At 41.7% G+C, this 143254-nt stretch overlaps 9 protein-coding genes, 1 non-coding gene and 2 pseudogenes across 12 annotated transcripts; 9 read left to right on the plus strand and 3 right to left on the minus strand.

The window, feature by feature from the left end:
• Window positions 1-3057: 3057 nt before the first annotated feature.
• LOC103111412 (olfactory receptor 8A1) lies at window positions 3058-3987 on the minus strand. Its single transcript, XM_007520691.1, has one exon. It carries the CDS (start codon window positions 3985-3987, stop codon window positions 3058-3060), a length of 930 nt encoding a protein of 309 aa, XP_007520753.1.
• Window positions 3988-9019: 5032 nt separating this feature from the next.
• LOC132535180 (small nucleolar RNA U13) lies at window positions 9020-9117 on the minus strand (annotated as a pseudogene).
• A 14678-nt stretch (window positions 9118-23795) lies between these two features.
• Window positions 23796-24737, plus strand: LOC103111382 (olfactory receptor 8B12). The gene has a single exon (XM_007520661.1). The coding sequence runs from the start codon at window positions 23796-23798 to the stop codon at window positions 24735-24737; it is 942 nt and encodes a 313-aa protein (XP_007520723.1).
• A 395-nt stretch (window positions 24738-25132) lies between these two features.
• Window positions 25133-25239, plus strand: LOC132535024 (U6 spliceosomal RNA). The gene has a single exon (XR_009546812.1). It is a non-coding gene; the product is annotated as a U6 spliceosomal RNA (small nuclear RNA).
• Window positions 25240-31074: 5835 nt separating this feature from the next.
• On the plus strand, window positions 31075-32007 carry LOC103111383 (olfactory receptor 8B12-like). The gene has a single exon (XM_007520662.1). It carries the CDS (start codon window positions 31075-31077, stop codon window positions 32005-32007), a length of 933 nt encoding a protein of 310 aa, XP_007520724.1.
• Window positions 32008-40880: 8873 nt separating this feature from the next.
• Window positions 40881-41816, plus strand: LOC103111414 (olfactory receptor 8B12-like). The gene has a single exon (XM_007520692.1). The coding sequence runs from the start codon at window positions 40881-40883 to the stop codon at window positions 41814-41816; it is 936 nt and encodes a 311-aa protein (XP_007520754.1).
• Window positions 41817-55301: 13485 nt separating this feature from the next.
• Window positions 55302-55787, minus strand: LOC103111415 (protein Mpv17-like; annotated as a pseudogene).
• Window positions 55788-70470: 14683 nt separating this feature from the next.
• On the plus strand, window positions 70471-71409 carry LOC103111416 (olfactory receptor 8B8). Its single transcript, XM_007520693.3, has one exon. The coding sequence runs from the start codon at window positions 70480-70482 to the stop codon at window positions 71407-71409; it is 930 nt and encodes a 309-aa protein (XP_007520755.1). The 5' UTR covers window positions 70471-70479.
• A 10330-nt stretch (window positions 71410-81739) lies between these two features.
• On the plus strand, window positions 81740-91213 carry LOC103111417 (olfactory receptor 8B3). 3 transcript variants are annotated; one of them, XM_060179833.1, is made up of 2 exons: window positions 81740-81764; window positions 90294-91213. In XM_060179833.1, the coding sequence occupies exons 1-2, from the start codon at window positions 81740-81742 to the stop codon at window positions 91211-91213; spliced, it is 945 nt and encodes a 314-aa protein (XP_060035816.1). The 3 variants fall into 3 exon arrangements, with proteins under 3 accessions (XP_060035816.1, XP_060035815.1, XP_007520757.1); XM_060179832.1 differs by lacking the exon at window positions 81740-81764 and adding an exon at window positions 87809-88209; XM_007520695.1 differs by lacking the exon at window positions 81740-81764 and having other exon boundaries at window positions 90263-91213.
• An 18652-nt stretch (window positions 91214-109865) lies between these two features.
• On the plus strand, window positions 109866-110813 carry LOC103111418 (olfactory receptor 8B3-like). Its single transcript, XM_007520696.3, has one exon. The coding sequence runs from the start codon at window positions 109875-109877 to the stop codon at window positions 110811-110813; it is 939 nt and encodes a 312-aa protein (XP_007520758.3). The 5' UTR covers window positions 109866-109874.
• Window positions 110814-116538: 5725 nt separating this feature from the next.
• LOC103111419 (olfactory receptor 8B8-like) lies at window positions 116539-118531 on the plus strand. Its single transcript, XM_060179754.1, has 2 exons — window positions 116539-117477; window positions 118460-118531. Exons 1-2 carry the CDS (start codon window positions 116545-116547, stop codon window positions 118529-118531), a joined length of 1005 nt encoding a protein of 334 aa, XP_060035737.1. The 5' UTR covers window positions 116539-116544.
• An 8588-nt stretch (window positions 118532-127119) lies between these two features.
• Window positions 127120-128052, plus strand: LOC103111385 (olfactory receptor 8B3-like). The gene has a single exon (XM_007520665.1). It carries the CDS (start codon window positions 127120-127122, stop codon window positions 128050-128052), a length of 933 nt encoding a protein of 310 aa, XP_007520727.1.
• Window positions 128053-143254: the final 15202 nt, after the last annotated feature.

Here is a 143254-nt window from a genome sequence, read left to right on the forward strand (position 1 = left end):
AGGGAGTATTCCTGTTTCTTCAATCTTATGGAAAAGCTTAAGAAGTATGGGTACTAACTGTTTCCTGAAAGTTTTGTAGAATTCGTTTGTGAAGCCATCTGGTCCAGGACTTATGTTGTTGGGGAGGTCCTTAATAACGGTTTCAATTTCTTTGTCTGTGATTGGTGCATTCAGATTTTGTAGTTCTTCTTGGTTCAATTTTGGAAGGGCATATGCTTCTAGGAATTTTTCCATTTCTTCCAGATTCTCTAGCTTGGTGGCATATAGTTCTTTATAGAAGTTTCGCTGGATTCTCTGGATTTCTGTGGTGTCAGTTGTGATATCTCCTCCATCGTTTACAATTCTATTAATTTGAGTCTTCTCTCTTTTTTGTTTGGTGAGTCCCCAGGGACTGGTTATGGGGGGGGGAGGGGGAGGAGGTGTGCTTAATAATTTAAAAGAAAGAAAAAATTTCCCCCTTTTTTCTACTCTTTTTTAACCCAAATTAAGTTATAGTCACCTCCTTGTTGTCACTGCTAGGACCCCTTATTGACTGGCCTACTAAAGGCAGAAAATCCTACCATTTCCAGAAGATGTGGTCAGAGCTCAAACCACTAGCAGCTTCTCAGTCCGCCATCTTCTGGGAACCCCCTCTCTTTCACTTTTTATCTGCCATAATGAAACAGTATATTTTAATACCATCTTATGGCCACAGTGGTTTGGACAAATGATGTTTTTCTCCCAGTGAGGAGTCTCTGACACCACCTTACCCAGAAGCTATGGCCTTTAGCTCAGAATTCCAGCCAGGATACTATGGAAACAAAAGGATCAGGCTTTTTTTTTTTTTTGCCTCCAGGGTTATTGATGGGGCTCAGTGCCTGTACCACGATTCCACTGCTCCTGGAGGCCATTTTTTCCCTTTTGTTGCCCTGGTTGTTTTATTGTTGTAGTTATTATTATCACTGTTATTGATGTCATTGTTGTTGGATAGGACAGAGAGAAATGGAGAGAGGAGGGGAAGACAGGGGGAGAGAAAGACAGACACCTGCAGACCTGCTTCACCGCCTGTGAAGTGACTCCCCTGCAGGTGGGGAGCTGGGGGCTCGAGGATCAGGCTTTTCTTTATGATGTTTTTGTGTTCCTAGTAATGGGATTTCTTATCTTCTATCCAGAGTGGACTATTTCAATATCTATTTTCAATTTATAAATTCATGAATGTGTATTTTAATAATTATCTACACAAGTATTTCTCTTCTGTGTACCTGCTTGTCATTATTTGTACTTGTTGAATATTCTTTAGAAGGTAATGAAATGGTGAAAAGTAATTTTTATACAGGAGGTAGTAAAAAGACAAATGACTCGGGGGGGGGGCAGGTGGTGGGGCACGTGGTTAAATGCACACATTACTGTGTGCAAGGACCTAAGTTTAAGCTTTCACTCCCTACCTGCTGGGTGGGGTGCAGGGATGCTTCACAAGGTGTGAAGCAGGTCTGCAGGTGTCTGTCTTTCTCTTTCCTCTATCTTTCCATCCATCTCTGTGAACATGTAACACCTACACTTTACCAGGTACACAACTGCCAGGTCCCTCAAAATGTCAAAACTTCAAATTTATGTTACAGGATCCACCACTAATTTCACAAGTATTTGTTCAGTGAAAACTCTTACTCTCTCTCTGAAAAGATTTATGCATATATATATTGCCCTGCTATTCACAGTGGAGACAATCAAAGGACCCAGCAATAGATGATTGAATCAGAACACTGGGCAGTCCATCAAAATAGCTCACCAGGATAGCGTGCCTGCTTTGTCATGTGTGCAACCCAGATTGGAGCTTGACCCAGCCTCCTCTTCCCTCCCCCCAGACATACACTGGAAGAAGCTTTGGTGTTGTGGTATCATTCCCCTCTTCCTCAGTCTCTGAATGTGGGTCCAGAGCGGTAAGCCTAGCAACTACAGAAAAGAAGGTGTATTTTATATACACAATGGAATACTTACTCAGCTACATTAAAAGGTGAAGTCTTGCTTTTCACTTCAACATGGATGGGTCTGGAAGGGGTCATGCTATGGAAAATATGCCAGAGGAGAAAAACATCCTGGAAGATCTCACTTAACATGTGGGATATAAACAGAAAACAGGCAGAGTCAAACAAAACAAATACTTAATTTCTGGCCTCATAACTGAGACCATTACAGAAGGAGAGGGGAGGGAGGGTGTGAGGGCTGAAGGAACAGTAGTGGAGGGATACTGTTCCTCTGGTGATGGACAGAATGTATTAACACATATTTTGAGGTGTGAAATTTTTTCTTTAAAGTATATGCTCTTAGGGGCCAGGTGGTGGCACACCTGGTTGAGCACACATGTTACAATGTGCAAGGACCAGGGTTCAAAATACCTGCAGGGGGATAGCTTTGCAAGTGTTGAAACAATGCTGCAGGTGTTTCTCTGTCTCTCTCTTCTCTATCATCCCCATGCCTCTTGATTTCTGGTTGTCTCTATCCAACAAATAAATAAAGATAAAAAAGTATATGCTCTTATAAACCAGCAGTGCTTTAAAAAATATTTTATTTACTGGGTAGAAGCAGAGAAACTGAGTGGGGAGTGGGGAGACGAGAGAGATACCTGTAGCCCTGCATCTCCACTTGCAAGACTTCTCCCACAGGTGGGGACCAAGAGCTTGAACCTGGGTCCTTGTGCATTATGATGTGTGCTCAACCAGGTGCACCACCACCTGGTCCCAACCAGCAGTGCTTTAATTAAAAATATACAACCAATTATAGTCAGTCTAATAACTGTAACCAGAGTGCTCTGAATAGGGTACAGTGGATCTCAAAGGAAAGAACAAATGAACTTAAAATCAGTTGGTTTCAGCGAGAGATAAGGGTGGAGAGAATGAGGGATGAAGGAGGGTTGCACCCTGACATAGAGAGAAAGGGTTTTCCTAACAGGTAAGGTAAGCATACTGCTTCCTCTGGTATAAACAACAGCTTACATGTAAATGATAAAGAACAATGACAGGCAAGCATATAGATGTACATTTGACAGTTTACTATAAAACTGAGTAACAACAACTGTCTTCCTCAAAGTCTGTTTTTCCTGAGTGTCTTCTGGAAGGCGGCCTTGACCTCCTTGTTCCTCAGGCTGTAGATGAGGGGGTTCAGCATGGGAATGACTGTGGTGTAGAACACAGAGGCCATATTCTCCTGGGCCAGGGAGCTGGCCGTGGAGGGTTTCAGATACATGAAGGCAGTGGATCCATAGAACATCCCCACTGCAGCAAGATGGGAGCTGCAGGTGCTGAAGGCTTTGGCTCTGCCCTCAGTGGAGCTGATGCGGAGGATGCTGGAGAGGATGAAGCCATAGGACACAAGGACTGTTATGCCTGTGACTATGATGTTGAATCCAGCCAATAGGAATACTGTCATCTGGATGTCATAGGTGCTAGAGCAGGAGAGCTTCATGAGGGGGAGAATGTCACAGAAGTAGTGACTGATGAGGGGCTCACAGTAGGACAGCCTTAGCATGAGTCCAGTCTCTGTTGTTGCACCAATGAAGCCCATGGCGTAGACTCCGGCCACCAGCAGAGAGCACACCTGAGGGGACATGATGATGTTGTAGAGCAGAGGGCTGCAGATGGCCACGTAGCGATCATAGGCCATCACCGTCAGCATGTAGCACTCGGCGATGACAAACACTAGGAAGAAGTAGAGCTGGGACATGCACCCCTCATAGGAGATGATGTTCTTTTCTGCCACAAAGTTCACTAGCATTTTTGGGGTGATGACTGAGGAGTAGCAGAAATCCACCAGTGACAGGTTGCTAAGGAAGTAGTACATGGGGGTGTGAAGCTGAGCACTGAGCCAGATGAGGGTGAACATGCCCAGGTTGCCCAGTACGGTGACCAGGTAGATGCCCAGGAAGAGGAGTAGGAGGGGGAGCTGGAGCTCTGGCCGGTGTGTCAGCCCCCCGAGAATGAACACCGTCACGGAAGTGTAGTTTTCTGCAGCCATTTTTTCTGTGCGTGGAGCCTGTGGGGCGGGGAATAGTAGTGAGAGCCTGTAGAGTGTGGTGATGGTGGTGTGAGCTGCCCACTGCACTGCTCCACGCACCTCCTTTACCCGTTGCCTCCTCCAGGAGGGAGAGCAAAGCTGCTGTCAGTTCATGAAGAAAGAGAGAAGAAAAAGGGGAAATGGTATTACTTTCATGTTTTTTGATTTCCCCAGTGCAGTGGCTCTCAGTTACCAATAGGTCCACAACATCAGCTACAACTACAGGTGTTAGGGATATGTGATCTCTGTGATCTAGGTCTCAACTTGACCTCTCGGATCAGGCCTCCAGGGTTGGTGGGGTGGTGGGCTGCAGTCTGGGGTCACTATTCTCTCTGGGTGAGGCTGATGCAGCTGACATCTGAGGCCCTCTCCCTATAGTCACATGGAGTTTATATTTTGTAGCTGGTATATTTTACTGCAGAAATAAGATTTTTAAAAATTTTATTTATTTATGAGAAATATAGGAGAGAGAGAGAGAGAGAAAGAGAAAGAAACAGATATCACTTTGGTACATGTGCTGCCGAGGATTGAACTCAGGACCTCATGCCTGAGAGTCCACTGCTTTATCCACTGCGCTACCTCCTGGACCACGAGATTTTTTTTTTTTTTTTTTTTTTTAGCACTTATGCACCTCTTACATAGTCACTGATGGTGAGTTTATGGGTATGTATTTTAAGTCAGTGCAGCTCAATCTCATGAACTCTTCTTAAATTTTTTGGGTATGAAGAATGAAAGGTTATCTATAGAGCAGCATTTATTCCCATTTATATTGAGAGAACTGAAGCACCCTTGCCAAGTGACTGTGTGGTCCACCGTGTCATCTGAGTGCCTCCTCTGCCTCACTCAGTGGCTTCCAGTCTGCACACATGCATGGCAGCAGTGTGGCGGCCGAGCTTGCTTTACACTAGGCATCTTAGTTTGTACAGAGCATTTGAAAAACGAGGCATGCATGCCATGTCCTCACTATGTAGGAACATGAAGCTCTACAAGTTACCCTGTATCATAGAGCTAGTAATAGTACAAGTGGGCCTAAAACCTTGGCCTTCTGGCCACCAGTCTGAGTCGTTTCCATTAATCTAGGCTTTTCTCTAGCTCATCTTTGTGGAGCACTTCAGCAATTTTCCGTAGACATATCTCAGTAAATTTTAGGGTAGAGGTAACATTTCATTGCAAATTTCAGGTGCATTAAAAATCACATAGCACATCTGCATTTTGTGGAAAAGTTGAAATATAACAACAACAACAACAACAAAACCCTTCCATCTTTTGGGAGAATAATGATTGTAGTGGCTGTCTCTCGATTTTTCTATTCATGTGTTTACATGTGTAGAAGTACTAATAGATTAATATTTTGTCACTTACAATACACTTTATTTATTTTTGCCACCAGGGTTACCACTGGGGCTTGGGGCCTGCATGACGAATCCACTGCTCCTGGTGGGCATTTTTACCATCCCCCCTTTTTTTCCTCCAGGGTTATTGCTGGGCTCAGTGCCTGCACCATGAATCCACCGCTCCTGGAGGCCATCCCCCCCCCTCTTTTGTTGCCCTTGCTGTTGTAGCCTCGTTGTGGTTATTATTATTGCCATTGTTGATGTTGTTCGTTGTTGGACAGGACAGAGAAATGGAGAGAGGAGGGGAAGACAGAGAGGGGGAGAGAAAGATAGACACCTGCAGACCTGCTTCACCGCCTGTGAAGCGACTCCCCTGCAGGTGGGGAGCCGGGGGCTCGAATTTTTTCCCCTTTTTATTTGACAGGAGAGAGAGAAATTGAGAGGGGAGAGGGTATAGGCAGGGAGACAGAGATACCTGGAGACTTGCTTTACTGTTCCTGAAACATCTCCCCTGTAGGTAAGGAGTGGGGACTGGAACCCAAATCCATATGCATGGAAAAGTGTATGCTCAGCCAGACAAGCTACTGCCCAGCCCCTGTACACTGTCATTTGATTTCATTATGCTATCTACCCACTTCCTTCTCTTCTCTTCCCCTTCCCCTTCCCCTTCCCCTTCCCCTTCCCCTTCCCCTTCCCCTTCCCCTTCCCCTTCCCCTTCCCCTTCCCCTTCCCTTCCCTTCCCTTCCCTTCCCCTTCCCTTTCTTTCTTTCTTTCTTTCTTTCTTTCTTTCTTTCTTTCTTTCTTTCTTCCTTCCTTCCTTCCTTCCTTCCTTTCTTTCTTTCTTTCTTTCTTTCTTTCTTTCTTTCTTTCTTTCTTTTTCTCTTTCTCTCTTTCTTTGTCTGTCTCTCTTTCTCTCTCTCTCTTTCTTTCTTTCTTTCTTTCTTTCTTTCTTTCTTTCTTTCTTTCTTTCTTTCTTTCTTTCTTTCTTTCCCCAGAGCACTGATCAGCTCTGGATTATGGTGATACAAGGAATTGAACCTGGGATTTTGGAGCCTCAGGCATGAGAGTCTCTTTGCATAACCAATTGCTGTCTACCCTCCATTTGATTCCTGTAATAACTATAGTTCTACTTTTTTTTTTTTTAGATGTGAGAATCTTAAATTTTTAGGATGTTATTTGGAGACAAACACTGTATTGTATCACTGTAAAATAATATGTGTGATACTATTGATGGTATCCATGTTACTAATACTATTTTTTTTAAAGATTTGTTATTTATTTATGAGAAAGACAGGAAGAGAGAGAAAGAACCAGACATCACTCTGGCACATGTTCTGCCAGAGATCGAACTCGGGACCTCATGCTTGAGAATCCAAAGCCCCATCACTGCGCCACCTCCCAGACCACCATGTTACTGATATTATCAGAAGTGTTTAACTTCACAACAAATAGTGAGTTACTTTTTTAAAAATATCATTTTCAGTAATTAAAAAGGAGAAAATGGGGCCAGGTGGTGGCGCACCAGGTTAAGCACACATCGTGCAAAGTGCAGTGATCCTGGTTTGAGCCCCCGGCTCCCTACCTGCAGGGGTGTTGCTTTGTAGGTGGTGAAGCAGGGCTGCAGGTGTCTGTCTTTCTCTCCCCCTCTCTGTCTTCCCCTCCTCTCTTGGTTTTTCTCTGTCCTGTTCAAGGGCAGCAGCAACAACAACAATGATAGCAACAAATACAATGGAAAACAATGGCCTCCAGGAGCAGTGGATTTGTAGTGCAGGCACCGAGCCCCAGTGATAACACTGGAGACCAAAACAAACAAACAAACAAACAAACAAACAGGGAGCTAGGCAGTGGTGCAATCAAACCAGATAAGCACACATAGTGCTATGTGGGGAGACTCACGCAAGGACCCTGGTTCAAGCTCCAGCTCCCCACTTGCAGTGTGTGTGGTGTGGGGGTGCTTCACAAGCAGTGAAGCAGGTTTGCAGGTGCCTCTCTGCCTTTCTCCCTCTCTAGCTCCTCCTTCCTTCTCAGCTTCTCTCTGTCCTATCAAATAAAATGAAAAAAATTTTAAAAAGAAGGAAACTATGGCTGTCAGGAGCTGAGGATTCATAGTGCTGACACAGCCCCAGTGATAATTTTGGTGACAAAAAAAAAAAGAGAGAGAAGAAAGCAATTAAAATCTTAGTTTCTTAATTCTCCCCTTATGTCAATAAGAAACTTTAAAAACAAGAAAAACCCAAGAAGTCTATCTTGAATTTGCCACTGCAGGAAATAAAATTGCTTTACAAAAAGGAAGTAGAGAGAACCCATTTACTCAGTAGAGTACTGAGGGGAAAATTCTAGGCAGCACTGCTTTGCATTTTACTGCCACCATCATATGCAAGTGTGACCCATATAGTTGTTCTCAGTTACTACAAACTCCCTTCCCTTCCCTTCCCCTCCCCCTTCTTTTTCTTAATTTCTTTCTTTTTTTTTTTTTTTGCACCAGTGTTATTGCTGGTACCTGCACAGTTATCCTGCACTCCTGGTGGCTATTTTTTTTTTTTTTCATTTTTTCCTGGTAGAGACAGATAGGAGAGGGAGAGAGAGTGACACCTGAAGCACTGCTCCAGTGTTTGTGAAGCTGTCCCCTCCAGCGAGGCACTGAGGCTTTGTACCCAGTCTCTTGCATAGCATGTGTGCACTTTACTAGTTGTTCCTCCACCTGGCTCCTCACCTGTCATTCTCCTAGTCCACTAGAGGCTCTGGGTGGCTGCCATTGAGCTCCTAATACAGAGAAGACACACTTGGGGAAGGTAGACACTGTAAAAGTTTTCACATGAAAACTTTAAATCTCAAGTACCTGTGCTGAAGAAAAACTCAGAAGCCTCCTGGATATTTTAGGGTTGCCTTGGTTTGAAGTCAGGAAACGAGAGAACCATGTCGATTTTTATCTAGTCCTAAGTGTATCCAGAGGGCCCAACACAGTTGTGACAAATGGGTCACTGAGACCAGGAGACTTGGGGTCTGTATTTATAGCAGAGGCTCTCCTGAGATGCTGTCACTCCAGAGACTGGGGACCTCACTGAAGGAGCAATTAGAGTCTGAGTGTACTGTCTGAGTGCATCAGGTGTTGCCTTCCAGATGTGTTGATGTACCTTTTACTGTGGGCATTTTCTTGTGGCTTGGGAAACTTAGAGGCTAATGAGAATACTTTTTTTTAATTAATTTAATAAAGATCGACAAGACCATAGGATAAGAGGGGTACAATTCCACACAATTCCCGCCACCAGAGTTCCGCATCCTAGCCCCTCCATTGGAAGCTTTCCTATGGGAGTATGGACACAGGATCATCATGGGGTGGAGTGTTTGTGTCTGTGAACATCTTACAGCACTGCATTTTTATTTAACTTACACTTTGGGAGAGCTAGAGTTTTGCTTCTTTGCTTTAGGTGCCATCTTTGTAAAAAGCAAGGGGGGGGGTTGTTTGTATTTATATATATATATTTTATTTTTTATTTGTTATTGGATAGAGACAGAGAGAAATTGAGAGAGAAGGGGGATATAGAGAGGAAGAGAGACGCCTGCAGACATGCTTCACTGCCTGTGAAGCGACTCCCCTGCAGGTGGGGAGCTGGGGCTTGAACCAGGATCCTTACCGGTTGTATTTATACTTTTATCCACATCAACTGGGTAATACACTGACTTCATGACAAGGTTTGATAGAGGTACATCTCAATCCATAGCCTGCAAATCTTATACTTACAAATCAAAAAAGGATCCTAATAAAGATTTAAATATTTCATATTCATGTGAGTGTTGCAACTGGGAGAAGTAATAGCAGGTCCCATGAACCCATTTGTGTTCTTTTTGTATATTTACTGTGTTGCAGTTTTACCACATGTGTAAATTTGTCTACCTACCACCACAGTTCAGATAAAAACATTTACATTTCTAATTAGAATAATTAATATGTTGTCCTCCAAAGGTGACCAGTTAATCCTTTAGTATTTGTATTCTCACTAGTTTGAGTATTTTCTGTGTGTTTCAGTTCATTGCAATTACTATCTTTTTGTTCAACATTTTTTTTTTTTTTTTTTTTTTGCCTCCAGGGTTATTGCTGGGGCTTGGTGCCTGCACTACAAATCCACTGCTCCTGGAGGCTGTTTTTTCCCTTTTGTTGCCCTTGTTGTTTGTCATTGTTGTTACTGCTGTTGTTGTTGGATAGGATGGAGAAATAGAGGGAGGAGGGGAAGACGGGGAAAGAAAGATAGACACCTGCAGACTTGCTTCACCACCTGTGACATGGCCACCCTCCCCCTGCACCTGGGGATCTGGGGGCTCGAACTGGGATCCTTAAGCTGGTCCTTGTGCTTAGTGTCATGTGCAGTTAACATGCTGCACCACCACCCAGAACCCCTGTTCAACATTTTCTTTTCCTTCTGTGGAATTCTATTCAGTTTGCTTCTTGAGTCTTAGTGTTGCTATTCTCTAGTAATAACTATTTCACATAATATTTTTTTCTTTTTCCCTCCACTCTGGAGCCCGGTGCCAGCATTATGAATCCACTGCTCTGGAGGCCAATTTTTCCATTTCTTTTATTGGATAGGACAGAGAGAAGTTGAGAGAGGAGGAGAAGACAGGGGGAAAGAAAGACACCTGCAGACCTGCTTCACTATTCATGAAGTGACCCCATTGCACGTGGGGAGCCAGGGGGCTCAAACCAGGATCCTTACATCAGTCCTTGCACTTCATACTAATAAAAAATAATTCTTAGCTCATCTTACATGTTTCATTCTTCAGGCATCAGTCATTTCTTCAAGAAATAGATGTTCTTTTAGGAGCTGGGAGTGTGGGGATATAGAACTTTGATGGGTGGTGTGGTGTGGAACTATATACTATAATCTTACTATCTTGTAGCCTGCTATTAAAAATAAATACTAACTTAGGAATACATATCTATCTATCTATCTATTCCTGTCTATCTATCTATCTATATCTATCTATCTATCTATCTACATATCTATCTATCTATCTATCTATCTATCTATCTATCTATCTATCTGTCTATCTATCTATCTATCTGAAATGGGTATCTTTTAATGTTGAAATGTTACCTAAAGTTTAAAAATTAGAAGCTAGAGGGCCAGGGAGATAGCAGAGAAATTTGTGTACCAGAACTCCGTGGCCAAGACCTCTGAAGCCTCAGATTCAATCCCAGGCACCACGACAAGTCAGAATTGAGCATTATTCTGGTGTCTCTCTATTTCTCTCTCTGTATCTCTCATTTAAATAAAATATAACAATTAAAAAAAGCAAGTTAGAGTCATTGCCTCTAGGTTAGCTATTGCTCATTGGTATTTTAAAAAAAACTAAGAAACTTAGGACTGTATGAATCTCAAAGGATATCTTTAATAACTTGACTGGGATATGTTTTGATACTAATTCTTTGCAAATTTTCTTTTTTCTCTTTGGGAAGCAGATCATTACTCTAACATTGTGATGTCTGATATTATTTTCTGGGCCACTTTTGACAATGTTCATAAGAGTGGTGTTTCTTTTCAATATATCCTTTTTTATATTTTTGAAACTTAAATATATATATTTTTTAAGTGGCAGGAAAAGTTCTTTGAAGTAAGGTTTTATTGTTTGCTCTGTCTCTTGCTTTAGTTTCCTTTGAGGGCACTCTTACTAGATTTTCTTTGCCTTGTATCTACATAATTTCTTTCATATTAATACTCTTTATTTTCTTATTTTCACTATTTTTTCCATTTATCCTAAGATAATATCTATTGTATAAGTGTTTTTTTTCTCTGATGGTACATCTAATTCATTCTTAATTCCTTAATTATTTTTAAATTTATTCCTAATAATTTTCCAATTAAAATTCTGTTGCCTACTTGCAGAAATGTCAACTTTGAATCAATCCCTGGGGTCTTCTTGGCCTCTGAGTCCCTAAGAGAATCTGTGATAGTTAATTCTTCTTCTCCATTATTGACTTATATGTACTGGGATTAACATCAGACTTTGGGATTCATTAGAATCACTCTAGGACATAGTGAGACTCTAAGAGCATCACAACTATGGACCATTTGTTATGTTTTCTCTGAGTAGAGTCAAACTAAATCAGCACAGCAGACTTTGTTTAGTGAAGTAATCTGGGTCTCTAGAACAGAACTAGAAGTCCAGCTGCTCAATTAACATTTGTTGAATGAATTAGTAAATGCTGTTCTCTTACTCAAAGACTCTTAACAAGTTACTCCACATCTAGCAAAATACACTAGTTATAGAATTCTGTACTCTTCCTTAAGTGTGTTCCTGATATTCTTTTCTAGATGAATCACTTTTCAAGGTTGTTGTGCATATCCATAACCCATTTACAAAAAAAAAAAGTTGAGTTTTAAGTCTACTGTGTGAATATACAGTAATTTATTTTTCCTTTCTCCTGCTGACATTAAGTTGAACCATTCCACAATAAGGGAAATATTTTGGTGTTATAATCAAGCTGCAGTGATCATTTGCTTGTGAGTTATCTTGTGAACATAAACATTATTTTTGTGTATGTTTAGGAGTTTAATTGCTAGGCTATGGTATATATATATGTGTGTTTTACCTTATTATTTCCACAAATATGAATAATTTACAGTTCCTTTCACATTAAGAAACATTTTGTTTGTTCCATATTCTTTGTAAGATTTGGTATTGTCAGCCTTTCATTTACTTAAAAAAATTTTTATTAGTGATTTATTATTGATCTATGAAATTATGAGGTAACATGGGTATAATTCCACACAATTCTCACCGCCAAAATTTTGTTTCGCTATTCCCTTCACTGGAAACTACAGTTTTCCCAAGGTTACAGATAGAGGTTGACGATTATTTCTATAGCTACCTATCTCTAGTTATATATATTTGGCAATGTTTTTCTGTGGTCCTGCATCTATTCCTTTCTTTTTATAAAATTTAATTTATTTATAAAATAAAAAATAGAAAATATTGACAAAACCATAGAATAAAGGGGTGAAATTCCACACATTTCCCACCACCAGAGTTCCATATTCCATCCTCTCCACTGGAAGCTTTCCTATTCTTTTTAATTAATTAATTTTTTTACCTTCTTCCAGGGTTATTGCTGGGGCTTGGTGCCTGCACTACAAATCCACTGCTCCTGGAGGCCATTTTTTCCCTTCTGTTGCCCTTGTTGTTTATTGTTGTTGTTATTGCTGTCATTGTTGTTGAATAGGACAGAGAGAAATCGAGAGAGGTGGAGAAGTCAGGGGGAGAAAAAGACACCTGCAGACCTGCTTCACTGCTTGTGAAGTGACCCCCCTGCAGGTGGGGAGTCTTGGGTTCATACTGGGGTCCTTAAGCCAGTCCTTGCACTTCGTGCTATGTGCACTTAACCGCTGTGCTACTGCCCGACCCCTCAGTAAAATAATTTCATAGAAATAAATAAAATATTTCTTCTGAATGTGTGGATCTACTTCATAAGCCTTATACCTGGGCAAGGGTTGCAATTAGAGTGTCTTTTACTCCCTGGAGTTCTGACTGAAGTTCTATTTTTAAGATTTGAAGATTCTTCATGAACTCTGTTATAAGTTCCTCTCTTGTGTTTTAATTCCATAGTAACATGCTCTTTAAATTCTTGCTTAAATTGTTGAAGAGTCCTCATGTCTCTGAGAGTCTCTCTAAATCTGTAATTTCTTGGATCTCCTCTGTTTCATTTCTGTCTGGCTGATATGGTATAGTTGGCTGTTTGGTTCTATTTCTCTGCTTGCACATTTTTTGTGCTGGTTATTGATGGCCAGTAGGTGGTGCTATTGTGATCTCTAGGTTCCTCTTGTGTCCATGATCTCTGGCGGGTGGGATGGGTTGGGGGGGAGTGCTTGCTTTGGGCTGTCTTGTGGTCACAAATGCCCTGTTTTATGTTGGTCTTTGCCTTAAATTCAGAAAGCTAAAGCCCCCTTGAGTCAAAGACTGAGAGATTTTAAGCCCCTGTCTCTTTTCTTCCAGCACTAGAAACAATGTTACTTGCTTGCTGCTCTTAAAGTGAAATTGCCAAAATGGCGCAGCTCAGCACATTATCATGTGCAGAACTTTCAGCTGTAGATTATGACCTCAGTTGGGTCTCTTGCATTTATTTGTTGATTTGGGAGCAGAGGCGATTTTGTCCTAGTTATTCCATGGCCACGCCTCCCGGAACGCCTTTCATTTTATTATTGTTTTATATGCCACTACTGTTAGCAGTGGGCCTCGATGCTTGTACAATGACTCAATTGCTCCTACTAACCAGTTTTCCTTTCTTTTCCTTATAGAAACAGAGAGAAACAGAAACACTTGGAGCAGTGCTCCATTACGTGCTTTCCCTCTGCAGGCGGGGGCTGGGAGCTTGAACCAAAGTCCTTGTGCATGATAATGTGTGTATTCTACCAGGAATATTCTTGCCTGCATCTGTCAATCTTGTAAACTTTAACTATTCTTGGGCTGAGAGAGACAGTGTAATGGCTATGCAATAAGACTTGCATGCCTGAAGCACCAGAGGTCCCAGATTCAGTCTCCATTGTCACCATAAGCCAGAGCTGAGCAGTGCTGTGGTTAAAATAAACAAAACTTAACTATTCTTGTTCCTTTAAAAATATTGTACTCTTTAACTCTGCTTGCTTCTTAGCTTTCCCCCCTTTACCTTTTGTTTTAGCAGTTTAAACATATGCCTAGGTGTAGTGAATTTTGTTTTAGTATTGACCATAATTTCATGCACTATTGGTTCTGTAGGCTCATATATCTCAACTAATTAGGGTAAATTTCATTGAGCATCTTTTAAAATACTCTTCTTTTCTATGTTCTCTTTCATTTTACCTCTTGAAGCTCTGACTATACATATGTTGGATTATTTACCATTGTCCCAAAGGTTTTGTTAGCTGTGTTCTTTTTTATTGTTTTTCCATCATCATTTTAGTATGGAAATTACTACTGGTAGGTCTCGTTTCTATTGATTTAAATAATTAATTTTTATTTATAATTGCTACCAGGGTTATTGCTGGGTCTGGTGCTTACTGACAAATGCACTGCTTTTAGTGGTCATTTTCCTCCTTTATTTTATTTGATAGGACAGAGAGAAATTGAAGGGGTAAGGGAAGATAGAGAAGAAGAGAGGAAGAGAGATTTGCCTACAGTACTGCTTCACCACTCATAAATCTTCCTACCCCCACTATAGGTAGCAACTGGGGGCTTGAATCCATGTGCTTGTGCATGGTAACATTTGCACTCTACTGGGTATGCCATTGCCTGCCCCTAGTCCGTCTGTCCATTCTTTCTTTTTTTCCTTCCTTCCTCCCTCCCTCCCTCCCTCCCTCCCTCCCTCCCTCCCCCTTCCTCTCTCTCTCTCTTTCTTTCTTTCTTTCTTTCTTTCTTTTTTATTTTTGTATGAGGGAGACCATAGCCCTGTTGAGCTCTAATTTATGGTAGTGCTAGGGTATGAACCTGGGTCCTCATTCAAGTCCTGTGCTTTCATGTGTTATCTACTCTTCTCTCACTGATATTTCCCATCCCAGATCATGGGATAAGAAGCATACAATTCTTTTTTTTAGTATTATTTTTTTATTGGGGAATTAATGTTTTACATTCAACAGTAAGTACAATAGTTTGTACATGCATAACATTCCCCAGATTCCCATGTAACAATACAACCCCGACTAGGTCCTCTGAATCCTTCTTGGATCTGTATTCTCTCAGAAGTGTACAATTCTATACAACTCCCACTACTAGAGTTTCATATTCCATTCCCTCCATTGGAAGCTTGACTATTCTTTAAATTTTGGGAGTATGGATCAAAAAAAAATATATATATTTTTTTCCTCCTCCAGGGTTATTGCTGGGCTCGGTGCCTGCACCATGAATCCACCGCTCCTGGAGGCCATTTTTTCCCCCTTTTGTTGCCCTTGTTGTAACTTCATTGTGGTTATTATTATTACCCTTGTTGACGCAATTCATTGTTGGATAGGACAGAGAGAAATGGAGAGAGGAGGGGAAGACAGAGAAGGGGAGAGAAAGATAGACATCTGCAGACCTGCTTCACCGCCTGTGAAGCGACTCCCCTGCAGGTGGGGAGCCGGGGGCTCAAACCAGGATCCTTACGCCGGTCCCTGCGCTTTGCGCCACATGCGCTTAACCCACTGCGCCACCGCCCGACCCCCAAAAATATATTTTTTAATTTCTTTATTGGGGGATTAATGGTTTACAGTTGACAGTAAAATACAATAGTTTGTACATGCATAACATTTCCCAGTTTTCCACATAACCATTCAGTCACCACTAGGTCCTCCTCTGCCATCATGTTCTAAGACTTGAACCCTGCCTCCCACCCCAGAGTTTTTTTTTTTTTTTACAATACATCAACTCCAGTTAAATTCTGCTTAGTGTTTTCCCTTCTGACCTTGTTTTTCAACTTCTTTCTGTAACTGAGATCATCCTATATTTCCTCCACGGTTATCGTTGGGGCTTGGTGCCTGCACTATGGCAGGTGGGGAATTGGGGGCTTGAACCAGGATTGTTACATGGGTCCTTGTGAGGATCCTTGCGCTTTGTACTATGTGTGCTTAATCCAGTGCACCACTGCCAAGTCCCCTGGACCAAAGATCTATATGGAGAGGAGAAAGTGGGATGCCTGACTTCTATAATTGCTACTCTGCTGGACATGAGCATTGACAGGTCAAACCATACCCCCAGCTTGTTTCTATCTTTCCCTAGTGGGTAGGGCTCTGGGGAGGTGGGGTTCCAGAACATACTGGTGAGATCATCTGGACAGGGAAGTCAGGTTGATGTCGTGGTAGCATCTGCAACTTGGTAACTGAAAAGCATTATGGTATAAAGCAGAACAAATTCTTTAATAATCAGCAACCTAAAGGCAAGAATATAGCAGATGAGGTTTGGGGCCTTTATGTTGGAAGAAGCTAGAAAGTCTGTTTTTGGTATATTCTAGAGGACCCATAACTTTACTAATTTTTGCCTAAGCCCAATAACTAACATGTAGGTGGGATAAAAGTATTGCCTGGGAAGAGTTTCAGAGTTGGGAATAGGAATAGAAAGCTGGATCAGGGCAGAGAGTAGCTCCCAAATATGGGAAAAGTGTGTAAATACTATTAACTGTAAATCCCATGGATCTGACCTAGGACCCATAACGGTTTATAGTTAGCACAGGAGCCTGTGTAACCTCTGCATCCCTATTGGTCTGAACTCAAATTCCATGGTCATAGCCAGCAACATTCTAGGCTGCACTCATTTCAGCACTCGTCTCCCTTGAGTGGCAGAGTATGTTGGCCCAGCCTCCCTTCAGAGAGTGGAGTGGTTTCTACCATTGTTCTACATTGAGGGCAAGGTCCTGTTATGGCCCACAAGAGGGTTTATGATGTTGTTCCTGATGGAGATGACCAGTGATGGTGGATATAGGGGTCTGTTAGGGGTCTGTGTGGGAATTTCAGGATTCCCTGACTAGGGCCTCTGATAATGAGGTGGCCTGGTAGTGACCAAGAGAACCATCATTAGAGTGTGCTGGTCGCTTGCCCTTATCCAGCTTTTGTAGTCCTTACTTTTTTCTGACAAGAAGGCTTAGAGTGATTGAGTGAAGTGAAATAGGAAGTAGGTGAGGAGAGTATCTAGGCCTTTTAAAAAAAAGATTTTATTTATTTATGAGAAAGATAGGAGGAGAGAGAAAGAACCAGACATCACTCTGGCACATGTGCTGTGGGGATTGAACTTGGTACCTCATGCTTTTGAGTCCAAAGATTTACCACTGTGCCACCTCCCAGACCACGATTATCTAGGTCTTAGTAGTAAATATTTAATTTATGGTGTCTTTTTTACATCTTTCTACTTGCTTGCTGCACTTATTAAGTCACTGTAGACTATTGCACACTTTTATTTTAAGGTCTATATTTTCCCCTAACTCATGTAGACATGTGAACATGTACCCTGTCTCATGGGCCCTGGTGTATATCTAGGTTCTGTAACTTTGTTAAGGTTCTTAATAACTGTTTTGATTTCTTTGGCTGTGATAGGTACATTTAGGTTTTGTAGTTCTTCTGGTTCAGTTTTGGAATGGTATAGATTTTTAGGAATTTTCCATTTCTTCCAGGTTCTCTTTGGTGGCATATAGTTGTTCATAGAAGTTTCACATATTTTGGATTTCTGTGATGTCTTTTGTGATATTTCCCAAGTCTGGCTAAGGGTTTGTCAATTTTATTTTTTCGAAGAACCAGTATTTAGTTTCATTGATCTTTTGTGTGGTTCTCTTATTTCCAATGTTATTCATTTCTGCTCTGATTTTAGTTATTTCAGTCCTTCTGGTTGCTTGTCTGATACTTTTTTTTAAGCCATGCCTCATCTGCTGTTAAGTCAACCCAATGAAGTTTTATTCTAATAGCTTTTTTTGGTGTTGAATTTTCTTTTGGAAATTTTTGTTTGTTTGTATTTGTTATTTATACTACTTTGTTGCAATTTGCTTTCTATTATCAGTTTCATCTTTTACAAAAATTCAAATACATATAGTAGTCATTTAAAAACTTGGCCTATTCCAACATCTAGGTCACAAAGGTCTTTTATATATAAAATATTTATTAATATATTTTTCTTCATGATACTGATATTGGGTCTAACTTAAAGCTTTTTTTATCTTATGGTGCTGAACATTGTGAATATGTTGTAGATAGATTATATTCTTCTCTGCAGAGGACTGACTTTTGTTCTAAGATGAAGTCAGTTTTCTCATGAAGCTCCTTCATCCTGCTGAGACCTGGAGTTGGTCTTTGTTATGATGGGTCTGTTTCATGTTTGCCCTTTGATCATCTAGTCCTCCCTCCTAGCTATGGCTTTCAGGATTCTGTGTGAATGCCTGGCTTTCCCCAAAGTGTCTTCACTTTCACTGGGTTAGAAACCCAACATCTGTTTAGTACTGTGCGTTCTCTGAATCTGTGCTGACTTCCTAGCCCCAACAGGATTTGTGTCTTTGATACCTCAGTTATAAATGCTGTGTGTGTAAGGTAAAGGGGCGGGAAAGATCACTAACTCACTGGGAGGGTGCCTGTCTTGCCATATACCCAACCCAAGTTTGAGTCTGGCCATCCCCACACTGGAGGAAGTTTCCTTCTCTACTGCCGATCTCTTCCTATCCAAAAAATCAGTGACCAAAAATATCAGCCCTAACAAACCCTAATAAAATAAGAGAGCTTCATGCAGGTGCCTGAGAGTTTTTTTTTCTTTTGGTTCTTCTTCTCTGCCCCATGCCGCACACATTCCATCTGTCTTATCCTTGAGCACTAACCTTACTGTATTCCACAAGTAGTGACTGTTGACTTTTGCTTAGGTTCCATGACACTAGACTTGGTTTGGAAAATTCCCTTAGGGAAAAAGTTAGGGTTAATGAGGTGGTCATGCCATTTTCTGGCTTTCACCCAAGAATTTCATCCGTATACTTTTTTGCTTCATAAGTAATTGCTTTACACCCACCCCCAATATTTATTTATATTTATTTACTTATTTTATTTTGCCACCAGGGTTAACACTGGGACTTGGTGTCTGCTTGACAAATCCCCTGTCCTGGCAGCCATTTTTCCTTCTCACCCTGCCCCACCCCTCTTTTGTTTTTGTTAGATAGGACAGAGAAATTGAGCAGGAAGAGGGAGATAGATGGGGAGAGACAAAGAGACACTTGCAGGCCCACTTCACAGCTCATGAAGCTCAGCCCCTACAGGTAGGGAGTGGGGGCTTGAACCTGGTTCCATATGGTGTGTACTTAACTGAGTGCACCATCATCCAGCCTCCTTTTTTTTTTTTTTTATAATATTAAAGTTGCTTAAGGTTGATAACCAACTTTTAATTACTTACATTTTTGCATACCAGGTAAGCTGAAGTTCATTTGTACTGAGGGCCAGAAGATTTTGGAGACCTGGAGACTTGAATTAGGTCTACAACATGGGGTAAGTGGTGTTACCTCTTTGGATCTCCTTAGTGTGTCAGATGAGTGTAAGTATTCATTGTTTGGATTTATAAATCACTAGGATTGCAATCACTTGGAGAAAATTAAAATAGTATGAATACTATTGCATTCATACCCACAGAGATCCTGATTCAGAAGATTTGATTTTCCTTTTTTTTTTTTTTTTTAGTGGTCAATGAATATTTATTAACAAGTTCATTTTGTGACACGAATTTCTTTCTTTTTAAAATTTATTTATTGGGGAATTAATGTTTTACATTCAACAGTAAATACAATAGTTTGTACATGCATAACATTCATGAATTTCTTTCTAATAAACACTCTAGGTAACTCAAACCTGTGGTGCTCATGTTTGGGAAACACTGAATTTGATCATTTCTGGGGTCATTTTTTTTTATAATTTTTAAAAATATTTTATTTTATTTATTTATTCCCTTTTGTTGCCCTTGTTTTTTATTGTTGTAGTTATTATTATTGTTGTTGTTGTTGTTGGATAGGACAGAGAGAAATGGAGAGAGGAGGGGAAGACAGAGAGGGGGAGAGAAAGACAGACACCTGCAGACCTGCTTCACCGCCTGTGAAGCGACTCCCCTGCAGGTGGGGAGCCGGGGCTCGAACCGGGATCCTTATGCCCGTCCTTGTGCTTTGTGCCACCTGCGCTTAACCCGCTGTGCTACAGCCCGACTCCCTCTGGGGCCACTTCTATGACTAAATTTCTGTTGGAAACTATTTTGTCGTTTCTGTCTAAACTTCTGTGAATGTGTGGGTATTACAAAACAACATGTGGCTTTGTTTAAGGTTAAATAAGTAGAGGTTTATTCATAATAATCACTATGAGTGTGAAGGTGATAGGAAAAGTCTAGCTAAGATAATAGGCAAAATTCCAAAATCTGCAACTAAGCTACCCAAGAGGATCAGTCTGGAGCTACACCAACAGGAGAGTGCCATGATGAAGGTATTCCAATCAAGAGACTGAGCTGCTCCAGGTCCTTGCTTATATAGTCCTTGCAACCATGTTCCCTTCAGAGTGTCATACTAATTCATATGCTAATTGTCCCAAGTTCCTGCTGGGGTCACAACATGTGGACTTGATGTTAGAGAAAGTAAATATCTTAAGAGAATTGGGTAGACAGTTCTTGAAAAGATAGTGGTTTTTGTTAAGTGGAAGACAGAAAAGACAACAAACCATGAAAGAAGAACAATTTTGGATGTGACCCAGTGCTGGGGAGGGAGTCTCTGGGATTTGTTTTGACAGCCTTGATAAACAATAAAGTCAGCTGAGAGACTGAAAGGAAAGTGAGTAGAAGAGTGAGATGGTGAGAGGGAATTCCAGTTGCTTATTTATTTAAAGCAAGGTTGACTTTGGCACAGGGTGAGAAAATAATGGGACTTCTTTTTTTTTTTTTTTTTCCCTCCAGGGTTATTGCTGGGCTCGGTGCCTGCACCATGAATCCACCGCTCCTGGAGGCCATTTTTTCCCCCTTTTGTTGCCCTTGTTGTAGCCTCGTTGTGGTTATTATTATTGCCATTGTTGACGCTATTCATTGTTGGATAGGACAGAGAGAAATGGAGAGAGGAGGGGAAGACAGAGAGGGGGAGAGAAAGACACCTGCAGACCTGCTTCACCGCCTGTGAGGCGACTCCCCTGCAGGTGGGGAGCCGGGGGCTCGAACCAGGATCCTTACGCCGGTCCCTGCGATTTGCGCCACATGCGCTTAACCCACTGCGCCACCGCCCAACCCACTGCACCACTGCCCAACCCACTGCGCCACTGCCCAACCCCCTGTAATGGGACTTCTTTGTTACTACCAGAGAAATCGCTTTTCTTATCTGAACTGGGAATAATGCAAATGATTTCTGAAATGAAATGGAAGATTAATCAATTATTGAATGCCTTACCCTAGTAGTACTTATACCAAGTAGTGCATTATATTGACCTAACCTTATGCAATCATTTATTTTTGTTAGTTCCATTTCAGTGATCAGCAGAGCCCAGGTCCATACTGTGTGGTTTCAGTAGCTCTTATTGGCAGAAAGTTTAGTCTTGAACCAGAGACTTGGAGTCGGATAGAGCTTTGCATGTGGGCTTTGAAACTTCCTTATTCAGTAAGGAGCTTACCTTTATAATGAACATCATTATCATGAAGGATACATAAAAGTATATTTGTCTAGTGCTTTGGATCGTGACAGTTATGTGAAGAAATGATAACTCTATAAATTTCATTGTTATTTTTTTTAGAGTACTGGGTGAATATTAATTTAAATAGAGAATTGTGTCTAAAAGCCAAATAAAGTGTCATGGTATAAACAAACATTTCTTCTTTCTTGGGGAAAGCTATCTCTGAGGAAATGGTCTTGAGAGAGTCTGCATCATAATAATCAGACCAGTGAGATCTGTCATCTGTAATAAAAGTGGCTCATCTCCTCTTATCTGATAGCCAAGAAAAGACACTAGCTCTGTCCTGGAGGATAAAGCCAATTTTGGGTAGTGAGCAATAGAGACCCACGTTCTTTAGTGCACAATAGCTAGAAAGTAAAGGAGACAAGTTCTGATTCAGTGATCCAGTCTAGGAAGAGAGAAATCTGAGCTCAATGCTTCCTTTTCAACACGTGAAAGCCCTCTTTCTTCCCAGAACAATCTGTGTGGGCAGGAGACACTTAAGCATAGCGTTACAGCTCTGCACTAAAGGGAGGTGAGTGCCTGCCTGCTGGCCAGTCCTGCAGTGGTAGCCCTTACAGACACTAACCCTGAGCATCAGACTGCCTACATTTAGGCAACAGCTCAGTGGTTTGCTGACTGGAGCTAATTATTTAATACATTTTCTCATCTGTAATGTGGGAATGATAATGTTCTCATACAGTTTAGAAGGCATTCTCTCAGAGTACAAGTGGGAACATTAAATTATCATAATAAACCCCACAACCACTTGAGCTTAGAGATCTTGGAAAACTGACCAGTCATTGCATCCTCACCTGCATGTCAGGACTCTCCATGGAAAGCCAGGTTTCAGAACTGCAGAGATGAGAGAGAGTGCTGGTGCTCACGTGAGGTGGCTCCAACCAGGGAGATAAGCCTCCGACCTTCCCTCACCAGTTCTAGTAACTGCATGATATAGAAGGAGGCATCGGGAGATATCTTGATACGAACATCTGTTTATTTGAAGATGGGTACAGGATTTTATACTGAGTTAAACAAAGAACATTTTTCACATGTGTCAGAAATTACAGGTTTCTTAAAGGTCAGCTTGCCCCCATGGTAAGGGGTTGGTATGATAAGAATTGATGAGATACATAAAGGTCAAGACAATTAGTTTCCATGATGCAGGCAAGTTAATTATTCAGAGGTATTTGAGAAAAGCATAGGGGTTAAACCAGTAAGGTGAGGTAGAGAAGGAGAAAAACAAAGCTTGATGTAAATCACAGATATCAAAGAGCACAAGGAAATAGAATATGGGGTCTCAGTGCCGGGGTACTGGCAGGGCTTGTGATCAAGTACGTACTCTTATGTGATCAAAGGTGAAGTTATAGTGAAGTGTGAATTTTGAATAAACTTTGAAGCAAGCAGCCACTTAGTTTGCTAGCAGAATGAACTAAGTATGCGAGGCAGTAGCCATTCTGTGAGCTTTAGAGACTAACAAGGAGAAACTGAGTGTAGGAGCTTTTTCCTCTTGGCTCATCTCTATAAGGAGAGAGGGTAATAAGTGGGGTGTCTTTCCAGACCTCCATCCAAGGATGGGAGAGCTCCTCTAAGCTCTACCAAGCTTTCACATAGACCCACAAGAGAGAATGGAATACATCACAAACCTAATTAGAGATCTAAAGCTGCTATCTTATCTTTGGTACCCCTGACTGTAGACACTCTGTTCTCACTCTGCAGGCATTGTTTAGCTTTTGATGTTTTGGAAAATAGCTTACAAACAGTGCAAACTTTCCTCCACACCAAGTTGAGATTCCCTCTACTTCTCTGCACTCTACGCTGTAAAACAGGTATGGGAATTGGGAGCATAATAGTGATATGTCTCTATTTTTTAAGAATTAATTAATCATCAGCAAGCAGTTAATTAATTAATCAACCAACCAATCAGTCAATCAATTATGTTTTTGTTGCCACCAGGGTTGTTGCAGGGGTTGGGTGCCAGCACAAGGAATCCACTGCTCCAGGTGGGCATTTTTTCCTTTTTTTGTTTTGTTTTTTCCTTTATGTTTTCATTTTACAGGGCAAAGAGAAATTGAGAGAGGAGGGGAAAATAGAGAGGGAAAGAAAAGAGAGACACCTGCAGACATGCTTCACTGCTCATGAAGCTTCGCCCCTTCAGGTAGGGAGCAGAGACTCAAATGCAGGTCCTTGCGTATAGTAGTTAGTATGTGTGCTTAACTGTCCCCGTCTTTCTTTTTATGTTCCACAGATTTCTCTTCTCTTCCCCACAGAAACCTCCTCTAATCCTCTTCCTTCCAATTATCCTCTAACCATGAGCACAGTGGCTGCAGCTAACTCCTCCTCTGTGACCGAGTTCATCCTCGCAGGTTTGACAGACCAGCCGGGACTGCAGCTGCCCCTCTTCTTCCTGTTTCTAGGTTTCTACCTGGTCACTGTGGTGGGGAACCTGGGTCTGATCACACTCATTGGATTGAATGCTCGCCTGCACACTCCCATGTACTTCTTCCTCTTCAACCTATCCTTAATTGATTTCAGTTTCTCTACCACCATCACCCCCAAAATGTTGAAGAGTTTTATCTCAAACAAGAACTTCATCCAGCATGCAGGGTGTCTAAGTCAGCTCTTTTTCTTCTGCTTTTTTGTTATCTCTGAGTCCTTTGTCCTGTCGGCCATGGCCTATGACCGCTATGTGGCCATCTGTAAGCCATTGGTGTATACAACTGCCATGTCCCCCCAAGTCTGTCTACTCCTTCTGCTGGGTGCCTATGGGATGGGCTTTTCTGGGGCCTTGGCACATGTAGGAAGTATAGCCAGTCTGACCTTCTGTGCTGGCAACCTTGTGAATCATTTCATGTGCGACATTCTTCCTCTCCTGGAGCTGTCCTGCAACAGCACTTATGTACATGAGCTGGTGGTCTACATAGTTGTGGGCATTGACATCGGGGTGCCTATCATCACCATCTTCATCTCCTATGCTCTGATCCTCTCCAGCATCCTGCGCATCCCTTCCACAGAGGGCAAGTCCAAGGCCTTCAGTACCTGCAGCTCCCACATCATTGTGGTGTGTCTGTTCTTTGGTTCAGGGGCTTTCATGTACCTGAAGCCACCTTCAGTTTTTCCCTTGGCCCAGGGGAAGGTGTCTTCCCTGTTCTATACCATCGTGGTGCCCATGCTAAACCCACTGATCTATAGTCTGAGGAACAAGGATGTGAAAGTGTCCCTGAGGAAAACCTTGGGGAAAATATTTTCTTGAGGAAGTTGCATGTGAAGAAGGAGAGCCAATGCTCTGGTTGCTAGTCTGTGTGTTCAAGGAGGGGATTGAGCTCCTACCCTCCTCTGCAGTATAAGAACTACTTTTCCCTACCAGTCAATGCTCACTGTAGACCTATCTCTTTGTCCCTCAATTCATGTGGACTATTTCAAGGGTGTTTTGTGAAGTGCTTGACTATACAATCCTGAATGGAATTTGGTTTTAGATTGTTTTATTAGAGAAATGTGATTCACAGCACTTCTGTTATGTATGTACAGTTTTACCTTTCCCTTTGTTATCTATCAGCACCCCACCGGCCTGGGTCCCCACTGCTACTTCGACTCCTCTCTTGAATGGACTTCAGAAGCCATTTAGATGGACTTTGTAAAACTTTTTCAGTGCTCGCTTAGGCAGCACATATACTAAAATTGGAACGATGCAGAGAAGATTAGCATGGACCCTGAGCAAGGATGATACGAAAATTCGTGAAACATTCCATAAAGAAAAATTAAAAAAAAACAACAAAACAACTTTTGCAAAGGTCACTTTCTTCTTTAACAGCTACCAGAGCTTAGAACTTAATGTTATTCATACATGTTGATTGTTGATGGTGCATTTCTGAATATTATTTTATAATTCCCTGTTGACCTCCATGCTAAAAACAGTAGAAAATGGTAATAGTATCTGTACAGACCAAAGCCACACAAAAATTGGTGCCATAACTGGGACTGGAACCAGAATTATGGCCCTGGAGTTCCAGTCTTTCTCACTGTCCTTAGTCCTATCACTCTTGTTTCATTGCTGTCCTAGGAAATTTCAATGATGGCTTAGCTCACTAAGTCAAATTCTGTTCATATGACTTACTGTGATTTTTAATAACCAGCGTGTGAAGTGACAATTCCCATTAGGGCAATAGGATGTGGCCAATCTGTTCTGCATTTGTTTCTATCAAATGGCAAAGAGTTGTGTTGAGGTTGAGGTGTGTGGGTGACAAATATGTGGTTCTTAGGTAGCAGGTGACGAATGAGAGGAATTTTGTATGGGGGGGTCTAGACTAATAAACTAGATTCTGAAAGTTTCTTTTGAGTTTTCAAAAAAAAAAAAAAACACCCTGACTTAAACATTTAGTGTACTATTTGAAGGCTAGGATAGTCCCAGGTTAAGGTGTATTTTATTATTATTTTTTTTTGGTAGGGATGATTTTGGATGCTTTGACTATGTTGGAGAAGTTGCTAAGAGTTTGTAAATTATAGAGGAGGAATAAATATTTTGGGGATAAAATTAGTTATCAATGTGGTACCAAGCAGCTGATTATTAGAAGAGTCATTTCTTTCCTGTCTGCCTGCCTTTCTTTCTTTCTTTCTTTCTTTCTTTCTTTCTTTCTTTCTTTCTTTCTTTCTTTCTTTCTTCTTCTTCTTCTTCTTCTTCTTCTTCTTCTTCTTCTTCTTCTTCTTCTTCTTCTTCTTCTTCTTCTTCTTCTTCTTCTTCTCCTTCTTCTTCTCCTTCTTCTCCTTCTTCTCCTCCTTCTCCTTCTACTTCTTCTCCTTCTTCTCCTTCTTCTTCTCCTTCTCCTTCTCCTTCTCCTTCTCCTTCTCCTTCTCCTTCTCCTTCTCCTTCTCCTTCTCCTTCTCCTTCTCCTTCTTCTTCTTCTTCTTCTTCTTCTTCTTCTTCTTCTTCTTCTTCTTTCTTTTTTTGCCTCCAGGGTTATTGCTAGGGCTTGGTACCTGTACCATGAATCCACTGCTCCTAGAGGCTATTTTTCCCCCTTTTGTTGCCCTTATTTTATCGTTGTTGTGGTTATTATTATTGTTGTTGTTGATGCCATTGTTGTTGGATAGGACAGAGAGAAATGGAGAGAGGAGAGGGAGACAGAGAGGGAGATAGAGAGATAGACACCTGCAGACCTGCTTCACCGTTCCCAAAGTGACTCCCCTGAAGGTGGGGAGCCAAGGGTTCCAACCAGGATCTTTGCGCTCATGCTTGCACTTCGCACCATATGCACTTAACCCACTGCGCTACTGCCCGACCCCCAGAAGAGTCATTTCTTTAGGATTAAAGGTACTGCAGATTTCTCTGTTCATGTGTTAATAGAGGTGTGAGGAAGGGGTGATTTAATGGTAGACTGGCTGATACATCCCCAAGATATAACATAGGTCTCTAGAACACTTTTTAAAAAATTGTCAGCAGGGTAAGAGGTGGGACTTGGTTCTAACAACATGAATCCGTTGCTCCTGGCAGCTATTTCCCCCCCTTCATTCTGTTGTTTGATAGGACAGAAAGGAATTGACAGGGAAGGGAGTTAGAGAAAGATAGACACCTCCAGATGTGCTTCATCACTTGTGAAGTGTCCCCTGCAGATGGGTAGTGGAGGCTGGAACCTGGATCCTTGCACATAATGATGCAGGGACTCAGCTGGGTGTGCTGCTGCCCAGCCCCCCACCAGAACACTTCTTATCTCAGTGATTTACTGGTAATAAGGGAGACCTTAGAAGCACATCAATTTGTCAAATACTGGGGAATGTATAGACTTCTGAGACTTAGTATTTACTTCTATTTTGTGAAAAGGGAAATGTAGATGAGTATAAACACTGCAATTCAAAGACAAAATAAAATGCATATAATTGTTGTTTGTAAATATTACACTTTGGAGATAGAGAAAAGATGAATTCCAAAGAAAATGGTGAATATGGAACCAGGCATGGTGCACCCTGTTGATTATATGTATGATAATGCAGAGAGATGCAAGTTGAAGACCCTGTTCCCCACCTGTGGGGAGAAAGCTTCACAAGTGGCGAAGCTATGCACAGATCTTCCTCCCCATCTCCTTATCCTTTGTCCTGTCCATCTCTCTCTCTATCTATTGAATAAATAGTAATACTTATTTTGTTTAAATAATGTTGGGCATGTGAGGTGCTAGCACTGTCGTCCTATGAGGCTCCTCTGTCCACTTGGATTAATACAGCCTGTGGACATTTGTAAGTGACAGCACTTTGCATGTTACCTAACACTAGGAGGTTTCTACTCAGAATAAATGTACAAGCTTGAGGCATGCTTTGATGACACTTTATTGTATATAAATCTTCCCTGGGTTCGTGCATACATATTACATGGTTTAGATTAGACAAACACGGAGGAACAGATGTCATTTCAGAGATGCAAGCTTTAGAAAGATAATCACATTGCACATGTGAAAGAGCCAAACTTAGTATTTCTCTTTCCTTTTCTGGAGCAAGTCAATAGGTAACATGACTCACAGAAACCCTGCCAGAGAGGCTTTTGGAAGGAGATTTCCATGACAACTATCTCTGAAGCAACAAGCCTTCTCAAGAGTTTCCAGAGAACCTGCAAAGTTGTCTTTGCACTTGATCTCAAGGAGGGCTTATTTTCATCTCATTTTACTAAACGTGTCCCTCCAGTTTAGAGAAATTGCACAGTGGGTTTGACAGTGGGTGGAGTTCTTGAGCATCACTGTGGCCCAGTTGAGGTGTAGATCCAAAGCGGGAGTCCCATTGCTCAGTCTTCAGTGGGGCTCCCAAGTCCTTTGATGTGTGTGCTCTTTAAACACACATGGGCCTGTGTGCGCTGGTCACATGGGCTTGCCTGGTGGGTGACTTTCACCATTGCGCTGTGATTTCCTGACCTCAGCTGCAGGCAGGATTCTGTCATTGTTCCAGGACCCCAGGTCATCCTACCCACGGTGCATCCAAGTCCCACATTTCCCCTAGACATTTGTCCTTGATCATAGAATCTGTTTTCTTTATATAGAGAAGTTCCTGGGGGTGTGGGTAGATAGCATAACGGTTATGCAAAGAGACTGTTGTGCCTGAGGCTCCAAAGTCCCAGGTTCAGTCCTGCACACCACCATCAGCCAGAGCTGAGCAGTGAGGAACGTGTCTTTCCCACAAAGCTTTATTGGTCCCCACAGGGTGGAATCCCTCCTGAGATCTGTTTTGACATGTGCCGAGTTCAGTGTGGCCACACTGGGGGTTGGGGCCAAGACTAGGTTCTGTCTGCAGCCTCCATGAAGTCAGGTGTGCTGTTTAGGAAGTCAGAATGGCCCCTGGGTCCCTTGACATTTGGAACTGGACAGAGAAGTGTTCAGTGAAGAAGAGTTTGGACCAGCAAGCTGTGTGTGGTCCTCCCATGACAAGTGAAGATGACTAGGTCTGACCTACAAGAATTGAAAAATTAGAGCCGATGTAGATAGCATAATGATTATATAAAAAGTCTCTCATATCTGAGGCTCCAAAGTTCCTGGTTCAGTCCCCTGCACCACCGTAAGCTAGAGCTGAGCAATGCTATGGTGTAAAGACAAACAAACAAAACTAAATCAATTTGAAAAAACAAGTGAGCTCAACTGCATGTGCTGTCTTTTGCATTTTTGGTAGAGTGCTGATTTGCACAGTGTTTGCTTCAACCAGGGCTTTATACAAGGAAGCAATGATCATTTTAAAAACATACTTATTTTGGTTAGGCACAGAGAAAGGAAGGGGTAGAAAGAGAGGCAGTGAAACAGAGAGAGACAGAGAAAGAGAGAGAGAGAGAGACTTATAGCACTATTTTACCTTCCCATGAGCCCCCCAAACACACTCACTTTTTCTCTCTGCTTCCCCTTGCAGATGGGGACCAGGGCTTGAACTTGAGTCCTTGCACATAGAATGTGTGTTCCACCACCTGGCCCCTCATAGGGCTGTGTTTTTTGTCTGCTTGCTTGTTTGTTTTTACACTGGAACTATGCAAAGGGAGGGTCTAGTAGATGACAGCACTGAAACTTCTTTCAGTGAGATGTGAGCTGGCCTTCAGCTTGTGTCGCATACATGGCAAAGAAATAAACTAAGTGAGCTATTTTGCTTCCCCACCACAGTGCCTTGTTAATTATTAACCAAAGAACATAAACTAGTTGAGAGACTACATCATTAAAATCTGTTAAGACTTAAGAGGTAAACAAGCATTTCTTCTCTTAAGAAAAAGTGGTCTCTGGGGCAAAGACCCCAAGAGGACACTCTAACTAGGTCACTGAACCAATATTGCAAACATGAATAAAAGTCTCTAGACTCCTATTAGCCATGGGCATTTGGAAAGCAGACTGCTTCATCTCTGAAGCTGAACTGGCACCTAAGGACAGAGCCACAGAGGTTATTTTCTTCAGCTCAGCAAGATCCAACATAGAGTAGAGGCTTTGATGCTCAAGGTAGAGAACCAGTATCAGCCGGGGGTGGGGTGGGGAGGGAGGTGGTGGCCATGCACAAGTATAGAGGTTTGAGTTCTTGCTCACTACCTGCAGGGGGGATGCTTCTCGAGTGATGAGGCAGGTCTGTAGATGTTTATCTTTTTCTCTCCCTCTCTCCCCCTGTCAATTTTTCCTCTGTCCAATAAAATAAAATAGAAAGGAGAGAGAGAAGAAAGGAAAATTGCCATCCTGGAGCAGTGAGTTCATAGTGCTGGCACTGAGCCCATACTAACTGTGGTGGCGATAAAAAAAATGAACAAATAAAAAAGAGAGAAGCAGTAACAGAGGGGTCTGAGTGGCAAGTTAGGTTCCCCTTCAGGGCCCTTTGAATATTTGTGAGAGAGAAGTGACAGAGAGTGGTTTGGTACAGGTCTTGGGGTTGGTTGAGTATCTGCCTATTGGCTCTGTACAACTGCAGGGTGGCCCCAGCTCATCACTACCAGTCAGATCAGTGGAGTCCACCACTGATGCCACAGACAGCACTGGGATTTATGCGCATTACTTAGACCCAGTGCCCCTCTCAGTCCAGCAGGGATGCTTATGCTCCCACAGAGCACATAAACAAAAACACTGCTAATGTGCAATAAGTGTTCCCTTTCTTTGCTCTTAGCTCTAAATGTTTTCACATACACTTATCAGTATCAATTCCCCAGTTATTCCTGCTAAAGTCAGGCAGGACCACCTCATTTCCTTGCTGTTAGTGACCAAAGTGGCAGGTCTGGGCACGGTCGGATGCTTCCCCCTGAAGTGTCACCCCCTAGAGAAATCCCTCAGGTTTGACCTAGTCGACCACGGATTGAAGAGGGAAGGAAGAACACAGAAGAGCTTAGAGTTGGAGAAGTTGGAGTCAGCAGCCCAGCTCAGCTCTGTGGACCCTCCTCAGGTGGGGCAGCCCTTGTTCTGGAGGCCGGTGTCACCCACAGGCAGTTACTACCTGGTTCAAGACCCTTAGGGACCATACCATGAAAAGAGGGGTACAAGTATGGAGAAGTGCCATGACCCTGAAGTTCAGAATCTGTGTTCAAATGCTGTTCTGAAGAATGTTTTGTTTTTCTTCTTTGTCTGAGTAATTCTTGTCTTTTCTTTGCATGTAGAGCCTGTGAGTGGATAATGGCTGCAGCTAACTCCTCCTCTGTGACCGAGTTCATCCTCTCAGGTTTGACAGACCAGCCGGGACTGCAGCTGCCCCTCTTCTTCCTGTTTCTAGGTTTCTACCTGGTCACTGTGGTGGGGAACCTGGGTCTGATCACACTCATTGGATTGAATGCTCGCCTGCACACTCCCATGTACTTCTTCCTCTTCAACCTCTCCTTAATTGATTTCAGTTTCTCTACCACCATCACCCCCAAAATGCTGGAGAGTTTTATCTCAAACAAGAACTTCATCCAGCATGCAGGGTGTCTAACTCAATTCTTTTTCTTCTGCTTTTTTGTTATCTCTGAGTCCTTTGTCCTGTCGGCCATGGCCTATGACCGCTATGTGGCCATCTGTAAGCCATTGGTGTATACAACTGCCATGTCCCCCCAAGTCTGTCTACTCCTTCTGCTGGGTGTCTATGGGATGGGCTTTTCTGGGGCCTTGGCACATGTAGGAAGTGTAGCCAGTCTGACCTTCTGTGCTGGCAACCTTGTGAATCATTTCATGTGTGACATTCTTCCTCTCCTGGAGCTGTCCTGCAACAGCACTTATGTACATGAGCTGGTGGTCTACATAGTTGTGGGCATTGCCATTGGGGTGCCTATCATCACCATCTTCATCTCCTATGCTCTGATCCTCTCCAGCATCCTGCACATCCCTTCCACAGAGGGCAAGTCCAAGGCCTTCAGTACTTGCAGCTCCCACATCATTGTGGTGTGTCTGTTCTTTGGTTCAGGGGCTTTCATGTACCTGAAGCCACCTTCAGTTTTTCCCTTGGCCCAGGGGAAGGTGTCTTCCCTGTTCTATACCATCGTGGTGCCCATGTCAAACCCACTGATCTATAGTCTGAGGAACAAGGATGTGAAAGTGTCCCTGAGGAAAACCTTGGGGAAAATATTTTCTTGAGGAAGTTGCATGTGAAAAAGGAGAGCCAATGCTCTGGTTGCTACTCTGTGTGTATGAGAACTACCTTTTCCTACCAGTCAATGCTCACTGTAGACCTATCTCTTTGTCCCTCAGTTCATGTGGACTATTTCAAGAGTGTTTTGTGAAGTGTGTACTACAGTAGTTGGCTATACAATCTTGAATGGACTACTTTTTTTTTGATATTTTTTTCTTGGTGAAACATGAGCCCGTTGCTGTCTCAGTGTTACACTTCATATCTCTCAGTACCCCATAACTTCCCCAAATTCCTCCTTCCTCCACCACAGGACTCTGGGTTCCCACTGCCACTCTACCCCTCTTTTGAACTGTAGATGTCATTTAAATGGACTTTGTACATCTTTTTCAAATGTCACTTCCTCCTTTAACAGCTGCCAGAGCTTAGAACTTAATGTAGTCTAACACATTAATTTTGATGATGTATAACTGAAAACTATGTATTGTCATAATTTCCTTTTCACTTCCATGCTTTAAATAATGGAAGTAATAGTAGTAGTAGTATAAGTAAAGGGCGCATGGCCATCTGATGCCACAACTGGAACTGGAGTTCCAGTCCAACTCACTGCCCTTAGTCCCATCACTCTTGTTTCATCACTGTCCTAGGATATTTCATTGTCAAATAATGATTCCTTAGTTGACTAAAGTCGGATTCTGGTCATATAATTTACTGTGATTTTCAATAACCAGTGTGTGCAGTGACAATTCTCTTTTGGGCAATAGGATGTGACCAATATATTCTGTGTTTGTCTCTATCTAATGGCAAGAGAGTTGTGTTGAGGTTGAGATGTGTGGTTGACAAATTCTTAGACAGCAGGATCACACAATAATAATCCCTAAGCCATCTTGGAACTGTTGGTGTCCAGCCTAATAAAACAGAACTCTAAAGGTCTAGAGTTTACAGAATGTTGGGTGGAATATTTAATACACTATTTGTCAGGGGTAGTCACAGTTTAGCTATTCATTTCATAAGGCTTTTTTTTTAGATGCTTTGTCTATGTTGGAATAATCAGTACTTTTTGTAAATTCTAGAGTACAAAGAAATAATCTTGGGGATCAAATTTGCTTTCAAGTGGGGATAAGCAGTTGACTATTAAAAAAAGCAATTTCATTGGAATTTAAAGGCATTTCAGACTGTCCTGTTTTTCTTGAGGTATGGAACAGTGTAATTCAATAGTGGACTGGTTCATATGTCCACTAGATGTAAAACTGGTCTTTAGTGTATACAAACTCTTTTTTTTTTTTTAAGTAGTGCTCTTTGCTCTACTTCACTCCAAAACATCAGAAAACACACACACACACACACACACACACACACACTCACCTCAGTGAGTTACTAGTTAAATAAAGAATATTCCTTAAAAGTTTATCAGTCTGCTGTATGCTCAGATATACATACACATAAAAGATTAAGTTTGAGAAATTTCTCTTCAGTGAATAAGGGAAGTTTGATGAATGTATGCACTGAAATTAATAGACAAAGTAAGAGGTCAGATGGTGGCACACCAGGTTGAGCACACAGGTTGCCATGTGCAAGGACTCAGGTTCAGGCCTCTGGTCCCTACCTGCAGGGGAGAAAGCTGCACAAGTGGTGAAGCACAGCTACTAGTATATCTGCTTCTTTCCCTCTCTGTTTGCCCCTCCCCTCTCATTTTCTCCCTCATTTATAAAATAAAGAGAAAAGAAAAGAAGTTAAAAGAAAAAGGAAATAAAAGCCACAAAGAGTGGTGGTTTCATTGTGTAGGCACCAAGCCCCAGTAATAACCCTGGTGGAAAAAAAAAGTACAAAATAAAACACATTTATACTCTGCTTGTGAATATCAGAGACTTGAAGATGGAGAGAGAATGTGTTCAAATAAAAATGTTGGGAGAAGGGGGTCGGCGGTAGTGCAGTGGGTTAAACGCACATGGCACGAAGTGCAGGGACCAGTTCGATCCTCCCCAGCTCCCTGCCTGCAGAGGAGATTGCTTCAGGGGCAGTGAAGCAGGTCTTCAGGTGTCTGTCTTTCTCTCCCCCTCTGTCTTTCCTCCTCTCTCTATTTCTCTCTGTCCTATCCAACAACAACAGCAGTGATAACAACAACAAGGGCAACAAAATGGGGAAAATGGTCTCCAGGAGCAGTGGATTTGTATTGTAGGCACCGAACCCCAGCGATAACCCTGGAGGTAAAAAAAGAAAAATGTTGGGAGATGTAAAAGATGTTGGCATCCTTTCCTCTGTCCTCTTGGATTAACTGCCAGTGAACATTTATGAGTGGGCAGCAGTGCCTCTGCCCATGGCACCTGACACTGGGAGGTTTATTTTTTTTATTAGTTATTTAATATTGAATTACAAAATGATGAGACAGGGCTCACTTTTCCCACTTTTCTCACCACCAGAATTCTGTGGCCCCATTCCCTCCACTGGAAACTGAAATAGTTCTCTCAAGGTCATATCACACACACACACACACACACACACACACACACACACACACACACACACACACACACCTGTACTTATTGCTACTTCCGAATGTCCTTTCTTTGTTTCTCTTCTCTCTCCTTGTCACTGGGTCTTGATGCAATTAGAGTTCAGAGCCCTTTGGGCATCTTCTCCTAACATTGCCCCACCCCCCCGTGGGTATGACCAGCATCCTTTTTGGGGGTACAGAAGGCAGAAGGTCTGGCTTCAGTACTTACTTCTCTGATGAACATGGATGTTTTTGTCAGGCCAATCCATAACCCCAGCCTGTTTCTATCCTTTGCTAGTGGGTTAGAGCTCTGAAAATGTGAGGTTCAGGGGACATATGGGTGAGGTCATCTGCCCAGGGGGTTCAGAATGGAATCATAGCCAATCTTCAACTTTATGGCTGAAAGGTGGCAAGGTACAATGCAAGACAAAACAATAAGCAGGAAACAAAAAGTAGGAATAGAGCAAATGAGAATTGGGATCTTAGGGTAGAGAGGAGCTAGGAAGTCAATTTGATATGTTCCTAGAGGCCTATGACTTTGGAATTTTTGTTTGAGCTTGATAGCTGACATGCAGATGGACTAAACAGTGTCTGGGAAGAATTGAGAGTAGGGCTAGAAAGCTGGAGTAGGGCAAAGATTAGCTCCCAAACTTGAAGAAAGTACATAAATACAATTAACTGTTACCCCATTGATGCGACCCAGGGATCATATAATCAATCACAACTAGCACAGTGTAACCTCTGAGTTCTTGTCAGTCTGAGCTCACAGCCCATGGTCATAGCTGGGAACATTCTTGGCTGTATTCATTTCAGGACCAGTATTCCTCGAGTGGCATAGTAGGTTGACCCAGCCCCTTTGGAGAGTGGGGTAATCTCTACCATTGCTATTTTATAGTCAGGGCAAGGTACTATAGAGGCCCATAAGAGCTTATGATATTACTGATAGAAATGATCGGTGATGGTGGAGAGAGAGATCTATTAGAAGTCTAGGCCCATCGTTTCAATGTGGGAATTCAAGGATTCCCTGACTAGAGCGCCACATGATGGGGTGGTCTCATATTGGCCCAAAAAGCCATCATTATGTGAACCAGTCTCTTGCTCTTTTCCAGCTTTTGTAGAATTTTTTACTATCTGATTAGCTTAGACTTTCTCCCAGTTGTTAAATCATTGAGTGTTATCTGTTGTAGTCAAACTGGTATTTGTGGGGTCTGGCCTTAAGTTAGGGAGGAAATACACCTAGGATCTTAGTGGGGTCTAATTTAACCTTAAGTTTGACTGTATTTACTTGTTTTATGATTCTGATAAAGGCTGTCATAGGCACAATAATTGTCCTTTAGTGGATATATATATATATATTTTGACAGTATATCTCTTGGCCAACTGTATGCAGTACTTCTTTTAAAGATTATCAAGGCATGACAATAATGCTGGTGGTGTTAGAATAGATTAGGAGATAAATCTTACTTTCTTTTGTGTATTTCTTTGAGTAAATAGGTTTGAGGTAAGTAAAGTAGGGGATATGAGAGGAGAGTATCTAAGCCTAACTGGTAAACATTGGATTAGACTATTTTTTTCAGTAAAGTCTATTTTTTCTTTTTTAATTTATAAAAAAGGAAACATTGACAAGACCATAGGATAAGAGGAGTATAACTCCACACAGTTCCCACTACTAGAACTCCGTATCCCATCCCCTCCCCTGATAGCTTTCCTATTCTTTAATACTCTGGGAGTATGGACCCAAGGTCATTGAGGGATGCACAAGGTGGAAGGTCTGGCTTCTGTAATTGCTTCCCTGCTGAACATGGGCATTGACAGTTTGATCCATACTCCCAGCCTGCCTCTCTCTTCCCCTAGTAGAGTGGTGCTCTGGGGAAGCAGAGTTCCAGGACATATTGGTGGGGTTGTCTGTTCAGGGAAGTCTGGTCAGCATCATGTTAGCATCTGGAACCTGGTGGCTGAAAAGAGAGTTAACATACAAAGTCAAACAAATTGTTGAACAATCATGGACCTAAAGACTGTAATAGACTATTTATGGTTCCTTTATTAGGCTTTTCTACTTGCTTGTCGAGCTCATTAGATCTAAATCTAATCACAGCTGACTACTGTGTACATTTACTTTGAGGTATAGTTGCCCTTAACTTATGCATACTTATATACATGTACCCAGTACCCTAGGTCCTAGTCTATATCTAGGGTCTATAACTGTTAGAGAGTGTGCAATTTGAAATGGAACTAGGTAGTCCTTGGGAGGTTTCTACTTAGAATGAATGTACAAGCTTGAGGCATTTTTTTTAAAAAAATTATTTATTTATTTATTCCCTTTGTTGCCCTTGTTGTTTTATTGTTGTAGTTAATATTGATGTTGTTGTTGTTGGATAGGACAGAGAGAAATGGAGAGAGGAGGGGAAGACAGAGAGGAGGAGAGAAAGATAGACACCTGTAGACCTGCTTCACTGCCTGTGAAGCGACTTCCCTGCAGGTGGGGAGCCAGGGGCTCGAATGGGATCCTTACTCCGGTCCTTGCGCTTTGTGCCACGTGCGCTTAGCCCTGAGACATGTTTTTTTTTTTAATTTATTTTTTATTTAAGAAAGGATAAATTAACAAATCCATAGGGTAGGAGGGGTACAACTCCACACAATTCCCACCACCCAATCTCCATATCCCACCCCTCCCATGATAGCTTTCCCACTCTCTATCCCTCTGGGAGCATGGACTCAGGGTCATTGTGGGTTGCAGAAGGTAGAAGGTCTGGCTTCTGTAATTGCTTCCCCGCTGAACATGGGCGTTGACTGGTCAGTCCATACTCCCAGTCTGCCTCTCTCTTTCCCTAGTAGGGTGGGTCTCTGGGGAAGCGGAGCTCTAGGGCACATTGGTGGGCTCTTCAATCCAGGGAAGCCTGGCCGGCATCCTGATGGCATCTGGAACCTGGTGACTGAAAAGAGAGTTAACATACAAAGCCAAACAAATTGTTGAGCAATCATGGACCCAAAGGTTGGAATAGTGGAGAGGAAGTGTTAGGGGGGTACTCGCTGCAAACTCTAGTGTACTTCTGCTTTCAGGTATATATTTTGCAGTAGTTTATGGATACATGTGAACATATGCTCTCTCTCACAGAAACTGGTGTATATCTAGGTTTTGGGTCTTTGTTAGAAAGTGAACCACCGGGGCTCGGGCGGTGGCGCAGTGGGTTAAGCGCATGTGGCGCAAAGCGCAGGGACCGGCGTAAGGATCCCGGTTCGAGCCCAACGGCTCCCCACCTGCAGGGGAGTCGCTTCACAGGCGGTGAAGCAGGTCTGCAGGTGTCTATCTTTCTCTCCCCTTCTCTGTCTTCCCCTCCTCTCTCCATTTCTCTCTGTCCTATCCAACAACGAATTGCATCAACAAGGGCAATAATAATAATAACCACAATGAAGTTACAGCAAGGGCAACAAAAGGGGGGAAAAATGGCCTCCAGGAGCGGTGGATTCATGGTACAGGCACCGAGCCCAGAAATAACCCTGGAGGAGGAAAAGAAAAAACAAAAAAGAAAGTGAACCACCTGGGATGTAATTAGAGAATACTATGTAAGGAAAGGTCTCACCCGAGTGATGAAGCTGAAGGGTTGTCATTCCACACCTGAAGTCTCTGGACACAGTCTGAGCTGAAGCATGTTGAGGTGGCAGTCGTTGTGTTGATTAGGTTGTGATCGGCAGATGCAATATTATTTGATATGGATTGGGAGAGGCATATGGGAAAGTGGCCCCTATCCAAAGGTTCAAGGACTGGGGGAAGTAGAGGCTCTATAGTGGAGATGTGAGGTTCCTGCTGTCTTAGGGTTCAAAAAAACAATGGATAGTTAATGTTATCATCACATTATTTGGTAATTGGGTTAACTTTGAAAAGTCCTTTTGTTAGGGTTTGCTGTACAGTACCCAGTATCTTGTATATAGCTGTGGAGGCATGCTTTGATGACACTTTATTGTATATAAATCTTCCCTGGGTTCGTGCATACATATTACATGGTTTAGATTAGACAAACACGGAGGAACAGATGTCATTTCAGAGATGCAAGCTTTAGAAAGATAATCACATTGCACATGTGAAAGAGCCAAACTTAGTATTTCTCTTTCCTTTTCTGGAGCAAGTCAATAGGTAACATGACTTACAGAAACCCTGCCAGAGAGGCTTTTGGAAGGAGATTGCCATGACAACTATCTCTGAAGCAACAAGCCCTCTCAAGAGTTTCCAGAGAACCTGCAAAGTTGTCTTTGCACTTGATCTCAAGGAGGGCTTATTTTCATCTCATTTTACTAAACGTGTCCCTCCAGTTTAGAGAAATTGCACAGTGGGTTTGACAGTGGGTGGAGTTCTTGAGCATCACTGTGGCCCAGTTGAGGTGTAGATCCAAAGCGGGAGTCCCATTGCTCAGTCTTCAGTGGGGCTCCCAAGTCCTTTGATGTGTGTGCTCTTCTTTAAACACACATGGGCCTGTGTGCGCTGGTCACATGGGCTTGCCTGGTGGGTGACTTTCACCATTGCGCTGTGATTTCCTGACTTCAGCTGCAGGCAGGATTCTGTCATTGTTCCAGGACCTCAGGTCATCCTACCCACGGTGCATCCCAGTCCCACATTTCCCCTAGACATTTGTCCTTGATCATAGAATCTGTTTTCTTTATATAGAGAAGTTCCTGGGGGTGTGGGTAGATAGCATAACGGTTATGCAAAGAGACTGTTGTGCCTGAGGCTCCAAAGTCCCAGGTTCAGTCCTGCACACCACCATCAGCCAGACCTGAGCAGTGAGGAACGTGTCTTTCCCACAAAGCTTTATTGGTCCCCTCAGGGTGAAATCCCTCCTGAGATCTGTTTTGCCATGTGCTGAGTTCAGTGTGGCCATACTGGGGGTTGGGGCCAAGACTAGGTTCTGTCTGCAGCCTCCATGAAGTCAGGTGTGCTGTTTAGGAAGTCAGAATGGCCCCTGGGTCCCTTGACATTTGGAACTGGACAGAGAAGTGTTCAGTGAAGAAGAGTTTGGACCAGCAAGCTGTGTGTGGTCCTCCCATGACAAGTGAAGATGACTGGTCTAATCTGTTAGAGTGGAGGAGCAAGTGAGGTCAACTGAGTATGTATTGCTTTGTGTCTTCATAGTGTGTGCAGGCTCAGAGACAATTTTGAGTCCAGTCAGGGTTCAATGCTTATAGCAGGAATCACTCCCCCCACCCCAATTACTTGCTCTTAATTGTGACCCAAATGGTGTAACATCAGTGAGCGATTATGTGATTAAAATCCATGGAAAGTTTTAAGAGGTAAACAAGTATTTCCTTTTGTAAGGGATGGTGGTCTCTGGGGCAAAGACCCCAGGAGAACAGTGTAACTGGGCCAGTAAACTCTGTAATCATGAATAAGAGTCTCTAGACTCCTGTTATCCATGGGCATTTGGAAAGCAGACTGTTTCATCTCTGGAAGCTGAACTGCAGCCTGAGTAGAAACCCAGGGATGCTTATGCTCCCAGAAAGCACATAGAACAAAACCACTGCTAATGTGCAGTAAGTGTTCCCTTTCTTTGCTCTTAGCTCTAAATCTTTTCACATACATTCTATTATAATTATCAGTATAAATTCCTCAGTCATTCCTGCTAAAATCAGGCAGGACCTGCTGTTAGTGACCAAAGTGGCAGGTCTGGGCAGGGTCGGATGCTTCCCCCTGAAGTGTCACCCCCTAGAGAAGTCCCTCAGGTTTGACCTAGTCGACCATGGATTGAAGAGGGAAGGAAGAACACAGAAAAGCTTAGAGTTGGAGAAGTTGGAGTCAGCAGCCCAGCTCAGCTCTGTGGACCCTCCTCAGGTGGGGCAGCCCTTGTTCTGGAGGCCGGTATCACCCACAGGCAGTTACTACCTGGTTCAAGACACCTGGGGACTGGGGCTGGGCGGTAGTGCAGCCGGTTAAATGCACATGGCACAAAGCTCAAGGACCGGCGTAAGGAGCCTGGTTCGAGCCCCCAGTTCCCCACCTGCAGGGGTGTCGCTTCACAGGTAGTGAAGAGGTCTGCAGGTGTCTGTCTTTCTCTCCTCTTCTCTGTCTTCCCATCCTCTCTTGATTTTTGTCTGTCCTATTCAACAACAATGACAGCAATGACAACAATAACAACAACAATAAAAAGGGAGAAAAATGGCCTCCAGGAGCAGTGGATTTGTAGTGCAGGCACCGAGCCCCAACAGTAACTCTGGAGACCAAAAACAAAAACACCCTTGGGGACCATACCATGAAAAGAGGGGCACAAGTATGGAGAAGTGCCATGACCCTGAAGTTCAGAATCTGTGTTCAAATGCTGTTCTGAAGAATGTTTTGTTTTTCTTCTTTGTCTGAGTAGTTCTTGTCTTTTCTTTGCATGTAGAGCCTGTGAGTGGATAATGGCTGCAGCTAACTCCTCCTCTGTGACCGAGTTCATCCTCGCAGGTTTGACAGACCAGCCAGGACTGCAGCTGCCCCTCTTCTTCCTGTTTCTAGGTTTCTACCTGGTCACTGTGGTGGGGAACCTGGGTCTGATCACTCTTATCGGACTGAACACTCACCTGCATATACCCATGTACTTTTTTCTTTTCAACTTGTCCTTCATTGATTTTAGTTTCTCTACTACCATTGTACCCAAAATGCTGGTGAGTTTTGTCTTACAGAAGAACCTCATCTCCTATCCAGGGTGTATAGCTCAGCTTTTCTTCTTCTGCTTCTTTGTCTTCTCCGAGTCCTTCATCCTGTCGGCCATGGCCTATGACCGCTATGTGGCCATCTGCAAGCCATTGTTGTACACAGTCACCATGTCTCCTCAGGTGTGTCTACTCCTTTTGTTGGGTGTTTATGGGATGGGAATCTTTGGAGCTGTTGCTCATACAGGAAACATACTGATTTTGTCCTTTTGTGCTGACAACCTAGTCAATCATTACATGTGTGACATTCTTCCCCTTCTGGAGCTCTCCTGCAATGGTTCCTACATAAACATCCTTGTGGTCTTTATTGTGGTGACCATTGGCATTGGGCTGCCCATTGCAGCCATTTTTATCTCTTACGGTTTCATTCTTTATAGCATTTTCCACATGAGCTCCACAGAGGGCAGATCCAAAGCCTTCAGCACCTGCAGCTCCCACATCATTGCTGTTTCTCTCTTCTTTGGCTCAGGAGCTTTCATGTACCTCAAACCACCTTCTATTTTACCTCTTGACCAGGGGAAAGTCTCCTCCTTGTTCTATACCATTGTGGTGCCCATGCTCAACCCACTAATCTATAGCCTGAGGAATAAGGATGTCAAATTTGCTGTGAAGAAAACCTTGGGCAAACTAACTTTATCTTAAAAAATACTAGAAATAGAGATTACAAAATCCAAAGACTTTTTTTTTCCCCTTGTAGCAATGCTGATGTTTTCAGTGAGGAATTCAAACTATGTGTTTTCTTTCCTATATGTAGAACAAAATTTAACTCTTTCCCAGATGCTATTATTCTCCTTATACCTTACTCACTAACAGTCAGTTATTTATTTATTTATTATTATTTTTTAATATTTATTTTATTTATTTATTCCCTTTTGTTGCCCTTGTTGTTTTATTGTTGTAGTTATTATTGTTGTTGTCATTGTTGGATAGGATAGAGAGAAATGGAGAGAGGACGGGAAGACAGAGAGGAGAGAAAGATAGACACCTGCAGACCTGCTTCACCACCTGTGAAGCGACTCCCCTGCAGGTGGGGAGCCGGGGTTCGAACCGGGATCCTTATGCCAGTCCTTGTGCTTTGTGCCACCTGCGCTTAACCCACTGCGCTACAGCCCGACAACCAGTTATTTATTTTATGAAATTAATTTTTGATTTTATAGAGTATTAAATACTTAATGGGAAGTAGAAGTCATTTAGCCCCATGTCTTTAAAAAAAACATCACACTTTGGAGACCCAGAAGTATCTCTGTGTTGCCCAAAAACATAAAATCCTCCTGGTGCCAGAGATGGGACTGAAAAGCAGCTTCAGTCCTGACCGGATCCTGTTTGTCTTCCCTTTACCATACTTCTTTACTTCATCTTTTACTTGGAAGATTTTGTTTCACATGCTAGTTGACCTGGCACATTTAAATGGTGAATATATTCACAGTAATTTCATGCTACTTTTCACAGGATGATTTTAATATATAACATTTTGAAAGAGAGTAGGAGGTGAAACTTTTTTTTTTAAGTTGGTCTTGGCAAAATGACAAGATCAGTGTTTGATGATTTTTGTAGCATGTAAGTAGGATGTGTGTTAGGTTTCAAATAGTCAAATGTGAGGACCACTGATTCAGTGAGTGAAGCTGTAAAGACAAAGATTAATGCATTAGAACTTCCAGGAGAGTAAATTATAGTTTTATGGGGTATGAGGATGCAGGAGGAAGGTGTCTCATATTCTTTCAAGACTGGAGTCTTATTTCATGGGTTATCTTGGTTGTAACTCCAATTTACTGGGAACTGAACTATTCTTTGTGGTAGCCACTAGCCACACATGATTATGAGTATTTGAAATGTGTTCACCAAATTGAGATAATCTATAAGTGTGAATGTAAGCAAAATATACACTAGACATGCAAAGAATTGATGTGAAAGAGTAACGTAAACTAGCTCATTGTTAACTTTTTATATGTTAAAATGATCCAGATACATTGTGTCAAATATTGAAATGGACTTACATGTTTAGTCTTTTTTTTTAAATGTAGCTATGAGAAAATACAGAATTCTATATGTGCCTTCTATTGGATTGTCATTGGACAGTAGTGGCTGGGAGGGTAAGTAAGAGCACATCATGATTTTGGATACACATTTGATTATTAGGCAGCATATAAATCCATTATTATAAGAGGCAGTTGCTATTGAATTTTCTGACACTGCAATGAGTCACGTCTTCCTAATAATGAGGTTTATGTAGAAAGAATGATGATCTTAGGATGTATAGTGATCGCAGTATTATGTAATGGGAAATATCTGAAGAAAGTGCATATTTTGTTGTAAACTCAACAGAAGTGGATGGATTTCTTTGAAAATCACTGCATTAGTTAGTATACTTCACCAAAGTAAAAGAATCTGGGGTGGGTTAGGGGGAGGGTTCAGGTCTGGAACATGATGGTAGAGGGCCTAGTTGGGGTTGTATTATCATGTGGAAAACTGGGAAATGTTATGCATGTACAGTATTGTATGTACTTGTCAACTGTAAAACATTAATCTCCCAATAAAGAAATTTTAAAAAGAAAAGAAAATCACTGCATTGTCAGGAAAATATTTTGACTTGTGGATTTTGCTTTAGGAAAATTCTTTTTTATTGGAAAATACTATTTTGGTAAATGTTTGATTCTACCCCTTGATTCTACTCCATGTTGGAAAAAAAAAAGGAGCAATATATTGGAGAGAATTGTCCTTTGGATGACATTACATTAGGTCCCTGAATTCAGATGTAGGCAAATTCTGGAGCGAATTGGTGTGTTAGGTAATGAAAGAAGAATGTGATCTGGGGCTGGGTGGTGGTGCACCTGGTAGGTCACACATATTACAGTGTTCCAGGACCCAGGTTCAAGACCCTTACCTGCAGGGAGGAAGCTTCACTAGTGGTGACATAATGTTGCAGGTTCCTCCCTTTATCCTTTCATTCCTTCCTCTCCACCCTACTTCCCTCTTAATTTCTCTGTGTCTCTATCCAAAAACAAATAAAATATGAAAAAAAGAAAAATGTGATCTGGGGGCACATTTCTCATCTCTTCAAACATAGTATCATGTAAAATAAGGCTACCTAAAAAGAAATCCAGCAGCCACTCATCACCATGATAACATTCTCAACTAACTTTCATATAACAGTATGCACATATCTTAAATGAATAGTTCATTGCACTTGCATATATTGCCTCAATAAAGATGTGAGACACTTCCATTCACATTAGCATCTGTCTTCTTATCCTTTTTTAGTAAATACTAGCTGCTTCCATCCCATACTTACCCATTATTTTGACTTTTCCCATCATAGATTAGTTTTTACTGCATTTGATTTCATAAAGATATCATTCATGGTATTTCCTGAGTATAAAGCTTTTAGTATTCATTCACACTGTTGTGTAATGTAAGCAGGTATATTAGTATTTATTACTATCTAATGTTCCATTACATGCATATACAGTTGTTTAATTTGTTAATGAAGAGTTAACAAGTATTGTGTATTATTTATATAACTTCTATTAAACATTTTGAGTATGCATTGTGGCTGAACCATGGAAAGAACCAGATACATATATTTAGATGTAGATTTGCTGAATAATCGAGTAGACATATGTTAAGCTTCTATAAATACTGTCAAACTGTTAAAAGATAGTTGAGTTACTCTGTATTGCTATCAGTAATGTCCAAGGGTTCCATTTGCTCTACATTTGCATTCACACTTGGTATTTTTGTGTTTTCAAATCTAGCATGTGCAATGAGATGCCTATGGTTTCATTTTTCATCTTCCTTCTTTGGGGGTATAGAGATTCACGATTCTGTAATGATGTACAATGATGCTTCTCTTGTACCTGTTGATGATCTGTAATACTTATTTGGGAAAATACCTCTTCAGATCCTCAGACTCCTTGAATTTTATTTAATTTTTTGCCACCAGGATTATTTCCCAGTCTTGGTGCCTGCACCACAAGTCCCCTGCTCCTGGTGACCATTGTTTTCATTTTTCTTTTTGATAGAAGGTGAGAATGAGGGAGAAAAATAGACATCTATAACAGTGCTCTACCAATATAAAATATCCCCCTACCACCACAGATGACTTGAAGCTGAGTCTTCACATGCGGTATTGTGTGCACTCTACTGAGTGTGTTGCTGCCCCATTCTCCACATTTGATTACTTTAAAATAGGATATATGTTTTTCTTGATGTTGGGTTGTATTGTCTTCTCTATATATTTTGGATATTAACTTACCACCAGATGCATGTTTAGCAAATATTTTCTCGCACTTCCTATGTTATCGTTTCATTTTGTTATTTCCTTTATAGGACAGAAAGTTTTACATTTGGTGTGGTCCCATTTGTTTACTTTTGCTTTTGTCACCTTTGTGTTTGGAGTTAGACTTAAAAAACTTGTCACAGGCAGATGTCATAAGATAACCCCCCCTTTTAAAAATATTTATTTATTTTCCCTTTTGTTGCCCTTGTTTTTTTTATTGTTGTTGTAGTTATTATTGTTATTATTGATGTCATTGTTTTTGGATAGGACAGAGAGAAATAGAGAGAGGAGGGGAATACAGAGATGGGGAGAGAAAGATAGACACCTGCAGACCCGATTTACTGCCTATAAACTGACTCCCCTGCAGGTTGGGAGACGGGGGCTCGAACCAGGATCCTTTTGCCAGTCCTTTCGCTTTGCGCCACCAGTGCTTAACCTGCTGTGCTACCACCCGATTCCCCCCTTGTTTTTTTAATAGGGATTAAAAAATATTTTATTAATTTTGGATAGAGACAGAAATTTAGAAGGAAGGGGGAAATAGGAAGAGAGACACCTGAAGCATAGTTTTTACTGCTTGTGAAGCTTCCCCCTTACAGGTATCTGGAACCAGGGACTTGAACCTGGGTCCTTATGCGTTGTAATGTGTGTGTGCTACCAGGTGCGCCACTGACCAGGCCCTTTTCCAGAAGTTCTAAAGTTTCATTTCCTTTGCCCAAGACTTTAATCTGTTTTGTATTAATTTTTGTGTATGGTAGTGGTACTTTCTCAAAGTTGTTTTTGACTATTTTAATTTCTTTGAATTTATATATGAATTTTAGAACTGCCTTATAAATTCATACTAAATATGTCTATGATTTTAATTGGGACTGTATTGAATCAGTGGATTTTTTTTTGGCAGGGGGAGGGAATTAACATTTATTTTCCCTTCAACAATAGATGGAACTATCCACTTCCCCAGCATTATCTCTTCGAAACAGACTTTCAAGTTTTCCCAAATGAGAAAGTAATTTTAAAGTACTGCTGTGCTTTGCATTTCTCTAATTATAGGAAAGAGTGGGGATGTTTTCATGTATAATGACTTGTTATTACTACTTAGACTTCTTGTCACACCTCTTACTAATTTCCTTTTATGTTCCTAAAGTCTCAGTTTCTAAGTGAACTGTATATTAGTTTTTGTCTGATGCATAGGTTGCATATCTCCCAACATTGGCTTAAATTTGGATTTTCCTTATGATATAAACATTTAACATCAGGGAATCACTAAAATTTTGTTATTCTTGTGTATCAGCCATTGTTGCAAATGTTTTCCCTCTAAATTTTAAAGATTCATTTTTTTATGATTTATTTGATAGAGGTAGAAAGGGAGAGAGAGAGAGAGAGAGAGAGAGAGAGAACTAGCGGGATCGGGTAGCGCAGCAGGTTATGTGCACATGGTGCACAGCACAAGGACCTAGAAACCCCGGCTCTCCACCGTCAGGGCAGTTGCTTCACAAGCAGTGAAGCAGGTCTTCAGGTGTCTCTCTTTCTTTCCCCCTCTCTGTCTTCCCTTCCCCTCTCCATTTCTCTCTGTCCTATCCAACAACAGCAGCAATAACAACAATAACAATAATAACAAGGGAAACAAAATGGGAAAAATGGCCTCCAAGAGCAGTGGATTCATAGTGCAGGCATCAAGCCCCAGTGATAACCCTGGAGGAAAAAAAAAGAGAGAGATAACTAGAGAGAGAGAGAGGACACCCCATAACACTAGAGCTTCCTTCAATATGGGAGGGTCTGTGATCAGCCTGGTAACACACATGGCACAGCACACTATCCTGCTGAGCTATTTTACCAGCCTGATAATGTCTTTTTGTCTAAAGGACATGAAAACACTAATTTAAAGGGAAATAGGCATCCCTGTGTTCATAGCTGCTGCATTCACAATAACCAAAGAGTGGAAGCCACCTACATGCCCATTGATAGATGACTGTTTGGATGCTATATGATATATACTCCATGGAATACTATTCTGCAATCAGAAAAGATGATGTTGTACCTTCTGGGACAAAAATGGATGGAACTGAAGGTGGTAATGCTTAGTAAAGTAAATAAAGAGGGGAAAGACAACTACTGGATAGTTTCACTCATGTGGATTATAGGAAACTCAAATACATGAAAGTGTACACACACACACACACACACACACACACACAAGGACCATTGTTAGGAGAGTGGGTGCACAGGACTTGGATGGTGGGTGCAGTGTGGTCTTACATTTTGTAAACCACTATTACAAATAAAAAATGGGTTGGAAAAAACTATTTATTAGATAATAGGAGAGGGAGAGGGAGAGTGTATGAACCAGACCTTCACTGTGGCATATGTGACACTGGGGATTGAATTTGGGACTTCATACTTGAGAGTCCAAAGACTTATCCACTTTGTCATGTCCCAGGTGGCTTGATAATCTTTATATGATTTCACTTTTTCAACATTTGCATGTCAGATCTTTTTAGTATTATACCAGTGTATGGTGTGAGGAATGGATCCAAGTTTATTTTTTTCCATATGGCTGTCCAGTTGTTCTATCTTATATACATATATATTGTCCATTTTTTCCCCTACTGATTTGAGCTGCCACCTTCACTACATACTAAGTTTTACAGACACTTAGGTTATTTTTGTGTTTTCCATTCTGTTCTATTGGCTGGTCAGTTTTCTTATAAGCCAATATCATATTGTTCTAGTTATAGAAGCTTCATAATATTTTCATTTCTTGTAGCTTCTCACATATTTTCCTCTTTAAAATAAGGATATATATATACTTGAATATTAAACTGTAACCTTATAATTATTCTGTCTAGCTCTAGGAAAAAAACTTGGTAATATATTTATTTATTGCATCATTAGGGATAATTAACATCTTTGGAACTTGAGATTTCTAATCATGAAGTATTATAAATTTCAAAAAAATTCATATTTTTTGAGGTATTTTAATGACAGATTCGGGGGGAGAGAGAGCAAGAGTATCATTCTGGCCACATGTGATGCCAGGAGCTGAACTCAATCTTGTGAGTCAATTGTTCTAGTCTCTGTGCCATCTCATGGGCCATAGTTCTACTTTTTTAAGGAGTATTTTATATTTGTTATCTATATTTGCATTATGATGAAGTCCTGTATTTGATTATATCTGTCATTACTAGTTGTATAGTGGATTCTATGTAAAGTTCATATATTGTGATGCAGTTATTTTTGCTTTTCCATGGATTATTTCAGGATTGACAAGTGGGCAATAAAAATTTCTGCAAATGTTCCTCCTGGTTCTTACTCCTTCCCCACATCTTTATAAAATGGTAAATAATAATGGAGATTGGAGATATCCTGCTTTTACTCTAGTTCTGAGTAGGAATGACTAGTTTTATCAAATTTGTTGCTAGTTTTTAGCCCGAGTTTTATTTATTATTTTTTCCTGATTCGAAGAAGGGCTTTAAAAGCATGAATGTATGTTGAGTCCCCCCACCCCCATCTTCTTTGGGATTTTTTTCCTCCTAGGTTTCTACTGCTTCCATTTCTACAGTCTCTTCTCCCTGTACACCTGTCTTACATTTACAAATTCCTTGGCTAGGCCACCTCTGCCCTTCATTTCCTGTCAAAATAAAAAGGAGTGCTTTCTTTTCTGCATTCATAGTCTCAGACTATATCTTTGTGTCTTCTGTATGCAGTCTCTTGTCTAAGTGTCCCTTTGCACCCCAGTGTCACTGTAACACCTCTGTTGAGATGCATTTGTATTTCAGAATCTGATTTTAGGCTGCGATAGGATAATGACAATGTAAAAGATTTTAATGCCTGAGGTTTCCAAGTCTGAGATTCAGTCCCCAGCACCATTATTAACCAGAGCTGAACTATACTCTGGTAAAAAGAGAAAAAGGAAATCTTTCGTTCAGAATCTGATCTTCTTGCATCACTGAGGTTTCCATGTCTGATGTTCAGGGTAATTCTTTTTGTTGTTGCCAAGGCTTTACTACTGTGGGCCAACTTTTTGCCAACAGACAGAAAGCGAGACAGGGAGAGAAGGGAAGACACCAAAGCACAGATGCCTTCCGCAGTGAGCTGGGGGCTGGGCTCTAGGTAGGGCCACATGCATGGTCAGGCAGGCCACCTTCCCACCCTCAGGGCTTCTTGATACTCTGGACTCAGCTTGTGATTATTCATCTTGGTTACTTGGTTCCTATATGTAGCAGGGGGGCGCCCAGGTGGAGTCTCAGACCTGAGCTTGAAGGTATTATGCTCACACCAACTCTTCAGTGAGTGTGAAGTCTTTTGTTATGCAAGATAGTTAAATTCCATCTGCTGTGAAGCACAGGGCTGCAAGTTAACAGTACTGTCTTGTGTACTTAAGCATTTGGTAAAAGGCCAAGCTCATGTTTAGGAGACCTTGCCCCAAACACAAAACCCCACTATATTCCATGTTATGTTTACGAGGAAAGGTACAGCATTATTTAAGACAGTGAATCTAAGGAGAGAAATACACCACCATTCAACTAACAGCTTATTTTAGAGGAAACTTTTTTTTTTTTTAATATAGCAACTGGGTATAATTTGATTTCTGTCCTTATCCAATGTGAAAGTTATGGAATAATTATTGAATAAAAGTATGAAAAATTCATATAATGAACTTCTGTCTTAGCCAAAATAATAGAGATTATGTAGTCTGAATCTTGGCCTCCTAAAGTGAAATATCTTTAGAAAAATGTCACCACGGTTATGTGTGACTCTTGCCTTCTGTCTCTTGGTGCATCACCACTTCCACAAAGTCTGTGGGAACACGGCACTGACGCTCTTTCCTGTGAGCACCAGTTAGATGCCCTTCTGGAGCAGCTTCCATTGTTACTCAGTAGCACAAGTGTCTTTGGCAGCTCTGGTGATGTCTAGACCATGTTTCTGAGAAACATGAGGTGAAGGGCTATGCCATGCTGCTTCAGGACCCTGAGCAGCTGACCACACCACTCCTTGTTATTAAGTGTATTTTCTGGGGGTCGGGCGGTAGCGCAGCGGGTTATGCGCACATGGCACAAAGCGCAGGGCTGGCATCAGGATCCCAGTTCAAGCCCCCGGCTCCCCACCTGCAGTGGAGTTGCTTCACAGACTGTGAAGCAGGTCTGCAAGTGTCTTTCTCTCTGTCTTTCTCTCTATCTTCCCTTCCTCTCTCCATTTCTCTCTGTCCTATGCAACAATGAACAACATCAACAACAACAATAACTACAACAAGGCTACAACAACAAGGGCAACGAAAGGGGGAAAAATGGCCTCCAGGACCAGTGGATTCATGGTGCAGGCACTGAGCCCCAGCAATAACCCTGGAGGCAAACAAATGTATTTTCCTTTCAGAGAGAGCCAGCAGGGGAGTTTCTACACAGAGTAACCCTGTGCCTTGTCTACAGCTGACATCAAACTGATGTAGGGAGAATGGCTGCCTGGGGATGTTTTGGTCTGTCTTTCCTGACATGGAGACACTTGGACAACTATGTTGTGGGACTGTCTTTCTTTAGTTTGTTTCCAAGGTGCAAGGTGACTAAAGCAGTGGGGACAGAGGTTGTGCTGTCTCTGGCTCTCACCCCTTAGTCCAGAGTGGTTCCTGCTACTGGAACCACCACCAGGGAGGTGGCAGAGTGATGGAGTGCAGAACTTGCATTTGTGAGGTCCTGAGTTCTACCTCCCTGCACTGCTCATGGCAGAATGATGTTCTGAATCTTTCCTCCTACAGAAATTATCTTAAAAGCAGAGTAGTTCCTATGCAGTCTAGGGCACATTACTGAACTCACGGGAAATATTCCTTTTCTATGGTTGCTATGAGAACTGGGTTTCTTGGGCACGTGCTTGGTCAGCCCAGCTGGACCCAGAGCTGCCTTGAGCTGCTGTTTGTGCCAGGGCATTTTTCAACCTAGGTATGTGCTCAGAAAGTGTAGAAAGAGGCAAGGAGAGAAACACTGAGGTTTTCCAGAATTTGCCCAACTCAACAGTAAAATGTTTATGATTGCTTGTTTTCACTTACCCTGTTCTCATTGAGTTAGAGAAGTACTCATGTGGAAAATGTGCTTTCATTTAAAATTTTTGGCATGAATTACATTCTGAATTCTAAAAATTTTTCTTCTAAAGAATGATCACTTTTCATCTTTTCTCAAATGGCCCTGTCCCCCCATCTACTTTGCTTGCACCCTTCACTTTCAGTTGGTTTCCTTCCTCTCAGACTCAAATTGCGTTTCACTGCTGACTGAGGTGAGGACTCACGTGGGAGTGATGTGTTAGGAATATTTTCAGGCAAAGCCAGTGAGTGGAGCTTGTAGAAGTGAGGCAAGGACACACACAGCATTGAGCAAACTGGTGGCTGACTGTGTGGCTCCTGTCTTCATGGAGCCTTTGCAGAGGCTAAATGCCCTTTCAAAACATCCTGAGCAAAGCCAGGCAGCTGGACCCTTCAGCCCTGATGTTCAGTGTGCTCCTGAGACACAGCCTCCTGCCACTCTGGGTTCTCAAGAGCAGAGAAAGTGTTCTCTGGCACCCAGAATGGAACTCTCTGGCAGAAAGCATAGATGCTAACTATGGGGAGCTTGGGAAAGCATTTTCAAGCTGGTGTACATCAAAATGAGAACAAGGCTCCCAGAGGCTGTGAATGGCGTTGGAGCGAGTATTTGGCTCACTTTGCAGGGGTGTTTCTGTTCTATTGATGTGACATTAAAAGGGGAGAAGGTTGGATCTGAACTGATCATTTTTCATTTGTCTTTTGAGATTTTTTCTTTCTGCAGATATCTCCTGCTCTTGAAACATGGGCATGAATAAAGCTCACAGCACAGTGTATCTGTCTCCTTTTTCTGCTCTGCTGAGTGCATGGTGAATACATGCTTGCAATGAAAGGAAAGAGGTCTGTTTTTGTTGATGGCGGTCTCCTGGCTTTTTTCTCCTGTTTTCTTCCCAGATAGTTAGGGCTTGAGCCACAGATTCTTCCCTACCTATGAAACATGTGAAGTTCAATAACAGCTGAAAGGAACCTATAAAAATAGAAACCCAAAGGTGGTGACTTCTTGGAGGTAGTGGTGGTGATGCTGTTGGCTGTAAAGGGAGTTAGTGGGAACTAGAGGTTTTGAAAATGTTCTTTGTCTTGCCTGGAGTCATATGGATTATAGTTGCTGAACTAAAGAGTTAGCATTTTATGTGTAGTAGTATAGAGTAAAGAAATGCATTGTATTATATATTAATTAAAAAAGGATGTTCTGATATGATGGACTATGACCCTACCAGATGACACACTGACATAAGAAATTCAGTCTGGGGTTCAAGCCCCCAGATCCCCACCTGCAGGGGGTGGATGTTTCACAAGCAGCAAAGCAGGTCTGCAGGTCTTTATCTCTTCTTTAAAATATTTTCATTTATTATTGGATAGAGACAGACAGAAAATCAGAAGGGAGGGAGAGGTAAGAGAGATAAAAAGACAGAGAGATACCTGCAGCCTTGCTTTACCACTCGTGAAGCTCCCCCCCTTCAGGTGGGGACTAGGGGTTTGAACCTGATCCTTGCACACTGTAGTGTGTGCACTTAACCAGGTGCGCCACTGCCTGGCCTATCTCTGTTGCCATTGCCACTGCCACCTCCACCTCCCACCTCCCACCACCCACCTCCCACCTCCATCTCCCCCTCTTAATTTCTCTCTGTCCTATCCAGTAAAATGGAAAAAATGGCTGTCAGGAACAGTGTATTCGTAGTGTGTCATGGAGCCCTAGCGATAACCCTGAAAGTTAAGAAAAAAAAAAAAAGAAAGACAAAAATAAAGAAAGAAATTCAATCTGGAAACACAAAGAGCAAAAGCCACCACCTGAAGGTGCCAGTGGCCAGAAATAGTCAGACTCTGGTAGTTCAGTTAACACTCCTTGGAGGAAGTTGTACTCCCTGAGTAGGTGGAGTCTTGGGGCTTCATGCTCCCCCCTCATCAATGTGGTGGGTGGGGATGGCCAGAGGGGTTGTTGAATTTAGTTTGGGTTTGCTGAAGTATTGAATGCTTTCAGTGTGCTCTGTGAGTGGGGTTGGAGATGGGAGATTTGACTACCATTGTCCCCCAGCAAGGTTTTATTATTATTATTATTATTATTTTATCTCTACCACAGACTGAATTCTTACTACTGATTCATTCCCCCAAGCTTTTCAACTTTGGGTGTTAAAGCTTAATCCTTGTCACATGATTCTCTTCCAGAAATGTTTTAGTCACATGACGGCAATTCCTTTGGAGATCCCAAAGTCCTAGGAAAGTTGCATGAAATCCTAGAGCTATGAATCTGATACGGGAAGCAAGGGCAACAGCCTCTTCAGCTCAGGTCCTTGTGGAGGCAGCAGGGCACCTATGATCACATGCCCTGTGGCTGTGTGCTGGGTGTGTGGTTGTGTGCAAGATCTTGCTGAATGTGGGAATGCACATCTGGCAGGATGGAATCCCAAGACTACAAAGTGAGGATGGGATGACTTTATAAAGGTAGCTGGTTCTGGCAGGCTGTGCTTGCAGTGTACTTGTCTTGAGAACATAGGTGATGGGGGTAGGAGATGATTCTCAAATAACACGGCAGGCCAAGGGCTGGTCCTGGTGCCAGGCTGTTCTCCTCAGGAGGCAGTGGCCTGTGGCTTTATGCTGCCCTCTCATTGATGAGGTGTGTGGGAGGAATGGCCATGGGGCAGGACCACCCATCTAGTTGGTGTGGGATTTGGCTTGATTTTTAAAAGAGGCCTGAAAGGCCTTCATTTTGTTGTTGGGATGGGATTGAAGATTCAAGATCTAGCTAGCACTGCTTCCTCTCATGGTACACTTACCCAGCCATGTCTAGTTCTGGACCCTGATTCCTTTTCTATAACTTGTCTGCTTATGTGTACAGTTGGTGTTTTAGTCTCACTGTTAAAACATTCTCTTAGGCCTTACAATCATTTGGAGAAATTAAGGGATACTTATAAAATATTAGATAATAAACACTGAATTTTTTTGGCTTATAAGCAAGAAGCATTTATTTTTCACAGTGCAGGAGGCTGGGAAGTCCAAGGTCATGGCACCTGTTGCTTCTGGCAAGAGCCCACTCTCTGGTTCAAGGATGGCACCCTCTGTGAGTCCTCACATGGCAGAGGGGCAGAGGGTCTCTTTATAAAGGTACTAATCCTGTGTGGGCACTGCCCCACCACCCCCAGAGTCCACCTCCCCCAATGCCATCACTCTGGGCATCAGGCTTCCAACAGATGGGGGGAGGGTTGCTTTCAATCTACTGCAGTTGGGTTCAGGCTTCCACTCTGCCTAATGTGGTGTGGACAGGCTCTCTCACTTCTGTGACATTACTGTCCCCATCTGTAAAAGAAGACTGGGCATGGTGGTCTCAGCTTCTTTTTGGCTGGAGTTTTGACTCCCCAGTAGTCTTCTCCACAGCCTTACTTTTTGCCTCTGCAGGTCTCAGATCATGTATTTAATAACTTTTATGAAGGCACCAGGTCAAGAGTTTAAGGGAGTCCCTCCCAAAGTTGAAGCTACACAAGGTCTGGGTAGGGGCAGAGAAATACATGCTCTATGAAGAAGAAGGAGGGACATGCAGCGTATCCTGGAATATGGGTGTAAACTAAAGGTAAGTCGTGATATTCAACACATATTTAGAGAGTTCCTAATTCATGGAGGGTTTGAGACCAAATAATCAGTGATTTCAAAAGGAGTCCTGTTGGTATATTTTGGAGTGAAATGGGCCATTTCCCAGCACTGAGCTTTCTTAAGTTCTTCTCCCTGAAGACTGGTGTGTCCATGCTGAGGAGGTTGGCTGGCCAGCTGGGAGGCCAGGCTGCATCACTGGAAGGTGGAAGACATGGCAAGAGGCAGCGTTAGAGTTGATGTGCCTTCCAGGACAGGTAGGAGTTCCAGATCTTAACAATACACTGGGTAACGGTCAAGATAGTGATAAGGGCATCTGGGTAATCCCGCTGCAGGTGGGCCCAGTTGTCCTGGACTGACAGGCCATTGAGTGTCCTGACCAGTGGGAGGAAGCAGCCTAGGAAACACGGGGCAAAGCCCACCTGGTCCAACAGCATTTTCTTCAGTGCATCCACCTTGGTGGTGCCAGGGATGATTTGATCCAAGAGCCTGTACCAACCTTCCACCACAGGACCCACAAAGCCACAGCCCAGAGAGGCCATGGTGAGGGTCCAAGTAGTCTGGTGTCCATGCAGACCTCGTCTCTTCTCCAGCTCCTCTGAGATGACATCACCCAGGTCTATCAGGGACCCGACAGTCAGGACCTGCACCTTCTGTGGGTGAGCAGCCAGGGCCACTGGTTTGCCTGCCAAAGTGCCATGCTCCCCCATCAAGTCCAGACAGGGAGTCGCGCCACAGTTGGAGGCCACTCTCCTCCTTCCCCGCTTCCAGCAAGTCCTAAGGGGCAGCAGGCGTGGGGAGGTGTGGACAGCAATGCGCTGTGCTGGCAGCCCTCCACGTCCAGTGGAGCAGGACAGTGTGCCAGCTTCTTGCACCTGCAGACGGGACACCTGTAGGCCCAGGTCCCCGAGCCTGGCCTGACTCTGGAGACTTGACAGAGGCTGTCTGGGAAACCACTGTGCCCCAGACCCGAGGAAAATCACCTGGCTCATAAACATTGAAATTTTGAGGCAAAAGGTTCATATTTGAGTTACGTTGGTTACATATCCTTCAATTTTCTTGTGGCAAGAGTATGGGTGGAGATGTTGGAGAGCCCCTGATTTCTTTATAGATCTGAGAGGGAGACGGCAGTCAGGGATATTGGAACTACATTTTCTATAAAGGGAGCACATGGGGGGGGGGATGGTGGAGATCACTGAGAAAGTATTCTCAGAAGATAACAATTTGAAGAACATGTTCATGGCAAAGCCTTTAGGCGCATATGCAGAAACACTGTGAGCTCAAGAAAAGTTAATTATCAAAGGCTAAGAATTCGGTTAAGTAGAGTTTGGATTTGATGCTACAGATGTAATATATGGACTTCAAATAGAATGGTCTCAAAAAGGGTTTTCCAAAGAGTTGCACTGGGTGGGGCAGGTGGCTCAGCAGAAGAGTGCATGCCTAACATGCACTGGACCCAAGTTCCACACCTGGCACTACCTAAAACAGAAATGAAAGCAAAGGGCTGCACTATTTTATTTTTTTTTTAAATTTCTTTTTTGGGTTAATTTCTTTTTTTCAGTTTCTTTTTTGGGTTAATTTCTTTTTTGGTTTAATATTTTTTTGGAGGTTTAAAGTCGACAGTAAAATACAATAGTTTGTACATGTGTAGCATTTCCCAGTTTTCCACATAACAATACAAACCTACTAGGTACTCCTCTGCCATAATGTTTCAGGACCTGAAACCACTCCCCACCCCAGAGTCTTTACTTTAGTGCAATACACCAACTCCAGTTCAAGTTCTGCTTACTGTTTTTCCCTTCTGATCATGAAAGTAAAGGGCTGCACTTTTTTTTTTATTTCTTTTTTGGGTTAATTTCTTTTTAAAATTTTTTTGGGTTAATTTCTTTTTTGGTTTAATTTCTTTTTTGATTTCCTTTCCTATGAGCTACATGCATCAGAGAAAGAGAATTCTGTCAACTTGTTCTATCAGTTACTGAAATACAATATTGAAATCTCAAAGGTAGGAATAGAGCAAATTGAGCTGCTATGAACATCAGTATACATAGATTTCTTTGTTTTTTTTTTTTAATTTTTTTATTATTTATTTTTATTATGTTGTTTTTTATTGTTGTTGTAATTGATGTCGTCATTGTTAGATACGACAGAGAGAAATGGATAGAGGAGGAGAAGACAGAGAGGGGGAGAGAAAGATGGACACCTGCAGACCTGCTTCACTGCCTGTGAAGCAACTTCCCTGCAGGTGGGGAGCCAGGGGCTCGAACTGGGATCCTTAGGCTGGTCCTTGTGCTTTGTGCCACGTGCGCTTAACCTGCTGTGCTACTGCCCGACTACCTCAGGAGTTCATCATTCTTAACAGCTGAGTAGTATTCTGTTGTGTATATAGACCACAGCTTTCCCAGCCACTCATCTGTTGTTGGACCCCTGGGTTGTTTCCAGGTTTTGGCTGTTACAAATTGTGGCTGCACTGTTTTAATCATTATCTGTTTACCCGAGTGGTGAGTGAGGGGTTTCCACCAGACACCTAAAGGGTGCTCTCAGGAGCAGAGTAAACAGCCATGGTTGTGGTGTGCAGACTTTGTAAGAGTGAGAAGATGAAGTACCCACTGCCTCTCACAGGAATGTAACTGGGATGTTGGACTCATTCCTTAGACTGTCAGGGAATGGAAACTCTAGGGCCTAGAGTGCTTAGGGACTATGCCTGGGCAGTTTGGGTTAGGAGACCTTATCAGTGGGGCCATGGAGCCAAGGAAGATCTTTCTGGCTTCCCCCAAATGTTGAGGATAATGTTGAGCCTCAGCCTTAACCTTCATATCACATGTACACATACACAAACAAACAAACAAACAAAAAACCAAAAAAACCTCATTCTTGCATTTAGGCTCTCATGTAAAGTTATGCATATATATGTGAGAGTGTGTATTAAGAATCAAATTAAAAGATCAGAAAGAATTAGAAAGAACTGATTATTCATGCTGAACAGCTCATTTTGCCCTTACATATAGCACCAAATTAGCAAACAAGTGACAGGTTTTTGGATTCATAGCAAAAAAAATAAAATCAAATTCCAGCTCAGTAATCATTCTCTATGATTCAGGAGACAGCATATCAGAAATAAGAAAACTGTTACTTTACTTTTTTTTTTTTTTGCCTCCAGGGTTATTGCTGGGCCTTGGTACCTGCACTACAAATCCGCTGCTCCTGGAAGCTATTTTTTCCCTTTTATTGCCCTTGTTTTTTATTACTGTTATTGCTGTTGTTGTTGGATAGGACAGAGAGAAGTGAAGAGAGGAGGGGAAGACAGAGATGGGGAGAGATAGATAGACACCTGCAGACCTGCATCACCGCTTGTGAAGCAACCCCCCTACAGATGGGGAGCCCAGGGCTTGAACCAGGATTTTTAAGCTGGTCCTTATGCTTTGCACCATGTGTGCTTAACCCACCGCGCTACCCCTCGGCCCCCAATTGTTACTTTTTAAAAAAATACAACTTTATCTTGCAAACTGCTTCAGTGGTTGAAACCTACCAGCACCAAAGCTACAGAGGCAATCAGGAATCAAAGCTGCAGGACCTCAAGCAACCCAGCCTGATGAAAGGGCCCACTTATTGGCCTTACAGAGAAATAGGGAACAGAAGATAGGTCCCAGCTGGGTTTATGGTGCTGAATAGGGGTTTGTTCTGCCTGCAGGGCATCCTGGGATAAGGAAGCAGACAGCAGATCCAGGAGAAGGGGCCTGGAGGTATGGACCATCATTCCTGGGAGACTGACTGGACATGCTATAATGGATTCACTGCCCCTCTGCCGAGCTGTGACATATGTTTCCTTCCTTCCTTCCTTCCTTCCTTCCTTTCATTCATTTATTTAATAATGATAGACAAGACTGTAGGATAAGAGGGGTATAATTTCACACGATACCCACCACCAGAGTTCTGTATCCCATCCTCTCCATTGAAAACTTTCCTGTTCTTTATTCCTCTGGGAATATGGACCCAGGATCATTATGGGGTGCAGAAGGTGGCAGGTCTGGCTTCTATAATTGCTTCTCTGCTGGACATGGGTGTTGGCAGGTCAGTCCATACTTCCAGCCTGAAAACTGTTACTTTTGATTGTTAATCTTGTACTTTGTCTCTTTTTTAAAAATTTGTTTTATTTACTTATTGGATAGGATCAGTCAGAAATTGAGAGGAAAGGGGGTGATAGAGAGGGAGAGAAACAGAGACAACTGCAACACTGCTTTACCACTCTCAAAACTGTCTCCCTGCAGGTGGGGACCGGGGACTTGAACCTGGGTCTTTGCACACTGTAAAGTAAATGGTGCACTTACCCAGGTGCACCGCCACCTGGCTTCAGTACTTTGTCTTCTTTGGAGAACACAGGAGAATGTTTTAGGGAGATGATGCATTTACTTAATATGACTGAGTTTGAGGGGGCTTTTGCAGTACATATTTTTGTGAGGATTCTGATAGTATAGGATACAAATACCAGCTACACATATACATATCTGGCCTTGATCAGTTGTATTGCATGAGTATGTCTCAGCCAACTTGTTGATGTCCCAAGCTGCATGGGATACTGACCATTGTCCATTTAATATAATTTATTTTTATACTTTACATACATATATATATATATATATATATATATATATATATATATATATATGCTTTTTTGCCTCCAGGGTTATTGTTGGGGCTTGGTGCCTGCACTACAAATCCACTGCTCCTGGAGGCCATTTTTCCCACTTTGTTGCCCTTGTTGTTACCCTTGTTGTTGTAGTTACTAATTGTTGTTACTGCGGTTGTTGTTGTTGGATAGGACAGAGAGAAATCGAGAGAAAAGGGGAGACAGAGAGGGTGAGAGGAACATAGAGAGACCTGCAGACCTGCTTCACTGCCAGTGAAGCGACCCCCTGCAGGTGGGGAGGCGGGGGCTCGAACCTGGATCCTTATGCCAGTCAGTGTGCTTAATCCACTACACTACTGCCTGGCCCCCTATACTTTATATTTTATTGTCACCAGGGTTATGATGTGGTTTGGTGCCTGTACTGCAAATCCAATGCTCCCAGTGGCTTTTTTCCCTCTTTTTTCTTCTCCCCATTATTTTTTCTTTGACAGGACAGAGAGAAATTTAAAGGGGAGGAGGAGATAGAGGGAGAGATTTAAGAGACATCTGCAGCAATGCTTCACTGCTTGTGAAGTTTCCCCCTGTGGGTGGGGACTGGGGACTTGAACTGAGTGTTTGCATTAGGTAACTTGAGTGCTCCACTAGGTGTGCCACAATCTAACCCCAGAATGCATTTTTTTTTATAAGACAGAGAGAAATTGAGAGGGGAGGGGAAGATAGGGAGAGAGAAAGACACCTGCAGACCTGCTTCACAGCTTGTGAAGCAACCCTCCTGCAGGTGGGGAGCCAGGGACTTGAACCAGGATCCTTGCACAGGTTCTTGTGCTTCATGCTGTGTGGGCTTAACGGGCTGCACCACTGCCCTGCCCCACCCCACCAGGATATAATTCCTAAAGGTAAAGGTTTTTTTTTTTTAATATTTTATTTTATTTATTTATTCCCTTTTGTTGCCCTTGTTGTTTTATTGTTGTAGTTATTATTGTTGTCGTCGTTGTTGGATAGGACAGAGAGAAACGGAGAGAGGAGGGGAAGACAGAGAGGGGGAGAGAAAGATAGATACCTGCAGACCTGCTTCATCGCCTGTGAAGCGACTTTGCTGCAGGTGGGGAGCCGGGGTTCGAACCGGGATCCTTATGCCGGTCCTTGTGCTTTGCGCCACCTGCGCTTAACCCACTGCACTACAGCCCGACTCCCCAGGTAAAGGTTTTTGTAACCATGAGTGTTGTTTTATCTGGGCTGGCTTCACAGGCGGGTAACAGAGACGACCAGAGACACACGGCTGGGCTGAGAACGCAGTTTAATCTTTATTCACGAACGGGCAAATCACCACACCATGTGCTTTTCTCCATCATCCTCTCTCCGCCGCTGCTGCTGGGACTCTGCCCGTCCTTAGCCTAGGGGGTGGGGAGAAAGCGGGCGCGAAACTAGCAAGGGGCAAACCAATTCTTCTCAGAGGTCGGGGGGAAGGGAACATACCAACACATGAGTCTCTGAGCTGTTGTCTAGTAATCACTGGATAATATTTTAATATTTATTTTTTTGCTTCTAGGATTATCGCTGGGGCAGGAGGGTTTCTTTGACCCCACAACCTCTCCAGCATTTGCTGCTGTTACCTTTTCTGATGTATGACATTCTCATAGGAGTGACGTGGTACCTCATTATTGTCTTTATTTGCATTTCTCTGACAATCAAAGATTTGGAGCATTTTTTCATGTGTTTCTTGGCCTTTTGGATCTCTTCTGTGGTGAATATTCTGTCCATGTCCTCTCCCCATTTTTGGATGGGGTTATTTGTTGTCTTATTGTTGAGTTTGGCAAGCTCTTTATTTATTTGGTTATTAGCCTCTTGTCTGATGTATGGCATGTAAAGATCTTCTCCCATTCTGTGAGGGATCTCTTGGTTTGGGTAGTGGTTTCTTTTGCTGTGCAGAAGCTTTTTAATATGATGTAGTCCCATAGGTTTATGCTTGCCTTAGTCTTCTTTGTAATTGGTTGAATCTTCCATACATTCCCTCTTAAAACTATAACAGCTTTTTAAAATTTTGTAATTGATTTTTTTATTAGTGATTTAGTAATGATTAACAAGACTGTAAAATAACGGGGTTACAATTCCACACAGTCCCCAGCACCAGAGTCCCATGTTCTATTGCCTTCATTAGAAGCTTCCCTATTCTTTATCCCTGTCCTGGGAGTATGGACCAGAATTCTTTATGGGGTGCAGAAGGTGGCAGGTCTGGCTTCTGTAGTTGCTTCTCCACTGGACATGAACATTGGCATTTCGATCCATATTCCCAGCCTTGTAATAGCTTTTTAAGTCTTCATTGTTCTGAAGGACCTAAACAAATAGGATCTGGGTGGCATTGTAAGTTTCTGCTCAGTGTACTTTACCTTTGCAAATTCAGTTTTTTCCCCCAAAATATTCACTGTTTCTTGCAAAAAAGTTCCTTTTGACTACCTTGACATTTTTACTTTTTTCTCTGTCCTGAGATTGAAATTGTAGTCACCTATGATGATTATCCTTTCCTGCCCCTCCCCCCATGATCATTATTATTTCTATACCTATCTGTATGTATTAATATGTATTTGCCCGTTTTTCCCCATGGTCCCATCTTTTCTTTCTTTCTATGTCAGACTACACCTACTAGTACTTCTGAATATCTTTTCTTTTCTTTCTTTTTTTTTTTTCCTCTCTCTCAAAGTCCTGATGGAGTTGGAATTCAGAGCCCTCTGGTCATCTTCCCCTATCATTTCTCCCTCACTGGGAATATGGACTAAAATTCTTTTTGGGGTATAGAGTTGGGAGTTCTGGCTTCTCTAATTGCTTCTCTGCTGGACATGGGTGTGGGCAAGTGGATCCATACCCCCAGCCATTTTCTGTCTTTCCCTAGTTGGGTAGAGCTCTGGAGAGGTGAGGTCCCAGTATACACTGATGAGGTCATATGTTCAGGGAGACTTTCCTCTTCTTTATCCCTCTTGGGAGTATCCCTTTGGGGTGCAGAGGTGGGAGTTTTGGCTTATTTAATTGCTTCTCCACTGGACATGGGTGTTGGCAGGTCGATTCATACCCCCAGCCTGCTTCTGTCTTTCCCTAGTGGGGTAGGGTTCTGGAGAGATGAGACTTTGGGACACATTGTTGAGGTCATCTGCCCAGGGAAATCAGCTGGAATTGTAGTATCTGAATCTTAGTGGTTGAAAGGTGGTAAGATATAAAGCGGGGTTGGGGTGGGGGGAGGCTAGGCAGTGACACAGCAGATTAAGCACACACTGTGTGAAGTGCAAGGACTCAGTCTGAGTTCCTGGCTCCCCACCTGCGCGGGAGGGGGGGGGTCACTTCACAAGCGGTGAAGCAAGTCTGCAGGTGTCTATGTTTGTCTCCCCTTCTCTGTTTCCCCTTCCCTCTCGATTTCTCTCTGTCATGTCCAACAACAATGACAGCAATAACAACAACAATGACAACAACAATGATAAACAACAAGGGCAACGAAAGGGAAAAAATAGCCTCCAGGAGCAGTGGATTCATAGTGTAGGCACCGAAAAAGAAAAAAAGATATAAAGCAAGACAAAATGTTTAATAATCAAGAACCAAAAGTTAGGAATAGATAAGATGAAATTAGGAATCTTCAGGTGGGAAGAAACTAGGAAGTCTATTTTACGTATGTTCCTAGGGGCTCATGAGTTTAGTAATTTTTGCCCAAGTTTGATAGCTAACATGTAGGTGGATTAAAAAAATTGTCTGGGTACATAGCGTCAGAGTTGAGAATAGAGCTAGAAAGCTTAATTAGGGCAGAGAGTAGCTCCCAAACTTGAAGAAAGTTTATAAATACAATTAACTGTTCACCCCAGCTATTTGACCTAGGGCCCTTATAGATACTGGATGATATTTTCAAGCATTATAAATCTGAACTTGCTATAGATTTTGCCATTTTCTGTAAATAACATAATGTTTGTATAACTACTAGCGGGTTCATGGCTCACAGGTGTTTATTACATTTTATTTTCTCAATACAAACCTCCAACCTTCCTCCTCCTTCTTCTTCTAGCATTTGCCCTTCTTCCGTAGCCAGTCAACAGCGTCAGGTTGAGCCTGATGTAAAGTTTCGAGACCTCCTTTGAATCTGGAGAGGTGGCAGTCGTTGACTATGTGGGTCATAGTCTGTCTGGAGCCGCAGGGGCAGTTCGGGTCGTCTTCCTTCTAATTCAAAGACTCTACATTGTATATGTAATTTACATGTAGATTCATATGCTAAGTAGTCAAAATGTTTAATGAAAGTTGAAAATATAATGCAGAACCATATACCTGCTGATATTTGCTTTCTCAGGAGCTAACTGAGGTTGTTCCAAATGCAGGGCTTTGGGCTGCTATCTTACCTCTTTGTTCAGGTTTTGTGCTTCCTGTTTTGAATCTACTTGCAGTTGGCCTCTTTGGTGTATAGGGATAGTAAGTACACTTGGGGCCAAGCTGGTGCCACAAGAAGTCTGAGGCTTGCTGTATGTGTGTGAGATACTGTGTTGCATTTACATGTATCACACATGCAATGACACATATGGACCATAAGGAAATTTTAAAAAGACAGGAAAAATAAAACTAAATAAAATCAAGAGTAGCTATAAAGGGATTCAAGTTTTGGAAAGAGGGCAGGTCTATAACAAAAGAAATGCAGTTAAGAATAGATCTTCCTACACTGCTTCTTGCTTGGGCTTCATCTGTGCTTCAGGGAACATGACTTTAGTGAAGTCCCAGTTGAGGAGATTTTTGAACCATGGTTCCCATGGAAACAGACACTGAAGTGACATAAATCCACAGGAACTTTCCTTGCTCGTTGCCTTATCTAAACAAGCATCTACTAAGGCTCTAAGGAAAATTCAACTTTTAATGAATCTTGAGTCTTTACTTTTTGTGCCCCCTGAGGAGCATGCTTCTGGAGGGCCTTATTTCAGGCACGCAGCCATAACTGATTTTTATTTTTTATTTTTTGTAATTGTGAGCCAACTGCAGTGGGCAGGCATAAAGGCAGGTTGGGATTAAGTCTGGCTACGAGTGTACAGTGGCAGACCTCTAAGTGAAGAGGGATAACCGAGATTTTTTGCTATTGAGCTGTGATCAGAATACGACCTGTGTCTGGAAGGACAGCTTGCATGGGCATGTACAAGCGTCCCATCATTTGGCGTGTGACTTGTGTGGGGGCAGTGCCAGGCCTGAGGACAAACTCGCCCCATGGAGGTTCTAATGAGCCTCCTACAGAATGACTCCAGTGCCTTACTCTGAATCTCCTAGTTGGTGATCAGCTTCCTCTTGGTTAAAGATTCTGTTTATTTATTGAGAGTGAAAGAGATCACAGTAGCAAATACCATGGAGGCCAGGCTCAAGCCTAGGTTGTGCCCAGGGCAAAGAAGCACACGATTCAAGTCTGGCTGAGGATTTTGAAAAGTGCCTGGAGGAGGGTGTGGATTGAGGATAATTCTCCAGCAAGCTTTAGTAGACTGCACTGATACATTTGTGAGAGCTTTCCTGGGAAAGGGTTTTGACAGAGAATCAAAGGTACAGCAAGCAGTTGGGCTGTGAATATTTGAGGAAAAGTTATTTTTACCAGAACTAGAAATGGGTACAGAAAGAAGAGGCTAGAAACTGTAAAGTAAAGCCTGTTTGATTTTCTGATTTGTTCTTTGTGGTGTGGTAGAACATGGTTATTTGAAAAATTAAGCAGGTATAGTGGGAGTGGATCTGGAGAAAAGATAAACTGTTTAAGAACTAACTCTTGGTCTGCATGTGGGTCTGAGGTAAAGATTTGAAGACTAGCTATTTCAGAGTTTTTCCTCCTTCTGTCAGCATTCCAACTCTGTTGGCCTCTCTTTGCTCCTTTTGGGCTTACACAGCAATCTCTCCCCCAGCTATTTTTCTCATCCTCTTCCTCAGTCTCTTGTTCACATGCATTTTATTTCTTTAATTTGTTAGCTTCTTTGTTTGCTAGGTTGTTCCATCTTATGGTTTAATTTAACCCATACATCAGCCATGGTAATTATTATCACTATTCTCATTTTCCAGATGAGGAAGTTGAGAACCTGAGTTTAATAAACATTTGATAAGCTGCTTCAGGGAGCTGGGCAGTGACACGCTTGGTTGAATACACACACTACAATGCACAAGGAACAGGGTTGGAGGCCTTTCTCTCTTCCTCCAGGGAGGAGGCTTCATAAGCTTCATTCTCTTTGTCTCCCCTCCTCTCTCAATTTCTCTGTGTCCTATCAAAGAGAGAGAGAGAGAGGAGGAGGAGGAGGAAAAATGGCAGCCAGGAGTGGTGGATTCATAGTGCTGACACCGAGCCCCAGCAACAATCCTGGTAGCAATAATATAAAAAGCAGATAAATAAGTAAAAAAAAAAAAAAAAGAAGCTTCTGCAAGCCAGGCTGTTGATGGTATGACTGTGAATACATCTAGTCCTACCCATGCTGGGCCATGGAGGACTAGGGAATGATGATGAAGACAGAAATACATTGTGAGCAAAGCTGCAGTCATTCTGAGGACATAGTGTGAGGGGACTTTTTTCTTTTCTTGGTGAATTCTCCCCTAAGGTGTGATTTCAGATCCAACTCCTGTCATTTTGGCATTTTGGTAGAGCTTTCTCAAGACACAACAGTTTTCTGTTACATGAAAAGTCAGATACATGATGAATTTAGTGATTCACATTTTAGCTTCCTGACTTGGAACAAATAGCATTGGATGAGGCTGCTTCCTCCCAGGTGGAGTAAAAAACATTTTGGTTAAACCTGCTCCAAGTACTATTACAGGCATACCTTAGATGGGATTTTTTGAAAATACTTAATAGGAAATTCAGAATCAATCCCTCCAAGGCATTTAGAGGCTGAAGAGTGAACCCCTGGAGATGCACTTGTGCTCCCAGGGGCTGTTTACCTCTTCCATACACCAGGTTTGCAGTAGCACCAGAGTGGATGTGTCCTGAAGACTTTCTGCATGTGGGATAGCCCAGGATAGGAGGCACAGTGCAAAGGGTTGTCTTGTGCCAAATATATACAGCCAACTGTCATAGCAACAACAGAAGCTGAAAAGATGGACTAAGTAAAAGGAAAGAAGGGAGAAAAGATACCTAACACAGACAGGGGCTTGGTGATGGTGCCAGAACCTAGGACTCGGAAAAGTGACCCAGAGCAGAAGAAAGAGGAAGCAGTAAGTCCAAGGCAAGGCCACATCATATGATTTGTAGTATGTTAATAATGTTAGAGAAGTTTGCTTCACTCATCTGTTACTTGTAAAAGCCTATCCCTGGTCCTTTATCTCCCCAGCATGCTTTCAGTAAAAATGTGAATTACAAGATGAAACAGGGCCCTGGGAGGTGTGGTTCCATTAACTGTTCAGTCTTGCTCAGTATATCTGATTGTGTCCTCCCCCTGGTCTCAGTGTCCCATGGAGTCATACTGCATGCATTTTCCATGATGGCATTCAAATCTCTATTCCAGACTTGATGTCCAGTCTTGTCATTAAACTGTCTTCCACAGTTTGACCAAATAGCACCAGTGGGCTTCTTCTGGATAACTTGGAAAAGCTCTTCACCTGGCGAGTTTAGAGAAACATGCTTTATTCCAGATTCCCTTTCAGTGTGTGCAGTAGTGCACAAGGTTCAACACACATAATACAAAGCACAATGACCCCAGTTTGAGCCCTCCTGCAGGGGGTCACTTCACAAGCAGTGAAGCTGGTCTGCAGTTATTTATCTTTCTCCCTCTCTATCTTCCCTGTCCCTCTAAATTTCTCTCTGTCCTATCAAAAAAATTTAAAAAATGGCAACAGGAGCAGTGGATTCTTAGTATAGGCACTGAGCCCTAGCAGTTACCTTGGAGGTGCATGTGCATGAGAAAGAGAGAGAGAGAGAGAGAGAGAGAGAGAGAGAGAGAGAGAGCAGAGAAGAGAGGGAGAGGAGAGGAGAGGAGAGGAGAGGAGAGGAGAGGAGAGGAGAGGAGAGGAGGGAAGAGAGAGAGAGGATACTATTTTCCAGGTCACAAACTTTTTGTTTCTTTTGCTTTTTTAAAATTGCCATCAGGGGGCTTAGTACCTAAACAAAACTTCCATTGTTCTCAGTAGCCATTTTCCACTTTATTTCTTTTATTTAATAAGGCAAAGAAAAGTAGACAGGGAAGTGAGAGAGAGAATTAGAGACACCTCCAGCACTGCTTTACTGCTTGTGAAACTTTCTTCCTGTGGCTGGGAGCTGGGGACTTGAACATAGGTCCTTGCACATGATAACATATGAGCTTTACCCAGTATGTTACCACCCAGCCCCCAACATTTTTCCTGTTAAAGATGCATTTATTAACAAAAGAGAGATTGAAAGATCAGAGCACCACTCAGACCCAAAATAAGGTCCTGTCAAGGATTAAACCTGGGGCCTCAGACATGTGAGTTCTGTGTACTAACACAATGAACTACTTTCCTGGCCCTTGCAGAGGCATAGCTTTTGCCCTGAGAGATGGGGGTTAGGGAAGGAGCAAAGCAAGCAGAACAGGGAAACATGTTGGTGAGCCTCATGGAGGAGGCAGGAGGAGGGCAAGCTACAGGACCAGCATGTGCCAGATGAGGGTACTGGGAAAAGAGAAGACCTGAGAGGCTGGAGACGGACCCTCAAGCCACAAATTTAGTAGCTCTGGAAACAACTACTCTTTTTTTTTTTTTTTTTTCCTCCAGGGTTATTGCTGGGCTCTGTGCCTGCATCATAAATCCATCACTCCTGGAGGCCATTTTTTCCCCCTTTTTGTTGCCCTTGTTGCTGTAGCCTCGTTGTGGTTATTATTATTGCCATTGTTGATGTTGTTCATTGTTGGACAGGACAGAGAGAAATGGAGAGAGGAGGGGAAGACAGAGAGGGGGAGAGAAAGATAGACACCTGCAGACCTGCTTCACCGCCTGTGAAGCGACTCCCCTGCAGGTGGGGAGCCAGGAGCTTGAACTGGGATCCTTATGCCAGTCCCTGTGCTTTGCACCACATAAGCTTAACCCACTGTGCCACCGCCCAACCCACTTTTTTGTTTGTTTTTTAAGATTTTTAAAAATATTTATTCCCTTTTTTGTTGCCCTTGTTTTTTATTGTTGTAGTTATTGATGTCATCGTTGTTGGGTAGGACAGAGAGAAATGGAGAGAGGAGGGGAAGACAGGGGGAAGAGGAAGACAGACACCTGCAGATCTGCTTCACCGCCTGTGAAGCGACTTCGCTGCAGGTGGGGAGCCGGGGTTTGAACCGGGATCCTTAGGCCGGTCTTTGCATTTTGCGTCACCTGCGCTTAACCCGCTGCGCTACCACCCAACTCCCAACAACTACTCTTGACTGATGGGATTGTTAACTGTCAAACTCAAATTCTAAGCAGCACCAGGGAAGTTTTCTTTCTCCCTGCTTTAGGTACTGTGCAATTCCTGTGATCAAACTGAAATGGAGGCAGTGTAGAATGCCATCCTCTGAACTTAGAAACATTTTCTTTTCACATTTATAGAGCTTATTAATTTTTTTGTTGCTGTTATATATGTTCTGTTTGTCTTCCCCCATAGCCTTGATGGTAGGGACATTTCTTTATGCAATTTGTAGTCTCTCATTGAGACTGTTAGACATATTTTTTAAAGAACATCAGTCAGATCTGGAGTGGTATGGACCTAAATTTCAAGTGATTTTTGTAATTTTACATCTGGTGAATCATTTCAAACGTGTGGTTGATAAAATCTAGTCCTTAGGATTAGAGGAGAATGCAAACAAAATATCTCCTGGCATGTTGGGGTCAGCTGTAAGTGCTTGGACAGTAAGAATATCTGCTTTGTTTATCCAGTGAGTACTCAAGGATAAATTATTACCTCTACAAAATGCCTTGAATTTTACTGAATAAATGTGTGTAGAGTAAATCACCATTAGCAAAATCCCGTTCAAATATTGTCAAGGGTATAAGTAAATATCCCTTCATTTTCAAAGTTAATTTCTGGGGCTGTGACCCCAGGGGAATGTCTGCTTCCTCACCACTAATCAGGTCCCCAGATCTCTATATTCAGAATAAAACAGCACTGTCTCCTGTCTCTCTTGGCACTGACTACTAATGAGGATGGTGTCTTCCTCCCAGAGACTAGGAAAAAGCCTGGGGGGCAGAGTCTTATTCAGCCCAGAAAAAAATCCTAGGCAGTTCAGGCTCTGAACCTCTGAACAAGACAGCACAGATAACTCACTTTCCCCTTCTGGATAGCACCCACCTTTGGAACAAGAGAGAATCAGAGCTGGACTGATAGGTGCATTGCAGCAGCCATAGGCTGCATGAGGGTGAGTGACTGAATCCAGTGAACTTGCCCCAGGTCCCCAGCCTAAGCAGAAGCCCCAGAAAGACCAGTTTGTTTTATGCTCTGTCTAGGCTGGTCATAGGGTGTGTGTGGGGAGGCTCTGGAACACTCTTCCCAGAACTTGGCCTGATTTTTGTCAATCTGAGCAGAAAGTGGAGCTGGAAGGTCACATAGAGTAGACCTTTGAGTCAGAGTCCTTGGCACTTTCTTTCCCAGCAGCACCCATGTTTTCTGGGAGGATATGTCCACCCTTTCTAGGTTACACCAGGGGCAGAGGGACTAGGGGCTGCAGTCCAGTCTGTGTGGATCTGTTTCTCAGGAATGGGGAGGTGAACTGGAGTGTACTGCAGTAACTCACTCCCTCTCCTCTCCTCCCTCCCCTCCTCAGCCCCCACTTCCTGAGAAGGATTTCCTCCTCCTCCTCCTCCTCACAGAATACCTGAAGTGAGAATGGCAGCTGAAAATTCCTCTGTGACCGAGTTCATCCTCGCAGGTTTGACAGACCAGCCGGGACTGCAGCTGCCCCTCTTCTTCCTGTTTCTAGGTTTCTACCTGGTCACTGTGGTGGGGAACCTGGGCCTGATAGTGCTAATTGGGCTGAACACTCACCTGCACACCCCCATGTACTTCTTTCTCTTCAACTTGTCCTTCATCGATTTCTGCTATTCCACTGTCATCACTCCCAAAATGCTGATGAGCTTTGTCTTAAAGGAGAATCTCATCTCTTACGCAGGGTGCATGACTCAGCTCTTCTTCTTCCTTTTCTTTGTTGTCTCGGAGTCCTTTGTCCTGTCGGCCATGGCCTATGACCGCTATGCTGCCATCTGTAACCCACTGGTATATGCGGCCGCCATGTCTCCCCACGTCTGCCTCCTCCTCCTGCTGGGTGTGTATGTGATGGGGTTTGCTGGTGCCATGGCCCACACCGCCTGCATGGTGAGGCTGGTCTTCTGTGCCAACAACCTGGTCAACCACTACATGTGTGATATCCTGCCGCTGCTAGAGCGTTCATGCAGCAGCACCTCTGTAAATGAGCTAGTCGTTTTTATCGTTGTGGGCATTGACATTGGGGTGCCCACAATCACCATCTTCATCTCTTATGCCCTCATCGTCTCCAGCATCCTCCGAATGAGCTCCACAGAGGGCAGGGCCAAAGCCTTCAGCACCTGCAGCTCCCACATCATTGCTGTTTCTCTCTTCTTTGGCTCAGGAGCTTTCATGTACCTCAAACCATCCTCTCTTTTACCCATGAACCAGGCGAAAGTCTCCTCCTTGTTCTATACCATTGTGGTGCCCATGCTTAACCCACTCATCTATAGCCTGAGAAATAAGGATGTCAAAATTGCTCTGAAGAAGACCTTAAGGGGGGTCGGATGGTAGTGCAATGGATTTAGCACACATGGCGTGAAGCGCAAGGACCGGCATAAGGATCCCAGTTCGAGCCCCCGGCTCCCCGCCTGCAGGGGAGTCGCTTCATAGGCAGTGAAGCAGGTCTGCAGGTGTCTGTCTTTTTCTCCCCCCCCATCTTCCCCTCCTCTCTCCATTTCTGTCTGTCCTATCCAGTAATAATGACATCAGTGTCAAGAATAATAATATACACCACCACCACCACAACAAAAAGGCAACAGAAGGAAAAAAAAAAAAGCCTCCAAGAGCAGTGCATTTGTGGTGCAGGTACCAAGCCCCAGCAATAACCCTGGAGGCAAAAAAAAAAAAAAAGACCTTCAGCAGAGCACCATTCTCCTGAGAAAGGGGTAGGACTCAGTCCCTCAGGGCAGAGGCTTGTTTGCTTCTGTAGTTGGTTCTGGTCTAATTGGTTACAGGGAAAACATTTTCACTCTTTCTCAAATTCTTTATCCTTCCCATTTTTAGGCATCCTTTAAGATTTGTTTTGGTCCAGAACACTGCTTAGCTCTGCCTGCTGGTGGTGTTGCATGCAAGTCCTGTGTGTTACCACTGCATATCTCCCCAGCCCTAAAATGATTCTGGAAACTGAAGGGTGAGCACACTTAGTAGACCTTAAGGATAACTTCAGTTATTTTTCTCATTTTTCTGAGGACATGGACTTAGGCTCCCTCTTCAGGGTCACTCTGTTACTTATTCAGCAGCTGCACCCTGTGACTGGAATCCAGACCCCGATTTCCAGCACAGGTGCGTTTCCATTATGGCTCACTTTCTTCCTCTCTCTGCCCTGGAAGATTTCAAATTTGAGTTGGTCTAGGATGTTAAAATCTGGTTCTGTCTCCAGAAATTTCATGCCACTTCTCAAGGGCTAATTTTAAATATCACATTTTTGCAAGAAGGTAGGAGGTATAGGAGCCTGTTAAAATGGTCTTGGCTAAATGACCAGACACATTCTGGTAGAATTTTTCAGAGTGTGTGGAGGAAGTGTGCTGAGACCCAGAGATCAGCAACTGTGATGCCTCCTAAGACAATGCATCTTGTGGAGTTTCTAGAACTTGTTGGAAAGGAACTTGTTGATGCTCTGGGAAAAACCTTATAGAAAATGTCAGTTACAAAGAACAGGATTTGGAAATTATATTACACAGTTATTTCCTTCTTTTCAAATTGTAGGTTTAAAGCTAGGGCATAGAAGTCTGCAGAACAGTGTGAACAGATCATCTGGGGGCATTTCATGCCCTTGGGACTTTGTGCTACAACTTTGTGCATGCACAACAGCCAGTCCCATGAGGAGGTTTCTCTAGGGATGCTGGAGCTATGCATAGCAGAGGCTCTGTGGGCTATTGTCTGTGTCTCCCCACATCTGCTTGCTGCCTGCCATGCTTTCCTGTACATCCTGGTACTACCTAATGAATGCCCACATTGGGCTCCCTCACCTGCTTGCTGGTTGGGTGAGGTGCCAGCAGTACCAGCAGGGTGTGGTGGCTTTTCCTTATGGCAGCGCTACAGTGGCAGTGACTGAATGTCTGTTTCTGCCCTCCCTTGCTGCTTTAGGCAGCTAAGTGGTAATATTCGGCTTGCTGTTCTGGCCTGGGGATGCTGGCCACCCACGTCTTCTTCTCAACTAGCCCTTTTATCTACACCAGTATGAATAGTTGAGCATATATTTTCATATAGTTTCAGCAGGTCCACTTGTTTTCTGCTGGAACCCTTCCCGATCCCAGTAAGGGGTGAAAGGGTTGTGTAGTTCAGCTTTGAAAACCTAGGGCCTGATGATACTATATGTAAAGGGAATTAGAGCTGCCTTTTGGCTTAAGAAATTATAAGTAGTAAAAAGTTTTGGTGATAGAAAGTTATGTGAAATGTCATGAACGTATCTTGATTAACAAGATTTTCCGTAATGAAAATTGTATATCAAAAAACAAAGTCTGCTTGATTTTTATTTTATTTTATTTTATTTGCCTCCAGAGTTATTGCTGGGGCTTAGTGCTTGCACCACAAATCCACTGCTCCTGGAGGCTACTTTTTTTCTTTTGTTGCCCTTGTTTTATTATTGTTGTGGTTATTATTATTGCTGTTATTGCTGTCGTTGGACAGGACAGAGAGAAATGGAGAGAGGAGGGGAAGACAGAGAGGGGGAGAGAAAGATAGACACCTGCAGAGCTGCTTCACCTCCTGTGAAGTGACTCCCCTGCAAGTGGGGAGCCGGAGTTTCGAACCCGGATCTTTATGCCAGTCTCTGCACTTTGCGCTGCGCTACCGCCCAACCCCCTGCTTGATTTTTATATGGTTTTGCCTGTTGGGCTGGAGCATATCAACAGATGAATTCAGAAGAGTGAGCCAACAGATGTCTGTAGGACAGAGGACCACATGGAGTCAAGGCAACTGTGTCAGGGGAGAGAAGAGAAGAATAAAAACTCAGAAACAGAAGAGACTAGGGTAGCAATATAGAGTGAAATGTGAACCTCAGATGCCACTCAGTGCCCATGTGACCTTGACCAAGTTACTTAGTATCTCTGAGCATTAGTGTCTTCAACTTCAAAGCAGTTCCCACAGAATTATTAAGAGAATTTAAGGAAATGCCAAATGTTCAAGCAAAATTTCTTTCCATCTTTGCTTGTTCCTTTCGTCCTACTGGCACAAATTCCACTAATGTACCCTGTAAACTTAGGACAACCTTTCTGGGATCATCCCTGCTTAAAAAAAAAATGACTGCACTATTGGCTTATTTCTCTTCCTCTTCTCTCCTCTCATCTCCTCTCCTCTCCTCCCCTCCCCTTTCCTCTCCTCTTCCTCCCTCCTCTTTTTCCTTCCTTCCTTCCTTCCTTCCTTCCTTCCTTCCTTCCTTCCTTCCTTCCTTCCTTCCTTTCCCTTTTTTCCTCCAGAGTTATGGCTGGGGCTTGGTACCTGTACCACGAATCCACTGCTCCTGGGGGGCATTTTTTCCGTTTTGTTGTTGTTGTTGGATAGGACAGAGAGAAATTGAGAGAGGAGGGGAAGACAGAGAAAGGGAGAGAAAGACACTTGCAGACTTGCTTCAACACTTGTGAAGTGATCCCCCTGCAGGTGGGGAGCTGGGGGCTCAAACTGGGATCCTTACACTGTTCTTTTCACTTTGCACCATGTACACTTAACCCAGTGGGCTACTGCCTGGCTCCCAGGAACACACATTCTTGTCCTTGTTTTCATAGTGTATAGCAGTTTCAAATGTTATCTCCTGAGGAAAAGTAACTAAAAGAGGAGGGACTTAGAGCCAAGGAAATGGGCAAAGAGAGCAGAGAAGCTGCCTGAGTACAGCTGTGGTAAGCAAAAGGGGGGGGGGGAGAAAAAATCATGGGAGTAATGGCTTTGATTATAAGAAGTGATGCCCTAGACATAGTTCACAGTCCTCCTTTTTTCAAGTTTCATTTATTCATCAATATGAGATGGGCGTGGAGACAGAGAGAGACAGAGAGAATGAGAACACACACACCAAAGCATCACTGTGGAACATGGATGCTGGGGACCAAGCCCAGGGCCTCGTGCTTCCTAGTTCATCCTACTCAGTGCACGAGGGCTCTAGAGTTTGCTTCTCCTCTCTCACCTCCAGCTTGATTTTTCATGTGTGTAAAACTTCATCTTGTGAATGTACAGTGTCTAAGGAACATTTTCCCTTCCAGTATATTACTTTTTTTCTTTTCTCTTTGCTTCTCCAATTGTTGTTGGGGTTTCACTGCTGAGGCTGACTTTCCCACCCAGAGGAACACTGGGTCACCACAGCACTGAAATGTCTTCTGGTGCAGTAGGGTCAGGCTTGAACCTGGTTCTTGTGCATGGCCGAGTAGCTCACTATCCAAGTGAGCTGTTTTCCCAGCCTTATTATCCTCACTTTTTATGTAATGATTCATGCTTGGGTAATGTTAGTGTTTTCCTCCATGTTAGGGTGCATGTCTGGTAGAAAATTCCTTCTTAGGGAGTCGGGCGGTAGCGCAGCAGGTTAAGCGCACATGGCACAAAGGACAAGGACCGGAATAAAGATCCCAGTTCAAATCCCTGGCTCCCCACCTGCAGGGGAGTCGCTTCACAAGCAGTGAGGCAGGTCTGCAGGTGTCTGTCTTTCTCTTCCCCTCTCTTCCCCTCCTCTCTCCATTTCTCTCTGTCCTATCCAACAACGGCAACATCAACAACAAGAACAATAATAACTACAACAATAAAACAACAAAGGCAGTAAAAGGGAATAAATAAATAAATATTTAAAAAATGAAAGAAAATTCCTTCTTGAAAGTTGATCTAAATCTGCATGTTTGCTAGTGGCATCAGCATTCTTTGATGATCTACTTGTGGCAACAAAAATTATTTTGTTGCTGTTGTCACTGAGGCTTCACTGCTCCAGGGTGACTTTGTTTCAGAGAGAAGCAGAGAGACGGGGCAGGTGGTGGCACACCTGGTTAAGTGCACACATTGCCATGTGTGAGGACCAGGATTCCAGGTCTGGACCCCACCTGCAGGGGTGGGGGGGGGGGAGAAGCTTCGCATGAGGTGAAATGAAGCAAGTGCTGCAGGTCTCTCTCTGTCTCCCCCCGCTCTAACTCTCCTTCCATCCCATATCTCTCCTATCACATAAAGAATAAAAAAAATTACAAAGAAAAGAAAACATGGCTGCTAGGAGTGGTGGATTTGTCACGCAGGCTCTGAGCCCTAGTAATAACCCTGATGGAAAAAAAAATAGACAAAGATGTGGAAACAGAGAAATACATTATAGTAGTACCAAAGTGTCCTTCAGTGGTGTGAGGACTAGCCTCAAAGTTGGACACATGACCAGCTTCTGTAATAGGAAAAGGTGCAACTCATGAACACTTAGCTTTCATTTTGCTGAAGATGGGACTGTGCAGTAATATGTTTAAGAAAATGTTTATTTGAGGTTGTATTCCCAGCTTCAGCCTGGAGAGCTAACATATGCAGAGAACTTAATGCCTGGCAGATATGGAAGTTGCTAAATAAGTTTTGAAACAAATCCCTTGTGAGATCTTAAAATATTAAATTATGCAGTGTTTTGTTTTAAATTTAATTTCAAAAATATTTTTTCTTAAATTTGCAAAAGCAATGCCCGAGTGTTGTCAGAATATATGAAAGTGAATATCGGCAAAAGATGAAAAAAAATCATGATCATCCTGTCCCCTAGAGATTAGATTATTTTTAGCATCATGGTGTGCATTCTTAAGAATATGTTTGATGGTTTAGACCATTTTGATATCTCTATCTCTGTATATATGTATTCTGATAATTGTATATTTATATGTAAACATCCAACTATGTATGCACGTACATATACATGATCATATTAAATGCAGTTTTTTTCTTTTCCTCCTTCTGCAGTGCATCGTAAACAGATTTCTTTGGGGTTATATTGATCTCTGAATCATGATCTTTGATGATCAGAGTGGTGGTGCAAGATCACTGCAGTGATGCAGAATGTTTCCATCTGTTGCACAAAAAGAGAGCACACTGCCCCCACCCTTTCACAGAGCTTTTTACAGTCTCAGTGCGTCCGATGATGCTAAATTCTTTTTCTCAATTCTCAGGGTAGCTTTCCCTTTGGTAGATACATAGGTGTCAACTTATGAATATCTCTCCCTTTACCTTAGACCAAGTTTCCTGTCTCAGGTCCATCTTTTTTTTGAAAAGTCAGAAGACAGTTCTGCAGATCTCAAGACTCTCATCTTCCTGTTGACTATATGAAGTTGAGATCGGTGCTGACCAATTTGGGTTATGATTGGGATTCTAGCTGCACTTCACTTTCCCAACAGGGAGAAACTTCTGTATCCTAGGCTGGTAAATAAAGAAGCATGAGTTAATGACAATAGTAAAGCAAGTTTTCTTCACTAAGTCCAGGGTTGTTTGAGAAATCAGTCACAGAATGTTGTAAACAAAACGTGGCTCTATTTAAGATTAAACAAAAGAGAGGTTTATTCATAAAATCACTGTGAATGTGAGCGGAGAAGTCTAGGTAGGAAAATAGACAAAAGTCCAAAGTCTGAAACTAAGTTACCCAAGACCATCCTGTAAAGAGATGGATCCTGAGCTACCCCAGCTGGAGAGTGCCAGGATGAAGGCAGGAGATCCAGTCAAGAGAGGAGCTGCTGCAAGTCCTTGTTCCTATACATTCCCTTGTGAGTGTGCTGCACCTCAGGCTGATGTCATTCGTATGCTAATTGTCCCAAATTTCTGTTGGGGTCACAACAACAGATGTTAGGGGGAAAATGCCCATTTTATTGCTTCCTTCCAACACCTGTTACTACTACTGAGTGTCCTTTTTTCCTCTTCACTCTCAGATAAGCAAAACAGTGCCTGACTTCTGGTGTTTTCTTGATTCTTGTCCCTTTCAGTTATGATATAAAAACAAAGATTTCTGGTGACAAAAATTTCTAGTGAAATTGGGGTTCAGAGTCCTCTGGTTATCTTCCCAATAACATTTCCCCCCTCTGGGATTATGGACCAATATTCTTTGTAGGGTGCAGAAGGAAAGAGTTCTGACTTCTGTAATTACTTCTCTGCTGGACTTGGGCATGGTCATGGGCAGGTGGATCCACACCCCCAGCCTGTTTCTCTTTCCCTAGTGGGGCAGGGCTATGGAGAGGTGAGGTTCAAGGATATATTGGAGAGGCTGTCTGCCCAGGGAAGTCAGGATAGAACTACAGAAGCATCTGCAACTTGGTGGCTGAAAGGTGGTAAGATATAAAGAAGGGCAAAGTGTTTAGTAAACAGGAACAAAAGAGTAGGAACAGAGTGTATGAGAATAGGGATGCTGAGGTCAAAAGAAGGCAGGATGCCTACTTTAGGTATGTTCCTAGGAGGCCAGGACTTTAGTAATCTTAAGAAGCAATACTGGAAGGGAGGGTTTATAGGACTTAGGAGAAATTGGGGAGAGGACCTTGTTTGACCCCAGCCACCTTCCCTGGCCCCTTCTCCATTTCTAGCAATACAGCCACATTCTTGGGAATCCCATACATCAACCATACATTAACACAACCTTTCTCCTTGTAGAGAAGACCCGCTGTCGTCCTGATGAGTGCAGACCCGGAGCCATCAGTTTAGCCTGTGGGCCACAGGGGAATGGCAAGGTTCTGCTGCACCTGTGCCTCCAAACAGTCTGCTAGTCAGCTTAATCATCAGTAAAATGGGCATTTCCCCCCTGACTTCTTTGTCTGATTTCTCAAAAGATTCTGGTCTTAGTGAAGAAAATATGCTTTATTTTTGTTATTAACTCACCCCAGCTCTCTTTCCTTCCTCTGCCATGTATGTCATAATTTGAATCTACTATCATTGATATTTCCTCAGTTTATAGTGTCTCTTCTGCCCTACCTCTGCCCACCGTCCACTAAGACTTTTGGTATTTCCTTTTGTGTTTCCTTTGCTTGGAATGTACTCCTGATCTTCTCCTACTTATCATTCAGGACTAATAGCAATACATTTCTAAAACCATATCGTTAAGCAGATTGTATATTTCCATAGTAACAATGCAGTAATTGGAAACTGTTTCTGAATAAAGCTCTAGCATGACATAAGGTGTTATAAAACCAAAGATATTTTCTTTTTTTCCTTTTATTTGATAGAGAAACTAAAAGAGGAGGAGGAGAGACAGAGAGACACCTGCAGACATGTTTCACTGCTTGTGAAGCTCTACACCTGCAAGTGGATGCAGGGGCTTGAACCCAGATCCTTGCATATGGTAATGTGTGAATTGAACTGAGTATACCACTGCCCAGTCCTCAAAGACTTTTTCTGTAATGCAGTATAATAACTGTTAATTGGATCGACCTTCTCGTGGTGCATCCCGTGAGTACCCATTCATTGGGGAAACTGACGATCCTTCCTAGCCAACTGAATCCACATGGATCCCAGTCACTTTCAAAGCCAGCAACAAGCAGCTCCTGACAGCTTTCAACCTGACCTGTTGACTGGCTACGGAAGAAGGGCAAACGCTAGAAGAAGAAGAAGAACTGTTAAACATAAAATTAATTTCTAGCCTTTCCAAAGTGCACACAAAGCTGATCTATGTATTGGCTTTTTTTTTTTTTTTTTTGTATTGGCTTTATAAGGACTACTGAAGTCAATAAGGTGACTGCTGAGGCCATTAAAGCAACTGTACTGCGTCCTTAAGCACTGTCAATGAAAGTGTAAGCTGGTGCAGTTGTTACACATAGAGCTTTATGGAAATTCCTCAAAAAAAAAAAAAAAGGAAAATGGAAGGGGAGTGATGGAGAGAGGGGGCCTGGGGAGGGAGTGCGCAAGTGCTCAGTGGGGAAGATAGGTGCACTGCTATGTGTACAGCCCAGTCTCAGTCTCACAGCTCTGGCACCACAAGGGAGGAAACTCTGGGGCTGTGTTATCTCTTCTCCCTATGGGTGAAAAAGCTGGCTGGAAGCTTTGTTTGCACATGTTTGAGGTCCTAGCTCCACGAAGAAACAAAACAAAGTTGAAAATAAAAATCTGAAATGACCCAGTTATCCCCCAAATACAAAGACCCTAATTTCCAAGAGGTCTATTCAGCTCCATGCTTACTATAACATTACTTATCATAGCCAAGAACTGGAAATAACCTCAGCGATGAATATAGACGATGTGTTTTTGTAAGATTTATTTTATTAGTGATCTAATAATGATCAACAAGATTGTCGGATAAGAGGGGTACAGTCTATACAATTCCCACCACTAGAGTTCTGTATCTTGTCCCTTCTATTGGAGGCTTCCCTATTTTTTTTGCCTCCAGGGTTATCGCTGGGGCTCAGTGCCTGTGCTACGAATCCACTGTTCCTGGAGGCCATTTTTTCCCCCTTAGTTGCCCTTGTTTATTGTCGTCGTTGTTATTATTGTTACTGTTGTCATTGTTGTTGGATTAGGATAGAGAGAAATTGAGAGAGAAGGGGAAAACAGAGAAAAGAAGAGAAAGATAGACACTGCAGACCTGCTTCACCGCCTGTGAAGAGACCCCCTTGCAGATGGGGGGTTGGAGGCTCAAACCGGGATCCCTGCACTGGTCCTTGCACTTTGTGTCATGTGTGCTTAACCCGCTGCGCTACCGCCCGACCCTCAGCTTCCCTGTTCTTTATTATCCTTGTGGGAGTATGGACCAAGGATCTTCATGGGGTGCAGAAAGTGAGAGGTCTGGCTTCTGTACTTGCTTTTCTGCTGGACAAGGCATTGGCAGTTTGATCCACATCCCCAGCCTGTTTTTATCTTTCCCTAGTAGGTAGGGTTCTGGGGAGGTGGGGTTCCAAGACTCGTTCGTAAGGTAGTCTGCCTGGGGAAGTCAGGTTGGCGTCATTGTAGCATCTGCAACTTAGTGGCTGAAAAGGATTAAGATATAAAGCAGGACAGTTTTTTCTTAAAAAAATAATCAGGAACCTAAAGATAAGAATACAGCAGATGATATTTGGGGGGGGGTCTTTATGTTGCAAGAAGCTAGGAAGTCTATTTTAGGTATATTCTGATGGGCCTGTTGGGCCGGACAGCTAACATGTAGGTGGGTTAAAAGTATTGTCTGGGAAGATGGTGGCAGAGTTGGGATTAGGAACAGAAAGCTGGATCAGGGCAGAGAGTAGCTCTCAAATATGGGAAAAATATATAAATACCATTAACTATAAACACCATGGATCTGACCCAGGGCCCATGTCTATTTGTAATTAGCACAGGAGCCTATGTAACCTCTGTGTCCCTGTCAGTCTTCACTCACATTCCATGGTCAAGGCTAGGAATGTTCGAGGCTGCACTCATTTCAGGACCAATCTTCCTCAAGTAGCAGAGTATGTTGATCCAGCCTCCATTTATACAGTGAGGCAATTTCTACTACTGTCATTCTACACTGAAGGCAAGATCCTATAGGGGCCCACAAAAGGGTTTATGATGTTGTTCCTGATGGAGATAACCAGTGATGGTGGAGAAAGGGATCTATTAGAGGTCTAGGTTCATCAAATCTGTGTGATAATCCAAGGATACCCTGATTCCCTAATGATGATGGGGTGGTTGATAGTGACCAAAAGGGCCATTATTAGAGTATTCAAGTCTTTAGCTTATCCTTCACTCTTAAAAAAAAAAAAAAGAGTATTCCAGTCTATTGTCCTTATCTTTACTTTATCTGACATGGATGGACTTAGAATGATTGAGGGAAGTGAAATAGGAAGGAGGTGAAGAGGATATCTAAGTCTAAGTAGAAAATATTTGGTTGAGTAATTCATGGTATCTTTTTTAGGTCTACTTGCTTGCTGTACTTACTGAGTCACTATAGACTATTGAACCATTTTACTTTATGTTATATATTTCCCTCCAACTCATGGATACAGGTGCACATGTGTCCTGTCTCATGGGCCTGGGTCTATATCCTGGTTCTAAAACTTTGTTAAGAGTTGTGCCCACACAAAATGGGCTCTCAAACTAAGGATCCCTATGAACTAGGAAAGGTATTTGGAGTATTGGAACTGAAGGGTTGACTTCACAGGCCTGGCATCTCTGGATCTCTAGACATGGTCTGAAGTGAAACATGTCAAGGTGGCACTGGTTGCATTGATTTGGTTCAGATCAGCAGATGTAGTATTAAATGGCGTGGATCAAAAGAAGCATGAAGGAAAATGAACAAAGCCTTAGAGCTTCCATACAAGACCCTACCACAGTTTATGTCATTTAATACTATTTACAAAAACTATATTTTATATATTGACAAGAACAGTTTCTTCTGTTCTTCTTGGACTAAGATTGTAAGTGATTTAATATTTCAAAAAAGTTATTCTTAGAAATGCATTAACAACTTAAGCCCAATGTTGAAATTCAATCAGTTTACTAATTTGAAACCTTGAGTGCTTAGATTAAATGGATTAATAGACTTGGAGCTGAAGTCTATGCATTAAAAAGCTCAAGATACTCAATCTATTTTCCCCTCTCATATTGACTAAATAGTGATTTATAAGATTATATGATTTATAAGATTATAACTATAAGTTAGCAGGAGTATATATTAATACCATTCCCACCACCAAAGGTCTCTATCCCTACCCCCAGCCCCTATAGTGGAGCTGAAAATCTACTCCCCCTCCACTCCAGATTTTTTTTTACTTTGGTGCAGTGCTCCAAACTCCATCAGATTCTGCTTTATGTTTCCCTTTCTGTTCTTTCTCAACTTCTGTTTATGAGTAGGATCATCCCATAGTCGTCTTTGTCTTTCTGACTTATTTCACTGAACATAATTCTTCCATCCAAGATGGGTCAGAGAAGGTGGGTTCATTGTTCTTAATAGATGAGTAGTATTCCATTGTGTATATATACCACAACTTTCTTAGTCATTCATCTGTTCTTGGGCACCTGAATTGTTACCAGGTTTGGGCTATGATGAATTGTGCTGTTATGAACATAGGCACATACAAATCTTTTTGGATAGGTGTGTGTGACTCCTTAGGATATAACCCTAGGAGAGGAATTACTGGGTCATAAGGAAGGTTCAAAATACTGGAGAGGTTGTGGGGACAGAGTAAGTCTTTTGCACTGCTGGTGTCCATTGGCGCAACCCCTATAGAGAGCAGTCTGGAGAACCTTCACAAGATGATGTGGTTTATGTAAATGAAATGATTCAGAAGGAGACAGACAAACATGGTATAATTTCTCTAACATGTGCTCTACAGAGAAAAACAAACAGATGACTTAAATAAAATAATAAAAAATGTTTGGATCACAAGACTAATTAGCCGTTTCCAGGAGAGGAGATGAGATCTGGAGGACATTGAGGTCTGGCTCACACTGTATTAGAAAAGCTGATAAAGTAGCTAATTGAATGTTTTTTGTATGCCCAGCAAAGACATTTAATATTGTTTAAACAGTGGGCAGTCTATAAAACTGTCTAAAAGTGGAAAAATCTGATTACTTGTATTGTCTAGACTATGAACACATGCTATGTTTGGGCTTTGTGTGTGCTCCCTTAACAACTGTATTACCTTGACTGGAATTGGGTTAGTGCCACCCTGAGCTGCTGCTGTCTGTCCACTGGGCCAGCTGACTCTGCCCTCCAACAGAAAGTCTGTATCTAGTCACGGGAAATTGTCCTGATATCTTGGTGTATTAGGAATAAGCTAAGACTGAAGATAAATATTCTATGACAGGTGAAGGAATATTAAAGTTAGCACTGATGCTCATTTTTCAGAGCACTGAGCAATCATAACCACAGATTTGTACATGGAAAGCAACACATATAAAGCAAATGCATTTCGGCTGAATGTCAGTGTTCCTTATATTCATTTCATGTTGGCATTGTGGTCAATGGCCCCATGTCATGTGAAGTGAATGGTTAGCACCTACTAATCTTTCCCATGTGAAGCTTTGATATATCACCATTAAGTGGTATCTTCTCCCAGAGGTCTACACTCAGGTTTGGCTTTTGTCTTTTCCTAGAAATCTAGGTGTCAGGCTCCTGGTTTAACATTCTCTAATACGAGAGACAAGCAGAGGGACACGAGAGGATGTAGGAGGTATACACATGTGCAGAGAGAAAGATGGAGCCTGTAATGCTCACTCACCAACAGTTTTAGATCGGGGGAGGAGGGTCTGCTTTCTAGTAAATGAGAAAGATCATGAGCTATGCTGTCAGATATTCTAAAGTAAAGCCCTCTTGGAGAATGCCTAAATTTGTTCACCTCATGACACCATGTGATTTAAAAGAAAAGATTTATTTATGAGAAGGAGAGAACCAGAGAGCATCATTCTGATACCTATGATATCAGGGATCAAAACCAGAACTTTATGCTTATGAGTGCAATACTGTATCCACTGTGTCACCTCCTGGGTCATACATTGTATCACTTTGATATTCATGAAAGAAGTGGATTTGATTCAGGAAAGATTATTATTATTTGGTCACTGGGATCATGACTGGGTCTCTGTGCCTGCATAATGCCACCATTCCTAGCATTTACTGTCTCTTTTTAAACCCTTTTTTGATAGAGGGTTTGGAGGTGGGAGGAAGGAGAGCCAACTGCACTCTTTAGCTGCTTGTGAAGTTATCCTCTTGCAGGTGGGGACTAGTGGCTTGAATCTGGGTTCTTATACATGGTAATGTGTGTACTCTACCTGGTGTGCTGCTACTTAACCCCTCAGGAAGCATTTCTTAAAGTTAGCATTCCTGTGTTGGCTCCTTGGTTTACTGTCCTTCTTGGTTCTTCCTGATATTAACTCCTAAATTTCATGACTCTGGTCTTGACTTATAATTGTAGTCTATAACCATTTTTACCTAAGAAATATGAAAGTATCATCATTTACTTTCTGTCCAAATAGAACTTCATGATAAGACAATGACAACATTGTCTTGGTGTAAGGAAGAACAAATACACTATTCATGATATCTTCATTTTGTTCTATATTCCACACCTTTAGGAGAACACAGAGGTGAGTGACATGCCAAGTAGCAGAAGTGAGAGTCCAAGGAGGACTTGGAGAGTGGCAGGGAGGGACTGTTAGCTTTTTTTTTTTTCTATACAGGAATAGATGGGAGGATTTTTATGACTCAGTGGTAGCCTTCAGCTCAAGTACTAGAGAGAGAAACCTCTCCCTCCCTCCCCTAACACTCCCAGAAGTGAAATCCATTATTTACTAATTACTTCAGCTGTTAGGAGAATAGGTGTGATTGCAATCCCGTATTTTCCTCTAATAGAAAGGACCCTAGAAGTCAACAATCCAGCACTGCTGTGATAGCGTGACCCAGCAGGTTTCAGTCTTTCTTTCCTCCCTCTCTTCTTGGAGGTGACGTTTATTCTTGTGAATGCATCATCCTTTCCATATGGCTGTTTGATTTCTTATGGGTTGATTTTATTCCAAGCAGCAGGAGGACAGCAGTGAAGGAAGGCAAATTAGTTTGGCAAATTAGCTATCTATGCTTGCAGGATTAGAAGTGGGGACACTTAGCATTTTACTTCAGAGCAGTATCGCTCTAGAACATTTTAGTGTTTTGTAAGTAATGAGGAAGGAAGAAATGGCAGTAGGTAATTCACTATCTCTTATTGGGGTAGACTTGGCTCCACCTGCTTGGAAGGAGCAGCTCAGATGTAAGCATTTCCGATGTTTCCATCCCTGCTTTTGCTTTCTTACTCAGTCCCCTCTATGAGAAGACCATTGATTAGCTGACAGGTGATACTGAAAAAGACAGCTTGTCATTGATGGCATTTCCCATTGTGTTGTCATCACTGAACCATTCAGTGCTGAAGTCGGGCTAGCTCGTAGCATAGACATACCAGTTACTTCCATTTCCAGCTTCACCTGTTCTCAGTTGAGTGAAGTTAGGGTTCAAGTTGGCAAGACAAGGGGTGAGGTGGGTGAGTGAAGGAAAAGATTTGAGTGTCTGTCTTACCTTTGTTTTAATTATTTTAGATACAGACAAAGTGAAAGAGGCAACAACACAGAAACTTCCTTTATTATGAGGGACCTGGCACAAACCTGGGTCTCAAGTATGTTAAAGCAGCATACTAAACAGCATGCTATCTAAGTGACCTGTTTTGCAGGTCTAGCTTTGCTATTACTGAAAATGGAATGTTACTTTTTGACCATCATTTGACTCCTTGTATTCAAATCAGATTTCAAGGGTATAGAGAAACTTGGTTTAGCCTCCCACATTGGGGTTATCTTTGTACATTTAGCACAAGAGACTTCTGATAACCAACGCTTTCATTTTCTTATGCTGTGACATGCTACCCTTTTGACTGGTAGTGGGCTATTGGGAACTGAAGGGGTTTGTCTCTAGTTTAAAAATATTTATTTATTTATTTATTCCCTTTTGTTGCCCTTGTTTTATTGTTGTAGTTATTGATGTCGTTGTTGTTGGATAGGACAGAGAGAAATGGAGAGAGGAGGGGAAGACAGAGAGGCGGAAAGAGACACCTGCAGACCTGCTTCACCACCTGTGAAGCGACTCCCCTGCAGGTGGGGAGCTGGGGGCTCCAACCAGGATCCTTCCGCCGGTCCTTGCATTTTGTGCCATGTGCGCTTAATCTGCTGCACTACCGCCCAACTCCCTTGTCTATATTTTTTGTTTTGTTTTCAGACTTTGAAAATTTAAAATTAGGATGACAATAGCTTTATCAGAGGTAAAAAACCAAATAGAACTGTGTTAACTCAGGCCTCCTACACTTGGAGCTACTCAGAGTGGTGGTTACTATTTGACCTTTTGTAGCATCTAAAAAAGAACAATGCATTCGTATAGAAGTGATGAGATAGAGGGTAAGAGCTTTGACTTTATGGAAGGTGAGAGCTAGACTGGAAGGGTTGCTATAAAAACTTTATCTGTGTGGTGTGAGAAAGGCCTACCTTTGCCTCCAGTTATTAGTTCAAGTCCTTCCTGGTAGAGAAGGGTGACTGACTCTACAAGTTTATGTCCTACCTTTAGGTAAATAGGCAGACTGAGTGTCTATTGTGTTACTTTTTCTCAGTTGCCTATAGCTCAATATAATTTTTATGACAAAGTGGCATATTTGGCAGCAGTACATTGTGCTACTACTCAAACCCACACTACTGGTGGAATCAATAAGATAGTCACCAAATTCACTAATTTACAGTTGATGATGTCAGGAATTTACCTTATAGGATTATTTGAACTTGCTGCTGTCTTTTACTTCCTTTAAAAACACATGCTTTAATTTGATGTGTAAGTCTGTGTGTATGTATATACTCTATGTCATGGAAATTAGAAGTGCATCTTCTGATTAAGAGGTCAAGACAGTCACAGAACTTGAACATATTGGGCTATAAAAGCAAACTTGAATAAATTACATATATTAGAGGTACTATAGGAAATGCCCTCTGGTGATTGTGCGAGAAAACTGAAATTAAGTCATTAAATCAAAAAATGAAAGTCCTCTATTGTGAGTAAATTAAAAATGCTAATTAAACTACCTGTAGGTGAAGGAAAAATGTAAAACACCTAGAAAATGGATATGAAAAGGCATACATATACCTTATGCTTAAGGTATATGTATGCCAATATTGAAAGCATAACAATGATTCCTAACCTTCAATATGGTCTCAGGAAATAGACCAGTGAAGATAAATGGTCTAAACTTAGATTTATTGTCATGTAATTTTGCATATTGATGGTAAAATAAGTATAAATAATTTCATAGTGGAATTTAATGAGATGAAAGATTTTGGGAGACTATACAAAAGATCAAATCTATCTTTCTGATACCATTTGTTATAAAAAATAAATGGCAAGTAAAGTTATTGCCTCGGGATATAGAAATTATTTTTTTCTGTTCTTAGCACTTGAAACAAACACCTATTATATAACCATGAATTCAACAAATATTTCATTCACTCACACTCTTGTCATGTTCCATGTTTTGGGGTTGGGGAGAGTGGTAGATAAGAACTACTGGCAGCTGCTATTCTAGTGATTTATTATAATGTGGATTTTTTTCCATTTGTGTGTGTTATTTCTATTGTGGATTTTGATGTCTTCATCACACATATTAAAGAAGTGGCTAATAAGTCTTGCAGAGTGAATCCATTCGATCTATTTAATTTATGCTGTTGATATAAAGCATCTTTATGTTTTAAGTTAGTTTTTAATAGTAAATTGGAACTTCTATGTAAGGCATTATATAAAATTCATGGTAATGTATTTAAGGGACTTAGAAAGATGCAAAGTGTACATTTTAAGCAGTATTCACTTTAATTTTTTTTTGTTTGTTTTGTTTTGTTTAGACATCATTGAGTCACCAGCACAACCTGGTGGTAGTTTAAGTAACTGCTTGGTTCCTGCTAACATTTCTTTAAGTAGTGTCTTCATTGTTTTGGCCTGGCATTAAACATGTGTACTGCTTACTTAAAAATCATACTAAGAATTGTATTAATATCACAGGTAACTTAATTGATTTTATGTAAATAAAAATTTACGTAAAACATTTTTAAAATTTCTTTATTGGGGAATTAATGTTTTACATTTGACAGTAAAACACTAGTTTGTACATGCATAATACTTCGCAGTTTTCCATATAACAATACAACTCCCATTACGTCCTCTGTCATCTGTTTTGGACCTGTATTCTCCCCCCCACTCACCCCAGAGTCTTACTTTGGTGCAATAGCCAACTCCAGTTCAGGTTCTACTTGTGTTTTCTGATGTTGTTTTTCAACTTCTGCCAGAGTGAGATCACCCCATATTTATCCTTCTCTCCTAAATTAATTATTTCCTTTTTATTAATTATTATTTTTAATATTAAAATATTACTGCATCTAAATGGCCTTCCTTTGTCCTTCTGGGAGTATGGACCAAAGTTTTGTTTTTTTGTTTTGTTTTTTTTTTTTTTTGCTTCCAGGGTTATCACTGGGGCTCGGTGCCTGCACTGCTCCTGGAGGCTATTTTTTCCCTTTTTGCTGCCCTTGTTATTGTTGCCATTGCTGTTGTTGTAGGATAGGACAAAAAGAAATGTAGAGAGGAGGGGAAGACAGAAAGGAGGAGAGAAAGATAGACACCCACAGACCTGCTTCACTGCTTGTGAAGCGACCCTTCTGCAGGTGGAGCTGGTGGCTCGAACCAGGATCCTTATGCCAGTCCTGTGCTTTGTGTCATGTGTGCTTAACCTGCTGCACTATCACCTGGACCCCCCTGAAATTCTCATAAATCTTCATGAACATAAATCCTTAAAATGAATATATTCCCTTAGCATTCTAATTAGTGTCATTTTAATGGCAACAATTATTTACATCTTTATAAGGCACAACAGAGGACTCTCTCTCCTATGCTTTGGGGAATACTTAATCTCTGATGGAAAAGTTAACATTTATTGTGATCAGGAATAAACATAACACCAAATTCTTCTCGGTATTGGCTACCAAGGTGAGATTGCCGTAGAGGAGGCTACACCTGGGACTGTTATCAAGTCCCCTAATATTATGAACCTTCAGCAAATAGTACCATGCACTTCTGAGAGAGTAGCTTGGCTACCAAAGGTACGTCCTTCTTTCCTCCTTAAACTGTTAGTAAATTTCTAAGCAGAAGTTAAATCTGCACCTCAGAGTGATTCTCAGCATGTTCAGACTGTAGGATCTGTGTTGTGTGTGTTTCAACGAGGGAGGAGAAGATTCAGTGACTGTAGCTGGTCAACTTTGCTGTCACCAAAGGCATTTCTCCAGGACTATGCAGGTGAAACACACAGACTAAATTATCTAAAACTAAAGTATGCCATTCCTATAGAAACACATGCATTATAAATGTATGCTTGACATATTGTCACAAGTTTAAGTAGTTTAATAAGCACCCAAATTAAGTGTATATTTCTTTTATGCCCACCTACAAAATCTGGAACCAGGCACTGCCTTTCATTCATTCTTTGTCCAGCTGGGATGGAAAGTATGAGTAGGAACACTGGAGTGTATGGATAGTAATGAAACAGACTGCCAAGGCTCTCCTCTGTACTTGTTGCCAATAAGTGCAATAAGGGAATCTGTAAATCCAGTGGACTATTAGGGATTTCTTCATGACAGGGGAGTGGGCGTATTTAGTAGGGTGATGGAGACATGATAGCACCTGCAGTTACTGATGAAAGGGGAGTTAGGAGGATTCATTCTTATAACTGAAGCTCCTCAGGAGGTGGGCTCAGTCCTCAGAACCCCTCTTCTAGTAAAAACAGGAGCTGTTGTCTGTCAGCAAGAAATGCTGAGAAAAGATGGAGGGATTTAGATGCTCATAAGAAAATGTAGCAGTGTAAGAAAGCCTATGCAGTAGAGGACTTGTTTGATTCTGTCTGAGCCCTTTTTCCCATAAATGTGTATCAGGAGAGAGCTGGTTTATTAATGTACTTTCGTCTGTTCTCACAGATTTCTGAAGATGAGAATGCTGGTTCGAAATGATTCCTTAGTGACTGAATTTATCCTTGCTGGATTGACAGACCGCCCAGAGCTCCAGCAACCTCTCTTTTACCTGTTCCTAGTGATGTACATCTTCACCATGGTGGGAAACCTGAGCTTGATCATCCTTATCAGTCTGAATTCTCACCTCCACACGCCAATGTACTATTTCCTTTTCAATCTATCCTTCATTGACCTCTGTTTCTCTTCCGTTTTCACCCCAAAGATGCTGATGAACTTTGTATTGAGGGAAAATACCATCTCCTATGTTGGGTGCATGATTCAGCTGTTTTTCTTTCTCTTTTTTGTCATCTCTGAGTGCTACATGTTGACCTCAATGGCCTATGATCGATACGTGGCCATCTGTAACCCACTGTTGTATAAAGTCACTATGTCCCCTCAGGTCTGTTCTTTGCTGAGTTTGGCTGCATATGCAATGGGGTTAGCTGGAGCCACTGCCCACACTGGATGCATGCTGCGACTGACCTTCTGTGATGCAAAAGTCATCAACCATTATTTCTGTGATATCCTTCCTCTCCTCCAGCTCTCCTGCTCTAGCACCTATGTCAGTGAAGTAGTGGTTCTCATTGTCGTGTCTATTAACATCACCGTGCCCAGTGCCACCATCCTCATTTCTTACATTTTCATCCTCACTAGCATTCTCCGTATCAAATCCACTCAGGGAAGATCAAAAGCATTCAGTACCTGTAGCTCCCACATTGCTGCCATTTCTCTTTTCTTTGGGTCAGCAGCATTTATGTACCTTAAGTATTCTTCCCCTGGATGTATGGAACAGGGGAAGGTGTCTTCTGTTTTCTATACTAATGTGGGGCCCATGCTCAATCCTCTCATCTATAGTCTGAGGAACAAGGACATCAGAGTTGCACTGAGGAAAGCCTTGGCTCAAATCCAGAGGAGAAGCATGCTATAAGTAGGAATTCCAATGTCAAGAAGTTGAATCTTTTGTCTCATTTTTATTAGTGTCTCTCCATAAGAAGTTTTGTTCATAACCACATTATTCTATTGATGTTTTGTGTATTAGAACAGGCATGTTTTATCATTTCCTTTAGGATGACTTTGTGTATTTTTCCTTTTGTACTTCTTGCACAGGTTTTTCTGGAAAACCAGTAGCTTGTTTATAAAAAGAACATATGCACTGACATTTGTTTTTAAATACTTCATAACCTTTTGTCTTCTGGGTTATCCCCATTCTAGAAAAATATAGTGAGTTTCATAAGTTACAGAAAAGTAAAATTATGGCCTCCAGATCTGGATACTCATTTTCATGTGTGGAGCACTACAGAAGAATTCTCATTATTAACTATATTGTTTTTGGCATAGGAACAGAAACCAAAGAAATGTCTGTACTGCAAAGTGTGTTCCAGCTTGAAACAGACTTCAGTTGCCCAGGCTTTTCCTTTTTATTCTGTGTCCATATGAATATTTTGATTTTTCTTGTTCCCTTTGAAAATGGCAAACTGTGTACATTATACCAGCTGCATCTGAGGACCTGTGCATTTAATGTAAAGAGAACACATACAACTCCACTGGCCCAACACGGTTTTAAGAAAAGATGAGTAGGGGGCTGGGTGGTGGCGCAGTGGATTAAGCACACATACTGTGGAATGCAAGGACCAGCTCAAGGATCCCAATTCGAGCCCCCAGTTCCCCACCTGGGGGTGGGGTCACAAGTGGTTAAACAGGTCTGCAGGTGTCTGTCTTTCTTTCCTCTTCTCTGTCTTCCTCATCTCTCTCTATTTCTCTCTGTCCTATCCAACAACAACAACAGCAACAGCAACAGCAACAACAACAATGGAAAAAGATGGCTGCCAGGAAACAGTGGACTCGTAGTGCAGGCACAGAACCCCAGTAACAACCGTGGAGGCAAAAAAAAAAAAAAAAGAAGAAGAATCTCCAGACAGTTCTCCATAGGGCTTGGAGCAACAGTATAGAAGTGTACCCTTTCCCCTGATTCATATGCTTTATTTTAAAACAACTATTTCTTTTAACCAGAGCTCCATGGAGCCTTGATTTATGATGGTGTGGGGATTGAACCTAGGAAACTGAAGCCCTGGGCATAAAAGTCTTTTCTGCATAACCATTATGCCATCTCCCCTGCTCTCCACATCGGTCTAGTTCTTCCCACCATAGTGTACCTAGAATGTCAAATATAGTGGAATATCAAGATATACTTATTGTATTAGATGACCCTATTTGAAAAGTGCTTAATTTTATTAATAATAGTTAAATGTAACAGTGTATACTACTAATGAAATGATTTCAGAAAGAACTTTTGGGTTTTAGTGCTTGGGGGTGGACTATGGCAGCCTTGGAGAGGTGCTCTGTGCTCCTCTGGGAGTTTCTGCTGGGGTGAGCTCTGCTGACTGAATTTCCTCTCCTTTGAGTTCACTGAGGCTTCAAGCAGAGTTCAAAATTACTCTGACATGTCTCCAGCGAGTGGTCTGGCATGGTCCATCCTGTTATAATTGGCCTATTCTGTGTAACAGTGGTCTCTCTCTCTCTCTCTCTCTCTCTTTGTCTCTAGGGTTATCATTGAGGCTCATTGCCTGCATTAAGAATCCATTTCTTCTGGAGGACATCTTTTTTCTATTGTTGTTGTTGCTGTTATTGTTCTTGCTCTGCTGCTGTTGCTGGATAAGACTGAGACAAATTGAGAGAGATGGGGAAGACAGAGAGAAGGAGAGAAAGATAAGACACCTGCAGACCTGCTTCACTGCTTGTGAAGCAACACCCCCTGTAGGCGAGGAGCCGGGGACTCGAACCAGGATCCTTGCGTGGGTCCTTGTGCTTTCCACTATGTGTGCTTACCCCGGTGCTTCACTGCCCAACCCCTACAGTCATCTCTTTTGATACGACATCTTTGCACAGGGACTTCCTGTCGTCCTAATAATGGCAGAATGGCACTGTGATCTGAGATTCTCCTTTTCTCTCTCCTTTCTAAGGTATCTGGCTTTTATCCTTTCCTGAGGATTTTACCACTGAGTCTCATGCCCTCCCATTGTACTCTTTTTTAAAAAATATATAATTTTTATTATTTTATTTTTGAGAGCAAGAGAGAGATAGAGATATGCAGAGAAAGAGACCAGAGCACTGCTCAGCTCTGGTTTATGGTGGTGCTGGGGATAGAACCTGGGACCCTGGTCTTCAGGCATGAATAGTTTTTTGTATAACCATTATTCTGTCTCCCTAATCCTCTCCCATTGCATCCTTTACAGGTATTTGACTTAAGTTTACTTTTTGCCATTTGTTTCTAGAGACTCCTAAATAACAATGATCCAACCCTTTAACTATTTGTTAAGCTTCATATAAGTTTTTGATAATCAAGACAGATTGGTTTTATTATAAAGATAGTGAAATGGGACAAAAATATGTGATTCAGAAACAGCTTCTCACATAGTGTATTGGCTTTTGACTAAGCAATAGATTAAGTCCATCAGGAAAGTAAAATATTTAAAGAAAACAATGTTGGAGATACTTTCTATTCATGAGGAAGAAAATGGACCTTGGCTTATTACTCTACAACATACACAAAAATTAACGGGCCCAAATTAATATACATAAGTTTATATATCTTCTAGAAGAAAACATAGGAAATTTTGTTGGTATAGACATATTTATTTTGTATATATGTTTTCATTTTTATTGATTTAATGTCAGTTTACATATATCATAAGATTTTAGGAGTATAGTCCACACACACACACACACACACCTCTCTTTCAGTATCCATCACTAAGGCATGTGTTTCTTTTCAAGTTTTTATTAGTGATTTTATATTGATTTGTAAAATTATAGCAGGCGTATAATTCCACACCTTTCCTACCAGTAGAGTTCTGTGTCCCCATTCCCTTCATTGGAAGCCTCAACCTCATTAGTTCTTCTAAGATCACAGATATGGGCTTACTATTATTTATATAACTATATTTATATTTATTTGCCAATTTTTTCTGTGGTCTTGCCTTTTCTTCCTTTTGATGTCACACCTCTGAGTACTGTTTCTTCCCCCCACCTCCCTCTGGGTCCTGATAGAATTGGAGTTCAGAGCCCTCTGGTCATCTTCTGCTAACATTTACCCCTCTGGGAGTATGGACCAAGATACCTTTTTTTAAAAAAATATTTTTATATTTATTTATTTATTTTCCCTTTTGTTGCTCTTGTTGTTTTTTATTGTTTTAGTTGTTATTGATGTTGTTGTTAGATAGAACAGAAAGAAATAGAGGAGAGGAAGACGGAACCGGGATCCTTATGCTGGTTCTTGTGCTTTGCACCACATGCACTTAACCCGCTGTACTACCGCCTGACTCCCAGACCAAGACACTTTATGGGGTGCAGAGAAAGTGGAAAGTCTGGCTTCTGTAATTGCTTCTCCACTTGACATGGGCTTTGGCAGGTGAATCCATACCCCCAGCCTCTTTCTGTCTTTTCCTAGTTGGGTAGGACTCTGGGGAGGTGAGGTTCACATTGATGAGATCATCTGTCCAGGGAGTTCAGGATAGAATCATAATAGCATGCACAGCTTGGTGGCTGAAATGCACTAAGATATAAAGCAGAAAAAATGTTTAATAAACAGGAACCATAAAGTAGGAATAGAGCATGGAAATAGGGGTTTTAGGGTGAATAGAAGGTAGGGAGTCTATTTTAGGTATGTTTCTTGTGGCCCATGACTGTGGTCATTTTTGCTGGAGTTTGATAGCTGACATGCAGGTGGACTAAAAATATTGTCTGGAAAGATGATGTCAGAATTAAGAACAGGACTAGAAGTCTGGATCAGGGAAAAAAGTAGCTCTCTAACTTGAAGAGAATATATAAATACAATTGACTATTTACCATGTTGACCTGATCAAGGGCCCATATCAATTCAGTTTAGCACAGGAACCTGTGTAACATCTGACTTCCTGTCCGTATGAGCTGGCATTGCTTGGTCACAACTGGGAATATTCTAGTCTTCACTCATTTCAGGACCAGTTTTCCTCAAGTGTCAGGGGAGGATGACCCAGCCTCCCTTTGGAGAGTGGGACAGTCCTTACCTTTGATAGTTCATAGTTAAGGATGCGGTCTTGAAACCCACAAGAGTGTTTATAATGATATTCCTAATGAAGTGACCAGTGATGGTAGAAAGAGGAGCATATTAGAGATCTAGGCCCATTGAATCTATGGGGGAATCCAAGGATTCCCTGACTAGGGCCCCAGGTGATGGGGTGGTCTGGCAGTGACCAAAAAAGATTAGAAAAGAAAACACAAGTCGAACCTGAAATGGAATTGGAGTATTACACCAAAGTAAAAGACTCTGGGGTGGGTGGGTGGGTGGGGAGAATACAGGTCCATGAAAAATGATGAATGAAATAGTGGGGGTTGTATTGCTAAATGGGAATCTGGGGAATGTTATGCATGTAAAAAAAAAAAAAAAAGATCTTCACTAAGTGAAGGTCTAATCTCTCTTTTCCAGCTTTTATAATCCCTTTACCTGAAAAGCCTAGGCTTTCTCCCAGTTGTTAAAGCTTTGAGTGACAAACCAATATTAGGTTTGTCATGTGTTTCTCATACATGTTAAAGACATATTTCCCTGAAGATGGTGACTTGGAGGCAGCTGCTGGTGTGAGCTCCGACAACAGCACTGGATAGGCCACCAGGTTCCAGATGCTAGCAGGATGTGACCAGACTTTCCTGGACAGACAACCCCACCAATGTGCCTTGGAGCTCTGCTTACCCAGAGTCTTTCCCCACTAGGGAAAGAAAGAGACAGGCTGGGAGTATGGATCGACCTGTCAATGCCCATGTTCAGCAGGGAAGCAATTACAGAAGCCAGACCTTCAACCTTCTGCATCCCACTGTTGGTATGCTTCTAAAAACCCCTTCTGTTTTATTTGGTTTAAATCCCCCTTGCTTAACACTGCATTCTATTTACATAACCACTTCATTCTATTTACATAACCTCTGTTAACAAGCACCACCTTCCCTCCAGGGCATTGGTGGTTTAGTGGTAGAATTCTCACCTGCTCCGCCCCCTCTCCTTGTCATACCCTGATTTTCACCAGTAACTTTTCTCTCCACCCTCTCTGTGTTGCATCCTGTTCCCACCCTACTGGGCTAGTATATTTATAAGGACAAGATTGTTTGTAGTTTTTAGAGTTAGCTTAGCTTGGTATAGATTGCGCTGCGTCCTGCATGAATAAAGATATACTGCGTACAACCCAGCCATGAGTCCCGGGTTGTCTGTCTCCACCCATGAAGCCAGCCCAACATAATGGCGCCCTGAACAGGGACTGACATAATGGCGACAGGGACCGGCACCGACGTGGGACCTAACCTGCCCATTGCCCAGATAAGTAAACTTGGCTACCCATCCGCCATGGGTTGCCTTTCTACTTATGAAGAGGTTTGCCAAAGCCTCTACTGCTTCATCATGAGACAGTTTCTGTCTCTGGAACATTTTGCTCTGGGCCACACTTCAGTTCCCTGACCGGGAACTTTGGTTTCTTGAGACCCTAATCATAGAGCTTGGGAGATGCACGGAGATTTCTCCTTGGACTTTCTGGATTCCCTCTCCCATGTTTCCCGAGGAGAAGAACTACATTTTGCTATGGGCCACAATTTGGTTCTTTATGACCGTGATCATAGACCTTGGGATATGCATGGGGATTTCCACTGGGACTTTCTGGACTTCTTCTCGAATGTTTCCCATGGAGAAGGACTACTTTAATTTGAGGAACATTCTCGAGTACCCTGGCAGTCCCCAAGTATGGAGACACATGGATAGTTCTACTTTCCTGATTGGATTCTTTCTTCGATGGGAAGACACTTTTAAAAATGGGTGCCTGGGGGGTCAGGCGGTGACACAGTGGGTTAAGCGCATGTGGTGCAAAGCGCAGGGACCGGTGTAAGGATCCCGGTTCGAGCCCCCGGCTCCCCACCTGCAGGGGAGTCGCTTCACAGGCGGTGAAGCAGGTCTGCAGGTGTCTATCTTTCTCTCCCTTTCTCTGTCTTCCCCTCCTCTCTCCATTTCTCTCTGTCCTATCCAACAACGAATTGCATCAACAAGGGCAATAATAATAACCACAACGAAGCTACAACAAGGGCAACAAAAGGGGGAAAAAAATGGCTTCCAGGAGCGGTGGATTCATGGTGCAGGCACCGAGCCCAGCAATAACCCTGGAGGAGGAAAAAAAAATAAAAAAAAAAAAGGGTGCCTGAAGCAATCCAGCAGGAACAGTCAGAAGCACCCTAAATGGAATTTCGAGGAGCTTTTTGGACTAGGACGCCCTCCGGGGACTCTTGATGCTACATGATGGAATGACTACAACACACCCCTGGAAACCAATGATGTGACCTGGCACGACCTGAAGAAACAGATTCACAGACTCCAAAGCTCACTCTCTACAGAAAAGCAGAATTCTGGTGGCTGACATTCCCCATCGAGACAGACATGCAGCGTTTCATCCCTTGGCATCTTCTTCTGTGGTCAGCTACTTTGGACTGACACCTCCATTGGACTTACTGGTACACACTGCTGTGTTTCTCAAAGACTAACTTCAGCCAATTGCCTTGAGACTTTATAGACCATGTCCCCTCGCCTGCAGGCTCTGTTCCCAGAGGTAGAAAACTCCCCCTCCTTATTAGGTTATGTCCACAGAGGCAGGAAACGCCCTTTGAGGCAAGAGATGCCCCCAGAGGCATGGCATGCTCCCAGAGGCAAGAAATGCCCTTTCGCCTGCTAGACCTTGCCCTTTGAGGTAAGAAACATTCCCCTTGGCATCACACTGGTTATTGCTGCTCGCCTATTTTGTTTTCCATGTCTTATGCCAGTTCTTTTGAAAACGCCTGTACAATATAGGTTTCTGTTCACCCCACAATCCTGATACTATGACGATTAGTTAAAAAGAAAGGGGGAATTGTTGGTATGCTTCTAAAAACCCCTTCTGTTTCATTTGGTTTAAATCCCCCCTGCTTAACACTGCATTCTATTTACATAACCACTTCATTCTGTTTACATAACCTCTGTTAACAAGCACCACCCTCCCTCCAGGGCATTGGTGGTTTAGTGGTAGAATTCTCACCTGCTCCACCCCCTCTCCTTGTCATACCCTGATTTTCACCAGTCACTTTTCTCTCCACCCTCTCTGCGTTGCATCCTGTTCCCACCCTACTGGGCTAGTATATTTATAAGGACAAGATTGTTTGTAGTTGTGAGTTTAGCTTAGCTCGGCTTAGATTGTGCTGTGTCCTGCATGAATAAAGAGATACTGCATACAACCCAGCCATGAGTCCCAGGTCGTCTGTTACCCGCCCGTGAAGCCAGCCTGTTGAAAACAACATAGCCCGGCGAAAACAACATCCCACAATAACCCTGGGTCCATACTCCCAGAGGGTTAAAGAATAGAAAAGCTATTAGGGGAGGGGATGGGATATGGAGATCTGGTGGTAGGAATTGTGCGAAGTTATACCCCTCTTATCCTATGGTTTTGTCAATGTTTCCTTTTTATAAATAATAAATAAATAAATAAATAAATAAATAAATAAATAAAGACATACCTTCCCAAGCTTCATAAGTGGTAGAGCAGTGTTCACTGCTTGGTCTCTGCCCTTGACAGGCTCAAGGAGTTGTTAAGACTTCTTGCTTGTCCTCCTTTATGTTGTACCCAGTGGCTTTTGGGTGAGTCCTCTGCTTCTATGGTTCATCTCAACTATGGAGCATCTTCAACTCCACTAATCCAGCTGTCATTTCTTTAGACCATCTTCCTGGATGCTCAGGATTCTGGTTCTGGTTCTTCCGCTATTTGTTTGCTCCTTAAGTCCTGGGAGCAAGAACTGTTTTCTGCAGTAGACTGATTTGGTATATTCTGTATCATCTTTTTGCCCTATCTACATAACTAATTTCTGCTATAAGTATGCTCCACAGAAAGAATATAGTAGGAAGTACATGTGTTATTTTTCTTGTATAAAAACTCATTACATATGTGATTTAGATGAATTGATTTGCTTACCTTATGACATATAACCCTATCTGATCTACACACATCTGAAGACAGTGATTAGTCACAAACTCGTTCAGTTGTATTTTTTTTCTAACAATTTCTCACACAATTGTTGATTCTCTTTAGAGTTATTTCATTGTAAGGTTAACTCATGGAATTCTAGTTACTTATCTTCACTGCATGTTGAATCATCAGATGAGACTAAAATCAGGTAGAACCAAGCAGAACAAAAAAGTGGAAAGGGATTCCCCTCTCAACTCCATCTCGCTCCATCCAACAAGATAAAAGTCTAGTGCATCCTGAATTTGTCAGGTCCGAAGATGTCTTTGGTGTGAGTTGGTATATCTGGGCTGTTTTGACTAGGATTCCAGTCATGTAATACTAATCAAAAGAGCCCAGAATGGATCCTTTACAGATTCAAGGGACAGTACTTCTGCAAATTACAGTGGTTAGAGAGGTCGACTGTGAGCGATGGGTATTCGCTCTTTGGTTTGGTGCACATGATATGATATTATACATTTGAAGGAGGTGTGACTCCGTATCCCGAAAACATACACAGTCTTGTAAAGCAACACCACCTCAAAATAGAATTCTAAAAATATATATACTTTCTTTACTCACAGTGGGAAAAAAAAGTCAGATTTGGATGCCTATATAACTAAACAGAAATCATTCTTTGCCAGTAGTTATTTTGATCTTGGAACAATCAAGTAATTATTCCAGCTTTGGATTTTTATATTTGAGACAAAGATGCCTTTATTTAGAAGGTGATGGTAAGGGTGAAGTAAGGGAAGGTCTGTGAAGGAGTTGGCATTGTGATTGACTACCAGTAACTATTAGTGGTACAAACATCCCTTTCCTTGATCATCTCTGTAGTTAAACTCAGAAAACAACTTGTGTCTCCATTGCACTTACTTTGTTTTACAATCCAAATGCTCAGAAAAGTGCCTTAGAGGACATGAGTCAGTGCAGTCTCTAACACAGCACAGTTTTGGGGTTTTAGATCTTGTGCACTTCTCGTCTAAGAATAGTACTGCTTACATTCAGGAAATTTTTGTCTAACAGCTCTTCTTGCTTATTTGTTTTGTTTTTGCTACTAGAGCTATGGCTGGTGGCTCAGTGCCTGTACAACTCCACTGCTCCTGGTAGCCATTTTTTTTTAACCACTTGTTTAACAAGGTGAAAGACAGAGAAGGAGAGGGAGGGAGACTGAGAGGAACAACACTTGCAGCACTATTTTACCCCTTGTGAAGCTTTACCCCTGCCACATGGGGACCATGCTGGTCTTTGAGAATTGTAATATATGTGTTCTACCTGGTGTGCTACCATCCATTCTGCCCCTTCTAACAGCTTTTTATGGCAAACTTTTTAGCACCTTGCTCCTAAATGATAAAGCTTCCATAAATATACTGAGGCTTAAAGAGAACCTCTAGTATAAAATGTGCAACTTGGAAAAACAAATAATTTGAATGAAAGAGACAATTCAAAGAGAAGAGTACAAAAAAATCATAGTATAATCAAGTCTACTTAAAAATCATTTAATGGGGGGCGGTGGTGCAGCGGGTTAAGTGCATGTGGCGCAAAGCGCAAGGACCTGCGTAAGGATCCCGATTTGAGCCCCCGGCTCCCCACCTGCAGGGGAGTCGCTTCACAGGCGGTGAACCAGGTCTGCAGGTGTCTTATCTTTCTCTCCCCCTCTCTGTCTTCCCCTCCTCTCTCCATTTCTCTCTGTCCTATCCAACAACGAACAACATCAACAATGCCAATAATAATAATAACCACAATGAGGCTACAACAACAAGGGCAACAAAAGGGGGGAAAATGGCCTCCAGGAGCGGTGGATTCATGGTGCAGGCACCAAGACCAGCAATAACCCTGGAGGGGGAAAAAAGCATTATTTATTTATTTTTAGATAGTGTCAGAGAGGCAAACAAGCAGAGAGAGTAAAAGTGACTCCAGCAATAAATCTTCCGTCAGTTTGGTTGAGGTTAGGCATGAACCTGGGTCATGCACATGGCAAAGCAGCACACAGTCCAAGTGAGCTACTTCACTATCCCATGACCAGATACATTTTTTCATAATTAAAAATGATAGCAAAAAAGGAAAGAAAAAACCTAGAAAGTCCTGGAAAGAAAATTTGAGATTTTCTCCCATTAGAACAATAAAAGAATGTAAAATAAGAGAAAACTATAGTCTCCCCACCACCAAACTCGCTGAAAAACAAAAAGCCTTAGGTTGTTATCATGTGAATAATAACTCTATGGGACATATTGAGAAGAAAGTAATCACATATAATTTTTTTCATTGTTGATGTCATCGTTGTTGGATAGGACAGATAGAAATCGAGAGAGGAGGGGGAAGATAGAGGGAGAGAGAAAGACACCTGAAGACCTGCTTCACCGCCTGTGAAGTGACTCCCCTGCAGGTAGGGAGCTGGAGGCTCGAACCGGGATCCTTATGTCGGTCTTTGCACTTTGCCCCGTCTGCTTTTAACCCGCTGCGCTACTGCCCGACTCCCTCATTTATATAATTTAAGAAGGAGTTTCCAGAACTGAAGGTCCTAAGCTTCTTGAGTAGACTCAACTAACACAGTCTGAGTATGCAAATCACAGACACACATCATGGTAAAATGCTGTGAGTGTTCAGAACAGTAGAAAGAAATATGCTAAGTGTGACACAATTTCAGCAAACATCTGTTTGAATTAGCCATTTTGCAAATGTAAGACCCCCACATAAATGCCTTTGTTTTCTTTTAGCCTCTGACCTCCTTGTTGGAAGCAGAACCCTACTGACATCAGCAGTCTTATCCTTGTGCAGATCCATTCTGCAGTGGACATATGCTGCTGTGTTGTCACCGACTGGGTTCCTGAGGTGAGTCCTTGCATTGGGAATGCAACTTGTAATTCTGTGGTTAGGAGTCAGAACTTGATTTCAGTGTGTTGTGATGTTCACTGTGTCTTCTCTCCACAATGAGGGAAGAATTATGTCTCTGCCAAATTGGTAAAGAGGTTTCACTTCAAAGTTTCTGATATCCTCCCTCCCTTAAAAGGAGAGACTCCATCTCCACTATGTGATGACAGGTTTGGGTTTAAGGCTTTTCCATTTATGTGTGAGATTCTGGTTCAAATCTGTTTAGTGAATATTTCATGTTTTCTGGTGCCACTTTCTCATTTTTGAATTGACACAAGCTAAAAGTTTCTTACTTTTTGTTTCTTTGACATCACACTTGTTTGGACTGTTAGTGGCACTTTATAGACAGCCCCATCTGGAACTATAGTGTGTGCTTTTTTTTTCCATGCTCAATAGTGATGGTCTTTTTTTGGGTGAACTTGTTAAGATAGAGCAACCTTAGATAACCTGAAATTACAATAGTCACTTTGTGGTTGCTTTGAAACTAGTTGTTGAATTGGGAAAGTACCAGAGAAGTAAACAGATTGAGTGAGGAACTTATTGATTATTATTTGGAGGCCTCTGGCTGGTTATATTCCTGTTAAAGAAATTTGTAGTCTCTGTAAAACACCTCTTGAACATGGACTTAGATCTAATGAGAAAAATTGCCTTCAAAATAGAATGACCTTGGGCATTATTATTGCCTTACAAGGAAATACCTATACCCTTGTACAGAGTATGGTATGTCAGTAGCCAATGAATCTGTGTTGTTTGTTAATACCCAGTGGCTTTAATAATATATTAACTCTTTTAAATCACACAACATATGAAACCACTTGCCTTGGGGAATTATTTTATGGGACTCTTTTTTTAAAAAATATTTATTTTATTTATTTATTCCCTTTTGTTGCCCTTGTTGTTTTATTGTTGTAGTTATTATTGTTGTCGTTGTTGGATAGGACAGAGAGAAATGGAGAGAGGAGGGGAAGACAGAGAGGAGGAGAGAAAGACAGACACCTGCAGACCTGCTTCACCACCTGTGAAGCGACTCCTCTGCAGGTGGGGAGCCGGGGTTCGAACCGGGATCCTTATGCCCGTCCTTGTGCTTTGCGCCACCTGCGCTTAACCCGCTGCGCTACAGCCCAACTCCCTTTATGGGACTCTTAAAGGGAAAGGTTGTCACTAGTTTTTGGGACTTACAGTATTGACTGACTCATTGCTTTCTCTTGTGCTTACCTATATTGTTGCTATGACATCTGCCTCCAGTGCAATCAGCTATCTGCCAAATGAGCCAGCTGCCCGGGCTGGTGATTGCTCAGGGAATATTGATGAATAGAGGGCGTGAAGATGTGATTGCAAGAGTCAGGCATGGGGGCTGGAGTTTGGGGAAGGCAGTCCAGTGAATTTGACTGCCTGCTTGACTGAGGAGCTGGTCTTGAGCCACCTCATATATTTATTTCATCTCCTTCATCTGGGAATGTGTGTTCTCAGAAGTAACTTAAAGGACTCAATCCTGAGAGAATATGTTGTCATAGATGACATATTGCTTTCACTAGATGGACTGCATATGTAACTCAGTATGGTTATATAGTCTCTTTGAAATGTTGAGATATTGTGGGAGGTGGTGTGGAAAATGGGTTTTCTTGTGACCACTTAAACTGAATTCTTAAATTACTTTGATCATCCTTGCTACTACTTGCCAGCCTGGAACAGCCTGCCTCTTTCTTTGGTCCCTGCTTGCCTTCTGTACATAGTGGTCAGTTTCAGTTCCCACTGGGAAAGCACCTGGTTTATGCTCCCAACATGGTGAAATAAATAGGAGACCAAAGAAAGGGATATTGAAAAGGAGATAGCTATAGTTGGTAGATGCTGTCCGTCAACCTCCCTAGAGGGGAAGACAGCATAGTTGTTAGATGGCTCTGCTGTGACAAGACACAGAGCACACTGTGACCAAAGGGAGAATGAGGGACTAAGTCGTGGACTCACTTCTGCTGTGGGCAATTCCAGCATTATTTATGTAAAATAGGAAATGTTGGTATTTTAACCACAATTTTCTCAGTCAGCACAATTTACCTGAAAGGTAAGTACTCTTCACAGCTGTTCAGCTAGTTATAAGGTAAGTGTGAAAAGTCAGCAGAGTTAGCAGGAGTCTACAAAGACAGGACCACTGAGTGTGACATGACTTCCCTGAGGGAACCTGCAACCTGAAGACATGAGGTAAGAACTAAAGACGTCTGTACATACTCAATGAGCATGAAGATTTCATGTATCATATTGCATCAGCATTAATTTGTTCACTGTGATAAATGTGCCTTATTATTGTTCAGTGCTGGCTTCAGAGCAAGTTGGGTGTAGAGGAATAGAGGAGAGCCCTATACTGTTTGTAAGGTTTACTTTAAACATGAGAGAGAAAGAGAGAGAGAAAGAGAGAGAGATCAATCTAGGGCAAATAAAGAATAGCATAAAACTTAATCAGAGCTTAGAAAAAATGTCCACCTAATAGCATTGTAATCTAGCCTCATTAGAAGAAAAGAAATTTTTTCTCCCTAGGGATGGAGGGTGGAGGCTCAGATGCACTACACAGAGATCTCACTTCCTAGTCACTTCTCCCCAGTAACTACTTGAGCCATACTCCTTTTTCCTGTCTTAGTTTCACAATTGGTTAATCTTTTCCAACTTAGGATAAACACTTTCTTTAGATCTTTCTTTTTCTTGGGAATAAAGGGAATATATAAAGATAATTGAAACATACATACTTTTCTCCTAATAAGCATTCTCATATCAGTGTAATTCTTAGAATCACTGGTAGATCTGAGAGGGTAGAGGAGAAAGTTCTCCTCCCATATATAGTACAATTATGATGCTAAAGCTTTGTCTTTGGATCAGTAAATTAAAATTAGAACAGCTTTGTGTATTTTAAAACACACCAGCATCATTAAGCTACACATTACCTACTCTCTGCCAACAGCTTTTTGGACTCACTCCATTTCTCGTGAGCTTTCTTGTGGCAAAGTCTGCTGGACTCTTAGCACTTGCGAAGCTACAAGCTTGTGTTATAATCCAAAAGATGCTGCTTTGTCTATATTTAAACAGCCTATGAAAAACTGCTGATAGCTTAGATTTATGCCTAAGTCTAAATACCTGGTGTTCTAAAGCTTTTCTAATGTGTGGTTTTCATCTGCGACCATAGAGTAACAATTGACGGCCACCTACAGAAGGCCTCACTTAGATTCTGCTTTCCCTTTTCTTTCCTGAAACTTAAGGAACTTTTTATTATCTCAGTAATAGCTTAATTAAGAAATATAGAACTATTTCTGGATATCTGTGGTAAGTTGACGTGTGATACAATTCTGCAAATGAAAAATAAGTCAAAAAGAACACACTTCTGTTATCATATCCTTATGATAACAGAATAAAATGAAATTTGAATCACCACTAATTTTGACAAGTTAGAACACATTACATTTGAGTAACTTAAAATGGAGTCAGCACTGAGTAAAAGTTGCTGTGATATAGACCTCAGTGAAAAGGATGACCATTTGACATATTTAGTTCTAACCGAGTTAACCTAATGTGCCTTTTATGTACACAGAAGAAAGGATGGGGGAGCTATCATTTTCAAAGTAAGGATAAGCTTAGAGACCCTTGATATTCATTATGTGTTTGCTCATAGTTACACAGTCTCTTTTAAAAAGGAAAGAATGATTCAGATATCACTAAAAGGGTACAAAGCATAGTGAAGTCAAATGTATTACTATAGATACTAACCATTGGATTATCATAGAAAACAACCCCCCCAGCTAACCTGGTTATAATAATAATATCAATTATTGGTATTATAAACTCTTTCGAAGACTACAAGAAACCTCTTGCATTCTCTGTAAGACCCTTACTTCTCCTAGTCCTGGTACCTCTATGATTATGCCCATATTTCTTGATATTTCTTCTCCATGATTCCTTACCGCCATACCACCTCTATCAACTTCAAACAAATAAAAAGGAAAGAATGATGTTAAGCTATAGTTTAGGACTTAGCTATAGTTTGGCATAAGGTTTTCTTGGAATGTGACTTAATACAGAATAAGCTTTGAGTATATATTTCTAGTTCTTTCATGAACTGAAAGACTGTTGGTATTTCCCTAGAAAATATACATTTTATTGAATCTCCAAGGTCTTCCTCATGGCTCTAGCCCAAGAAATGCCTATCTTGTGGGACACAGTTCAAGATTGCCCTGAGGAATTATTGGTTCCCTTGGACTTTCAAGGAGTCTGAAAATAGCAATTGGAACTCACTTTAGCAAGTTAGGTTTTATTTCATTTCATAGAAACTGCATATATTTATAAAAGACATGGTAGGTTTTTTTTAAAAAACAAATCTTTGTAAATAGTTGCTAGTTTTTTCCCCTACTATGCCATGTTAAGAGGATATAACAGTGATTTCAAGGAAACAGGGAAAAATTGCCACAACATAGTCTTGGTTAGATCACAGTTAATTCGTTTCTGTACAGAAAATATTAGTAACACATACTAGGGATTTGAAATCAAAGTTTAAGTTGCACTATGTATAAACCCATGTGAGGGATTTCCAAAATACTTTCATTGCTCTCTGCTTTTATTTATTTATTTTTCTCTTTACTCCCCTCTCATAGAGTTAATCAACTTCTTCCATAGTTTCAACATGTATTTAATCTCCATTAATGTTCTTTCTGTTGAGTTTTATTTCATCTGAATATCAGAATACTCCTTTTTTTTTAATGAATGATTTTGGTGAGATAACCTATGTGTAATATTATCTCTCTCTACCTCTCTCTTTCCCTCTCCTTTCCCCCATATATATATATATATATACATACATATATATATATGTATGTATATATATGTATGTATATATGTATATATATATACATACATATATATATATATACATATATATATATGTATGTACTTTATTGAGTGGTTAGTGGTTTACATTGTAGTTGCTGACACATAAGTACAACTCCTTATGTCTTTATGATAAGTGTTTGTAAGACACTTCCTCCCCCAACTTAAGTCCATTTCCATCATCATGCCCCAGGACCCCAGTTCTTTTCACCCCCATTCCTATTCTTCCTTCCTCAGAGTCATTTGCTTCTGCTTTGCTATTCAGTTGGCAATTTAAGATTATCATATTAAGACAGAATGCAGAATGTTTGTGAATACTTGCAGTAATTTCCAAGTTCTCTGTTTTTTAGGATACCATAATTTACCCAAACACCTAGACTGGGTTTTTTGAAATTTGTGTTTATTTCTCTGCCCTTGGTGACAAGTTCTGATGGCTCTTTCTTTGTAATGTCTCTTGCATATGTTAATTTCTCGGAATTAGTCATGGGAAATTGCTCATTTGGGGTTTCAGTCACTCACTGACTAGTGGGATTAACTCCGTAGCCTGTCCCAGTCACTCACTGACTAGTGGGATTAACTCCGTAGCCTGTCCCAGTCACTCACTGACTAGTGGGATTAACTCCGTAGCCTGTCCCAGTCACTCACTGACTAGTGGGATTAACTCCGTAGCCTGTCCCAGTCACTCACTGACTAGTGGGATTAACTCCGTAGCCTGTCCCAGTCACTCACTGACTAGTGGGATTAACTCCGTAGCCTGTCCCAGTCACTCACTGACTAGTGGGATTAACTCCGTAGCCTGTCCCAGTCACTCACTGACTAGTGGGATTAACTCCGTAGCCTGTCCCAATCACTCACTGACTAGTGGGATTAACTCCTGTCCCTTTCTCCGTCTCTTGTACCCCAGGCCATTCACCTGCCACACTAATCTTTCTAAGTCTGTACCTTGATTATTCTAGTCTTGAATTCTTCCTAATGGCTTTGACTCTGGCATTTGAGTTTCCTCTGCTGATCCAAATCTACATTTTGCTCTGAATTTTTGCTGCATTCCCATGGAAAGAGACCGAGAGCATTTTGAGCATGCATGGAAGATCTCTGTGTGATTTCCAACTGGGAAGGGAATCATATTCTTTCTCCCAACTACTTTGATCTTGAGAACTGAGATGATCTAGATGAGTGAGCTGTGGCCTTTACACACTACACTGGTGTTTGTCTTTACACCACACTCAAGTTCACGAGAAACAACACTGCATAGACAGAGACTCGTGTCAGCACTTTGCCTGTGGGGCCAGACTTCTTTGTGGTAGCATCTAGGATAGGTTCCATTAAAGAAAGGAAAGAGCCATATTCATATTCCTTTTTTTATTAAACAAATACTTGTTGTCTTTGTATACCAAGTATTATTGTAATCCTACTGCAAGAAAAACACTGAATAAAGAAAAAAAATCTAGGTTATTTTAGGTTTAAATTAAGTGACTCACTTGAGTGTTTGCTTATGTGTCATAGGGAGTGGAGGCAAAGAAAGAAATGTTTTTTTTAAATATTTTTAATTTAGTGGGTAGAGACAGAGAGAAATTGAGAAGGGAGGGGGATATGGAAATAGAGAGAGAAACCTGCAACCTTGCTGCAACACTTGTAAAGCTTCCCCCTCCAGGTGGGAGCCAGGGGGCATGAACCCAGGTTCTTGTACAATGTAGCCTGTGCGCTTGACCAGGTGCGCCACTGCCTGGCCTCAGAAAGAAATGTTAACATTTCATGAAGTTAATGGTGCTGGAAAGAAGCTATGTGGGTGCAGGAAAGTTTATTCTACTTTTCTGCTTGGTAGGAAACTATGTAAGTCTAAGTGTTTACTCCCAGTAGATCACTTGTAGTGAACAAGGTCTAAATGTCAGGTAAATAATTTCTCTTTGCTTCAAAGCCTGGTCTTTGGGGAAAACTGGGACAGCACAGGTCTTTCAATTTTAATCAGTCCCTAGGATTTGCCAATTCAAAACAACCCTCTTGGGTCATCTTGACAGATGGCTTCTTTGGCATCAACAGAAGCTATTTGCTGCCCTCTAGGCTAGCAAGGACACTCTGGGTAAAGCTACCGTCAGAATCATAATCTGAACTCATGGCTTCTCAGAGCCTAGGGGACAGACAACCAAAGACAGTAACAAGAAGATCATTGCTCTGGCCTGCTCACTCCTGGGGTTCAGCAGAGTCATTTGTCATTCTGTGAGAACAGGAGACAAGAGTTAATCAGGGTACTTCTGAAGTCCTGGTTCAGGGGTGAGTGCTCACTTTTATCCATCCTGTTCGTCTTCTAAACCTCTTTGTGGAGCCCAAGACCCCTTTAAATGCCACATCTTTTTTTCTGTTGGGATGACTGTTGTCCTCACAGCAGACCTAGTGGCTGTCAGCACCAAAATGGACCAAAGTGGGAGGTCCCAGCGTTCCAGGATCTCACTCTGTGCCCTTGAATGTGCTGTCTGTCCTTCAGTATTCTCTCAGCCTTTACACAACAGAGGGAGAAAAAGCAACAGGGTGGGCTGAGTCGGTTCTCTGAGGGATGGTGACCTTGTAGAGGGGTTTAATGGAGAAAGCTGGGAACTCACTTTATCTTCATTTTCAGATTAAAAATTAGGTAAAGACCTTAGGTTTATTTATTTTTCTGTGAGGGAGATAAAGAGAGACTCTAGAAACCCCCTCAGCTCTGGCATATGATGATCCTGAGGAGGAGCCCTTAGGCATGCAGATACTGTGTCCTAAGGCTGAGCTATCTCCCCAGCCCTGGGTCCTCACTTTAATGCTACTCTTCCTTCTGTTCTCACAGATGTGTCCTAGGGAAGAATGGCCTCAAGAAATGGTTCTTCAGTGACTGAGTTTATCCTCTTGGGTTTAACACAACAGCCAGAACTCCAGCTGCCTCTCTTCTTCATTTTCTTGGGAATCTATGTGGTCACTGTGTTGGGGAACATTGGTTTGCTTGTTCTGATTGGTCTGAACCCTCATCTGCACACTCCTATGTACTACTTTCTCTTCAACCTTTCCTTCATTGACCTCTGCTTTTCCTCTGTCATTATTCCCAAGATGCTGATTAGTTTTATAGAACAGAACACCATTTTGTATGAAGCGTGCATGGCTCAGCTCTTTTTCTTTGCTTTCTTTGTTATTGATGAGTGCTGCATTTTGACATCAATGGCCTATGACCGCTATGTGGCCATCTGTAAGCCCTTGCTTTACAGGGTCACCATGTCCCGTCAGGTGTGTCTCATGCTGACAGCAGGTACTTATGCAATGGGGGTTGTGGGCGCTGTGGCCCACACTGTCTGCATGCTGAGAGTTACCTTCTGTGAGAGTAACATCATCAACCATTACATGTGTGACATCCCTCCTCTGCTCCAGCTGTCCTGCACCAGCACCTCCATCAATGAGCTGGTGGTTTTCATTGTGGTCGGTGTTAATGTCATAGTGCCCAGTGTCACCATCTCCATGTCTTACACCTTGATCATCTCCAACATCCTCCACATCCATTCCAGGGAGGGCAGGGCCAAAGCTTTCAGCACCTGCAGCTCCCACATAGTTGCAGTTTCTCTCTTCTTTGGGTCATCAGCATTCATGTATCTTAAACCTTCTTCTGGTTCTCTGGACCAAGATAAAATAACCACAGTCTTTTATACCATTGTGGGCCCAATGATGAATCCTTTTATCTATAGTTTGAGGAACAAAGATGTCCAGATTGCAGTGAATAAGACTTTGAAAAAAGGTTGTTCTCCTACATTGTGTTAGATGTTACTGCCAATGCCTACTAAGGGCATACAGTGTATAAAGCTATGGACAAAATAGAAATCAATCACAATAGAAATGCAAATGATTTTATGATAGTGAGATAAGTGAAGGGTATAAATCACTTCACAAGAAAAGACACCGTAAGGAAGAGGAGACTCAGTCCTTTGCCTTTATATAGAAAGTAAATGTTTTTACCAGTTTCTGTTTAGAGAGATTATAAGGCCTTTAGGAGAAAAGGATCAGTGGCAATATATCCAAGAATGATGAGATGATGAGAGATTTTTGACTGAGATGTAGCTGGAATTCCTGTGACGTTTGCCATAGATATGTAGTATGTTTTTTTTTTCATATTTTGTTTTGTTTTGTTTTTTTACCTGCTTGAGTCTCTTAATGGTGGTGCAAAGATAAAGCCTTGGACTTTGAAGCCTCAGGCATGAAAATCCTTTTACATAACCATTATACTATCTCCCCACCCTAAATAAGATATATAGGCTTTGTTGGGCCTTAGATTCAGTCATTTATTTATTCAACAAGCCATTGAATCATAGTATAATAATACAATAGCCTGTTGAAAGACTACTGATTGTATGGAAATGAGAGTGGCCAATTTTGAGTGCTGTAGGGACTTTTTACTGGGAAGGGGGTGGGGGTGTGGAGGAGGGGTTCCTTTGTTTCCCAAATGGAGATAAATATCTGGAGATCTTCTCACTGTGTGGTCCTAAAGGAATGGGATTAAATGGGATTACAGAGAGATTTTCATCTCATCCCACAGCCAGGCATACAGGGGAGCTGTGCTGAGTTTTACCTCTTGAGATTTCAGGACAGGAAATGCTGTGTCTTCTTGGGAAAAGTGTTACTTCAGATGCTTGCTGATTTTTTTTCAAAGTTTCTGTGGTTAACTTTATTAAGTATTTCTAAACAATACAACATTATACAGATACTTAAAGTATAAAATAAAAGATCATCGAAGTCATCTCATGAGAACAGCTTAACTATGATATCAAAAATGGACTGAAATATAAGAAAAGAGAGCTATAGACCAACATTCTTTGAGAACATAGATTTTGTAAAGCAGAGGGATTGTCCTGTCCTCTTCTCAAGCATACTTTGCCACTCTTAACTCATTAGCAAGCAGCACTTTCCATTATTTTCATTGATTTGTCTTTGAAGTTTATGTATAATGCATATGATGTAAAAAGGATGTGACTATTTTACCCACATGTAGGCATAGCATACATCCTGCATCTGATTCTAAGCATCAGAGATAGGACTAGGGAAGGGCGGTCTAGCAGTCTGTTCTTACAGGACCTCTTATCTACAGTAAGGTAGATCTGGGTACAAATGGGAAGGAAGAGAGAGGTCATGAATAGACACCTCTGACTAAATTAGGACAATTCCATAGTATTACACTGAAAAGACACAAGCACCTGCAGAACCTTCCAGAGGGGTGATGGGCAGGAATTATCCAGATGAATAGGAGGGTTAGAAAGTAGACTGGTGAGATTGTGAAGTGGAAAGAAGAGAGCTAGGAATTGTGAAAAGAATTAGGAAATGAGAGTGGAGGATTGGGGCTTAGAAAAAAAGTAGCTATCTCAAATACAATAAAAATAAAAACTGTTGTCACCTTTCTCAAAAGGAGTTTAGCTCTAACCTCTCCTCCACTGCTTGAATACTTATTCTATGTTTGCTTCTTACTGATTCTAGAGAAGAATTTGAGTTCCACAGTGACTTTTAGTGAATCCCACAAAGTAGTACACCTTAAAAAAGATTTTTTTGTATCTTCTGCCTTAGCTTATTTTTTCACTCATCTTGCCTAAAAGTATATTTGGAGACTGCAGAGTGTCATTAGAAACAGGACCCAGGGGAGTTGGGCCATAGCGCAGCAGGTTAAGTGCGTGTGGCAAGAAGTGCAAGGACCAGCGTAAGGATCCTGGTTCGAGCCACTGGCTCACCACCTGCAGGGGGGTTGCTTCACCTTTGGTGAAGCAGATCTGCAGGTGTCTATCTTTCCCCCTCTCTGTCTTCCCCTCCTCTCTCCATTTCTCTGTCCTATCTAACAACGATGACATCAACAACAATAATAACTACAACAATGATAAAAATCAACAAGGGCAACAAAAGGGAAAATAAATAAATAATAAAAAACACTTAAAAAAAAAAAAAGAAAAGAAACATGACCCAGGTCCTGGGAGGATGACTCTTGTTCTTCTTTTTGACCTAGTTAGGTATAAGTGACCCAGCCTGCAAAAACCACTAGATTTGCAACCATGTGACTCCTGATTTTGCTGTCTGTGGAATGCTCTCTGACTTCCCAGTGTCAGTTTCTCCATGGCTAGAATTTCACAGTGCGATGGTACAAGTCAAATGAAGTAGTACATATTTTGAAAGCACTATTAGTTGCATTTTTTTAAAGACCACATTTTAGCGGCTCTGGCATATACTCATGTAACTCTACTGGATTCAGTGTGCAACTCGTGATCAGTGATGCCTCCCCTCTCTTGCTGACCTGCTGCTGTCAGTCTTGTGCAGTGTATATTCCATCTTCGCTATTGACAGTGTGTCAGTGAGTCAGGAATGTCCTTGGCTCCTCACTTACTGAATTCATTGCCAGTCAAAATCCGTATCAGTACAGTTATTGCCGTATATAAATGAAGTTTACAGAAGATGTCACATCAAATTTAATTTTAGAGTACTCAAAACTTTAACTTCAATTATAACTACTATATAGCACTGAAGTATAAGATTGGAATATCTGTAGATGGGTACTGAAATATGAATAGTATTTATAAATTTGACAACAAACTTCATTGGTGGAATGATCACAATTCTGCCTGTCTATATTGATTCATCTATCTATCTATCTATCTATCTATCTATCTATCTATCTATCTATCTATCATCTGTCCATCCTATTTATTGCAGAATAATCGCAGAAGGTTTTATAGGTATAATATACCCACAAGTAAATCAAGCTGGCTCATGGTCCACTGCAGAGACACATGTGGAATAATGGTTTACCTAGGAAAAGCAGTGTAACTGAAGTCTGGATAAATCATTGAAATCTTTGTAACAAATAAGTATCTTGATCCTTCTAAAGGAGTACATTAAGTATAAAATAGAAATTCTAAGAGACAAGTGAACTTCATGTCATTCTCTGGTCACTGACTTATTTTCTTTCTTAGTGATATAAGTGCATTGTCACTTTTGGCAACATGATCACATCAGTTTTTCAACAAAATTTCACATTCCCATGCCTCAGGAAGTAGTGTAGCAGTTAAAGCATGCAATTTTCAAGTTGGAGTTCTTGAATCCTCAGCATCACACATGCTGGAGAGATACTCTTGTGTTTTCTTCTCCCCTCATTAAGACATAAATCTTAAAAACAAATCCACATTTACTGTTTTCTTGTAAACTTTATTTTTTTATTTAAGACATCTGTAATAAAAGCTCTGGTACCAAATATTGTATGATATGGAAATAAATTCTGACCTGACTACTAAATTTGTTTGGTTTTTGAAGGAAAAATGATCACTTATATTCTCTTCATTCAGGTTCTTCAACATAATGCCATGTAAGGCTTTTGAAATCATTTATGCTTTCTTGAGGTCTAACATATCTTTATTGTTTGACAGTGGTTGTTAGGGGAAGAATTAATTCCCTGAAACTGATGTGCCTCAATATTTAGAGATAAGGTTTTTTAAGAGGCAAAAGTTAAAATGAGCTCATTAATTTATTCAAGTGGTGTTATTCTCCCCCCCCCCTCCTTTGTATTTGATAGGACAGAGGGAAATTGAGAGGGAGATAGATAGTGAGAGACACCAGCAGCTTTGCTCCACTGCTTCTGAAGCTTCTCACTGCAGGTGGGGACAGGGGACTTTAATTGAGGTCCTTATTCATGGTAATGTGTGTGCTCTACCTAGTGTGCCACCACCCAGTTTATTTGAATGTTGTCCTTTATTTATTGATTTTTCTTAATTGCCACCAGGAATATCTCTGGGAGTTGGTACTGGCACTATGAACCCATCACTCTTGGCAGCCATCTTTTTCCTTTTTTTTTCATTCTATTTTATTGGATAAGACAGAGAGAAACTGAAAGAGAAGGGGGAGGTAAAGAGGGAGAAAGATGGACATCTGCAGATCTGCTTCACCACACGCGAAGCATCCTCATACAGGTAAGAGTTGGGGGCTCGAACCTGGGTCCTTGCACACCCAAATTAATAATATGTGCACTTAACCAGGTGCAGCACCACCTAACTGCTTGGATATTGTTCTTGTATGAAAAGGAAATGTGAAAGAGAAGTTTGAGGGACTGGATGAGCCCAGAGGGAAACCCATGTGAAGAAGACACAGTATGTAAGCCAAACCAAGTGGCAAGAGGTGAAAATTTGTAAAACAGAAGGACATTAACATTTTGTAGTTAGCCCAGGCATGACAGTAACTAAATCGAGTCACTTCCGTTTTTGAAAAAATTAGGTATATAAACCCAGAAGTAAACTTGAGAAAACCGTCATTTTAGAAATACGAAGTAAGAAAAAAGGAACCTATACCATAGATTTCCCTTAAGTAAAGAGGATGGGAAATGAGTTTTTATTTACATCTTGTGAGGTACACAGTCCCTAGTGACAAGAAAACTTGCCAAGTACAAATTATAGTTCAGAGAATAAATTGAGCCTTATTATTTCCCTTTTCCATGGACTCTGTTCCCCAGGGAAGGAAGAGACAGAGTGAGCTGTTTATAACCAAGGACACTGTATCCTCCCACTCACTTCAGCCTCTTATTCGGCGCTTACTCAGTGGCAGTGTGATGGCAATAGAGACTTCATTTTGCTCTGCTGCTGGAGGAGACTCAAAGTTCTAGTCAGACATTTTCAGGGCACATCTGAAATTAGGTTTAGGCTGCAGTCTTAGAATTAAAGGTTCAAAAGCCTCAGAAATGCAAGCTGTCTTCCTAGGATGGTGGGGCTAAAAATCAAAGACAAGAAACCACTTAGGTCTTCTGACTTAAGGAGGGTGAGTTTCTGGGTTATTTCATTTTTAGGAGATAGAAGTCCAGATATAAAGTCTGCTACTTTTGTTCCCATGTAATGCTATCTGTAGATGCTATTGAAACTGCTAGGGAGGCTGTGGTCCAGGGGGATTCTAGAATGTTCAGGATTAGGAGGCTCAGAAAGAAGCATCTCAGTAAGACTTGTCTCCATGGAAGAAACTCAGTCTTCCATATTGATGGCTTTTGCTGACCTGAGAAGTAGCCTGTCTTCTCTTAGACTTGGGTTCCTTACTTGCAGATTAGAACTGATGTTCTTGGTTTGTAATGCACCAATTCTAATTTGTGTTACAGAAGCCAGTATCAAGTCATCAAGGTGTCTGCCTCTGCTTTACTGGTAAGGGGAGCATTATACAAAGGCAGAAATGGTGAGATGAGAGAACAATTCTGTTCTGATCCAAAGTTCCCTTGCCCTCCTCCAATCATTTTGTGTGGGGGAAATGATGGTCTTTCTGCAGACTTTTTTTTTATTACCCTTTGTTATATTAGCTTATTTTCAGACTCTAGGAAGGGAATGTTTGCTTTATTTGTTCATGATAATGGTATATACCATATGTCCATACTGGGGAAGTGTCAGACATTCCAACATAAACTCACAGTTGTAGAGACCATATTATTTGGAAGAACAGCATTATCCTCTAATATAACCCCCTTTTCCCCTGTGCCTACAGATTCCTTTTGAGAAGAATGGCTCCTGGAAATGCTTCTCTTGTGACTGAATTCATTCTGGTGGGGTTGGCAGAGCTACCAGATACTCAGCTTTCCTTGTTTTTCTTTTTTCTAGTAGTGTACATGGTCACTGTGCTGGGAAACTTGAGTTTAATAACTCTAATTGGTTTAAATTCACACTTGCACACCCCCATGTACTTTTTCCTCTTTAATCTCTCCACTATAGATCTCTGTTACTCTACTGTGTTTACTCCCAAAATGCTAAATCACTTAATATTTAAGAAGAATATTATCTCCTACCATGGGTGCATGACCCAGCTCTTCTTTTTCTGCTTTTTTGGTATTTCTGAAGGCTATGTGCTGACAGTAATGGCCTATGATCGCTATGTGGCCATCTGTAACCCACTTATGTATAACAGTGTCATGTCCCCCAAGGTGTGTTCCAGTCTTATGTTTGGCTCATATCTGGTGGCTTTTTCTGGTGCCGTGGCCCACACAGGTTGTATGCTGAGACTGACTTTCTGTGATGCAGACACCATCAACCACTATTTGTGTGACATCCTTCCTCTCCTCCAGCTCTCCTGCACCAGCACCTATGTCAATGAGATGGTAGTTTTTGTTGTGGTGGGAATTAACATCACTGTGCCCAGTGTCACCATCTTTGTCTCCTATGGCTTCATCATCTCCAGCATCCTCCGCATCAGCTCCAAGGAGGGCAGGGCCAAAGCCTTCAGCACCTGCAGCTCCCACATCATTGCTGTTGCCCTTTTCTTTGGCTCAGGTGCATTCATGTACCTCAAACCATCTTCTGCTGGGTCCATGGACCAGGGCAAAATCTCCTCTGTGTTCTATACCAATGTGATTCCCATGCTGAACCCTTTAATTTATAGTTTGAGGAATAAAGATGTTAAACTTGCTCTGAAAAAAACATTAAGTAGGACTTGGACTGGAGTTGGTGCATTGTATCAAAGTCAAAGACTCTGGGGTCGGGGGGAGGGTTCAGGTCCTGGAACATGATGGCAGAGGAGGGCCTAGTGGGGGTTGTATTGTTATGCAGAAAACTGGGAAATGTTATGCATGTACAGATTGTTGTATTTTACTGTACACATTAATCCCCCAATAACGAAATAAAAAGATAAAAGAAAAGCCATGACTAAGAGGAAGTTTTGATCAAAGTCAGTGTCTTGAATTTCTCAGGGACTGAAAGGTCAGGCAGGCTTTATGGATATATGGTCTTGCTAGTTGCATACATTCTGTCTCTTTCCTTTCTCATTAGCTGAAGGAAATCTTTTTTTTTTTCAGTATATTTCTAATTACTGTTAAAATTGTTCTGAAAACCATTTCTCAACTGATTTTTATATCTTTTCTAGTTATAAGATAACATTAAACAATGACTATCTATTTTTATTGTCTTAAGTACTTTTATTTTCTCTTGCAAAAAGATGAGTGATTCTACAAATGACAAAGTAAAACTAGTTTCACCTTGTACATTGGAAGGTTTCTAAACTGTCACTTGTACATCAGGACCATGAATTAGTCATTAGGGGCTAATGGTTCTTTCCATCCTGTTGGGGTAGAATATGACACTTTTAACCTCTGATTCACGGTTATACCAGATTTATTAAGGACTGTCATATAAGCACAGTTTTCAGCTATAATCACTGCACATTATGCTTTTTGGGGCAGAAATTTGGCAGACGTGTACATTACTTTCTGTAATCAAAACAGCACATTATTTGTGTCAGTATATATTTATGACACAGGTGAGACACTGACTTAGAGGTTATACTTGAATGCAAGTCACAAACCTTGATCTTAGCCTCTTCATTTCAAGTCTACCACTCTGCATGTTTGTATTTTACCCTTTATTTTAATAAATATGACATGGGAGAAAATGATTCTATTTTGAATGCTGATTTTTTTTTTCTGTTAGAAATCTAGGATTTTGTGTTACAGAGAAGAGGCCATGGGAAGGAAAATTTTAGAAAATGGACTTGATTCATAATGTGTATCCTATTTTGTGATTCTTCCCCATTCTCTATAAAGCTTTGCTAAAAACTTATTTTTATTATTGAGAACTGACTGTGTGTTAATACTGTTTTGGGGGAACGAGAGCTAATGGGCATGATATACTTGTGGGGGGCTTGGCAGCAGTACAGCAGGCTAAGTGCACATGGCAGAAAGCACAAGGACCACCATAAGGATCCCAGTTGGAGCCCCTGGGAGGTCGCTTCACAAGTGGTGAAGCAGGTCTGCAGATGTCTATTTTTCTCTTCCCTTCTCTGTCTTCCCCTCCTCTCTCTTTCTCTCTATCCTATCCAACAACAACAGAAGCAATAACAGCAACAAGGGCAACAAAAATGGGAAAAATGGCCTCCAGGAGCTGTGGATTCATAGTGTAGGCACCAAGTCCCAGCAATAATCCTGGAGGATATATATATATATATATATTTTTTTTCTCAGCTGTTGGTATGCTTCTAATTCTACTTCTAAAAACCTCTTCTGTTTCATTTGGTTTAATCCCCCCTGCTTAACACTATTCTATTTACATAACCACTGCATTCTATTTACATAACCACTGTTAACAAGCACCACCCTCCCTCCAGGGCATTGGTGGTTCAGTGGTAGAATTCTTGCCTGCTTCGACCCCTCTCCTTGTCACACCCTGATATTCACCAGTCACTTTTCTCTCCACCCTCTGTATGTCACATCTTGTTTACACCCTACTTGGAAAGTATGTAAGGACAACATTGTTCATTTTAGTTAGTTGGTTGTTGTGTTAGTTTTAGTCTAGCTTGGTATAGATTGCGCTGCGTCCTGCATGAATAAAGAGATACTGCGTACAGCTCAACCATGAGTCCCTGGTCATCTGTTACCCACCTGTGAAGCCAGCCCGTCGAAAACAACATATGGCGCCTACAACGTGGGACCAGACCTGCGCAACTCCCAGATAAGTGAAGACTTTGCCTACCTACGCACTATGGTCTTCTCTTCTGCTTACGAAGAGGTTTGCCAAAGCCTCTACTGTTTCATCATGAGACAGTTACTCTGTCTCTGGAACATTTTGCTCTGTGCCACACTTTGTTTCCCTGACCGGGAACTTTGGTTTCTTGTGACCTTAATCATAGAGCTTGGGAGATGCATGGAGATTTCTCCTTGGACTTTCTGGATTCCCTTTCCCATGTTTCCCGAGGAGAAGGACTGCATTTTGCTCCGGGCCACAATTTGGTTCTTTATGACCATGATCGTAGACCTTGGGATATGTACGGAGATTTCCCCTGGGACTTTCTGGATTTCTTCTCACATGTTTCCCACTGAGAAGGACTACTCTAATTTGAGGAGTGTTCTCCAGTACCCTGGAAGTCCCCAAGAATGGAGACACATGGTTAGTTCTACTCTCCTGATTGGATTCTATCTTCAATGGGAAGACACTTTTAAAAATGGGTGCCTGAAACAATCCAGCAGGAACAGTCAGAAGCACCCTAAATGGAATTTCGAGGAGCTTTTTGGACTAGGACGCCCTCCGGGGACTCATGATACTACATGGTGAGATCTGTTTCATAAGAGAGTGATTTGAATGACTGAATTTTTGTTTGACATTGACTTAAAAAAATGCTGGACACAGCCATGATTTCTAGAGACATCCAGAAACAATCCAAAAAATTGTTTTTCCCTCCTTTAATTCCTTTTTTATGTCTTGGTATAAATCTGAAACATTTAATCCTGAAAACAGTATGAGTTATGGGCGGGGAAGATAGTGCAATGATTATGTTAATTATTCTCATGCCTGAGGCTTTTAACCGTGGTTCTTCTGTTTACCTTTCCACATCTTATTGAGTTTAAACTGTTTAATCAACCTTAAAATCATACTAGAAAGAACTTCCAATTATAATGGCATTATCAATTATAGTAAACTTCTAATCTGCTACAAGTTTTGTTTGACAAGTAAGTGAATTTCAGCTGTCAAGTCTTCACATGAAAAAGCATCTACTCAAATGGAACTCCTGGAAATCCATTTGGACCCCTGTTCTCTGACGTCACCCACAAGATGGAATGACCATAACACACCACCGGAAACCAGTGATGTGACCTGGCATGACCTGAAGAAACAGATTCACAGACTCCAAAGCTCACTCTCTACAGAAAAGCAGAATTCTGGTGGCTGACATTCCCCATTGAGACAGACGTGCAATGTTTCATCCCCTGGCATTTTCTTCCGTGGTCATCTACTTTGGACTGACACTTCCATCGGACTTACTGGTACACACTGCTTGTTTCTCAAAGACTAACTTCAGCTAGTTGCCTGGGGACTTTATAGACCGTGCTCCCTCGCCTGCAGGCTCTGTCCCAGGGGCAGAAAACTCTCCTTCCTTGCTAGGTGATGCCCACAGAGGCAGGAAATGCCCTTTGAAACAAGAGATGCCCACAGAGGCATGAATGCCCTTTGAGGCAAGAGATGTCCACAGAGGCATGAAGCACCCCCAGAGGCAATAGTTGACCCCAGAGGCAAAAAATGCCCTTTCGCCTGCTAGGCCTTGCCCTTTAAGGTAGGAAATGCTCCCCTTGGCATCACACTGGTTATTGCTGCTCTCCTGTTGTTTTTTTTTTTCCTCCAGGGTTATTGCTGGGCTCGGTGCCTGCACCATGAATCCACCGCTCCTGGAGGCCATTTTTCCCCCCTTTTTGTTGCCCTAGTTGTTGCAGCCTCGTTCCGGTTATTATTGCCATTGTTGATGTTGCTTTTTGTTATTGGATAGGACAGAGAGAAATGGAGAGAGGAGGGGAAGACAGAGAGGGGGAGAGAAAGATAGACACCTGCAGACCTGCTTCACCACCCGTAAAGCGACTCCCCTGCAGGTGGGGGGCCAGGGGTCGAACCAGGATCCTTACGCCGGTCCCTGCGCTTTGCGCCACGTGTGCTTAACCCACTGCACCACCGCCCGACCCCCTGCTCTCCTGTTTTGTTCCTCCATGTCGTATGCCAGTTCTTTTGAAAACGCCTGTATGATATAGGTTTCTGTTCACTCCACAATCCTGGTACTATGGCCACTAGTTAAAAAGAAAGGGGGAATTGTTGGTATGCTTCTAATTCTACTTCTAAAAACCTCTTCTGTTTCATTTGGTTTAATCCCCCCTGCTTAACACTATTCCATTTACATAACCACTGCATTCTATTTACACAACCACTGTTAACAAGCACCACCCTCCCTCCAAGGCATTGGTGGTTCAGTGGTAGAATTCTTGCCTGCTCCGTCCCTTCTCCTTGTCACACCCTGATATTCACCAGTCACTTTTCTCTCCACCCTCTGTATGTCACATCTTGTTTACACCCTACTTGGAAAGTATGTAAGGACAACATTGTTCGTTTTAGTTAGTTGGTAGTTGTGTTAGTTTTAGTCTAGCTTGGTATAGATTGCGCTGCGTCCTGCATGAATAAAGAGATACTGCGTACAGCTCAACCATGAGTCCCTGGTCATCTGTTACCTGCCCGTGAAGCCAGCCTGTCGAAAACAACACTCAGCCATGTCTGTTAGGGCAGTGTTGGATTATTCCTCTTTTGAGAAAATGGGTCCTCTATCCCCCACCCTTCCAAAAAAAAAAAAAAAAAAAGCACTCTAAAGTTTTAATACAACGTATGATGTAATGATTTAATCATGCTCTCAGGTGATTGTAGTAACATAACATTTATAACAATGTTACTATTTTGAAATCTCTCTGGCTCTCCTTTTTTCTTTTTGTTGTCACTGAGGCTTCCCAAGCTGATTTTTTTTTTTAAGATAAAAAGGCAGAGACAGGCAGCTAGGCAGTATTGCACCTGGTTAGCACACCTAGTACTGTGTGCAAGGATCAGTGCAAGGAGCTATGTTGAAGCCCTTGCTTCCTACCTACAGTGTGGATTTTCACAAGCAGTGAAGCAGTTCTTCAGGTGTTTATCTCTCTCTGTCTATCTCTATCTCTCTCTTATCTTCCCCTCCCCCTCTCAATTTCTCTCTATATAGTCAAATGGTGGTCGGGGGGATGGTCACCAGGAGCAGTGGCTTTGTGGTGTTGACACTGAGCCCAGTGTTAACTCTGGAGGAAAAAAAGATAGACAGAGAGTGTAATGGGGGCCAGACTTGAACCTGGACCTCGCCCATGACCAAGCAAGCACACTAACCAAGTGAGCAAGTGAGATATCTTGTCAGCACCCCCTCACCTTTATTTATTTTTTTAAACCAAGCTACTCCTCAGCTGTGTCATATGATGGTTCCAGGAATTGAATCTGGGGCATCTGGGTCCTCTGTTATGAAATTCTGGTGCTATTTCTCTGACCTGACTCCCTTTTTATATAATTTATACTCAGTATTTAGGTGTTGAAATCTAGTGTATCTGAATGGCACTTGTTTGCTTTGAGGTTCCCATCATTGTTAAATTGTTGAACTAAGGTTTTAAGTGACTACTTTTTCCACACCCCGACTCCAATGTTAGCATGTTCCATTATTCTAATATGTGATCTTGGAGTTGTATTTTTTAAGTGCCGTAAAAAAGATGTGTTCATTGTTTAATTATTTTATGACTATATGAGGTGGGTCTTGAGAGTAGGTTCTAACTGGTTGTTAACCTTTTTTTTTTTCTTTTTTTATTTTCTTTATAAAAAGGAAACACTGAAAAAAACCATAGGATAAGAGGGGTACAACTCCATACAATTCCCACTACCAGAACTCTGTATCCTACCCCTTCTCTCGACAGCTTTCCTGTTCTTTAACTGGGATCCTTAGGCCGATCCTTGCACTTTGCGCCACCTGTGTTTAACCCGCTGCACTACCACCCGACTCCCAGCTTTAATTAACCCTCTGGGAGTATGAACCCAGGGTCATTGTGGGATGCAGGAAGTGAAAGGTCTGGCTTCTGTAATTGCTTCCCCACTGAATATAGGTGTTGACAGGCCGATCCATACTCCCAGCCCGCCTCTCTCTTTCCCTAGTAGGGTGGGTCTCCCGGGAAGCAGAGCTCTAGGACACATTGGTGGAATTGCCTTTCCAGGGAAGTCTGGTTGGCATCGTGCTAGCATCTGGAACCTGGTGGCTGAAAAGAGAGTTAACATACAAAGCCAAACAAATTGTTGAACAATCATGCTGGAATAGTGCAGATGAAGTGTTGGCTGGGGGGGGGAGGGGGTCCTCCATTTTGTGGATAGCTAGTAGGCATATTTTAATTATATTCCAAAGGACCTGTGGCTATACTAGTTTGTTTTTTTTCCACCTGAGCCTGAAATCTGATATGCGGGTGGATCCTAGCTATTGCCTGGGGAGATGATGTCATGGCTGGAAAAAGAATGATGAGACTCAGAATACAAATATAATCTGCTTCTGTTTCTGAGAAATAAGCTTTCTTTAAAATTAGATTCCATTTAAAACAATATTTTGGAGGAATTATTCAAGAAAGCTGATATAAAGACAGATTGTAAATCACTAGAACTTGTTTACCTAATTCTTGGCTAACAGAGAAGTGTGAAGGCGGCATGTATTTTGAAAGTGGGGAATTGAACATAATGTATGTGCATGTTGATTTTTATTGCTGTATAGTAGAAGCACATATAAACAAATGTTACTTCCATAAAATACTTTAAAACCACGTTATTATATAAAGCCTTCACCTTATTTAAAATAAGTTTTTTTAAATGATAAATTGTAAAGATCAGAGAAAGGAAAAAAGAAATCTGGGATTTTAAAATATATCCTAGCAGATAGTATAGATTGTTGAATAACAAGGAGTATGTGGGAATAGTTTAAATAATAGAGCCACTGAAATCCCAGTAGTGGAGATAAGTGATAACCTTCAAGCTGCCTGAATTGACATGATGAGGGGAAGGGCTAGAATCCATGTGGTTGTCAATTCTATGGCTTAGCGTGAGAAATGTGATAATATTGTGGAGGTTCTCAGAGAGCAACATAACTACAGCACCTTTGGTTATTTACCTATTAGTAAATCTTATATTGCATTTATCAAACATACACGATAGAAACATATTTGTTCTTATAGAATTTAGAGTTTAATTGGAACATAAAATCAGAAGAAACATCTGGTGAATATTATTATGGAGAACCTACTAGAATTTATGAGAACCTAAATAATAACAGATTATTTCTTCTAAAAATTTACTTAAAAGAGAGATACACAGAAGAAAAGGTGGAGAAACCAGAGTGCTGCTCAGCTCTGGTTTATGGTGGTGCTGGGGTTTGAGCCTGGGGTCTCTGTCCCTCAAGCAAGTCTTTTGCAGAACTTCTATGCTATCTCTCCAACCCCAACAACAACTATTTATTGGCTATTCACCCTTGGGCCAGCCAGTGCTGTATTCATTTCAGTTGTACTTACTCATTTGCTCATTACAGCAGCTTACTGAAGGGATGCTTTTTTATTTTATTTTATTTTATTTTATTTATAAAAAAGAAACACTGACAAAAAACATAGGAAAAGAGGGGCACAACTCCACACAGTTCCCACCACCAGAACTCTGTATCCCCTCCCCTCCCCTGATAGCTTTCCTATTCTTTATCCCTTTGGTTTTAACCATCCCTATAACTATGAAACAGATAGAGAGATAAATGATTTTTCCAACTTACTATAGTTAGTGAGATGTCTTCATAGTCCCTGTTAATTTTTTTGCCAAAAGAAAATACAGATAACCCAAGTTACTGAAATATTTCATATACAGTCCCTGAGGAATGGGTAGACTTTTCCAGTAGGTGTTTACAATGAACAAATGACATTTCAAAATATTTCAGCTATGTTATAGCAGAGAGACAGTTGAAGTTATTGCATATTTAAAATCTTCAGATACAGATATAAAGCATAGAAGAGGCAGACAATTTCCACTTAGGATGCAAGGAAAGAGAGAGAGAAGAAATGAGAGATGACAAGAATTGGGGAATTTATTTTGGGCTCTATTGTGGGAAATGCAAATTCCCAAGAGTTGAGGACAGAAACTTGGGAAAGAAATTTCATCCCTAGGAAATGTATACAGATCATGGTTCAGACTATAAATACAACCATGTATCTTCTCCCAGCCACAGGATGGGTATCCCTGGGGAAGAGATGGTATTAGCTTCTCCCCTCTTTGTAGTCAATATATGATTAATCTCATGTGAAATCATCTGTTTTTATCAAGTGGCCAATGTGGTAGCGGCAAAGACTTTAATTTCTTGTCTGATACTGCAGAAGATTCCAAATCATAATCAGAAATTGTGATCTTTAGTGTCAGAAGGTTTCCAGGGCACACCTGCAGTCCAGTCTCAGGAGCATCCTTTGAGTCAAAGGGAGCAAAATCTATGAACCTGAACTTGCCCTCCAGCAGAGAGACCATGATGAGGAAGCTGGGAACTTCCGTCTGAGGATGGTGAGCCCTGAGCTTCATCATAAAATGTCCACTTGGAGAGAGGGAGACCCAGGGATGTAGGATATGTCACTTGTTTTTGTATTAAGTCCGGAGACTCAAGTAAGACTGAGGAAGGATAGTGTTGGAGAGGAGAGCAGAGTGTGAAGGCTTCTTCTTGGGTTAGTTTTCTTTCCTTCATTTCAGGCTTGTACTTTGTGACATAGATGCTAACTTAACTCTGGTCTTGGATTACATGCACGCTTGGTTCCCACCCCATCAAGTCGAAGCTGCGTGAGATGCTTCAGATGTCAGTTCCAGGTTGCTAATATTGCTGCCTTCATTTTTTTCTTGGTGAACTGAGGTATTGAGTGATGAAAATTTATGAGGTGAGAAAAGGCTGATCCTGCTGCTATCCATGACCTCTTCCCTTCATCATTTTAATGTCTTTCAGCAGTACTTGCATATGCAGTGATATTTCATCTGAAAATTAAATGTATGATGTCTTTGCCTTATTGGGCTTAAAAAATCCTTAATTGCAGTGGAGTACATATGTTACCATGTTCTGAGTACTCACTCCCAACATGCAGGGGGAAGCCTCAGAAGCAGTGTAGCAGGTCTACAGATATTTCTCTTTCTCTCTCTATCTCCCCTCCCCCTCTCAGTATCAAATTAAAAAAAAAAAAAGGAAAACTGGCTGTCAGGAGCAGTGGATAGACACCAGTGATAACCCTGGTAGAAGAAAAAAAAAACCTTAAATGGAAGTTTTAGTGTTCCTGATAATTAAGATAATGGAGATGCCAAAATTTTTATTATTTTTATTATTTTTTAATTTTCCCTTTTGTTACCCTTGTTGTTTTTTATTGTTGTTGTTATTGATGTTATCATTGTTAGATAGGACAGAGAGAAATGGAGAGATGAGGGGAAGACAGACAGGGGGAGAGAAAGAAAGACACCTGCAGACCTGCTTCACGGCCTGTGAAGCAACTCCCCTGCAGGTAGGGAGCCGGGGGCTCTAACCGGGATCCTTACGCTGGTCCTTGCACTTTGTGCCACGTGTGCTTAACCTGCTGCGCTACCACTCGACTTCTGAGATGCCAGAATTTAAAAGCCCAGACAGGGAAAGTTTTAGATAGTCCAGCAGTATCTCCTTTTAGAGGACTGAATATGTGGAAACTTCTAGGTTTCCCTCTAATGTCATCCACATTCTTCTGTTCACAGATCCAGCTCCTTGGAATAGAATGGCTTTTGGAAATGACTCTGTTGTGACCGAATTCATTCTCTTAGGATTAACAAATCGACCAGATCTTCAACTTCCTTTGTTATTCCTGTTTCTCATAATGTATATGATTTGCTTGTTAGGAAATTTAGGTATGGTAACACTAATTAGACTGAATTTACACCTGCACACCCCCATGTACTTTTTCCTCTTTAACCTCTCCTTCATAGACATCTGCTACTCTTCTGTGTTTACGCCCAAAATGCTGATTAAATTCACCTCAAAGAAGAATATGATCTCATATGCAGAATGCATGACTCAGCTCTATTTCTACTGTTTTTTCGTCATTTCTGAGTGCTATGTGCTGACAGCAATGGCCTATGATCGCTATGTAGCCATTTGCAATCCGCTCTTGTATAACATTGCCATGTCCCCAAAAGTGTGTTCAAGTCTTACAATTGGCTGTTATTTGGTGGCATTTGCCAGTGCCTTTGCCCATACTGGGGCCATGCTGAGAGTGACCTTCTGTGATATAAATACCATCAACCACTATTTTTGTGATATTCTTCCCTTGCTCCAGCTCTCCTGCACAAGTATATATGTCAATGAGCTGGTTGTTTATATTGTAGCAGGCAGTGCCATCACTGTGCCCAGTGTCACCATCTTTGTCTCCTATGGCTTCATCATCTCCAGCATCCTCCGCATCAGCTCCAAGGAGGGCAGGGCCAAAGCCTTCAGCACCTGCAGCTCCCACATCATGGCTGTTGCCCTTTTCTTTGGCTCAGGTGCATTCATGTACCTCAAACCATCTTCTGCTGGGTCCATGGACCAGGGCAAAATCTCTTCTGTGTTTTACACGAATGTGGTTCCCATGATGAACCCATTAATCTACAGCTTGCGGAACAAAGATGTAAAATTGGCTCTAAGAAAAACCCTGGGCAGGAATAAGGTTTGATCAGAATTGATGTTTCACTGTTCACGTAGTCACAAGATAAGAAGATTATGCTTGTTTGTTGGGATACTTTAGTTGCAGTCTTCCTAGCTCATTTCTTTCTCATCTTTCTAATTGTTTTAATGTTTCTCTTCTTTCATTAACACTTTTCAGAATTTCTTCCTTTCTGGGTTTTCCTTTGTAAAGACAGCATGAAAGAGGTGATTTATCTTTTCGGTTGTCCTTATGGACTTTTTATCTCTCCTAAAAATATTAATGGATTTATGAATAATGAATAAATTAGTTATCACTTTGTGTATCCAAAGGTTTCTGAATTGTCACTCATGCCATTAGAATCGTCAGATGATATGTCCCTACTCTGCATTCATTCTCTAGAGGCAGGCCAGTAATTCCTTCAAATGCCAGTATTTCATAGAGCAGATTCTGTGTGGATCAGTAAATGACTCTATTTCCATCTTTAAAGTATTCACTCTTTTTTTTTTTGCCTCCAGGGTTATTGCTGGGGCTTGTTGCCTGTACTATGAATCTACTGCTCCTGGAGGATATTTTTCCCCTTTGTTGCCCTTGTTGTTTATCATCGTTGTTATTATTATTGTTATTGCTGTCATTGTTGTTGGATAGGACAGAGGAAAATCGAGAGAGGAAGGGAAGACAGAGAGGGGAAGAGCTAAAGATAGACACCTGCAGACCTGCTTTACCACTTGTGAAGTGATTCCCCTGCTGGTGGGGGCCAGGGGCTCAAACCGGGATCCTTTCGCCAGTCCTTGTGCTTCACGCCATGTGTGCTTAATCCACTGCACTACTGCCTGGCCCCCATCTTGCTTTTCTTAGCTACGATTTCTAAAAATGTGCCTCCCCCACTGTCCTCAGAATAGCACATTGGTATTGGCATCAATTGCTGCTAGTGTATACTTATGACACAGAAGAATATTGACACCCACTGAGGTTAATGCTGTGCCTCAAGCCACACAACTTGAGACTAGCCTCCTCATCTCAAATCTACTACTCTTTCTAGCACACTTCTTTCATTATATATTTATTTGAGTATACATGACATAAGAAAACAGTTGTCTTTTGAAATCTGACCTTTTTTTTTTTGTTTGTTTCCAGGGTTATTGTTGGGGCTCGGTGCCTGCACTACAAATCCACTGCTCCTGGAGGCCATTTTTCCCATTTTATTGCCCTTGTTGTCATTGTTATTGTTGCCACTGCTGCTGCTGTTGGATAGAACAGAGAGAAATTGAGAGAGGAAGGGAAGACAGAGAGGGGGTGAGAAAGACAGACACCTGAAGATCTGTTTCACCGCATTTGAAGCAACCCCCCTGCAGGTGGGGGGCTGGGGACTCGAATGGGGATCCTTTCTCCAATCCTTGCACTTTGCGCAATGTGTGCTTAACCCATTGCTCTACCACCTGGCCTCCGGAAGCTGACTTTTTATCTCAAAAAAAATAAATAAAGTCATGAAATATGTTTAGGGTCTTGTGTTTCTGAGAAGAATTCAAGGGAGAAAAATTTCAGGAAATAAATTTGTATATATTACAAGCTGATTATAAGGTTTTATTTTAAATGAGATTTTCATTTAAAAATAGTCTATAGTATAGTTTTTTGTTAAAGTTTAAAATGAATTGATGCAAAACCTTTCTTATATTCTTACTTAAATGGAACATGAAACTGACCCATAAATTCAGATTCAGAATAAAGGTTCAGGTACATAACCAAACTTCCTAGCACAGATTTGCTCACATGGAACAAAGCTGGCAGAGTTTGAGCACCATCCAGGCCAGTGCAGGACAGAGGAAATTCCTTCCCCACATGTGGAGAGAATTGCCACTGTTGTCTGTTGTGGAGAAATGTTAATGTTAATATCAATATTAATGTATAGTTGCATTGCATATAGTTGTAGTAGATTGCCTTTATCTTTAGGCGCTGGTTTCAAAATAATAATGAGCTTTGTGTTCATAGGTGGCTTTACAGCAGTGTGTGGGACTATGCTCAAGTAACAGGAACCACTGAAATTCAGTAGTGGAGTTATGTGAAACTTAAAAAAACTGCCTGGATGTGTGGTGACTGAGGGAAATGCCTGAGAGCACAGTGTGTGCTGACTGTGAGTTAGCTGTGAGAAATGGGAACAATTTCAGAAGTACTAAGTTAAGTTCCTACTATAATTTCAAATAATTAAGACAGAAGACTGGTGAGTTCTTAAAAAACTAGAAATTTATAGTTGGGACACAGGAATTAAGGGCAGAAAGAGTTCCATTATGGTGGTCCTTCTGGAATTTGTGAGGCTACTGTCAAATGATGGTGATGATTTACCCTGGGCCAGACATAGTTGTAACCATTGAACTACATTTTGTAATGTGATCATCACAGTAATCTATGAAAGAAGTGCTTCTTTCTACAATATGTGATGTGAATGAGCAGAAGAGGAGGTTTAGTTTGCCCAGTTAGATAAAAGTAAGAGTAGAGTTATAGGTCCATGCACATACGTTCTAACGCTGTGGTCTTTATTTCTTTTTTGTACCACAAGAAGAAATAGATGATACCAGTTACTGAAGCACTATGGATCAGTTCCTGGTAAACAATCAAATAGAGTTTTCAGTTGGTATTTATTTTCAGTTGGTAAATTTTTAGAATAATTCACACCATTAAGAACTGCTTCATTTTGTACTGATATTTTTCAGATACGTCACATTTGTCAACGATAAATTTCAGATACATCATTTCAGAGAGACAGTTGAATTGGATGACTACACCTTGAAAACCTTCAAATAAAGAGATAAGTGAAACAGTGTCTGGATTCCTCTGGTGTTTTCCAGACTCCCTTCCCTTTTATTTGTATAAAAACGAAGATTACTGGTGACAGACATTTTGGGTCATGGTGGGCCTGGGGTCCAGAGCCCTCTGGTCATCTTTCCTTATCTTTTCTCTGCTCTGGGAGTATGGACCAAAATTCTTTTAGGGGTACAGAAGGAAGGGGTTCTTTGCTGGATATGGACATTGGCAGGTCAATTCATACCCCCAGCCTGTTTCTGTCTTTCCCTAGTTGGATAGGGCTCTGGAGAGGTGAGGTTCCAGAACACACTGGTGAGGTTGTCTGTATCTGGAATCATAGTAGCATTTGTTAAGTTGGTGGCTGAAAGGCAGTAAAATATAAAGTAGGACAAACTGTTTAATAAACAGAAGCCAAAAAATAGGAATAGAGCAGATGAGAATAGGGACCTAAGAGTGGAAAAAAAGCTAGGATATCTATTTTAGGTATGTTCCTTAGGGCCCATGACTTCAGTATTTTTTGCTTGACCTTGATAGCTAACATGAAGGTAGACTAGAAATACTGTCTGGGAGAATGGTGTCAGAATTGAGAATAAACTTGAAAACTGGATTAGGGCAGAGAGTAGCTTCCAGACTTGAAATATATATATAACTGTTAACCATGTTGAATTGACCCAGGTCCCATATATATTCCTATTTAGCACAGGAGCCCATAAAACCTTGGAGTCCCTGTGAGTCACAGCTGGAAATACTGTAGGCTGTACTCATTTCAGGACCAGTCTTCCTTAAGTGGCAGAGAGGATGATCCAGTCTTCCTTCAGAGAACAGGGAAGTTCTGGATAGTGGTTAAGTTCCTGGAGAGGCTTACAAAAGGGTTTACTATGAGATTCCTGATGGAAGGGACCAGTGATGGTAAAGAGAGGGATCTGTTAGAGGTAAGCCCACAGTACCTATGGGAGGATCCAAGGATTCCATGATTAGGACTCCAGTTGATGAAATGGCACGGTATTGGCCAAAATGGCCATCATTGAATGAGTCAGTCTGTTGTCCTTTTCCTGAAGTGGTTGTTTATATTGTGGCAGGTGGTGCCATCATTGTGCTCAGTGTCACCATCTTTGTCTTCGATGACTTTATCCTCTCCAGTATCTTCTACATGAGCTCCAAGGAGGGCAGGGCCAAAGCCTGTAGAACCTGCAGCTCCCACATCAGTGCTGTTTCTCTCTTCTTTGGTTTAGGGCATTTATGTACCATCTTCTGCTGTGTCTATGGATCAGTGCAAAATTTCCTCTGTCTCTTACAGCATCACAGTTTCCTTACTGAACCCTTTAATTTAAAGCTTGAAGAACAGGGATGTGAAACTTGCTCTGTGAAAATTCCTGAATAGAGGGTTTTAATTTGTACCCTTATTGTGCATGTAGACATGAGAGATTCTGTTTCTTTGTCATAATTGATAGGCTGCAATTGGAACCTGTTTGTTTTCTTTTCTAGTGAAAGAGATTTGAATTTTGTGTAAGAAGATGTGTTGTCTATACACAACAGAATGTTTCTCAGCTGTGAAAAAGATGTATTTTTCTCATTTGCAATAGCTTGTTTGGATCCATAAGGTTTTATACTTGGTGAAAAATAACCAGAAGGAGTAAAGCAAACACTATATGATGTAACTTGTATGTGGAAGGTAAAGAAACAAAAGCAATCTAGAAAAGCCAAGCAAAAAATTCTGTTATTTTACAAGAAACTAAAGAGTAGTTACCAGAAGGGAAGTGGGAAGCCTTTGGTAAAGGGGTGGGAGTGGGAAGCTTTGGATGTTGACATATGGAAAGTAGACTTTCAATGGTAAATATAATGTAGTAAGTATAGATGCTGATTTATATTGCTATACAGTTACACAGTGCTATAAGCTAGTGTATACTTATAGCTAGTGCTATAAGCTAGTTGTATTACTTCAACAAGTGTTAAAACACTAAATAACAAAAGTCAAGTCATGTACACTAAAATATAAAATTATGTTTTAGTCATACACCGTGTTTTGGTGGGGACAAGATGGACCTAATTTATTTATTTTTATTTTTGCATAGGCTGAATCAGAGTTTTTATTCTTTTTTTAAAATTTTTTATTTAAGAAAGGATTAGTGAACAAAAACGTAAGGTAGGAGGGGTACAACTCCACACAATTCCCACCACCCAATCCCCATAACCCACCCCCTCCCATGGTAGCTTTCCCATTCTCTAGCCCTCTGGAAGCATGGACCCAGGGTCGTTGAGGGTTGCAGAAGGTAGAAGGTCTGGCTTCTATAATTGCTTCCCCGCTGAACATGGGCGTTGACTTGTCGGTCCATACCCCCAGTCTGCCTCTCTCTTTGCCTAGTAAGGTGTGTCTCTGGGGAAGCTGAGCTCCAGGACACATTGGTGGGGTCTTCAATCCAGGGAAGCCTAGCCAGCATCCTGGTGGCATCTGGAACCTGGTGATTGAAAAGAGAGTTAACATATGAAGCCAAACAATTTGTTGAGCAATCATGGATCCCAAGTTTGGAATAGTGGAGAGAAAGTGTTAGGGAGGTACTCACTGCAAACTCTAGTGTACTTCTGCTTTCAGGTATATATTTTGTAGTAGTTTATGGATACGTGTGCACATAAGCTCTCTCTCACAGAAACTGGTGTATATCTAGGTTATGGGACTTTGTTAGAAAGTGAACTACCTGAGATGAAATTAGAGTGTACTATAAAAGGAAAGGTCTCACCCGAGTAATGAAGCTGAAGGGTTGTCATTCCACACGTGAAGTCTCTGGATACAGTCTGAGGTGAAGCATGTTGAGGTGGCAATCGTTGCTTTGGTTAGGTTGTGATTGGCGGATGCAATATTATTTGGTTTGGATTGGGAGATGCATACGGGAAAGTGGGCCCTATCCAAGGGTTCCAGGACTGGGGGAAGTAGGGGCTCTATAGTGAAGATGTGAGGTTCCTGCTGTCTTAGGGTTCAAAAAGACAATCGATAGTTAATATTATCATCACATTATTTGTTAATTGGGTTAACTTTGAAAAGTCCCTTTGTTATGGTTTGCTGTACAGTACCCAGTATCTTGTATAAGGCTGTGCTATTGGATGCTTCTAATCTACTTGGTCTAGGCTTTTGAGGGAGTCCGCATATCAAATACATAGCCTATATATTAAAAAGACTCAGTTTGTCTTTTGAGAAACTTTGAGACATACAATTGATTTCCCCCTCTCATATTAATTAACTACTGATTTATATGTCTACATTTTGCTAGGAGTGTACATAAACACCATTCCCACCACCAAAGGACTGTGACCCATCCCTCCCGCCCACTCCCACCCCCCACTGGCCCAAGAAGCTACATGTCTACCCCTCACCACTGGGTTTTTACTTTGGTGCCCTACTTACAATTTGATCAGGTCCTGCTTTTAGTTTCCCTTTCAGATCTTCTAAGTCAGCTTCTGTTGATGAGTGGGATCATCCCATACTCATCTTTATCTTTCTGACTTAGTTCACTTAACATAATTCCTTCTAGCTCTGTCCAAGATGGGTCAGAGAAGGTGGGTTCATTATTCTTGATAGCTGCATAGTATTCCATTGTGTATATATACCACAGCTTTCTCAGTCACTCATCTGTTGTTGGGCACCTGGGTTGCTTCCAGGTTTTAGCTATTATGAATTGTGCTGCTATGAACATAGGAGTACACACCTCTTTTTGGTTGGGTGTTATGGAGTCCTTGGGGTATAACCCCAGGAGGGGAATTACTGGGTCATATGGAAGGTCCATGTCTAGCCTTCTGAGAGTTTTCCAGACTGCTCTCCACAGAGGCTGTACCAATTTACATTCCCACCAGCAATGTAAAAGGGTTCCTTTGTCCCCACATCCTCTCCAGCATTTGTTGCTGCTGTCCTTTTTGATGTATTCCATTCTTACAGGAGTGAGGTGCTATCTTAGTGTTGTCTTAATTTGCATTTCTCTGACAATCAGTGACCTAGAGCAGTTTTTCATATGTTTGTTAGCCTTTTGGATCTCCTCTGTGGTGAATGTTTTGTTCATTTCCTCTGCCCATTTTTGGATGGGGTCATTTGCTTTTTTTGCGGCTAAGTTTGCTGAGCTCTTTATATATTTTGGTGATTAGTTTCTTGTCTGATGTCTGGCATGTGAAGATTTTCTCCCATTCTGTGAGGGGTCTCTCTGTTTGTTTAATAGTTTCTTTGGATGTGCAGAAGCTTTTCAATTTGATGTAGTCCCATTGGTTTGTTTCTGCTTTAGTCTTCCTTGCAATTGGGTTTGATTCATCAAAGATGTCCTTGAGGTGTATGTGGGAAAGTGTTTTACCAATGTTTTCCTCTAAGTATTTGATTGTTTCTGGTCTGACATCTAGGTCTTTGATCCATTTGGAGTTGATTTTTGTTTCTGGCAAGATAAAGTGGTTCAATTTCATTCTTCTGCATGTTTCAACCCAGTTTTCCCAGCACCATTTATTGAAGAGAGCCTCCTTTTTCCATTTAATCCTTTGGGCCCCCTTATCAAAGATTAGATGCCCATAGGTGTTGGGATTTACTTCTGGGCTTTCAATTCTGTTCCACTGGTCTGTGTGCCTATTTTTGTTCCAGTACCATGCTGTTTTGATGATGATGGCTTTATAATATAGTTTAAGGTCTGGGAGTGTGATGCCTCCATTTCTGTTTCTTTTCCTTAAGATGGTTTTGGCAATTCTAGGTGTTTTCAGGTTCCAGATAAATGATTGTAGTGTTTGTTCTATTCTCTTAAAGAAGCTTGGTGGAACTTTGATGGGTATTGCATTAAATTTGTATATGGCTCTGGGGAGAATATTCATTTTGATGATATTTATTCTTCTAATCCATGAGCATGGGATATCTTTCCATTTCTTGGTATCAGTTTCTATCTCCTTGAGTAGCGACTCATAGTTTTCAGTATACAAGTCTTTCACTTCTTTGGTCAACTTTATTCCTAGGTATTTGATTGATTTTGCTGAAACAGTAAATGGGAGTGATTTCTGGATGTCTTCTTCTTCAGATTTAGTGTTTGCATAAAGAAATGCCACTGATTTTTGTACATTGCTTTTGTAGCCTGATACCTTGCTATATTGCCTAATAACTTCCAGTAATTTTCTACTGGATTCTTTAGGTCTTTCTATGTATACTATCATATCATCTGCAAATAGTGAGAGCTTGACTTCTTCCCTTCCAATCTGTATCCCTTTGATTTCTTTCTCTTGCCTGATTGCTATGGCAAGAACTTCCAATACTATGTTGAAGAGTAACGGTGACAGTGGACAGCCCTGTCTAGTCCCCGATCTGAGGGGGAATGCTTTCAGCTTCTCTCCATTGAGTATGATGTTGGCTGTATGTTTGCTATATATAGACTCCACTATCTTGAGGAATTTCCCATCTATTCCCATTTTTTGTAGAGTTTTGAGCATGAATGTGTGTTGGATTTTGTCAAAGGCTTTCTCTGCATCTATTGAGATAATCATGTGGTTTTTGGCTTTGCTTTTATTGATGTGATGAATGACATTGATTGATTTACGGATGTTGAACCAGCCTTGCATTCCTGGGATGAATCCCACTTGGTCATGATGAACAATCTTTTTGATGTGTTGCTGTATCCGGTTGGCCAAGATCTTGTTTAATATTTTGGCATCTATGTTCATCAGAGATATTGGTCTGTAGTTTTCCTTTTTTGTTCTGTCCCTATCAGCTTTTGGTATCAGGGTGATGTTGGCTTCATAAAAGGTGGAAGGGAGTATTCCTGTTTCTTCAATCTTATGGAATAGCTTAAGAAGTATGGGTATTAACTGCTTCCTGAAAGTTTTGTAGAATTCATTTGTGAAGCCATCTGGTCCAGGACTTTTGTTGTTGGGGAGATTCTTAATAACGGTTTCAATTTCTTTGTCTGTGATTGGTGCATTTAGATTTTGTAGTTCTTCTTGGTTCAGTTTTGGAAGTGCATAGGTTTCTAGGAATTGTTCCATTTCTTCCAGATTCTCTAGCTTGGTGGCATATAGTTCTTTATAGAAGTTTCGCAGAATTCTCTGGATTTCTGTGGTGTCAGTTGTGATATCTCCTGCATCGTTTACAATTCTATTAATTTGAGTCTTCTCTCTTTTTTGTTTGGTGAGTCTGGCTAGGGGTTTGTCAATTTTGTTTAATCTTTCAAAGAACCAACATTTGGCTTCATTGATCTTTTGTATGGTTCTTTTATTTTCGATGTTGTTTATTTCTGCTCTAACTTTAGTGATTTCTGTCCTTCTGGTTGCTTTAGGGTTCCTTTGTTCCTCTTCCTCTAAGTCCTTGAGGTGTGTAGTAAGGTCGTTCATTTGGGCTTCTTCTTGGTGTTTAATATGTGATTGTATGGCTATAAGTTTCCCTCTCAGTACTGCTTTCGCTGTGTCCCAAATATTTTGATAGGTTGTGTCTTCATTTTCATTAGTTTCCAGGAACATTTGAATTTCCTGTTTGAGTGAGTCTCTGATCCAGTGGTTCTTAAGGAGCATGTTGTTTAGTTTCCAAATTCTATGTCTTTTAATAATTTTCCGTTTGTTGTTAAAAGTTAGTTTTACTCCACTGTGGTCTGAGAGGATACTTGGGATGATTTCAATGCTCTTGAATTTATTTATGCTGTCTTTGTGGCCTAACATGTAGTCTATCCTTGAGTATGTGTTATGTGGATTTGAAAAGAAGGTGTATTCCAGTTTTTTGGGGTGGAGGAGTCTGAAAATGTCCAAGAGGTCTAGTCTGTCAATCTCTTCATTCAATTCTCTTGTATCTTTATTGGTTCTCTGCTTTGTTGATCTGTCTAAGTGTGAGAGTGGGGTATTGAAGTCTCCCACTATTATTGTATTACTATTGATGTATTTTTGAAATTCTTTCAGTAGATGCTTAATGTATTTAGATGGTCCCTCGTTGGGTGCATAGATGTTAATAATTGTTAAGTCTTCTTGGCTGATTGATCCTCTAATCATTATGTAATGTCCTTGCCTATCTTTTATTACTTTATTTAATTTAAAATCTATCGTGTCTGAGATGAGAATGGCTGTTCCTGCCCTTTTTTGTGGACCGTTAGCCTGTATGATAGTTTTCCATCCTTTCACTTTAAGTCTGTGTTTATCTTGTTGTGACAGATGTGATTCTTGCAAGCAGCATATGGTTGGGTTATGTTTTCTGATCCATCCCCCCACCCTGTGCCTTTTGATGGGTGAGTTTAAGTCATTGACATTTATTGATATTATGGATTTAATGTATTGTAGTGCCATTGTTCTAAAAAACAATTTGTTTACTCTGATATATTGCAAGTATTATAGTGATGTTCTTGTTTATAAGAGGTCTTTTAGTACCTCTTTTAGGGCCGGCTTGGTGATGGTTGCCTCCTTTAACTGTTGTTTGTCTAAGAAGGTTTTGATCCCTCCATCTAGCTTGAATGAAAGTCTAGCAGGATATATTATCCTTTGTTGAAACCCTTTTTCATTCAGGGCTCAATAGATATCTTGCCACTCCCTTCTGGCCTTTAGAGTTTGAGTGGAGAAGTATGCAGATAATCTTATGGGTTTTCCCTTGTATGCGACTTTTTGTTTCTCTCTTGCAGCCTTTAGGATCCTTTCTTTATCCTTACTTCTTCTCATTGTGACTATGATGTGTCTTGGTGTCTTCAGGTCTGGGTTGATTCTGTTTGGTACTCTCTGGGCCTCTTGAACCTTGATATCCTTTCTGTTATTCAGGTCTGGGAAGTTTTCTTGTATTATTTCCTCTAGAATGTTTGCTTCCCCTTCCTCTCTTTCTTCCTCTGGCAGGCCAATTATACGAATGTTACTTCTTTTGAGATCATCCCATATGTCTCTGTTGTTGTTTTCAGTGTCTCTCAATCTCTTTTTAAGCTCTTTCACCTCTTTCTTAGTTTTCTCTAACTCATCCTCTGTCTAATTCTGTTTTCTGCTTCTGTTAGTCTGATTTCCCTTGCCTCAGCTTCTTTCTTCATTACAGCTATTTCAGCTTTCAGTTCTCTAATTGCCTCAAGATAATCAGTATTTTCCTTGGGGTTCTCAACTGTTGTTTCCCTAATACTGCCATTCCTTTCCTCCAATGTTGTTTTCATTTTTGTGATTAATAAGTTTATTATTGCTTGCATACTTTTCTTATCTATGGTTACTTCTGACTGATTTGTGGTTTCTTCTGGGCTCTTGTCTTCATTCATTGGGGTAGCAGTTTTATTTGTTTTTCATTTACCCATTTTTTTTATTTATGTGTTTCTGTCTTTTTTTATGCTCTGTTGTTCCTCAGTTGTTGTGTCTTGAGTACAAGTAACACTGTACTAAATACCTTTATGACAATTGCACTCACCAACCTCCGGAATTACAGTAGCAACTGAAGTAAGTATTGAAGTAGTTTAATCGTTACCAGCTAGCCAAACAATTTCTCCAGTCCGTGAAAAAATAGTAACCAAATCCCAGTGAAGAAAGAGAAAAGAAAGAGAGGATAGCAAGAATAGACAGTTATGCAAATCTACTATCCAGTGTATATTCTAGGGGTAACAAGAGGGGAAAGGGAACTAGAGCAGAGATACATAGAGAGTCCACTCTGAGTCAGATTTCTTCCCCAAAGTAATTCACAAATTCAGAAAGGCAAAGAAGAAAGAAGTGTATGACAAGATTAAAAAAAAAAGAGAGAGAGAGATAAGAGAGAGAAAAGGGAGAAGATAAGAAGAAGAGTTGTAATTAAAGAGCAGTGCAAGGAACTTCCCAAATGTGTATCAGTGAATTCAAAAAAAAAAAAAAAAAACACTGTTTGGTGGTATGGGGTATCCTGCTAGGAGCTGGTCCCAGGGACTGCTTATGGGGGAGGGGGGCGGCGGGAAGGATGTATGCTTGAAAATTAAAAGGAAGAAAAAAGAATTTTTTCCCCTACTCTAATTCTTAACCCAAATTAAATTATATTCACCTCCTTGGTGTCACCGCTATGGCCCCTTATTGGCTGGCCTGCTAAAGGCAGAAAATCCTATTGTTTACACGAGATGTGTCTGGAGCTCAATGGCTAGCCGCTTCTCAGTCCTCCATCTTCCGGGAACCCCCCCCCTCCAGACTTTTTTAAAGGATTTCTCGAAAATGAAAACTAGCTCCAAGTCCTTTGATGCAATGAGAGCTATACTCAAGAAGTCTTTGGATCCACCCTCAGGGTCGCGGTGGACCCTGGAGACTCCCAAGAGAAAGCCCCCGAGCTAAAGTGCTCTCTCCGGGTCCTCTGCCCGCCGAGCTCTGCAACCGGCGGAGGAGCCGCCTTCCCGGGCGGAGGACAATGCCCGGCGCACTCGCCTTGCCCAGCGCCGCCTGGGAAGTCTGGAGCCCCGCTAGTCCGTGTCACCTTTACTCTAATTCTTAACCCAAATTAAATTATAATCACCTCTTTGGTGTCACCCCTTATTGACTGGCCTGCTAAAGGCAGAAAATCCTACTGTTGCTGTCGATGCGATCAGAGCACTCGCTGTTAGCACCTTCTCCAGAGTTTTTATTCTTATAGTTTCATTAGAAAATTTTATTTTCCAGTAGATCATGGAGAAAAATAAAATGCTCTAGGACTAGAGAAGACAGGACTATGCTTTCAGAGCATTTTCTAGCAGCAAGGTAGATGGCTAAATGACAGGGAGTTCACAGTAGAAGCATTCAGTGGAAACCCAAGACTGCCTGAATTTGTAGTGACTGAGGAAAAAGGCTGGCGATAATATTGATCATAGACTCTGTGGGTTAGCATGTGAGAATATGGAGAGCATTCTGGAAGTTTTTAATCAGAAAAAGACACTCTAGGAAAATTAAGTTTGTACTATGTTATTAAAAAAAACCCAGAAAGCCTTTTTTTTAAGTATGTAATTTCAGACTCTTTATTACAAAGATTTGAGATAGAAATTGATAGTAAGGTGCAAAGAAAGCTTGTGGGAACAGAGTCCATGAGGGCCTTAAAGAGTTGTCTGGTTGGTCTATACTCTCAGACACACCTGACCTTATCATGGCCCTGGATCCCAAAGAAGTGGAGGCAGGGTGTCATTGGTGAAGTATCATTTGGAAATTTTGAGGAGTTCCAAGTTAAGAGTAAACAAATTGGGGTAAGAGATTAAAAAGGCAAGAGCCAAGACACAAGAGGAATTAAGATGATGGTGAGTGGAGTGAGCAAAGTTTCTGAATCTAGGCCCACATGAAGTTAAAGAGGGACTGTAGCCACTCAAGCACATACCCCTCCCTGCACTAGTGGCTCACACTTGTGATTTCCTGTCCTGGAGAATGGAGGAGACATTTTGTTTCTAGTCAAGAATGTATGTACCACATTTAGTTTTGATGTCATGTGTACTTCTTGGGCTGCATTGAGAAGACCAAAATCATTCAATTTCATTCAAGTGTCTTGTCTGGCCATTTCTGGAATATGTAGGATGATGGCCTGATACTTGGTTATGTGAGCACAAAGATCCCTTTTCTTCTAAAACACTGCAGGTCTGATGTGGGGAATAACCTCAAGCTGTTGTGCAGGGAGATCATAGAAGCTTCTGCTGTCAGGAGTGCCGTGGCTGCTACAGCTCTCAGACACGTAGGCTGTCCTAGTACAGCTCCACCAGCTGTTTAGAAAAATCGGTGGCAGGCTGTTTCTCAGATCCTAGCATTGGAAGAAGTGTTCCTAGGGGTATGCCTTTCTTTTCAGTAACAAGACATTTTTTTGTGGCTTGTAGATTCCCAAGTCTGGGTCACAAAAGAGAGCTTTTTTTTTTTTTTAATTTAAGAAAGGAAACATTAACAAAACCATAGAATAAGAGGGGTACAATTCTGCACAATTCCCATAACCCGATCTCCACATCCCACGAGAGCTCTTTTTTTTTTTTTTTTTTTTTAACTCCTTAGAAGCTTCTGACTTGGGGTCCTCAAGGAGGGGGCTCACTCTTTGGTCCATCACTCCATACTTAGGTATTCAATTTTAACAGAACCCTATGAGACCAAGAAAGTTACGGAGTTTGGCCTTGGTTTGGTGCTCAGGAACTCCTCTAGTAGTCTGCAACCTGCTTCTCCCTAGTACTTTTCGTTTTTCCCCCAAGGTAAGGACATAGCCTAAATAGTGTGCCTTCTGAGTAGTATAGCTGAGATTTCTGCTAAGAAACCTTATATTCTCAGGGTGCTGGGCAGTGGTACACCCAGTTAAGCACACATATTACCATGCACAAGAACTCAGGTTTAGGCCCCCACGTCCTACCAGCAGGGGGAAAGCTTCATGTGGTGAAGCACTTGCAGGTTACTCTCTGTCTCTCTCTGTGTCTCCCCCTCCCATCTTAATTTCTTTCTGTCCTCTCAAGTATAATAAGAAAGAAAGAAAGAGAGAAAAAAAGAAAGAAGGAAAGAAAAAATGGCCGCCAGGAGTGATATTGAGCCCAGCAACAACCCTCGTGGCAATGGGGGGGGGTTGTCTAAGTATGAGATAGGGGTATTGAAGTCTCCTATTATTGTGCTACTATTGATGCATTTTCGTAGCTTTTTCAGTAAGTGATGTATTTAGATGGACCCTCTTTGGGTGCTTATATGTTAATAATTGTTAAATCCTCTTGGTTGACTGATTCTCTAAGCATTATGTAATACACATACCTATCTTTTATTACTTTATTTTTTAATAGTGATTTGACAATGATTGCCAAGATTGTGTGATAAGAGAGGTACAACTCCATACAGTTCCCACTACTAGAGTTCCATGTCCCATCCCCTCCATTGGAAGCTCCTGTATTCTCCATTCCTCTAGGAGTATGGACCAAAGATCTTTATGGGGTACAGAAGGTGGGAGGTCTGGCTTCTGTAATTGCTTCTCCACTGGACAGTTCCCATCTTTCCCTGGTGGGGTAGGGCTTTGGGAGGTGGGATTCCAGGACTTATTGGTGAGGTCATCTGCCCAGGGAAGTCAGGTTGGTATCATGGTAGCATCTGCAACTTGGTGGCTGAAAAGAGATATAAAGCAGAACAAATTGTTTAACAGGTCTCCTATAAACATTAACAACATCACCAAAAAACCCACCATATATCAGAACACAGAGAAAAGTATTGAATAATGGCATTGGAATACCATAAATCCATAATATCAATAAGTCTCAGTGGCCTGAATTCACTCATTAAAAGGCACAGAGTAGGGAGATGGATCAGAAAATACAGCCCAACAATATGCTGTCTGCAGGAATTCTACCTAACTCAAGACAAACACAGACTCAAAGTAAAAAGATGCAAAACTATCATGCAAGCTAATTGACCACACACACACACAAAGGCAGGAACAGATATTCTCATTTCTGACACAATAGACTTTAAAATAAATTAAACAATCCTATTTTTAAAGAGCTTACAATTTAGTGGGTTGGATTGTGGTGCACCCAGTAAATGCACACATTACTGTGTATTAGGACCCAGGTTCAAG

Source organism: Erinaceus europaeus, chromosome 20 (genome assembly GCF_950295315.1).
Source record: "Erinaceus europaeus chromosome 20, mEriEur2.1, whole genome shotgun sequence".
In the NCBI taxonomy this organism is placed as follows: domain Eukaryota; kingdom Metazoa; phylum Chordata; class Mammalia; order Eulipotyphla; family Erinaceidae; genus Erinaceus; species Erinaceus europaeus.

Coding starts and splice junctions, on each gene's coding strand:
- LOC103111412 (XM_007520691.1), bottom strand. CDS start 3,987: ATGGCTGCAGAAAACTACACTTCCGTGACGGTGTTCATTCTCGGGGGG.
- LOC103111382 (XM_007520661.1), top strand. CDS start 23,796: ATGAGCACAGTGGCTGCAGCTAACTCCTCCTCTGTGACCGAGTTCATC.
- LOC103111383 (XM_007520662.1), top strand. CDS start 31,075: ATGGCTGCAGCTAACTCCTCCTCTGTGACCGAGTTCATCCTCTCAGGT.
- LOC103111414 (XM_007520692.1), top strand. CDS start 40,881: ATGGCTGCAGCTAACTCCTCCTCTGTGACCGAGTTCATCCTCGCAGGT.
- LOC103111416 (XM_007520693.3), top strand. CDS start 70,480: ATGGCAGCTGAAAATTCCTCTGTGACCGAGTTCATCCTCGCAGGTTTG.
- LOC103111417 (XM_060179832.1), top strand. CDS start 88,044: ATGGTAATGTATTTAAGGGACTTAGAAAGATGCAAAGTGTACATTTTA. Junction 88,210..90,293: donor TCCTGCTAACATTTCTTTAA/GTAGTGTCTTCA, acceptor ATGATTCCTTAG/TGACTGAATTTATCCTTGCT.
- LOC103111418 (XM_007520696.3), top strand. CDS start 109,875: ATGGCCTCAAGAAATGGTTCTTCAGTGACTGAGTTTATCCTCTTGGGT.
- LOC103111419 (XM_060179754.1), top strand. CDS start 116,545: ATGGCTCCTGGAAATGCTTCTCTTGTGACTGAATTCATTCTGGTGGGG. Junction 117,478..118,459: donor TAAGTAGGACTTGGACTGGA/GTTGGTGCATTG, acceptor TTTTTCTGTTAG/AAATCTAGGATTTTGTGTTA.
- LOC103111385 (XM_007520665.1), top strand. CDS start 127,120: ATGGCTTTTGGAAATGACTCTGTTGTGACCGAATTCATTCTCTTAGGA.